Consider the following 144179-nt stretch of genomic DNA (forward strand, 5'->3'; position numbering starts at 1 on the left):
TAACTGAAATAATAGATAAAAAGAGACAAAAGATATAAAAGGGAATTCAATGGGATGAGAATGTTAGAACCTAACATGTCTTATTTACCTAAGATGTATTATTTGTGATTTTTCTCTATCAATCAGGTAAATTTATCATATCTACATCTATGAGAATACTTGCCCCTGATGTCTTTGCAAAGAGTTAATAGATAAAATGCATGAAGTTTTAATTCTAGATGCTTGCTTTGATGCATGGACATAATACAATCATTCTATGTCTAGCAATGATTTTATTAACATACCCATTTCTTTTATTTTTATTAGAAATTGCCATCTGTCGAGCACCTAACCTCCAAAGATGATGCAATGATGAATGATGCATGAAATTAAAAGTAAGAAAGGATAATATGAAAGAAAATACATGTTTGCATTAATAAATATGAAGTGTAAAATACATCTTTTAGTTTTTTAAGCTTATTAAGTCCTAACTAATGATTTAGCCTCTCATAACTATAAGGGGTCTTATACTAAAAAGGGGTATAGGAACTGATGGAGGAGAAGGGATGAAAAAAGGGAACAAAAAAATTATGAAAGAGAAGAAAGAATTTCTTAAGGGAGAGTTCTCAGGCAGGCTTTAGGTGTGTATTAGAGTGCTCTGAGACTTGGTGTATCTTTTCTTCTTAACTTGACTCATTTTTTATAGTTGTTGGAGTGGACTTGGACTTGACTCCCTTTTTATAGTTGCTGGAGTGGACTTGGGCCTGGTGTAAAAAATCTTCCTTATTTATATTTTTGATATTTTCTAGATCTTTTTTGCTTTTAATTCCTCTTTTTCATATCCGCAAGTCATAAATAAGAAAAATATTAATTTTAAATATTTAAGTAAAAAATAACTACTAAATAAATATTTTTAAAGACATTTTCAATATATTTTATTATAAAAAATAACTCATATTTAACAGTTATCAACAAGGTGACCTAATTACACATTTTTTCCCTTGGGGTAGTTGAAGGTCTTGCGGGTCTTATGAGACAAGCTTCGGTTGCATAGCTTTTCTCTGGCTTTTTGGTTGAGAGGAAAAAAGTGGAAATTTCCTTGTTACAATTCGTTGATGACACACTAGTCTTCTTTGCACAATCGACCATGGAAAATGTGAGATGAATAAAGTGTATACTTAGGTTCTTCGAATTGGCTTTTGGGTTAAATATCAACTTTCAAAAGGCAAGTTGGCAACCTTAATTAGGTATAAGTGGGCACTTTGAATCTTTGGCTGCAATTTTTCTCAATTGTAGGATCATGGACGTGCCCTTCATGTATCTAGGAATCCTGATTGAAGCAAATCCTAGAAAGCAAGCTACATGGGAGCCTATCTTGGCCAAGCTTCGATCCAAGTTATTGGTGTGGAAGCATAAATTCTTATCTCTCGGTGGTAAGGTTTGTTTAGTTAATTTGGTCCTATCTTTTCTATTTTTTTAGGATGCCCCAAAGGGTGGTTAAGAAGTTCATTAGCATTCAAAGAAACTTTTTATGGGGCAGATCGAGATGAGAGGAAGAAAGTTGCTTGAGTCAAATGGGATTTGGCTTGCCTTCCAAAAGATCAAGAGGGTTTGGGAATTAAACATATTAAGTTTTTTAACCAAGCTTTTCTTGGTAAATGGAGGTGGAGGGCATTTGTGGAAAAGGGTAGTATGTGGTCCTTGAGTGTTGCGCTCAAAATATGGTTGTGATAATGTGTTGAATATGAGAAGGAGCATCCTGAAGGTCTCTACATGGTGGAAGGACTTGGTAAAAGTTTGCGAGGAAAACAATGAGGAACCTTGGTTTGATAACAATGTTGCTTGGAGGCTAGGCTGTGGGAATGAGATACAATTTTGGAATCACGCTTGGATTAATGATAAGCCTTTGAAGGAAAGGTTCCCACATATGTATTTGAATAGTCAGCAAAATGTTTGTGTTGTTAGGAGGGTAGTGTTTGGTTATGGAAGCTTTGTTGGAGGAGCCCTTGGTTTGAATGGGAAAACTTAACACTTTGCGATTTTGTACATGTTTAAATTTTGTCACGTTGAAAAGGGATTATTTGGACTTTTTGTTGTGGAAAGGGGATCCAACATGTACTCATATTGTTAGCTTTGCATACAAGTGCTTGTTGGAGCTCAATTCTCATCCCCCAAAAGTGAATCCCGAATTTGTTAGTATTGTATAGGAAACAAAAATGTCTTCAAATGGGTCATTCTTGGTGTGGAGGTTGATTTATGACATGCTTCCAGCCAGGGTAAGCCTTAGGAGAAGGAACGTTTGAGGATTGGAAGATGGAGCTTCCTGCTAGTTCTCTAACAACGTGGAAAAGTCTACATAACACCTGCTTTTCCTTTTCCCATTCACTCAATTAGTTTGGTCTAGTTGTTATAATTTGTTTCCTTGCATTATTTTTATTTTATCGATTTAATTCGTAAAAGTAAAAATTCTTCCTTTTGTTAACTAAATCATACACAATTGAATACGTCATTTTATTTTATTTGACATTTATTAGTTAATTTATCAACTAGTCTTATTAAACACTTTCAATTAAATCATATAGCTTATAAGCTTTTAGCAACACCTAGCATATGACTATGTTCGATAAGTCATTTCAACTAGTTTCTAACTTTTTTTACTAGCCGAAAAACTTGTTTGCCTGTTCGGTAGACAAATTTTTTAAAGTAGCTTTTAGTGTTTTTTGATATACTACTTAGGCGGCAAAACTAGGTGAAAAACTAGCTAAAAGCTAAGAGATTAAAACTAGTAATTAGAAGCTGAAAAATTAACTAATTAAATTATAAGTGTTCAGTAAAACTACCAGAAGTAACTAAAAAGTGTAAAATGACAAAAAAGAAATAAAACCATGATTTATTTTAAAAAGATAATATGAAAATTTGATAAATATATTCAGAATAAAAGGGAAGACAATATAAAAAATTAGAAGTCTGCATTTTAAAAAATATTATTTCAAATAACATTTTAAAGAATGCTAGAAGTTACTAAAAAGTTTTATTTATCAAACAGTCACACACTTTTCAGCTAGTAAAAAAAACTAGAAACTAATTGAAATGTCTTGCCAAACATAGTCATGAAATAGAATTTTTTTAAAACCCTAACTTCTACCTTTTATATTTTATTTTATATTTATCCTTAAAATATTTATTCAATTTTTTTATTATCCTTTTTAAATATGTTATTTTACATTTTCTAGCCACCTCAATAATTAACTTTATTAAACACTTAAGATTTAATGAACTAGCTTAAAAGTTTTTAGCTACCTGCTAGTTTTTTCCAAACATAGTTTATAGCTTATAGTTTATTAGCCAGCTTATCAACTAATTTTTACCAAACATAACCTATATATAAAACTATAAGAAGTGATCATGGTAGACATTTTTAAAATAAAATTTAAATTATTTTATGATGAATATGTCATTTCTTCTTTACTTGTAGAACTCTTCAACAAATTAGGGTCTTGATAGGTAGATCAAGATTACTCCTTCAAGTTTTAAGTATAAGAAAAAAAAAACACATTTTTTGTCTCAATTATAAAAAAATTTCAATTAACTTCATCTTATTAAATACTACTATATCTAAAATATCTTTCATTTAATTGAAGTTTTAGTTTCAATTAACTAATCTTTTTTTAGATGGTGTATCATATTTTATTTTCTTTTTATATTTGAGACTAAAAGAGAGTATGTAAGGATGTTCCAGATTGGTAGTTTAAGGAAAAGAAGGAAGAGAAAAAGTAAAAGAATCTGACGTCTAATAGTTCTGTTAGGATTTTCGAGGGTGGCCTAGAGGGAAATACAAAACAAGAGACACATAATCTACACGAGTAGGAAGAAGAATAAAAGAAAAGTAGAAAATGGTTCAAATATTAAGACCACATTGATGGGGGACAAAGGATAGACCCCATAAGTAAGAAACAATTTGTGGATGCATGGATAAGCTATTAAATTTAGACACCCGTTTTGTTGGGTGTGATGGATTTGGTGATAATGACACATGGCTTTGTAATTGTAAAGGTGGGAAAACAAATATTACCGAGGAAGAAAGAGCAAAATTCCTAGAGATTTTAGTGTCAAACGGGGAATATTTAGGGTGGTGTAAAAGCTAGAAACGTGTTAGCTTCCATATATGTTTGAGAATAAGTTGAAACATGAATAGGCTTTGAAGGGTCAGATTAAGATTGTAGTTGTTCATAATATTGTCAAGCTAGTTTTATCCCTCAGAGGAAAATTAAAGTGCTTATGATATTGTAGTTTCTCAAGAAATCTCCCACTCAATGAGAAGCAAGACGGGAAACATGGGCTGGATGGTGATAAAGGTTGATCTAGAAAAGGCTTACGACAGACTGAAATGGGACTTTGTGTGAGATACCTTGAACGACATTGGTTGCCATCCTAATTTTGTTTCGTTGGTATGGAATTGTATTTCTTCACCTACTATATATGTAGCATGCTTTGAAACTGGGAAGCGTTGGAGGAGTTTCAGCCTAAGCGAGGGCTAAGACAAGGCGATCCTATCTCGCCTTACCTTTTTGTTTTATGCCTAGAGTTATCCATACGATTAATCTAGTTGTGGGGAAGAATCTATGGATGCCTATTCAGATCTCTAGAGGTGGCCTGACTTTTTCACAGCTAACCTTTGCAGACAACCTTTTTTTGTTTGCAGAGACATCTGTTGTCTGGGTGGATGTTATCAACTATGCTTTAAGGAACTTTTGTGAGAGTTCAGGAGCAAAAGTGAATGAGGAAAAAATAAGAATTTTCTTTTTGAAAAATGTAAATTGGCATATCAAGGAGGAGACTTCAGCAGGCTTTGACTTTCAATGCAATGAAAACATAGGAAAATACCCTGGCGTGCCCATTTTTCATAAAACTGTTAGTTCCCAAACCTTCAACTATGCGACTGAAAAAGTTGATAAAAGACTTGACAGCTAGAAATCTAATCTTTTGTCTATGGCTTGAAGTGTCACTCTGGCCCAATTGATGATCCAAGCGTTGCCAACCTATGTAATGTAGATAAATTCCCTGCGAGCTGTGGTGGTGTGTGAGTCCATCGACAAGAAGTGCATGTCTTTTATATGGGGCGATACTATTGAAGCCCATAAAATTCACATTGTTTCTTGGGAGAATTTGTGCATGGTGGGTTGGGACTAAGGTCAGCATGAAGTATAAACAAAGCTTACACGATGAAGATAGGTTGGAAGTTAATCTCAAAGCGGCACACAGTTTGGGCATCTCTTATGCGCGCAAAATATAAGTGTGGAAATGTGGATAAACCAAAACAGATTAAGTATTATGACATTTTACTCTCATCTTAGCTAAACCAAAACAGATTAAGTATTAAAAAAAAAAAACAGATTAAGCAACATTGACCACGTAAACAAGCCGCTAGATATTGACATAAAACATATTTAATTTAACGTATAAGATTGGATTAACTAAAATTTTCCAAATTATCGTCATTAATTAATCGGTTAATAGTGGTCATAAATGATGTTCACTTATTATAAACAACGCTTAGATAACACATAATTGAACCAAAATCAACGCTTACATAACACAAGTTTAAAATATAAGAGAAACTTAATTAAACTTATCTAAAAATTAGCTATACACTATACTATTGATAAGTAAGAATATAATAAAAATCACCATACTATTGATAAGTAAGAAAATAATAAAAATTTATTTTAATTTATCTGTAAGAATCTAAAATAGTGTTAAAAAATTTATAACAATCAACGCATCATATTCAACTAATTGAGTTAGATTTCATTAACAATAAAAATATAGATTAATTATTTGTACAATAAGTCTTACGTCTTATTTTGACTAGATTTGTTTATTAAAAAATTCACATAAATTTTATCCAATGATCGATAAAAGTAAGTTTAAAAAATTTGTTAGAAAATCTACTATTAAAATATAATAAAAAAATTACCTATAAAATGAACGACTTGAGTTTAGTTCCTATAAGTAAATTTTTTTTTCAAGCCTCTAAAATTGAAAATAATTGTTTTTGAGTAAACATGACAATGGGGCGGGGTGAAAACGAGTATTGCCTCCTCAATTTCCGATCCCGACTCTCCAACATATACTTGTATCTGTCCTCGATACTCGACAGGTTAAAATTTGTTATCACCCGTCGGGTATCGGGTACCCCGTCCTCGTCTCGTCCTCAGTTCAGATTTGTAAAAAAATTATATTGAAAATCTGATTTAAAAAAAATTGATTGTTATACATTTATTTTTAACTACTTGTATTTGCAGCGCATTTGTCTACAAAAATCATCAAGAATATAATCTTGAATTATGTAAAAATTATAAAAACATTAACAAGTAATTAATAAAATTTTAATAATTTCATCATCGAAACGAATACAGAAATGGATATGGGATGGGGAGTGACATCTCTGTTTTCGACCCCAATCAATTCAAGTATTTTCCATCAAAATCGAGACAGTCTAGGAGGATATTTATGGATACGAATTTCATTGTCATGCCTAATTTTAAGATGACAAGTGGCAGTTCCTCCTACGAAATGTACAAATCTTTTTTGTTAGACTTGCAAGATAGAGAAGAAAATGCGCTTGCCTATAGTTTCGGGAGTGTGATTGACCCATGTGGGTCCTTTTTAAAAACTTTTTATCAAAATGAATTTGTCCTAAAACGTATTACTGTCATGGGTTTGTTTTTGACCAAGGTTTACCAGCAAAATTGACTTATTATTTTGATTCCACGTAATTCTTTGCAAAACAAAAAGTAAAGGAAAAGAGTATGTGGCATTCACATAAACCAACCATTTCAATTTTCGTTTTTAACTATGCAAATTTCGTTACCAAAGCTGGATTTGTTAGACATAATAAATGATCAATATGAAACAGCAAAATGGGATTGCTGTTCAAGGTGGTACAAGCAAACAGCAGGCCGAAATTGCTGGATCATGAACACACGGAAGCAGCGCTGTGAACCGCAACACGTATTTGCTGGTTCTAGTTTTTTTTAAATGTTTATTTTTAATTTTTTATATACTTTATTGTTATTATAGAATTTACTTATTTATAATATGTGTATTGTTTAATATTTTATATTTTTTGTTATTATAGAACTTGAAGATGTGCAAATAAACTTTTTTTTTTTACATCAATTATAATTAGAACCAATACTGCATCAACTTTTACATCTATTGTAAAATATCTGATGTAAAAATCTGGCATAAAATATTATTTTTGTAGTAGTGGAAATCCCACACTATATAAATAGAAATCATCCTAAGTAAGCTAAGTGTTGACCAATGATGCATCCCACATTATTCCATGCCCTGCATTACGCCGACTTGCTATCCTTCCTACATTCCTATTCAATCTGCCAACTACAAACTTCAAAAATATGAATCCCCATGAATCAAAAATTAATTTTAGGGTGTGTACCTTCCATGATATGATCACCATATGAACTGCTTTAAGTTTCAAACGTGCTCTTAGCAGCTTTCGGGCACCTCCTTAAAGTTTTCGGCACGGTCCTAGTATTTTTCAACTACCTTCTTGAAGGTTAAATTTGGCGTCGCATAATGAACTTCTCTTACTTTCTTATGTTTATTCTCATGTCTTCCATTATGTTTATGTTTATTTTGACTGCACTAATTTGTTTATAAACCTCAAAGGGTGCGTTGTGAATGGCTAAGACCGTGTGTGGTTGCGACTGAAACTACGCACACAAGCAGTGAACCATTGTTCCTACACTATACTGAAAACTCTCAATTAGCTTGGTAACATATGTTTCACTGGAGGCTTGCCACGCGGAGGAATTCAGATATATATATCATGTGAGATTCCCTTAACTCAGTACCATGCACGATTCAACTTAGTTATCATGTAACCCCTTAGTTAACTCGGTAACCTAGCTAGGTCCATACCCAATTTAGTACCATGGTCTGGCTCAAATTTAAGCCTCTTCGCTTTATTAAGCTTGAGGTTAAAAGATTGTGTACCTTTTTAACTTGGTATCTGAGGTTCATATTTGACCTTGGTATGAGGTTCATACTTTAACTTTGAGAGTTGCTTAAGTAGTTTTAAGGTTGCGTTAATGTACTAAGTCAAAGCATGAAAACTTGCTTGGATACCACCCTCACATTTGCGTTCGTTGAAATAGCCATCGAGAATTAATCCCTTTTAAAGATGTAATTTTTCACTTTTGGGATTTCACATTACTTATCACGCATCTCCCCCTAAATTGGGAGGAACCAGTACACACACAATTGGATAAAAATCACCTCCATAGAGTGTGGAAGGGGTTGAGAACACACCGTGGGCAATATAACGAAGGCAACACAACCATAAAAAATACTTTTAACATCGTTTGTCTTAAAAATGATGTAAAAAAAAAAACACGATGACAAGTTATTTTTTTAAAAATCGATACTGAAATTAGTTTTTCAACATCTTTTTATTGTAAAAGGGTTGTTGAGCTAGATTATAAACCTTTTCATTTTCTTCCTGTCTTTTGAATTTCTTGTGGTTCGGTCCATTTTGGAGTGACATTGCTCGCTAGGCTTAGATTCTCGTGTGGCATCACGAGAAACAATTTGAATCTCCATATTCTTCCTGTCTTTTGAATTTCTTATGGTTAGCGTGTTGTAAATGAAGAATTTTGAGGTGTCATGGAATGTGACTATCTTTGGGGAGAACGATCACGGTTTTTTCCTATACATAAATTCCAATGATCTAGAGGAAATAGGATACGGCAATTTTTTTTAATCGATGTTAAAGGAGTTTTTCTTTTAGAAGTACCAGAAACCTAAAAAGAGATTGATGGGCTTCTGTCACACCCTAAATCAGTCCCGAAGGAAAAGAGTAAAAAAAATTAACAAAAAGAAAAAAAAACATAAACACAAAAAAAAGAAAAAGAAAAGAAACAAAAGAGAAAGAAAACGTGAAAAAAAACAAAAGAACAATATAAAGAAGAAGAAGAAGAAATATATTGTGTGATCTATTGGACTCTTAAAGAGAACCCATTAGGTCAAGAGACAACAATGTGCATACAAATTAAAAAAGGAAGGTCTTTGGAATTAAGGCACAAAGGAGCATAGATCTTGGGAAAAGAAAACGAATCAATCCGACGACGTCATTTGACAAGCTTTGTCATAGAAGAGAGAGTGATCATCAGTTAATCCATCATTTCCTCACTCTCTCATGCTTTCTTCTCACATTTCCTTTCTTCTTCCTCTACAATGTTTTCCTATTCTTTTGTTTCTTTTTTTACCAAATTTGAAAAATGTTTATATTCCAAAGAGAAAGGATAGACAAAATGTTTAGGACAAATACTAGATCTCTATGAAGAATTTGTGCGAAGATGGGACTCGAGCTTCTCGTTGCGGTTGTTAGTGAGTTGCATGATGCCATAGCTTGTGATGCCCGGAATGACGATGCATGCGGTGGCGAATGCAAGGAAAAAGGGTTTAGATTCCTGGGTCCTTCGCACGATCTGTTTTTATCCCATTACCATCTTTCTCTTTCCCTTGCCACCCTTCACCTTCGCTGTTATTTACACCCTGTATTTTAATACATGCATCCCATTTTATGTTTTGGGCCTAGCCCATTTTTGTACAAATTTGAAAAGAAATTTGAAATTACTATTTACACTGTCTTTTCTTACAAATGCACTTTTTATTTTGGGCCTAGCCCATTTTAGTAAAGTGTGAAATAAAATGAACACCACTATTTACATCCTTTTTCAACACATGCACTTTTTTCATTTTGGGCCCAACCCATTTTCTTTAAGTCCGAGATAAAATGAAACTAATGAATACACCCCTTCTCTATATATGCACCCCTGCCACTTAGGATGGTGGTTAGACCGGTATGTCAGCACTCCGTCAGTGTTGATTAAGTCAATGTCAACCTTTTGATTTTGAAAAAAAAATAAAAAATAGATAAATAAAAACAATTTTGCATATTAGTGAATGACTCTTTATTTTATTGTATTTTTTTATTGTCTTTATCGTTTATTCTTCAATGAGATTTTATTGTTATCATTGTCTAACTAATTAGTTTAATTAATAATGTATTGTAAATATCTCGTTATTCATCTTATTTCCCCCATGTTTTAATCCTGCATCCTTAATTATTAAGTGTACTTCGCACTACTAGTCTATCTCTTTCTATTCCCATTCTATGTATCTGATTTCATGACACTATGTCAATTATTTATTTATTTTTATAAATCCACATTAACATTCTTTAGTACACCTTTACATTATGTGCACTCCATGCTAGATCTCCGACTTGCTTGGTGGTGTTTCAATAATGTGAGTAAATTTTTGAACATCATGTTGAGTCTCCAACTTGCATGAGTTCACAAAGTTTACCACAAACCTAAATTTTTTTTTTGAAAAATATAAAATTCTCAAATAAATGATCACTCAATTCTCCTTTTTCATGTTCCTCGCATTTCATGTTGGATTTCCGACTTGCTTGGCAGTGTTTCAATAAAGTGTGAGTAAATTTTGTGAATGTCATGATGGGTCTCTGACTTGTTTGACTTCACAAAGTTTACCACAAAACCAAAATCTTTAAGTAATAATAATAATAATAATAATAATAATAATAATAATAATAATAATAATAATAATAATAATAATAAAATCAATCCAACACACAAGCTATTTTTCTACAAAGAACTACATAAGTTTGATTTTCTCATTATACTTGAAGATAATAAGAGCAAGGACAAACACCTTGTCAACCTAAAAAAGTAAAAAAAAAAAACATAAAATTTCTTCTTTTTTTCCAAAAAAATAAAAATAAAAATATTATTTTCTTTATTTTCTAAATAAACAAAAAAATACAACAAATATAATGCATGTCTTCAAGGGAAAATAAATAATTAAGAACTCATTTTATTTTTAGCACACTCAATTAAAGACTATCGTTTTCATGACCGACGTGTGAGGTGTTAACATCTTTCCGGTGTGTAAATGACTCTCAATTTTTTTTTCTCAAATCGTAGATCATTTATTATTTTATTTTTATTTTCTAGATGTTTTTCTTAAATAAATGGTTGTGATAATTCCCTGAATAAGTTTTCCATTTTTTTTTTGGAAACAATTTGTTTATCTAATTTTTTATTTCGGTGTCACGTCGCGACCGGACAACTTCAATGTTTTGATGCTTAGTTATCTTAAGTATCGATCTAGAGGTGACTTATGACCGGAACATATTCTTTTTCTTGTTTGTAATTTTTTGTCAGGAAATGAATTAAGCAACAGAAAAAGAAAAATATGTTACTTTCAGTACTGTTTCCTTAAAAAGTTGAAATAAAAAACCAAATTGTCGATGAAGTTATTTTAACTAAATATAAAAAAAAGAACTTCCTTTTGTTATAATTTTATATTTGTTAAAAAAATGTTTTGTGAAAAAAAAAAAGATTCGGGAAATATAATAATTATATATGACAGTGCGGCGGAGTTTGATTATTTGAAGATTCAAATTAAGGATAAGGATAAAATTAGAGTAATATAATTTAATTATACTAAATTATTAATTATATGGTTAAATTATTTTATTATATAGTCTTATTTAATATTTAATACTAAATTTTTTATAATATAATAATACTGTAAAAAATTCTTATATTAATATTTATAGAATTTTATATTATTCAATTTATTATATAATTATAATTTATTAATTAAATTAATCAAAATAATTTTATATAAAATTGTTGATGATATAGAAGTTTAGTGTAAGTGTAAGTTATAATTTGTTATCTCTTTATGCCAAATACCCAGGAAAAGTATGAATACTTTCGAATTTCAATGCGATAGCTGTTCTTCTACTCCTTATTATTATTTATTTATTTATCTTTTTGACTGCATGATAAAGAAAATTATTATTTATTTTTAACTTTTGAGACACCACGAGTCTTTGACTTTGAATTTGAACCATTCACGACGAAAGAATACCCACCAATGTGTTAGGGGTTTGGTTTATTTATTGATTTATTTTGAATATAAAGTTACTTAAATTCAACATGATAAATATTATATACAATTCAGTTGAATTCAATTTTTAAAGTAGGAATCAATAATCAAATTTAATACTAATAACTTATTGATTCGAATAATATTGAACTTTTTTTTAAGTAAAGTTTAAAATTTGAGTATTGTGAATAAAGAAAATATGATTAGGAGGGAGAACCCAATTTAAAATAATCAGGAAAATTTCAAAAAAATTAATCATCAGTAAAATCGGTAGATATTTCATACAAATAGCATAATTAAAAAAAAATCAAACTTAATTTATTACTTTTTATTTGTTTGAAAATTTAAAATAATTTAATTTGGTTTTGAAGAAATTTCTCCCCAACTTTACTGAATGTGTGAGGAGAAAATTATAAGATAAAATAATAACTATACTAAAACAATAATATGACAGTATCATAAAAATATTAAAAATATATAAGTTATGATAATTAAAATAACATAGAGAAATAAAATTTTAATAAGAATATATATAAAATTTAATAGTTATATTATGAATTTTAAATTATTATTCAACCATAAATCATCATTAATATTAATATGATGGGTTTTAATTTTAACGGCATATAAAAAAACATTTTTTTTGAACTATATAGTATCCACTTTGTGATTATTAGGCCTCATCAGAACTGTCTATTAATATTATCTGTCAAGACATGTTCTTGTATATATATAAAAACATAAGACCAGCTGATACTGTATAAGTATATTAATAGTCTAAGGGGGCTGCTAATAGTAGTACGACTGGACAAAAGTTGAGTAAATATTGACTGTTTGAGGCCACATGGTTGTCATTCATGAGTTTTTGTTAATTTAAAATTCCACCATACATTATGACAAAGTGTTATATAAAGGTCACTTCGCATGCTACATATTGCACCACTCAAATATCATAAACACTAATCACTAGTAATAGTGATTAATTTCCCAGTAAGTAATAACATCACATCACAGTATAGTCTTTGGTGCAACAATCAAGAACTCATCAGCATGGGAATGTTGTTGTTGTTGTTGTCTTACTCTCTCCTTTTCCTGGTTCTATTCCTTACACTGAAATCCCTTTTCCAAAGCAGAAAATTGAGAAACCTACCACCAGGTCCTCCTCCTCTTCCCATAATAGGTAACCTTAACCTCCTCGAACAACCTATTCACCGTTTCTTCCAACGCATGTCCAAAGAATATGGAAACATCGTTTCCCTTTGGTTCGGTTCACGTCTCGCCGTTGTCATTTCCTCACCAACTGCATACCAAGAATGCTTCACCAAACACGACGTTGCCTTGGCCAACCGGCTACCTTCTCTCTCGGGAAAATACATATTCTACAACAACACCACCGTAGGGTCCTGCTCCCACGGCCAGCACTGGCGGAACCTCCGCCGCATCACCGCCCTGGACGTCCTCTCCACGCAGCGAGTCCACTCTTTCTCCGGAATCCGAAGCGACGAGACGAAAAGGTTGGTACAGAGGTTGCTGGCCAAGAACTCCAACGAGGGTTTCGCGCGCGTGGAGATAAGCTCCATGTTCAATGACTTGACCTACAACAACATCATGAGGATGATATCAGGGAAGAGGTTTTACGGAGAGGAGAGTGAGTTGAAGAACGTTGAGAAAGCGAGGGAGTTCAGAGAGACAGTGACAGAGATGCTAGAACTCATGGGGGTGGCTAATAAGGGAGATCACTTGCCATTCCTAAGGTGGTTCGATTTTCAGAATGTGGAGAAGAGGTTGAAGAGTATTAGTAAAAGGTATGATACCATCTTGAATGAGATCATTGATGAGAACCGTAGCAAGAAGGACCGTGAGAATTCCATGATTGATCATCTCCTCAAACTGCAAGAGACTCAGCCTGAGTACTACACTGACCAAATTATCAAAGGCCTTGCTTTGGTAATTATTTTATTTCATTATCATGAAAATTATTTTGTTAATTTGCTAGTAATTTCTTGTGTTATATATCTGATCACCTAGTGAAAAATTAAGAGAGAAAGCATGGCAAGGTGTTTTATAACATGTCTATATAAGAGCTTGATTGTTTTTTAAAATAAAATTGTACTGAATCAAATACAGGTATAGCTAGAATAGAAGCAATATATTCTTGCGGTTTTAATTATTGTTCAGCAGATAGGGACCACATTCTTGGTGACAACATTCAGTTGTATTCTTGGAGTTCGTTGAAGTCAAAACTATTTTCTAATTGTTGCTTTTCATGACTGGTGTTGCAATCTGTTATATTATATTAATATGCATGTGGTTGTTTTATTTGACTTCATGCATGACTGTATTTGGGTTAGATTTTTCCTTATAGTCCCTTTAATATTTTCTTTTGCGGCTAATATTAATAAAAATGAAGTATGATAAAAATCCATGAGAAATTAATGATTTGAAAGTATAATAATTTCAATAATTTTGATTTTTCCAACCTTAATATTTTAAATTCATAATAATTGATTTAGTACTTTTATCACTTTCCTCCTCTTCCCAACTTATTTATTTTTCTTCCAAAAGAGAGTGGTTTTATTTCATTGTAATTTAATTTAAAATGACATGATATGCTCTACCAATGTATTTTTTAACACTTCATATGGGATTTTGGATTGCAGGCCATGCTTTTTGGCGGAACTGACTCGTCAACTGGAACTTTAGAGTGGTCATTATCTAATTTATTGAATTATCCAGAGGTGTTGAAGAAAGCAAAAGACGAATTGGACACACAAGTAGGGCAAGACCGCTTGTTAAATGAGTCAGACCTGCCAAAACTTCCTTATCTTAGAAAGATCATCCTTGAGACACTTAGGTTGTATCCCCCAGCTCCAATTCTAATACCTCATGTTTCTTCAGAAGATATTACTATTGAAGGATTCAATGTCCCACGAGACACAATTGTGATCATTAATGGTTGGGGCATGCAGAGAGATCCTCAGTTATGGAATGATGCTACATGCTTTAAACCTGAGAGGTTTGATGTGGAGGGAGAGGAGAAAAAGTTGGTAGCATTTGGGATGGGAAGAAGGGCTTGTCCAGGAGAACCCATGGCTATGCAAAGCGTCAGCTTTACTTTAGGATTGTTGATTCAATGTTTTGACTGGAAAAGAGTTAGTGAGGAAAAACTTGATATGACAGAGAATAATTGGATCACCTTATCAAGGTTGATTCCGTTGGAGGCCATGTGCAAAGCTCGCCCACTTGCCACTAAAATTTGAAGTTTGTAATATATAGTATTTTTATTTGGTAAACTTGGGTGATCGAGAATCTAATTACTTATAGTTACAGTGTGTAAGTGATTGTCTTATACGTGTTAAAATTAAAAAATATTTATTGTATGTCGGCAAGGCCAATTGTAGAATTGGGTGTGCATTAACATATATCAATATTGTATGCATCCATAATTTCTTGAATAAATTTCCTTACGTTTTATTCAATATGATGATTCATAGTACTTATGAAAAAGAGATTTTTCCTTTGCTTTCTCTCAGTATTGGTGTTGCTTGGATGAATTAAGAACCGATTATGATGTTAGCTATTAAAGAGTTGTCTAAGTTTGAACGAATAAGTCAAAGCCTCGCATATGGCAACAGATCATAGGATCGAAAAAAAATGAGTTTCTTGAGTTGCCTTTAAAGATGAGGATCTCCATTTCAAGAGCTTTTCCTGTATCAGTTTTAAAATTGCAATTTTTATGACTCGATTTCTTTTGTATCGAGTCAAGAGTTCCTTCATGAATTTGACATAGATAGACATTTGCTCCAATCTTATCTTTGCGGTTGTCATTTTTTTTTTCGCCTTAGATCACAAAGCCATCTTCAAAAGTGTTTTCCCTATTTCCAAACATTTAGCTAGAGGGACTAAATTAGCTCTTGCAGTCATTGTTTGATCAAGAGTTTATAGATATTTGAATTTACTGACAAAATTGTCATAAGGTTTGATTACTTTTCTTATTTTTCAAACACAACTAAACTGTTAATCTACACAACATTTAATTTCAAAAGAGAGCAATGGTTCTAGAACGGGGAATGCGAATTGGAATTCAATTAGTTGTGGTAAAAGCTATTTGGGTTGAGTTGCAGTGTTAGCCATAGTTGACATCAGTTTCGTTGGTCATAGTCCGAAACTATAACATTAGTTTAGCATTTGTTAAGTGGACGCTAAACATGGTGCCAATAGGTAGCATTTACCAAAAACATAGACACACTACTACTTAGCTTCTGGCTTTTAAGCATTGAATCAAAGGCAGATGTAAAGTGGATGCTAGTGTCTATTTAGTGTTTGTTTTTATGTGTTAGCACAAGCTTTTAGCCAATAACAGAAAATCATTTTAAAAACTTGTCTATAAATACTAAAAAATCTAGTATGAACAATGTGCATGTTGTACATATTTTCTTAGTAAATTAATATATTTTTTAGTTATACCTATAAAACTAAAACAAGGTTTAAAGAAACAATTAATATTCCAAAACAGCAAGTGTGTATTTTTGTTCTACAATTTTGAATGTGTAAACCCTAGACAATAATGTAACAAATAAAAACCCATTGTGAAAAATATAAAGATAAACTTTAAATCTGAATAATAACTCTCTTTAATTAATTATCCTTTTTTCTAAATTAGAATTAAATAGACTATGTTTCATTGAGAATTGGACGTTTAATTAAATTAAGAATTGATACTTTTGTTGTTTTTGCTCTCATGTTATCAGAGAAAAAGAATACAAAAAATATAATATATTTACTGGTAATCTTAGATTTTTAGTTTTTAAGAAAAAACATAAAAAGAGAAAACTAACAAATTAAGCCTATAAAAAAAATAACAAATTAAAATTTTTAATCCACTAACTAATATTTTTTGGGAAAGATCTTCCAACTTATATAAGTTGACTTAATAATTAAGAAATGATGAAGAGAGAAGGAACGAGAGAAAAATTACGAATTCAAATTTTTAGTAAAATTAATAAATTACCGTTATTGATAAAAAAAACATAAAAAATGTTAAAATAAATCAAATTCATTGCAAAAACATATATCCAACATGGTCCAGTTTAAAATATCACTATATATGACTATGAACATCATCTACCAAGACTGAACCCTCTAGAGAGTCAATGATAACTGATAAGACTAATTAAATAACATCTAGAATGATGCCCTATCTTCCCTTTGAATATTGGTATACGATTTCCCTTTTGACCAATGGGATACCTTGTCCAAAGACCAAGAGTTTCGGGTTCAGCTTTCTGAGTAAAAAAGCGGCAACATGTTCATGTACTATACTTGATGCATTGAACATTATGGCCTTCTGCACGTACCCCAACCACCGCAGCCATATTTGTAAACATTTAACAACAATCACTTTCATAGAGAGAGAGTACATTCTGGGCTTCTTTGGTAAATATTTTAATTAAATAAATATTTATTACATAGGTCTTTATGTACGTACTACTATAAGTTATTTTTCTAACTGAATAAGCATTTTCATATATACATATATACAAATACTAATGTTATAAAATAAGTTCAAATAAATTGTAAATGAAGATTTTAAAACATAACTTTAGTACTTGATTTTAAATTTTTGTAATGGAATTAATCAAAAGAAAATAATTTTTTTTCTATTTTTACTCATTCCTCAAAAAGTTTAAATAAAAAAATAAAGCATGTTATTTGTGTAATTATGGTTGAAATTATTTTAACTGAAAATAAATAATAAAAAACGACTTCCTTTTGTAGTTAATTTATATTTCATAAAGTGAATTTTTGGATACCAAAACACAAGAGAAATATGAAAATTAATAACATCTAAAATTTTATAACTGTATATTTGAATTTAAATTTATTTGATAGACAAATATGTTATATTTATTGTGGTCTGTGGATAGTTTTGACTGATAATAAGCGATGAATTTGAATGGGATTCCCTTCCCAACTCTCCGATCCGAAGATAGTTTTGACTGATAAGCGATGAACTTGAACGGGATTCCCATCTCTGAATCGTACGTAGAACTAGAAATAATAATGGTGGCCCTTTCAGGATTATAGTCAATTTTTTTTCACTAAATAAAGTATAATTTAATTGTTTACGTAACGTAGAACAGCTCGGTGGCGTTTGATTATTTGAACATCAAAACATCAAAATTGACTCGAGATCTAAGTTAAGAAAAGTAAGATTTTGTTGAGGTATATATAAAAGAAATATCAATATATATAAAAATAATATGCTATTCAGTTTGCTTAATTTCTTGAATTTTCAGCCCTTATTTAATTTGCTTTTCATTTTTATTTATCGACATCAAAATTTAATACGGTTTCATCGTAATAATTGAAAACAAACCACATTAAAAAAAAGAGAGTATAAAAGTGCATGATAATTGATAATAAAAAAGGGCTGCTATTCTGCTAGACAAAAGTTGAGTAAAATAATCTAAATCTATACGAATATTATAAAAAAGGGCTGCTAAACATTAGAATGAGAAGTGGACAAAATTCAAGTCAAATATTGTACTAAAAAAACACTGCGGGTTTGACGGCACGTTATGCCTCAAGTATTATATAAAGCTCGTTCGCATGCAACATATTGCAATCCTCATAACTGCACTATCACACACATAGTTCTCTTATCTGGTGCAAGTGCAACAATCAAGTACTCATCAGCATGGGAATGTTGTTGTTGTTGTTGTCTTATTCTCTCCTTTTCCTGGTTCTATTCCTTACACTGAAATCCCTTTTCCAAAGCAGAAAATTGAGAAACCTACCACCAGGTCCTCCTCCTCTTCCCATAATAGGTAACCTTAACCTCCTCGAACAACCTATTCACCGTTTCTTCCAACGCATGTCCAAAGAATATGGAAACATCGTTTCCCTTTGGTTCGGTTCACGTCTCGCCGTTGTCATTTCCTCACCAACTGCATACCAAGAATGCTTCACCAAACACGACGTTGCCTTGGCCAACCGGCTACCTTCTCTCTCGGGAAAATACATATTCTACAACAACACCACCGTAGGGTCCTGCTCCCACGGCCAGCACTGGCGGAACCTCCGCCGAATCACCGCCCTGGACGTCCTCTCCACGCAGCGAGTCCACTCTTTCTCCGGAATCCGAAGCGACGAGACGAAAAGGTTGGTACAGAGGTTGCTGGCCAAGAACTCCAAGGAGGGTTTTGCTCGCGTGGAGATAAGCTCCATGTTCAATGACTTGACCTACAACAACATCATGAGGATGATATCAGGGAAGAGGTTTTACGGAGAGGAGAGTGAGTTGAAGAACGTTGAGAAAGCGAGGGAGTTCAGAGAGACAGTGACAGAGATGCTAGAACTCATGGGGGTGGCTAATAAGGGAGATCACTTACCTTTCCTAAGATGGTTCGATTTTCAGAATGTGGAGAAGCGTTTGAAGAGTATTAGTAAAAGGTATGATACCATCTTGAATGAGATCATTGATGAGAACCGTAGCAAGAAGGACCGCGAGAATTCCATGATTGATCATCTTCTCAAACTGCAAGAGACTCAGCCTGAGTACTACACTGACCAAATCATCAAAGGCCTTGCTTTGGTAATGATTTTAAATCCATCTTATGCATCTTTCCTTTTCTCATCACATGATTCATTAGTTTTGTCACTTTCTTCTTTTTTTAAAACAAATTTTAAAATCATATGTTACAGCGGGATTAGATTTTGTTGTTTTTGTAAAATTGCATGCTATGCTCTCCACAATATGCATGCTTTTCTCACTTCATATGGTGGATTTTGGATTGCAGGCCATGCTTTTTGGCGGAACTGACTCATCAACGGGAACCTTAGAGTGGTCGCTATCTAATTTATTGAATCACCCAGAGGTGTTGAAGAAAGCAAAAGAAGAATTGGACACTCAAGTAGGACAAGACCGCTTGTTAAATGAGTCAGACCTTCCAAAACTTCCTTATCTTAGAAAGATCATTCTTGAGACACTTAGGTTGTATCCTCCAGCTCCAATTCTAATACCTCATGTGTCTTCAGAAGATATCACTATTGAAGGATTCAATGTCCCACGAGACACAATTGTGATCATTAATGGTTGGGGCATGCAGAGAGATCCTCATTTGTGGAATGATGCCACATGCTTTAAACCTGAGAGGTTTGATGTGGAAGGAGAGGAGAAAAAGTTGGTAGCATTTGGAATGGGAAGAAGGGCTTGCCCAGGAGAACCCATGGCTATGCAAAGTGTCAGCTTTACTTTGGGATTATTGATTCAATGTTTTGACTGGAAACGAGTAAGTGAGGAAAAGCTTGATATGACAGAGAATAATTGGATTACCTTGTCAAGGTTAATTCCATTGGAAGCCATGTGCAAGGCTCGTCCACTCGCCACTAAAATTGGAGTTTAATTATTAATAGTTTTTTTATTTGGTAAAGTTGGGTCAACATCTAATACTTATAATTTCAGTGTGCATGTGGTGGTTATACATGTTAAACATAATAGTATTTGTTTGTATGTTTACAAGGCCAGTTGTAGAATTGGTGTGCATTAGGATATATTAATATTGTATGCATCCCCAACTTCTCAAATAAATTTTTTACTTTTTAATCATTATGATTCACAACATATACTTATGATAAATGATATTTTTTCTTTGCTCTCTTAATTATCATTATTGTTTTGCTTGGATGAATAAAACAAAACCATCATGTATATTAAGAATACCAACATGATTTTTGTGATTATTCGAGCAAAGTGTGGATAATTATGAATCTATTATGATGCTATAAAAGTGTTGTCTAAGTTTGAACGAATAAATCCATGCTTCGCCCTTGACAAGAAATAGAAATGTTATAAAAGTGTTGGGTTTGTCTTCCAAAAAAGAAGAGCTCCTTGAGTTGTTAATGTGTAAAGGCAGTGTTGCATAAGGACAAATGTACTATATGCAATAGTAATAATGGATTAAAAATTTAGATATTAAACCCAACAAACCAATTGTTCTCAAATAATTTGAGTTTTAACCAATTTGAGAAAGAGTTATGTTCTATAGAGCATCCTATGATTGTGACTTGCATCTATCATTTCCCCCAATTCCAATTGCAATAAAATTTCTCAAACAATTTCAATTGTCCATGCCTCTTAAATTTGCAGTTAACAATTGGCCATAGTTAACAACATTGTTTCCCATAATTTAATTCTCAATTTATTGTAGGTGAATTAATCTAGGGAAAATGATAATTGCAGACAGGTTGATTAAACTAATTTAACTCACTAAAAATACATATAAAAAGTTTGATCATGCAATTTGTATGAATTTAATCGCTTCTCATTTTAGTTAATTACAAGCAATGGAGTGTTATCAAGCACAAACTAAATTTAGAGTGATTGAGTCTAAAAGGCATTAGGAGCAAATAAGAAATTCAATTTACTAGATAACATCAAGGGATTACATTAAAATCAAAAGAGGGGTATAGAATACAACTACGTCATAATCCCCATACTAGGGTAGCTAGTTGTTGATGGTGATGATAAGATTAGAAATCTAAAATAGGAACATATATAGAAATTACAATAGGGAAAGAAACTTTACTAGAAGTGATCCATTGATGCTTCCTAAGTCCCTCTTCAGCTAAATATCTCCCACACAATCTTTTTCTCACTCAGAACCGTGAAAAACTTAAACAGAACAAAAGCTACCAAGTTTCTATCTAATCCCGCTATTTATATGGACTTAATTAAGTGACAAATGACGCGGCAGACCACGAGCAAGGTCCTTGAGCAGACTGCATTGTGGCAATGACCACAGTTGTCCCGAAACCCCCACGATCATGGTAAAGTTTGTAAGCGTTGATCCTAAATTTGTAGTCAACTAGCCATGGTCATTTTGACCACGATCGAGGTGGCCAGAATCGTGATTCCTCCTTCAGTGCTCCAATTGCTCCAAATTTACATGTTATTCAACCCTTTTTCCACATAGAAGCTCCAGAACACCTATCTATCACAAACTAGTACAAAATTGTGAGTTTTGCCAAGAAAAGCATGTCAAAATACATGATTATGACATGAAAAATCACTTTTAAACAACATCAAAGTTGGGTTTATTAGTTGCCTTTAAAGATGATGATCTCCATTTCAAGAGCTTTTGTTCTCTATCTTTATGCTTTGATAAAAAAAAATTAAGACTTAATGGTGTTTTTAATGGGTGCTTTTGACCTATTACTTTTTCTCTTTAAATATTTTATATCTTGATCTTTATAATTGTTAAAGTCACAATTTTTTTTTGTCATTTTTCCTTGTGTATAACATCTCAAATCTTTGTTTTTCCTTAAATAATTAGAGGTTTCAAAATATTTGAGAAAGAGAAAAGGAAATTTACCAATGATGGAAAAGTTTAAGGTAATTTTCTTAAGAGTGCAAAAAACCTAGGCATCTCAAAACAAAATGCCCAAACCTAAAGAAGGATAAAGGACGACATATAAAGTGTTGTATAGCATTATTAGGAAACAGTTGCATACAAAGAATTAGGTAAAATAAAAATAAAAACATATATATTGTTGCCAGCATATATAAAATTGTAGTCTATTTTATGTTTAGGCAACAATTTTCTAACTATATGTTGGTGTGTTTGACGTAGACTAAAGTGTAAAATGCTGCAAATAAGGATATATTGACTACATGGAAAGACTTTAAATATAGCTCATCTAACAATAATGAAGAAGTATATGATGTTGAACATATGATATCTATATATCTTAATTATGATAAATATATAGAACCAAAATTAGATTTAGGTGATGAATAAATTGAGATAATTTCAAAACTCACTAATTAAACTTTAAAAAAAAAAAGCACAAGCTACTTTTTGTTGTGTTTGACATCCTGATGTGTAAAACGCTCACCTGCAGACTTCTTTTGAATGATTTTAATGTTTTACGCAATGAAATCTTGTGGTTTAAGAAGAAGAATAAAGATATTCCACAAGATCTAGAGCTAACTAATGTGTAAAATGCTCACAGACTTCTTTTTGTTGTCTTTGTGGTTTTCTCAGGTGAGATTTTTTACTACGTACGTACCCTTCCTAATCCTTTACCTCCATGGTTTATGTCATTTTCGTTGCCAATTTTATTAAGGTTATATATGATTTATATGGAGATCACCAATTTATGAAGTTTGTGAGTTAATTCTCTATTAAATTGTACCCATAGATGTAAGCTAACTAATGCCTTTGTTTCACTTAAAATCAATGTTTCTATAACTCAAGATATGGTTATATTAGTAAAAATTTATACACAATAGACAGCCAAACTAGGTTTTGAGGTGAATATATAAGTTATAAATAATCTTCTTATTATGTGTACAGTGGAACATAATTATTAGTTAAGTCCATAGAATAGTTTATTTAATGTTTATCTTAAATGTCCATAGTGAAATATTATTGTCTAAATGAATATATTCCCTCCGTCTTAAAATAACGGTTGGCTTTAGGATATTTTATAATAAAAAAAATTAATAAAAAAATAATAATTTTATAAAATTAATCTTATATTATAATTAATTAATTTATAGATTTTTTTATCCATCATTAATATTAGAAGGAAGATATATGTGAAAAAAAATAATTAATATTATATTAAAAAATTAAAATAATAATTATCTTGAAACAATTTTTTTAACTTATAATGGGATGAAAAAAATAATAACGTCCAACGTATAACTCAAAAAACAAGTTTAAAAGTAATTAACACCCCAGACATCATAAACTCCCACTGCGAACATAAACATAATTAAAAGAAATAGAGTGGATATATAAAGAAAATAAAAGATTAAACCATTTTCTTTGTTTAATTTCCAAACAAGAACATAAATTCTAAAAGAGCCTTTACCAATTAATCTGTTCTAGAATTTCATACTACTCCATTTGGACTGCAATTACAAGCAATCACTTAACAATTGTACCTCAATCTTCCCAATACCTCGATCTCATTTATGGAAACATACGCTAGTTCATGATCAGCACAACCCTGTCTAAAACAATATATTCTCATACGCGCGCGCATATATATATAGAGAGAGTGAGACAAACACAGATTACAGTGCAGTGCAAAGAGAAGAAAAAGAAAAGAAGAAAGGAACGTTGAGTAGTTCTAAACAAATGCATGAGTGGGCTTTCTGCGGCGACATGGCCGTGTCTAGATACATCATTAGTGTGTAAGACAATTTCTAAAGAAAAATTAATGAAATATTAATTATTAATTTTTATATTAATCTTCTAATTTTTTAGCTATAAAATCATTTATCAATGTTTTATGATCAAGTAATTCTAATATTTTAGTTTCAATAGATAAAATATTTAACTCATTCAATCTATTTTGTAACATTATTGATCTTAAATAGGATTTAAACAATTTTAATTTTAAAAAACTTATTTTGCTGTGGCCATGTTATCAAACTCTCGAGTTAACTCGCTAATTCTTACGAATTTACGAATCCATTTATCCTCTGCGAGTTGACTCTTAAATAAACTCTTTTTTTAGTAGACTCTCGGTAAACTTTATAAACTATAAGTAAACTCGGTAGACTTTCGAGTTTACCACGAGTCAATGAGTTAGCAAGTTAAAAAAAATATACCAAAATGTAAGTCATTTTTTATTATTTTCTATATGTTTAGCATTCAACATACCTTCATTTAGCGTGTTATTCTCAAATACAAAATTATCACCTTTAATAATATCAAACTCTTGTTCTCTAATAACATCAAACCCTCAATGAGAATGATCTACCACTACTATAACCTTTACAAGTTATTGTCTAGTGATGATGTATTATTACTAGATTTGATTATTTAAATATTTTGAATTTTATGATTTATTATTTTGCTTTATTATATTGTTGAAATGTTTAATTAATATGTTATTTATAGACATTTTGTTATTATTTTTATATGAAGTAAACTTTTACGAGTCTACCAGTTGAATCTACAAGTCGAGTCTATGAAACTTTTACGAGTCTGTGTAAACTCTCGAGTTTGATAACCTTGACTGTGACCGATATTATTAATAATATTCTATAAGTAATGCATACATTTTTAAAAGAATCTAATCCTTTTATATAATTTAATACTTCTATTGGAGTGTAACTTCTTCTTTTAATATTTCTCTCAATACTTTTAATTCTAAAAATAAATTAAGACCATCAATAGTTGAATGTTCACCGATCTTAACTTTTTTTAAAGATTAGTACAATATTTTTTCAATTCATCGTTGCTTAAAATTTTAAATTTTTTCAATTCTACTCTCTTATTGAGTTGGAGATAATGATTTAATAGAAAATTTGTATACATTATCTTGCAAAATTTTCCATTGTTTAGTGGATGAAGCAAATAAAGAATAAATACATTGCAAAACTCCAAAAAGAAAAAAGAAATAGCTCTAGGAGATAAATTAGCCAAATCACATAAAACTAATTAAATTTAAATATGACATCCACATGACATATAAAATGTTCTAGAATTTATATCTAATAATATTTTTTTGCACTCCTTAATTTTTACCTTTATGTTAGATCTATTATCATAACACTGACCCCTTGTATCATTAATATCAAGCACATATTTTTTTTTCAAAACATTAATAAGCTCATCAAAAAAACTTTTTCCTGATGTATCATAAAATTTTAAAAATTTTATAAAGTACTTTTCTATTTTTATTGGAAAATTTAATGTATCAACGCATTTCAAAATAAGAGTCATTTGTTCTTGATGACACTGGGTGTATAATAAAAAATAACAGAAAAATATTTTGCATCTTTAACTTTCTTTATTTTGATTTTTTTATTAGGAAGGCTAGGAATTCTATAAGTTTGTTTTGTATAGTATTACTTAAGTAATGAGCATGAATTTCACTATTTTTTATGCGCCTAACATGTTCTTTCATAATTGGATCAAATTCTACAAACATTTCAATCAAACTCAAAAAGTTACCATTATTTATTTTCATATATCTTCTCATTTGTCCTACTAAAAGTAAGATTATTTTTAGAATGATATTTAACTATAGCTATAATCCTAAGTAAAACTTTTAATTTTCTCAATGTTCCTTTTCTTTATTAATTTGTTCTTGTAAATTTTTTATCTATAGTCTTTTTTTTTTCTTTTCAATATTTTTTCTAGTTCAATCCATATGGCCATATTACTAATATGTTCATGACTTGTCTCATGACTTTTGAGTTTTGAACTAAGACTTTTTTAATCTCTAGTCTCTTCATTTACTAAATGACTAATGCCAGTTAAACAAAATAACTTACAACAAAAACAACACACTTTATCTAAATCTTTAGGATAAACTAGTCATTTTTTATCATATTTTTCTCCATTTGGATTTGGTGATATCCTTTGATAAAAAAGATGAATTAAAATGTCTATTATTTTTATCTTTGGGAAATTATAAATCGATATGTCTAATTGAACATTTTTTCTATTATTAAATCTCTAAATTTTTCATCAATAGTTTTCCAATTTCCTAGATCATACATATTTTCAAGAACTTCACTCGGGGTGTTACTATGTTCATTATTTTCTTCTAATAAAGTATTCATCTATAAATCTTTTTGTTCTTGATTGGAATTTAGACTATTAGTATTTTCAATGTTATCTATGGGTAATTGTTCTATAACTTTATCATCAATTGTACTTATTCCTATATCTTTTTTATGAACAATAACAAATTTATCAAGAGCATCATGTTGAGATTGACTTGAATTTTCAATTTTTTTTAATTTTTCAAAATCAGATTCATATTTCTTATTTTATATTATCACAATTCCAAGAAGAAAATAAAATGAAAAGACAACAATAGAATTTATAAATAGAAATTTTATAAAGTAAAAAAGAGAAAACGGTAAAACAATAAAACCTGAAAATTGAGAAAATCACACGTTAATATTTTCTACTACAACAATTTGATACCGGTTGTCTACTCCAACAATTCCCTTCAAGTCTTAGAAAAATAATAGAAAGATGAGAAAAAGAAGAAAAAAAATATTAAGAATGAAATAGTGAAGAGAATGATGTAAAAGTACTAATTCTTATAAAGTATATATAGAGATAAAAAAAATAATCATTAAGGTATAATATTGGAAATAGCTAATCATCAAAATGATTCTTCTTTTAATTAAAATCTTACTATTAATCACAAATTAATATTATTAAAACTTTACCTTTAAAAATCAATCTTTTCAATATATTATTAAAAAAGATAACTTGAAAAGTTTTGTGACCAATGATTAGATGAATATTGGAATTTGAAAAATTGATGATTGTATCTCATTGAATATTTTCAATTTACTGGTAATTTGCCCATCATTATAACTGTCATTGCCCCTCAAATATCTAAAATATTATTATAGCAAAAAAAATTATACTATTAGTAACTTTTCAATTTGTGGGTAAGGCACAAGCCTATTCAGCCTTACTGTCAACACGACACTGGTTGAAATGGAAAGTAGCCGCTTAAATTATACTGTATAAGGGTCAAGGTACCCCTTGACCTTAGTACAGTCATATACTTTTTTTTAGTTGACAAAAAAAACCATTAAATATAATTGAAAGATTAATAAAAAAAAAAGCTATTATTTATGATCTTTCCACAAAATAATGCTTATTCAAAAAAAAAATTACCACTAAATTTTTTCTGACGGTTCGAAAAAAAAATCATAGCCATAGGTATGGTTTGAAATATGAGCTCCATATTTCTTAAATCTTTATAGTATATAATTTTTCTTTTGATAGAAAGATGACTTGACCATGGTCCAGTTCATTTGAACGGCTTGTTCTGTTTTAGTTTTTGACCATGTTTTACTGCTAATTTACAATATCGCAAAGTATTGAATCCCACACCATTCACTTGGGATAATGCTGACTATGGTTAATTGTTTATTGACATTTTCTTATATGAAGTAAATACAGAAATGGTGAACATTGCACAAATAGTTAACACGAGTAAAGAGTATATAGACCAGGAATCTCAGAATGGTTTAGAGAAAAATATAAATTCCACCCTCCATATATTATACCCAAAATCATTGACCCCAAATAATTATGATCACTATTCATGTAAAAATTATGAGGAACATTAATTATCTCTAATCTCCTTTTGTTAGATCAAATTCCCTCCCATCCAGCTTTTGAACATCTGAAGTGCAGCTTTTGGTTGATCCATAGGAACCAAGTGCCCAGCTTCATATACCTGTTGTATAGAATCACATTAAAAAAAGTTACCAAAAGTGAAATTAACAGTGTCACACTATCACACACTCAAAAAATTTCAACACTTAACACATACCTTAAGGAAAGAAAGAGGTCCATAGCTATTCAGAGACCCTGCTTCTGCACCATCAACAACAAATTTCACTGTAGGAGATGTTCCAAATGCCTTTTGGCCTGACCACTCCATGGCATAAACCCACCTTGAATTCCCTGCCAAAATGAAAACCACATCAAGAACTCAATCTAACATACACAGCTTTTCAACAGAGACAAATTGCGAAATGCCAACAATACACTCTCTAACACTCTTATACATACACTTTCAATTATTGTCTCACGCATTATTTTATAATTTTCAACAAATTTTAATTAGGAGACGATAATGTGTTAAAAGAAATGTGTTACTGGCACACATAAAACAAATTTATTCCAAATGATTGATGAGTCATTCTCACCAAGCCAATTGCATATGAGATCTTCTTCCCCTGCATACACAAGCAACTTGATTCCATCCTCAAGAAGAGAAGGAATCCCCACTTCCAAGTTTTTCATCCAATCTTGCCCCATAGCATTATACACTGTTGTACTGCATGAAACATACGTCAAATCTTCCGCCACACCTAAAGCACTCTTCACATTCTGCAGGTTTAACAACGTCTCCACGTCCTTCAAGTCATAGCACAATTCTCCTACACATTTCTTTCTGATGTCATAGTACTGCAATTTGAATATATCAGCACAATGCACTAATCAAACAGAACTGAGTAGTGAAAAAATAATAAAAGAAAAAAAAAACCATTGTTCTTTCATGATTACTTACATTAATGTCACCAGCAATGGTCATGATACTATTGAATATGCTATCACAAATATTAAATGCAGTCTCACAACTTTGCCCACCTTGAGTTTCTGAATAATCAAATCACAAACAATACCACAAAGTGAAACAATATAATTTAGTAAAAAAGGGTGTGCATTATGCATGAATAATAAAGAGAAAAGAATTCGAGTTTTGTACCGCAAGTTTTAGCAGCTTGTTCACAATCAGGGATCGACTGGCTGATTTGGTCGTGTTCAGCCTTTGTAATTATTCCGTTGTCTAATGCAAAATCTGGGTATGCTTGGTACTGAATTGCAGGATTTGTTAACCCATTACCAATTGCAAAACCCTGTTGTTTAATATCAAATGAATCAATACAAGAAAAACCAAGACAATATAACTAATTAATTAACCAATATAAATTATATTAGAAATAGAGTAAGACCTTGAGGTTGATATGAATTCCTTCATTTTCTTTATTTCCTTGGTTAACCCGGGATGCAAGAGCTGGAACATAGTGTCCAGCATATGATTCTCCGGTAATGTAAAAGTCATTCTTAACAAATTCAGGATGCGCCTTGAAAAACTCCTGTCATTATAGTAAAATTAATTTAGGGCATCTTATTAATATTTACACAAAACAAGATTATCTTGGATTCAGATTTCAGAAAAGACAATTTAAATACAGTTCTAATCAGAATTAAAATTTCACTTGGATAATCTGTACTCAATTTATTAAGAAGAAATTTCACTTCTAATAATAAAAAAAATCATTAAAATACCTATAAATTTGCATATAAGGTAATTTTATACATTCAAATAGATAACTAGGATGAAAAAGGGACTTTATATCTATTATTACCTGCAAGAAATCATATAAATCATTGCTAATGCCTACTTCATCATTACGAATGTCACTAGCATCAGAAGAGTAACTAAAACCTGTCCCGGTAGGTTGGTCAACAAATAAAATATTTGATGCCTGAAAATGAGAGGAAAAAAAACTTGTTGATGCGAGTGAGAAAAAATTTGGTGCAACAACTATATTCCCTAATTTAACCAATGGTATGACTATATGTGCTTTATAGTTGAACCACCGGTGAAAAATTATCTCCATATAAGAGAAAGGAAACTTGGAAATTGTTCATTACCTGGTCCCAACCGAAATCATTCCATACAAGGGACAAGTTGTTGGCGATGTGAAAAGGGCCATTTTCATAAAACAAGGCCAATTCACCTCCACACCCTGGTCCTCCAGTCAACCATATGACAACTGGATCATCCTTGTTGCTCCGTGATTCAAAGAAAAAGTAGAACATCCTGCATGTCATAGGAAAAACAATTATATATATATATATATATATATATATATAAAAATTTATATCAGGATCACGTATTAGAGAGTAACTAATTAAATAGGACACAAAATTTAAAGTAACTAAATAATTAGAATGAAAATACAGCACTTGAAATAATTATAATTAAAATGATGAATGTGTGATAATAATTAAACTTGGAATCATCTAAATTCACACACACACATATATATTTATAATCCTACAAAACCTTATTAACCAATTTCAAACCAATAATGGATGTGTGGTCATAATTAGACTTAGAAATATCCAAATTCACGGATAATTACAATAATAAAGCCTTATCAAATGCAGTGATAGAATTATTTTTTTTGGGTCAATACTGTGATAGAATAATGATATTACGTGAATATGACGCGAAATTAGATTTTATCCACAAGCATATTGCTTGAAGGATAATTTAAAGATTCGCTAAGATCTTTAATCACTTTGAATCTATCACGATATGTCGAATAAATTAACAAGCCCAAAAAATAATGGTGTGTAAACCAATATATATAATAGTGGCAAATACATGGAAAAAGAAATAAAGCAGTGCAACAATTATTGACCTTAATCAATCATTACAAAGAAAAAATAGTTGTTTTTTTGTTGTTGTTGTTGCAAAGCACTTTGACTCGTCACATGGATTCACATCACATCTCATCGCACTTTGCCATTGCAAACATATCAAGAAATATAATTATTAATTATGTACATGATCGAAGGTACTATATAGTACTATTATTTACCTTGCAGCTTTGGAATTAGGAAGTGAATAGTAACCTGCATGATGACCAAGGTCTTCAATAGAAGGTCCAGAATCACCAAGAAACGAGAACTTCTTCTCCACGATATTCCCTGGGACAAAACCATTAGCAAGGTCATCACCTTTAACAATGTTTACTGGGTCCTTTGGAGATAGGTTAAGGCTTCTTATGAGCTTTTCTGCTCGTGATTTTGGTGGGTTATTGACACGGTCATGGGTGAGGCGAGAAGTTGCATAGGAAGAAGAAAGTGAAACAAAGAAGAGCAACACAAGGAACAAAGAAACTTTGGATAGGGTTAACGTTGATGATGGTGCCATGTTGTAATTTGAGTTTGTTGAAAAATGCGTATCAATGGCTGGCTGTGACTTATATAGCACTTGCAATGCGAAGGGGTTCCACCACTTTTCAGCGTTTAGTATCTCGGAATACTTTAATTATATATTTCATTTTGGAGTAATCATAGACCACTTGTCTATCGTAATTCATTGTTTTTTTTTTTAATTTTGTATGCACCATATAAAGTTTCCAGAAAATTAATTTTAAAAAATTAGAGGATTATATCATCAGCATATAATGTCATAATGATTTTCAGATTGAAAAATGAAAACGTTCAATATTTATTTTTAAAAAAAATGGAAACAGTGTGTGTAATTATTACCTAAGAATAATTGAAAAATATGCGGAATCAAAACAGGACCTTTAATTTACGGGAATAATTTTCCAAACTAAATGCTTGATTGATATCAAAGTGAACCTTCACACAATTTAAAGGAAATTTCCCCTATTCACCGCTCCCAATTTAAATCAAAATATTTCCGCTCATATAGAAATTTAATTACTCATATTATACCCGACTAGGGGAAGAGAGGCACAATTTTTTTAAATAATAAAATAAAACATAATGAAAATTTAAATACAGTTAATAAAAAAAATTAATTAACAATATAGAAGTAATGGAAAGTTACTGTAAGTTTGAAGGAAAATTTAAGAATTATTTTAAAAATAAAATTCTCCATTAAAATATCAACACTAAGTGAAAAATTTTCCTTAGATACAGTGAAAAAGATATAGGTCCCTAAATTCCTTGAAACGTATTATTTCTGCTCATAGAAAATTTAATCTAATATATATAATAGATATAACAACCATATAAATTGATATGATATTTTTTTTATTAAAGTAAAAGTATGAAAAAATATTCAATTACAAATATATTTTCAAATGTAGTGAATCAATACATATTTTATTTTTTATTTTATTTCTAATAGATTCTTAAATCAATTAATAGAAATATAATTTGGAATATTCATATTTATTCTATATTTTAATTTTATATAATAGATATAAGAACCTTATAAATTGATATGGTATATTTTTTGTTCATCAAAGTAAAAGTATAAAAAATACCAAATTATAGGTATATTTTAAAATATAGTAAAATATTATATATTATATATTATATATTATCTATCCATCTTTTTTATTGTCTTAAGTTAGAAATCATTGGTGTCCCAAATCAATCAGAAACTAAAACTAAATTTCTCTCGCGTGTGTGATTGTTGGTGACCTTAAGGAATTTTTCATAAGATAAAAAACGAACACAGATTCTTTTATAAAATGTATTGTTTTTCACTCATGTGAATGTAACATCAGGATCTTAGACTACAGGGGTCAAACCTTTTTATTCTTTTATATTATATTTATATAAAAAAATATTTTATATAATTGGAAGTTGCCACATGGCATCCTTTAACTCACTCTCAAAATAAATACAATTAAAGTAATTTTAATTAATTGCATAAATTAAATTAAATTAAATTAATCTATCTATGTATTATTTATCTATCATATATTTTATAAAACACAGATATTACCACATTTCCTAAAATGATAATGCATTTTCCATAAAGTATTAAATATTGAATTGATTTTTTTTTACAAGTCATATTATATTATGATATTCTTAATCAACAATTGTGATTTGGCTTAAAAAAATCATTTAATAATCACCTGTTTTTAACTAATTTTTGTTTCCAAAATATTTGTAGTCTAGTGTTTTAAATTTTCCTTTCAATCTTCCGTTAATTATTTTTTGTTTCTTATTTTAAATTCTTTTTAATTATAACGTGTAAACTAAATGTGGAGAAAATAAGAAATCCAATTTAATTTATGATTTTATACCCTTTATAATTAGACTTTTAATTAAGTTTAATTTCTTATTTTAGAGAAGTTTTAGCATCTTTATATTAGAGTGTGACTGATGAAAGTTATGTACTTGAAGGTTGTTATCAATCTATCTTCTCATACAAAAATGATTTATTCTTAATTTGTTGTCTTTGTAATATAATAATTTGAATCAATCTTATTTTTTGAATTTGTTTTCAGATTTCAGATAGTCTTCAACAATAGTACTTTGGCTCTATATATATCCAAAGGAAAGGGGTCGGGCTAACATGTGTGTTTTTTTAAAGGTATGAAAAAAAAATCCCTGTATATGTTATAGAAAATATATAAATGTATTTTCTTCAAAATTCTTATACTTTATAATTTGAAAATTTTCCTTCTCCCTTTTGTTGTCAATCCTTTGATATGTACAAATGTCTTTTATTGAGAATTAATATGGTATATTTTTTTTTATCAAAGTAAAAATATGAAAAATATATAATTACATATATATTTTAGAATATAATGAATTAATGCAGATTATTTTTGTACAAAGAGAGTATTAGTGATAATGATAATTTTGAAAAAAGTTATAAATTTTAAGATAATTTTATTATTATTAATTAAATTAATTATTTTTCTTAATTTTGATGAATTATATAATTAAGTATTATATATAAAAATGAAGAAAGTATATAATATCAATTATTCATCAATAGTAATAAAATTAGAAGAAGAAGAAAAGAAATTCAATCTAAGTATCTTATAGTGTTCTCTTTTTCTTTTTTTTTTTCTATTTTATATGATATTCAAAGGGGTGACTTCGGGTGTCAACATAGTTAATTGGAATGTTATTGTCTTTTCTTTAGTCTTCCCTCTAATTTAAAAAAAAAAAAAATAAAGCCAACACTGCTGACAGATTGCTCAACTTTGACATTTGATAGACCCTCTTATGAACGAATGTGAATCATTTCCTGAACCTTGGTTTAAATTGCTTCATTGGATGGACAAGGAAGAACAGCATGCATGTTGCTAGTACGATTATGTGGGGAATATGGAGAAGCCGAAATGAGAGAGACTTTGGGATCAAATCATAAATTCCCCTAAAGCCACAATAATCCGCGCTAAGAAGATTCAAGAAATTAATAATTACAGTTTACATATCTCACTAAACACTAAAATGGAAGCTTTCATATATTACTTTCTCATTTCCCTTGTCTTCATATTTACATGGAAGATTTTGCTCCAAATTAACCCAATCGAGAAGGCTCAAAACACCTTCCACCGGGTCCTCCAACACTCCCCATCATTGGCAACCTCCACCACCTGAAGGCGTGAAGAAAAAAATAGACGCTATAATCAGGTTAATTATTCAACTCATTCAATGGACTGAACATTGAATTTTATTTTATTTTGTTCAATAATTTGATCATTAACTCAAATTACCCGGATTATACTAAGGGGTTTAGTTCAGCCAATTAAAAAAAGATATCTGAATTGCTATAATTATTTTGGTATCTGTATTCAAATCTTACGGATAAAAAAAATATCACCTAGATTATATCTTCTTCTTTTTATTAATACACTAGAATTTATTAAACTCAATGGGTCTTGTTAAATTAAATGCTATTTGATTTGTAGGCTATGCTTCTAGCTGGAACAGACATATCAGCTGTGACCATAGATAGAGTGGGGAATGACTAAATTACTAAACAACCCAGAAGTACTGAATAAGGCAAAGGAAGAAATAGACACTCGAATTGGAATTCAGGATCGTTTGGTAGATGAGCAAGATCTGCCAAAACTTTCATACCTTCAAAATATCATTAATGAGACACTTTGTTTCTATCCTCCTGCTCCATTACTATTGCCACACGAATCTTCAAAGGTTTGTACTATTGAAGGGTACCATATTCCACGAGACACTATAGTGTTAACCAATGTATGGCTCATTCATAGAGATCTACACTTTGGAGTGACCCCACAAGTTTTATGCCCGAGAGATTTGAAAAAGAAAGGGAGGTGAACAAGTTAATTGCATTCGGGCTAGGGAGAAAAGCTTGCCCTGGATCAGGCTTGGCCCAACGTACGGTGGGCCTCACAATGGCATTGTTGATCCAATGCTTTGAATGAACACGAGAAAGCGAGGAAAAACTAGACATGGTGGAGGACAACGGAGGGATCATCTTACCAAACCTAATTCCATTTCAGGCCATGTGCAAAGCACTACCTATCATCAATGATTTTCACAACAACAAAAAAAAAACTATCGTCAATGACATTATGAAGTAAGTAATTATTATCTTTGTAGTAATTCTAGTGTTGGGATGATAAAATAAATGTGCACTTGCAATGTTTAAGGCATTGGGGGTATTCTAGAGTCAAATACTATCTCTATTTTTACATTAAAAAAAATATAATTCATCAAAACTAATTAAATTGATTAATTTTAATTAAAAAAATTAATTATAAATTTTATTCAATAAATACCCATAAATTTACATAATTTAAGTGGTGGTGGTATTTAATAATACTATTTATATTTTTGGATTTTTTATTTTGGTTTATATATAAGGAATTTTGATTTTGTTTCCTATAAAATAGAGGGTTTTAATTTTAGTTTTTTTTAAAAGATTTTTTTTTTATCTCTGTTGTCAAATATTATAACAACGATGTTAAATTATATTGTCAATAGAGCTAAAGTAAAAAGATTTGTGCAACTTTAGAGTGCATTTAACATATTAAATAAATATATTTTTAGTTTATTTGATTAATTTTTATGTACTAAATTCATTGAAACAAAGGTATTTGATAAAGAAATTTCAGTGTCTTATCTTACAAAATAGTAACTTATATTTTTTTCTTCCACTTTTTTCTTTATTATATTATTTTTTTGTTAACTTGTTTCATTTTTTTGGCAGTGTTTATTTCTTTTACTACCATGTACAAAGTATTTGCAATTAATATTTTCTTGGAATGTCTTCTCCCAACCTATTTTTTTCATCTACAAGATGTAAATCAAGACTTTAGTTAAGATATTCAATTCAATTCCACTAAAATCAATTACGTGTTGGTGGTGGTAGTGCTTATATTAATACACTTTTTATTTTACTCTTTTCTTTTAATATATTTCTTTAATATTTAATTTATAATAAAATACTTGATCTCTAAAAAATTAATAAGGATTTAAAAATAATTAATTTTTAGGTAAAAAATAATAAAATTATATAAATATATTTTATATCATTTACATCTATTAATTTTTATTGAATACTTCCATTTCAATAAACCACCCTACAAGTTTTCTTTTACAACTAAAAACTTATGAGTTGTAAACTAACTTATAAACTTTCAGACAATTTATATTAGACTCTTTACCAAACATAACTCTAACTTTTTAAAAAAATAAAAGATAACTTTAAAATTTATTTGTTCAAATAAATAAATATATAAATAAAGAGATCCGTTGATTGACTTCAATGTTTACGAATTTTTTTCGGCCCCACTTTCGGTATGGCAATATTCTTCGTATGCACTTTGTGTAATTAAAATTATAAGACTTTCGATATGTTTTGATTTTTAATTTGAGCCCAGGCATTCTCATTACTATTTTAAATATACATACATGCCATTTGTTAATCCATGATTATTATATTAAATTATAGTTCATTTTCTTAACAATACTTAACTTTTAGTATAGTTTTTATTAAAGAATCAACTTGTCATTTTTTATTCTTAAAAAAAAAATCAAATTCTTTTAAATTAGTTAAGTATATCTTATCAATATTTTATTTTAAATTTATATTTTTTTCAGATTTTTCTTAAATGAACTATGCATAGTTCTTTTAAATATTTAATCATTTTAAAATATTTTCAATTTATATTTTTATATTTTACATGAATTTTAAAGCACACGTCATGTCGTATAAAGTAAACTTATTGGTTATAAATAATTTTCAAGATTGTAAGTTTTAGGTGATGAATAATATCATTAGCCCTTGAAACACTTAACGTGCCTTGTAAGGTGAGCTTTTCAGCATCTTCGTCTTCCATTGACTATCTGTTAGAAGACTGGAAAATGGACCCATAAAAACCAAAGAAAGGTTCCTCTGTTTTCTATTTTTCTTTTCATTGACTAGACTTGGCCTAAGCAACACTATTGGTGTCATGTTCCTCCCAATTTTATAACTGACAAAAGTAAAAAATTTCTCATTTTGTACTTTCTAGTATACTTTCTTCAGTCCAAGAAAGGGTACCCATTAAACTTTATGAGTCCTAATAAAAGAAAAAACACTTTGTGAGTGTTTGGGTAAAAGAGGTTAATTTTTATACACCCAATACAATTTTTTTTTACATTATTACTAATAAAAAATATAATTTTAAGATGATTAAACTAATTTATCATAACGATATAAAATTACAAAAGTAAAAAAAAATAAATATCGGATAGAAATGGACTACACGAAAAGAAAAAAAAAACAGAAAAGGTATGCTGCTTTAATTTTTTGTTCACGTTTTTCAGTCAGAAAATATATTTCCTTTTCGTAGTATTTATGGCAATAAACTGATATGCCCTCCTTGTCTAGTTAAAAGATTCCCTCAAATTGAAAAGACAATAAAATTAGAAAAACTAATGGGAATTTTCATTGGCATCTTCATTGAATTAGGTGGTAACATCCATGATACTTCATTGTCATGGTAGACTAAGTTAATTAAAAAAAAAATAGTTATCATCCGGAGACTTTTACCTTAGATCAATCTAGAAATATAGATTAATAAATTTATCACTAAATTCATCGATAGGAACTAATGCTACTTTGCTTTTAATATTCCATGAATTGAACTTAACGAGAAAAACTAAGTAAATGTTACATAGAAAATCCCAAAAATAAGTTAGGCATTATAGTAGGGGGAAATGAACCTTTTCACAAGTATATATAGATACCCTCCTAATGAACCTTTCTAACACTTTCTCCTAATTATTCATAAAAAAAACATCAAACATCTTTTAACTTTTAAAAAATTAAAATACTGTGGTTATTCATTCCCCCTAAATCACTCTACGTTTAAAATAATCAACATGCCCCAACTTACATGTGCAAACTCGCCATCCAATAATAGTACACTTCAAACTTCATACATGATTGCCCAAAACTTAAGAAACCAATTCCACAAGAACTTGCGAACTATGGGTAAAATATTAGAAATATTTCCAACAACTTGTTAAGTTTTTTTCTTTATTCATACTACGGTAAAATTCTATAAAAAAAAACTAACAATTCCTCAATTTTCTAAAACAATATTAAAAAAAATAGGAAGACATAATAAAGAGTAACATGATTTCCTATTCTTTTATTTATTAGAAAACACATTACCAATTTTATAAAAGCCAATCTTTTTCAAGTTAAGTAAGACTATATTTTGATAACTTCTTATTTTCAGGAATTATCACACGTACTTCACATGTATCATTTTATGCTTTAACAATCATATTATATTATTGAAAAATATTAGAAACACTCAATGTGATATCAAACCCTTAAAGACACTAAAAAAGAAAAAAAAAGATATAATAAGTTTATGATGTGATAAGAAAAAAAATGTTAGTAAAATATTTGAAATAAAATATAATTTAAATAAATTATTTTATGTTATTATTGACAAATATTAGTTAATATGCTAAGTAATAAACTCATTTTTTATGAAGACATGATTTTCAATTCCCGATGCATACATGAAGCTTTGTTGGTAGATAATATAGCAGTGATGTTGATACCTACCATGGCCAGATGATAAGATGGTCATGATATCTAATCCAGTTAAACTTTTAATTTATCAAACAAATCATATTATAGTATTATTAATTAATTATGAAAAAAAAGAAAGTTATGAGAAAAATTCTCTTCATTGAGTGAAAAGATATATATAAATAAAATGACAGAAGAACATAAAAACAAAAACAAACGACTCTGTCTCTGTTTATTATGTGGAAGTTAGCTCCCCTGACTCCGTCCACCACCACCACCACCACCACCACCTCCCCTCTTCCTTTCACCTGTCGTTTGTTTACCCTCCCTTTACGTCACCGTTTTGATTGCGAAACGCAACCCTCCACACCATAAACCAACACACAACAACACCCTCTAATATATATATATATATATATAAAACTTTCCACCGTTAAGACCAAGACAGTTACAAAGTCTTCCTTCACACGCATCCTCCTTCCCCTGTTTTTTCTTCTTCTCTGTTCTCTGTTCTCTTCCTCACAACACAAGCCATGAAAGCTTTCGTGGCTGTGGCTCTGTTTGCGTTGTTGTTGGTGTTTGTTGATGCGAGGTTTGTGGTGGAGAAGAGCAGTATAACTGTTCTGTCACCTCATAAGCTGAGGGCGAAGCGCGATGGCGCCATCGGAAACTTCGGTCTTCCGGACTACGGAGGATTCATCGTTGGCTCTGTGCTGTATCCCACCAAAGGCTCCCACGGGTGTCAGGTCTTCGAGGGCGATAAGCCCTTCAAAATTCACTCTTATCGTCCCACTATTGTTCTCCTTGATCGTGGAGGTATCTACCTTTCTCTTTCTTCGCTTTTGTCTTCGTTGACTTTGATTCATTCATTGTGCTTCATGCTTCATGTTTTATTTAATGTTTCTTTTCTCTGTTTTTTTTATGGTATGTTTTGAGATTAGTTATGTTCGTTGATACGTTATTCTATTATAGAATAGGTTCATCCCAGGATTGATTCTCTTCTTTTCTTTTTCTTCTTCTTTTTTTTCTCTTATTGCTTTTTCTATTTCTCTTGAATTTCTTATATTTTTTAAAGTGAAATATGTAGGGTACTATGACAATCCGCAAAACAAGGAAGATAAACAAAATCTTGTTATTTCCTCTTTTTTGGCTGTTAGTCCTCGTTTCTCTATAACCTTTGTGTTTTCTTTTTCCGTTTGGGGAAATAGCTTAATTCAAGCGCTTATTGAATAAGAACTTATCATGCAAGTACTTGTGTATAATTGAAGAAGAAATAAGGTTAAACTGTTTTCATTCAAGTTGTAACATGTTTGCATAAGCTATCTTGGAGAACTTGTTGAAATAAGCTGAAATTAACTTATGGACATATCATAAGGTATTTTTATTCACTCTTCTAAACGGTTACACAAGTATTTATGTCATAGATATAAGTTCAAATAAACAATAAATAACCTCTTCTACACGAGTTCTTTAAATGAATCCTAAAGGCTACAAAAAGGACTAGTCATAGAAGCATTTTTAATAGTAGCTTCAACCATTCCTTTCTATTATAATTCTACAAATCCAAGTTTTGTGATGCTTACTGGGAAAGTTATTTGCACTTGTAGAGTGTTACTTTGCCTTGAAGGTTTGGCATGCCGAACAGGCTGGTGCTGCGGCAGTTTTGGTGACTGACAGCATTGAGGAGTCTCTGATAACCATGGATTCTCCTGAGGAGAGCTCTGATGCAGATGGCTACATAGAGAAGATCACGATTCCATCGGCTCTGATAGAGAAATCCTTTGGTGATTCGTTGAAAGATGCTTTGAATAACAAGGATGAAGTTTTGCTAAGAATTGACTGGAGAGAGTCAGTACCTCACCCTGACAACAGGGTTGAGTATGAGCTCTGGACCAACAGCAATGATGAATGTGGAGCTCGTTGCGATGAACAGATGAATTTCGTGAAGAATTTTAAGGGTCATGCTCAGATTCTTGAGAGGGGCGGTTATACTTTGTTCACTCCACACTACATAACTTGGTTTTGTCCACCACCCTTCATTCTTAGCAGTCAGTGCAAGTCTCAATGTATAAACCATGGGAGATATTGTGCTCCAGATCCGGAGAAGGATTTTGGAGAGGGATATGAAGGGAAGGATGTGGTGTATGAAAATTTGAGGCAGCTTTGTGTTCATAGAGTTGCCAATGAGAGCAACCGTTCTTGGGTTTGGTGGGATTATGTGACAGATTTCCATGTCAGATGTTCTATGAAGGAGAAAAGATATAGCAAAGATTGTGCTGAGGAAGTCATGAAATCATTAGGTAAATACTACTCTTTTGATGCTGCTGTGAGTGAATTCTGTTGTTTCCTCTTCTTCTGTTAATGTTTAATCTTAATACTACAGATCTGCCTGTGGATAAAATTAAGAAATGCATGGGTGATCCTGAAGCGGATGTGGAGAATGAAGTGCTAAAGAATGAGCAACAAGTCCAGGTCATATATTTAATATTTATTGCTATGTCTTTAGAAAAATAAAGAATAAATTGTAAATTGTTATCAAACCATAAAGGCTACCATATAAAATGAAGCACCTGATTACGTAATTCAATAGTTTATATACTTGTGTTTCATTTGTGATATTCAGATTGGTAGAGGATCCCGCGGTGATGTCACCATCTTGCCAACATTGGTTATAAACAACGTACAGTATAGAGGTTAGTTACTTAAATACTTACTATTCAAGTGTGTTGAACACATAATGCTTTTACTGATCTTCAACAATGTATATGGGAGGCCTGTGCATTCTATTATTGAATTCGGCAATCAAAATCCAGTTATCATATTCGCTGAGTTGCGAGTTGAAGAGCCAAGAAAAAAGTGCTCTGACTCTAACTATTATGCCTTTTAGTTCTTCATGCTTCACTGGCTAGACAACTGAAAAGATCTGTGAATTTACTTTCAAGTTTCAACTATGTGATGCTTCTGGCTTATAACTAGAGCATCAATCATCATTTTATTTTATCCGCAAATGTTATTTGTTAATTGTTAATTTTCTGTTAGCGGGGGAATCAAACCCTCAACCTTTCTCTTCCTCCCTTCTCCTTTTACCACTCAACAAACCTTATAACTCCGAGCATCAACCATCATGTCACCTTCCCGACATGTAATGGGAGAACATTTTTCTGTTGATGTATAAGGACTTGTCTCATTGTCTGAAAGCTAATTAAGACTCACGGAAGTTTATAGTTTGATTATCGGGCCTCACCCTAATTCTTATTAATGAATTTAAGAACTTGTGGCAGATTGGTTTTTGCGCTTCTCTGTGATCCTCTTCCATTCCTTTAATCTATTGTCTGTAAACTATTGACTTTATTCTTTTTATTTCAGCTGATTGGTTAACTGAATTTCTGAATCTGTTATTGGTGTAATGAGTGGATATATATGTTACATGTCAAATTCAACTATCCTTTATTAGAACATATCTGGTCTATCAGAATTCTGATGATTTTCTTTAACTTTTCTAAAGGAAAATTGGAGAGAACTGCTGTACTCAAGGCTGTATGTTCCGGATTTAAGGAGACTACTGAACCTTCAGTTTGTTTAAGTGGAGGTTAGTGTGCTTGATATTGTATTATATGAAGTTCGCTGGCGATTGTTTCTTCTACTTCTAAAAATCCACTGTGTAATATTCTTACTATATATCCTGGTTTGAGTTTATCAGATGTCGAGACTAATGAGTGTCTTGAAAGAAATGGAGGATGTTGGCAAGACAAACATGCTAACATAACTGCTTGCAAGGTATAAAATAAGGAATTCTATTACCATCCCCTGCCCCCATAGTTAGAATCACTGGACATGATGCATCACGGTCCATGTGTGTCTGCTCATGATTGGCTGCAAATTAAGCCTTTATACTTTTGTTCAGGATACTTTCAGGGGAAGAGTTTGTGAGTGCCCTGTTGTGAACGGTGTCCAGTATAAGGGTGATGGTTATACTACATGTGAAGGTATGTATTTTCCAATTTAAAAAGTACCCTCTTGTTATTTTAGAATATCAAAATATTATTCTCTATTCTCATAAAACAAGTTGGCTATGGAAGCCAGAGATTAAAACATTTCCTCTATGATTTGGAAGTCATCCTATATGAGTGTTAAACGATTGAGAAAATTCATTTCATATGTAATTGAAATCCAAATACAAGTTTACTTTTACTAATAAATGTGGATGAAGATCAGTAGAGCCTCTCCCCCTAACCTTTCTTATTCGTGGTCTAGATTGATTTACTTTAGAAAAAAATGTAAGTGAAATATGAATACAAGTTGAGCATTGTATGAGAATTACTATTACTATATATTTGTTAATTATTATATGGTTAATTTTAACTTTATAAACACTGCCTTGATAATGAAAATATCTGTTATCAAGTTATAAGCAAGAGATCTATTCGTTCTGAGGATACTACTAATTTCTTGTAAATAATGACAATTCAGTATTGGGATGCTATGGGATAACTTAGAATCTTAGACAGAAAAAAAATTGAAAGATAGAAAAGCCCTATTTCAGCATTGCTAGAATTGAGTTATTCAAGCTATTGCTGTTTCTCCTTGAAAAGCCTTGTATGTCAGGATTACCTATTGCTACTCTGGAATAAATTATTGAAACATTCAAATTATAGATGGGTTAATGTATATTTAGATTGAACAAGCTATTGTAAAAGTCTTTGCATGGTCCACAATAAGAGGCAATTGTTTTAATTCAGTACTCAAAAGTGATATGTTCCTTTTCATGATGTTGCTCATGCTTATATAATTTTCCTTATTTGACAGCTTTTGGACCTGCAAGGTGTTCTATAAACAATGGTGGTTGTTGGTCAGAAACTAAAAAAGGACTAACTTTCTCAGCTTGCTCAGTTCAGTACTGCATATCCTAGCCTTCATTTTTTTCTTCTGGTTATTGCAAAAGATTTATGCTATCACTTTACTTGACATCCCTCAAGGCTAACTCAATTCCCTTCTGTATAAAGGACTCCAAGGTAAATGGCTGTCAGTGCCCAGTTGGGTTTCGTGGGGATGGTACTAATAAATGCGAAGGTAACATTTTTTTTTGCTGTGGCAATTAAAAACATTCTATTGTTTTCTATGTATGATCAATTTTGTATAAGTATAAATCTATTTAAAAACTTACCTTTTGATCTTATTCAGACGTTGATGAATGTAAGGAACGAAGTGCTTGTCAGTGTGATGGCTGCAGCTGCAAGAATACTTGGGGTAGTTACGATTGTAAATGCAAGGGGAACCTCCTATATATAAAGGAACAAGATGCTTGTATCGGTAAGATATTAAAGTCTATCTTTTGCTACTATTAGTACTATTGTCAATTCATGATCCCACCACCATAACAAGTTGCTTACATCCTAGATTGATAATAAGAGATTTTAAACTAGTCTTCTTGTGTCACTGCACTTTTTCTAGACAATTTAGCTTGTTCATGATTAAAATTTTGCTTTTTTATCATGCAGAAAGAAGTGAATCAAAATTTGGACGGTTCCTTGCCTTTGTGGTCATAGCAGTTGTTGTTGGTGCTGGTCTAGCTGGTTACGTGTTCTACAAATATAGGCTCCGGGTAAGCCTAATTCATTCTCAGCTACAGATAATGTTATACATCGTTCATATTAAATTGGAGATTACCATATTAAATTACCTTTGTCTGTGTTTTTGTAGTCATACATGGACTCTGAGATCATGGCTATCATGTCACAATACATGCCATTGGACCAGCAAAATAATGTAGTTCATGCTGAAACTCAACCTTTACGACAACAAGGCACCGTGTAAGGTATTCAACTATTCATATCTCTTCACCTTTTAAATAAAGACAAAACATAAAATTTATTCTTTCAAGTGTTTTTGGTATTGTTTTTCAATCAGAATTGGAGTTTCACTTTGGTGATTAGCGTAATAAAAAGGTTTGCATTAAAGATTAGAAGGTTTGCATTAAAGATTAGAATAAGTTGTTAAGGTGAAGCTCCAGTTCTGATTACAGAATAGTACCAAAAACGTCTTAGGAACTACATCCACATTTTGTGCTTCAACTAATCTGCTGCATTTGAGACAACTTTTATGGTGAAAGAATCTTCTTATTTTTCCATTATCTGTATTCTTCCTGCAGACATACATAATGAGCTGAAAATAGTCAAGGGAACCCGTTACACTGCATAATCCGCTTCAGAGACGGATTATAAACAGAACTGGCTATATGGATTTGAATCCATTTGACAGCGAAGGAAGATCAGTATTTTACTGTAGGATAATCATGTGAACATTGCAATATATAACAGAATTTTTCTGCATAGAATAATTTCCATTTTCCACAGTTTGTAAATAGAGCTTTTGAGAATTGAGATGTACATGTACACCTTAGATAGAGAATAAGGATCCGTGTGATGTTGGAGTACAATTTAAGGCAACATTGATACCAAAAGTTGGCAATACAAATACATCACTCTGGTTCTTCTCTGTGGCCTACAATATAATCTGCGGTTCACCAATCAAATCTGGTCGAAGTTATCTTGAATCTATCATGTGGTTTCAACGTATTATCTTTTAGTCCGTAATGCAACCAATAGATCAAGGTTTTATAAAATACATATTTGATAGTCTTATAAAACACTTGTTAATCTTACACTCAAGATTTTACACCTATACATCTGTTAAAAATCTGGTCATTATTGGTTATTATTGAAATAGGAATTGACCATTTGATAAGCTGAGAGTAGTTTCTTAAGTATTTTGATTATCAATTGATACGAAACATTAACTAATACCAACTAATAATTAATTGATTCCTACTAACAACAGTAGGATGTTAGTCTAGAAATATTTTCCTTTATAAAATGAAATTATAGTCACGCTCAATCACGGAAAATAAAAATGCTATAGGGAATTTCATTTTATACAGGAAAGGACAATATTTCTTCTACTAAGATTCCACTATCGTTAAGAATGAATCAATTAATTATTAGTTAATACTAATTAGTTGACATTTTTTTAATTGACAAGTAGTCGCTAGTGAGATTCAAATTTTCTTCTTCTTCCTTCAACCACCAAACTAACCTTATAAGTCCTATTAATTTTATAGTTGACATAAAATCACAATTTGACCAAAAAAGCTAATTGAAAGATCAAACACCAAATAAAATTAAACACCATATGCAGGCTCATCATATAATAAGCACAATCTCTAGTCGCAAATCAACTATTCTGTAACTAATCATACATTCTCTGCAATGAGTCTGCATAATGACAAAGAAAGTGAATCCAATAACTAACAATCACAAAAAACAACAAATAAACCCCATTGACCTTGCTGTCTCTTATAGCGAAAATGCCTCACCAAAAGACTAATCCTCAGACATTTTCAAAGAAGTCTTAATGTTTTGGAGTGCTGAGACGACAATTCTAACCACAGTTTTCCTGTTTTGATCTTGAATTGATGTGTTATTGTTGCTACAAATCAATAATTGGTAAGCCATTGTTAACACTGAGCCTCTTGGTCTATTAGATGATTCAGCAACTGTACCACTGTGATCTTCAGATATCAGAAATCCCGAAGGAAGAATTGAAACCATTGAATCTCCCCCATTCATAATCATGCTCATGTTTTTTTCAGAAATTGGAGCATAAACCATATACGATCCCATAGGATCAATATAACTATCTTGAAACATCAACACATCGCCCTCTATTCGGTTATAAGTCTGCTCCTCATGAAGATATATAAGAACAAATTTCATTTAGTTTATTTGATGCAATAACAAAAAATAAATAAAAGAATTTAATTAGAATGTAAATGTACTCGATAATCTAAAGTTATTTTTGCATAATGTTATCAAGATTGTCATGTATAATATAAGAATATTAGCTTTTGTAATTACTATTTTAAAAATCATATATATAGTGATTTTTAATTAATTAGCAGATCAGAAAAATCACATCAATAGATATATTTTTTTACTAGATATGGCATAGATTTTTTTTACATAAATAATACGTGAAAAGTAAATTTTAAAATAAAATCTTAGAAATTTTATTAGATATTGCATAATTATATTTGTTTTACTATTCATTTTAAAGCAATTAATTTTTTATGTTTCATGTTCCATATCACTCAATTTCAAGCTACATTTTGCTATCCTTTTTAGACTATATAAAGTGCACTACTTATCCATATTTCCTTATAACAAGTTTAATTAAATCTGTCCAAAAGAAAGTTTAATTAAATCTAGTAGTTAATTTGGATAGACAACAATGGGAACAGTGAAGATGAGTTTATACATGTACGAGTTAGGGAACGTGTGAAACTAGCGTATGTATATTATGCAATTAATAACTCTGAAGCATGTACTATATATCCAATATACTTACATATTTGACAATAAACACTAAATAATTTAAGTTCAAATATGTTCAAGATATTTAAGTTTGTGAAAGATGCTTCCTCTAATTTTTTTTCTTCTTATAGCACAGGTAGATTGAAACCATTTTTTTCTTTCATTTCAAACTAAATGTATGCTTCATCTGTGATTCAATGACAAAACTAATAAAATGGAAGAAAAAAAGATGATAAAATACCTTCAAAATTGAAATACAATTTCTTCCACCCATTGTGAAATGACTAAACTCATTTACTGCAAATCCACCGCTCAGAACATCCCACTGCAAGAGAAATAACAAGTATATTTATTATTCTATATAAATGCAAGGTTAAAACTAATTATTTGCAAATATATTCTAATGATCAAAATAAGGACTATTTAACTTGTTAACCTTATGAGATTGATATAAGATGGATTGGATGATTAAAGAAAAAAGGAGAAGAAGAAAAGTTACAGATTCGATTTTCTCTACTAATAAAATTAATATTCTGATAAACTAACATTTGTTAATAAAAAAAAATTATCAACCTTAGGACGATTTTTTGCTTCCATGAAGAAGGAACAAACATTCTGTTGAGGGACAGGGAGCCTGATGCAAGTGATGGCAGTGGCAATTATGCCTTCTGGCATGCCTGGTGTTGTGTTCTTCCGGAGAGAGATCTTAATCTCGGTGTTGTTTTCCTCTAAAGATTGTGCAAGGCCACCATCACGTAACTTATACAAAACACCAAAAAATCCTTGAACCATTCGATTAGAAAACCTCATGGCCCTCATCCTTGCATTGAATCCCTTCACCTCTGAACAAAATGGATCACATTGACTTAATTATAGCTAAAGTATAACACAATATTGACCAAGGAGGCTAATTAATTAAAATGAATAGATTATATATTGTAACCTTCTGGAGATGCTTGAGGGGGCATGTTGTTTATTGAAGTCCAAACAAACCTCTCACACATTCTATTAAGTGCCCAAAGCCACCTTTCAGCTCCATATGCAACATTGTCACGAGTAAAACCTCCTCGTGAGCATGTAGCAATCCTTTCATTCACTTCCACGTGCTCAGCCCAAATAACCTACAACATAGCATATAATATCATCACAAAAAGCTTACTATATAGTTAATTAGCATTATTAAATATATTGAGAAATGTAAATTTTTTATCAATAAATTTATCTTTTTCATAGTTAACTTTTACACATATTTTATTCTCTTTCTGATTATATTATTTATCACATCATTTTTTTTCCTTTCTTTATATATCTAAACCAACTTAAAATCATCTCTTTCATTTTTATTAAGTATAAACATTTTTCGTGTAGAACAGGTTTAGTGTATTTGACCTTTATACTTTTGATTAAATTCAGTTTTAGTTCCTATATACTTTTAGATTGATCAATTTAATCTTTATATTTTAAAAATAGATGGATTTAATTTTTATTTGGTCTTGTCCGTAAATGTCCAGTGATTAAATCCACCTTTTTATTAAAGTATAAAGACTAAATTAATCTATTTAAAATTTCAAGGACTAAAAACTAATTTTGACTAAAAAATACATTATATATATCCTTAACATTTTGACCTCATTAGTGACTTCTTTTCATACTGGTTTTAACAGCAAGATTTAAAATGGACGGTATATATACATCCATGAAGATAACAGTGTGCTAATTTTCACTAAATTTCTTTTCATAAATACCATGGAAAATTCTTCATTCATTTGATAAATAACGCAGCCAGATGGAAGCCTCCGAACTGGAGAATCAAGAACACGCCCTTCAATTGAATCAATCGACACATGAGCTATGGCCCATGTACCATCTGTAACTTGCTGACAATAACGAAGGAAGAATAATTCTCGAGACGACACTAGCGGTGAAATAGCCTGCATTTTTTCACACACCTGAAGAGAAAAGTAATCTTAATTTGTTATCAAATGAATCTAAAATTTACAAAACTTAGATAACAAAAAAGTTTGCATGAAATTATATAAATACCACTTGCAATGCTCCATTTCGATTCTCCAATGAACCCACATCAAGCACTTTGACTGTTTCTGATTTTGAAACTATTGTTGGGAAATGATTAACCCATTCCTCCTGGAACAAAGAGTTTCATACACACATCAATTTATTAATATTATAATATATATTAAAAAGAATAGATTATTTATGAAAATATAAAAAACTAATTTAGAAGGGGAGTGTATATAACAAGCATTATATGTAAGTGCTAACCGAATCCAAAAGCATCTCAACCAATTTCCTCGCTCTAATTCTCACTACTCTACAATATTTTGAAGATTCTTCACGAGTAGTGTGAGGAGGACTATTCAAGCTATCAACCCTAGGAAACATGCTTGCATATCTTTCACGAACGAGAACATATCCCGGCACACCATATGAAGACTTGGCCCATAAAGGCTCATTAATCCTCATAAGCTTAAGGAGTTCTGCCATAGCAAGATTAGCAACCTTTGCTATTCGTTTTGCTTCCATCTCTGAATCACTTGAAGCAAAATCATGAACAGGATCACTAATATCACACTCTTGCTTTACCAAAGAGGTTTCTGCTAAGGTAGAAGCCAGGGACGACTCAGGTTGAGACATCTGTAGTCCATGCATGTACCATAAAAGAACGTTAGAAATGTACTTACATATGCTCAACATAATTCATAAATAAATACACACAAATATATATATATATATATATATATATAAAGTTGACTTAATAGTTAAGAAGCTTATAAGTATTCATGAAAAAAGAAAAAAGAAACCATGAATTCGATTCTTCTAAATAATATTTCTAACAAAAATTAATAAATTAACATTTGAGAGACAACTATTGTAACAAAAACAATAAAAAATATAATCCATTTTAGCAAAAAAAAAAAAATCGATCAAGCTAGTTAACTACAAGCTTAATGTTCACGTAATAAGAATGTATTTGAAAAAATACTTTAATTAAACAATTATTAATAATTTATATTATTAAATAGAAGTTTATTTAAAAATTCAAACGTAATTTTTTTATAAAAAGAAAGAAATTTCATAAAGAGTTTTTTTAAAAGGAAATTTTATAAAGAATTTATAAATCACTTTAATGAAATTGAAATAAATGTTTTTCGAATATCATAAGTTCATTATTCCTGCCTTTCTTCCAAACTCAATTGATGGATAAATTTTCTCTCTAATGAAGATGCGTTCATTCTTTAGATGTCAATCCAAATTTTAATGTTTTATGCTCACAAAAATTGATTCTTAAGATATCAATATACGTAAAAAAATTATCAGCATTACTTAACTATGCTTGTAAAGAAAATTGTCATATGTCACATATATACCCCCCACACAAAAATAAAAACAAAAATCACCTTTGTCCTCTTATTTTGAAACCAATGCTTTATTTGTGTTGACTCAAGTCCAAGTTCCTTGGCTATTTGATCTCCTTGGGTTTCCTCTGGATGTGGGCAACGCTCGAAAAATCTTTATTTCAATAAAATAAAATAAAAATTACCAAATTGCTGTTATTGTATTCATATATAAGTTAAATAACAAATTAAAATGAATGAGTTATTTCAATCTAGCAAAGGTACTCGTACGCTTAAGAATGGGTAAATCGACTTAAAAATTATCCAAAACGAGCAAACCCTAGTGATTCATGACCATATGTTAACTTCAAAAAGGTTGTAATCAATAGAAGAAAATCTTCATAACCATTAAACTAAATTGTAAGCAAAGCAAAATCACCATCTCATCGAAGAGATCAAGAAAAAAACAATGAAAGTTAAGAGAGTTACTCTTCCTCAATTCACATAATAAACTTGATTAATTAGAAATCCCCAGGATAAATTTTAAATAACCTACACTACAATTCCCCCAAAGAGTATCAATGATCTCACTATGATCTACTCCTTGGTAGCATTTTCATACCTTTTACCCATAAATCAAGATTGATGGGTTCCTAAAACCAAACAAATAAAAATTTAAAAATAAGAAGATAGATCTTTAAAAACAAAAGGAGAATACTGTTAACAAGCAAAGGGAACTATACGTACACTTCAAGTTGAACTTGTTGATCTAAAGTGAGTTCGTAAGATAGCATTTTCTCATCACCACTTAAACCTCTAGAAACTTCCATTGAAAGATTCAAATTTCTTAACCTCGGAGAAAAGTCACTTCTAAAAGAATGAGGGTTATTTTCGTTTTATTCCTCTTTGTCTCTGTATGATATGATATGCGATCAATTTATAAGCTATTTTATATAAGCCCCTCATCCCTGAGAAATATTAGATGTAGAAAATATTAACTATTTCCCTAATTAATAAAATTTGTATTTAATTTTAAATGATAAAACACTTTTAACCATATAAGCTTCAACAGTTACATCATTGATAAGACAGAGCTAAAGAAGAAATTATGGAAAATATTGATATATAATGTGTAATGAATTTGGAAAAATGTTAATTGGAAATAAATGCATTGTATACAAGAGAAATGGAAGTTTACAAAGCATTCCATATATCAAAATAAAGATATCAGAAAATAGATATTAAAAACTGTAAAGGGTGAGTGCACACATAAAACAGAAAAAGAAAAGACTCAAATGTTAATGGCTGATAAACTTCCTACAATAATTTTGGTTCAAAATAAGCTTAAATATATTTTGGTTCATAATGAATTGTCGAATTTAATTTGTTTCTGGTTTCCAATAATTTTTTAACTTTATGATCCCTAACAGTTATTATTTTTTTGCTTTTAATTCCTAAAGTCTTATTTAAATCACTTTATTTCACTTTTCAAAACATTATGTAAAGAAATTTACAGAAAAAAATATTACGGGCCAAAAAGTTAGAAAAATATTAGGATAAAATCCAAAAATTAATCAAGGATTAAAAATATTTTAATCCTTCAAAATATACAGTTAAAACTCTATAAATTAATAATGTCAAGACCGGAGAAATTTATTAATTTAGAGAGTTATTAATTTATCAATAAATTAATAATTATTAATTTAAAGAGTTTTTAAATAATTATATTGTACATACCAAACAAAAAGACAAATTAATCTATGCCTCTTAGAATTACGTTGCAGCGAACCTTGGGACTCAATGTAAATTAGTAACTACTATGTTCATATGCATTAAAAATCAATAATGACTTTTGAAATACAGTAAATGTAAACAAGAGGAACAAATGTGTTCAATGTATTATTAAGCAAGTTTGGCATATATAAATTACATGAATGTGTTAGAGTATTCAAACCATATCTCACAAGATGACTTCTCATCTAAAAGGTATTGCAAAATCAACTATGTCAGATCAAATACGTAAGGAGTTGTGTGAGTACAAGAGAGATAATCCGGCAAGCACACAAAAAGACTTGCAGAGATGGCTTGAGGGAAAATTTGAGTTGAAAGTTAGTCAAGAAACAATATCAAACACACTTAAGCGGTCAAATGACTATCTCTCTACTGAAATAGAAAAGGGAAGAGCAGAGATCAAAAGACACAAACCAGCAAAATATCTTGACATGGAGAAGGTTGTTTATGAGTGGTTTCTCCAACATTAAGAACGTGTGAATATCACAGGAGAATTAATTTTGCAGAAGGCAAGAGATACAATGAAACTCGTGTACCCTCATGATGATTCAGATTTTAACTTCTCTATAGGATGGCTTGGGAAATTCAAGCACCGACATGGCATAAAGTCATTTCGTCGTTTTGGCGAGAATGAGTCTGTTGATGTATAGAACATGGAGCAGAAATTGGTATCGATTCGGGAGAAAATTGATCAGTTCCCTATGAAAGATATTTTCAATATGGATGAAACTAGGTTCTTTTATAGGCTATAAACTGATCATTCATTGGCAACAAAACAACTTGAAGGAAGAAAACAAGATAAAGAAAGGCTTACGATAGTTATTTGTTGCGATGAAGATGACTCTGAAAAAATCCTTTTATGGATTATTGGGAAATATGCAAAGCCTCGTTGCTTCAAGAATGTCAACATGAATAGCTTGGATTATCAGTATCGAGCTAACAAAAAAGCATGGATGACTAGTGTGCTTTTTGATGAATATGTTCGTTCATTTGACCAAATGATGCATGGTAGAAGAGTTTTACTTGTGGTGGATAATTGTCCAGCACATCCAAGAAATATTGAAGGGCTAAGAAACGTTGAGTTGTTCTTCTTGCCACCCAACATGACATCAAAGATTCAACCTTGCGATGTTGGGATAATAAGAGCTTTCAAGATGCATTACCGTAGAAGGTTTTATCGCAAAATATTGGAAGGTTATGAGGTGGGACAATCTGATCCAGGGAAGATAAATGTCCTTGATGCTATCAATTTGGCAATCCCAACTTGGACGATAGATGTTCGAAAAGAAACAATAGCGAATTGCTTTCGACACTGTAAAATTCGTTCAGCTAGTGACGTTGCAAGAAATTTGGATGAATCCACTTTTGATGAAGAAACTCAAGACCTCAAGACTATGATCAATCAATGTGGCTATCGTAATAAGATGGATATCGACAATCTAATGAACTACCCAGGTGAAAATGAAGCATGTTCGGAGGTTCAGAGTTTAGAAGATATTGTGAGTACTATCATTGAGAACAATGCAGAGGATGATGGCGAAGATGATGATAAAATGTTTTTGGAGCCTGCTACGTGAAAGGAAACACTTATGGCGTCGAACACTCTTCACAACTTTATGATACAATACAAAAATACAACTCCTGAGCTATTGGATACAATAAGAAAAGTTAGAGATGAGCTCCAAATAGACTTGAACTTTAAAGGAAAACAGACAACTATTGAATCATATTTCAATAGAGTGTAATATATTTTTTTTCAGTTTCTATGAATTATTAATTTATGATTTTCTTGGGACCAAAAATTATAAAGGGATTTCACGAAAAATTACTATCTTATTATTTTATCGAGTTTTTCAATTTTTTACATTGGCCCAAGTCGGGACCGGATAAATTTATTATTTTAGAGAGTTTATTAATTTATCGAGTATTAATTTAAATATTTTCTACTGGACTATATAATCAAAGTTTTAATTTTTAAAATACTAAAAAATGAATTTATGTTGTATACATGGTATATATATCTATATATTTAGTATATCTGGGAAACTATATGAGACCGTCATTTTGACCATTTGTATCTTTAGCATATAAGAAAGTCATTTTATATTATATTAGCATGAGACAAATAAATATTGATTTAAATGATTAAAATTATCAACCTATTTGAGTAGAACTAGATTCAGATTTTTTAAGCAAGTCTCAAGTTTGACTTTGATTAATATCATAAAGACTAATTATTAGTAAAATTGATAAATATTTTACACCAATATAACATAGTAAGCCAAATAATCAAAGTTAAAATATTTAAGTTACATGCTTAAAAAAGTCAATATGACTTTTTTCTTCTTCAAAATGTCATGAGTTTTTAAAGTGATCAGTTTTGTTTTTCTCATTATCATATAAAAAAATTCTCATTAGAAATGACCCATGTACATAGTTGTCTTTAATAATAATTATTTTATAAAAAGAATTAATTAATAATGGCATTAATATATTACTAGTGAAAATTAATTCAATTATTAATTATTTATAATAAATTAATGAAATTAATGAGGGTATTAATGAAATTAGAATTTTATTATTAAATACTAGGTAATTAAGATTAAAATAGAAAATGTTATTGTATAATAAAAAAAACAAAGTGAAAATAATATAGTCTTGTATTTTTGTATATGGTCCTGTGGAGATTGGTCTTGCTCTCAGAACCAAATTAATCTATGAAAAGCTCTACTTCTTTTTTGGTTAGGAAACATGTGCTCAAACTCTCGAACAATAGGGAACGTTGCAAGCACTAATTTATTCACTAGCCACTTTTGAAGAAATCTATAAAAGAAAATCTTAACACCCTTCCACTATGTCTTGGAAGACATTAGGAAAAAAAAATGACTTTGGTGTGAAGAAAACATAAAAAGAAGACTCTACAATTTGGTTAAAACAATTTAACATTACTTGGTTAACACAAAGTCAATCATTACCAAGGATACTATGAAATTCAATATTAAATTAACAAGAAACAACTTATCTTGAATCACAAGAAGACAGTCTATACAAACATATATTATTCTCGGTAAGAGTAGATATAGTCGACAAAAAGGTAAAGGTTTAACAAATAGTTATATACGATACATACAATCAAAAAGAAATAAAAGAATGGGTTACTCCTAAGTCATACAACACAACTAGGGTTCTTGATTTTGGAAAAACATACCTTGAATTAGATTGTCACCCCTTTGAAGACCCTCCCTTTAGCATGAGGTGTTGGGTTGGGTGCTCCTCCCTTTTTCAAGTTTGGACAGTCCTCGGTGAAGTTTAGCAATTAATATGCTAAAAAATCATTCAGTTTCAAAATGGGTGTTTATGGGTTGGATTAGACCAGATTTAGTTAACCCCATTTTTAAATAGATACAAATTTTTTTAGGTTGGATTGCGTTAAATTTGTGCAAATTTTTTACATATCTAATCCGATCATAAATGGATTGGATTAATCGGATCTCAATATTTAAAATAATTTTTTAATTTATTAAAAATTAAACTTTTTTAGAATAATAATTTATTTTTGCTTAAAACTTTATAAGTATGTAATGACTAAATACACTAAAAAAAGATTAAATTACATTATTTGATTAATAGAATTAATTATTTTAATGATAATATAATATTTTATTTTATATAAAAATAAAGTATTAAAATAAAGTATTGTATTAGTATGAGAAAACATAAACAAAATTAAGATAAAAGATAAAAATAACAACTCAAAAAAGAAAAAAAAATCATGGATGATTTAATTTAATAAACTATGTGAACTAAAAATTAATGTGTTCTGAATTTAATAATTAATTTATATATAATAATAAATTTAATTATATGATTTGAGTTGAGTTAGGTTAAAAAAGAAATTACTCAACCCATATATGATCGGGTCTTAATTAGATTAGATTGAATTTGACCCAAACACTTAAAAATTCAACCCAATATAATTGTATTAAGTTGGATCACGGGTTGATTTGGATCCGTCAATACCCTTATCATTCTGACAAAGCATATTATCCTATATCCTTCATGCATTTAGTATATCCTTCAAGTTTGGGATTCACAATTGTCACATTCTTCTTACTATACAGTTTGTGCATTTTTGTGTTTGGATTTAGATTTGGATTTGGGGTATAACAATTTTTTACCATTTTTAGTTGCTAGAATTTATTTTAATACACCTAAACAATTTCTAAGGGTTTATAACTAGTAAATAATGAACTGTCACCAAAGAAGAATATAATTAATATCATGTTATCAATTAACAATGATATTTGATGGTTTGACTAAAAATATTGATGGACAAAAACATCAAGACTAAATTTGATAAAAAAAAATTTATTCAAATTCTAAAAGTGAAAAATTGAAAAGTTCAAGACTAAAAACACAATAACCCTAAATTAAATACTATTCAAAAAAAGAATTTGATTTTTCAATAATTTTTATTCAACTCAAATAAAATTATCTCTCATGATAAAAACATAGTTTTTATACTAAAATAAAAACAAAAACACATGGAGTGAATGAATTGCTACAAGTTATTCCAATTTAAGCAATTATTTAAAACTTAGTTGAATACTCAACGTAGATTTTTTTTTTGGTTTACCTTGAATAGTTCTACTATATCTTGAATTAAAGGAAAAAAAATCTCTCGAGTAAAATTGTGGGATAAGTAGCCTATTAAGTCCCTAGAGGGTTACAATTTAATTTATATATTTTTTAAATCACCAATTTAATTTACAAATGGGTAAATATTGCAATAAATTAGTTCAATACTTTATTATAAGTCTTGTATGTTTTGAGCTAATAATAAGTAATATATTTGTGGGATTATTTTGACATTAAGTGCATAGTTTGTTGTAATTTTTATACATTTATGAACTAAATTGCTCATTAAAAAAATGTAGGATTAAATTGTTAATAAATAATAATTCAACAACTAAATAAATTATTTATCCAATATTGATTTCTAGAAATCATTTTGTTTATAAAAAAAGATAAATAACCAAATTATTCTTAAAAGTGTGAAACATTGATAAATTAATGCCACAAATTAGTCCTCATATTAAATTTGTGAGATTAATTTTGTTATTAACATTTAATTTTCAATAATTAATTTGATATTAAGTTATAAAGTTTAAGAATTAATTTATCATTAATTATTCACATAATTAATTTATCATACTTTTTTCATAAACTAAATTTCAATCTTTTCATCTTTCAAACAACTAATTTATCAATATCTTATACTTTCACGAACGAATTTAACTACTTATTCTAAAAAAAATAAAAAATTGTTAAGGGTAAAACGTAATTAATTTAATGCCAACCCAAATAGAAGTGAGCTGTGCACGGAGTCGCGTGACCTATGCTGCTGGGAACCGAAGACTGGATAACATTTTCTCTATACCATACAGAATTCCTCTGCTTAATCTACTCAGTCACTAGCATTTGCTGCATTACCATTCACTACTAGTTTTCCCACATGCTTTAACTAGCGCTTTTTTTTCTTTCTATTTTCATTATCCAATGGCTTCTTCTATTCCTCTTTATCAACCAACCAACACCTTATTCTCCAACACCCAGGTTCCAATTTCTTCTCTTTTTGTGTTTCTTCAATCTGAATCTCTTCCCAACCTTGTTTTCTTTCTGAACAGTTCAAAGGTTCGCGCCGTGGCTTCTTGTGGCGACCCAGTTACTCGTTTGGCTCTCGTGCTGAAAACAGAGCACGACCCATCAAAGCTTCGGTTGGTGCACCACCATTTCCCCTGTTTAAGCCTCCCCAAGTTGAAGAAACATCTTCCGAGGTAAATTTCATTTATTTTTTGTTCTTTTTTTCCTGTTTTGCCTCTGGCTTGTTTGCTAGTTGGTTGTTGTTTTTGATGGTTTGGTAGTAATTGACACCTAGGAGCAGTTAGAGTGAGTTATGTTTCCATAATTTGATGTGGTTTCATGTTGACAACACTTAGGCCATGTTTGGATGAGTTTCTTCATAAGTACTTAGAGGGAAAGAAAAATTGAATTCTTTTTCCATAAGCTCAAATCAACTTACGTGGAGATATAAGGTTCACCTAGTGGTTGGGGAAGGGTGAAGGGAAAAGGTGTAACATCTCAGAAGGGAGGGGAGAGGTCGCGGGTTTGAATCCCCTCAACTGACATATCTAACAAAACTAACAAACTAACATTTGCAGTTTAAAAAAAATCAATTTATGTACTTAACTTTTATTGAAACTTTCTAATCTATCTTATCCGGGAGCTAAGGTGTATAAGTTGACTAGTACTTCTGTGCTTGTCTTTATGCATTTGACAAAATAGCTAGTAAATATACAGTAACAATGTATGTGCCAAATCCATCCATATAGTTCATGACTGTTATATACTAAGAAGTTGATATAGATACATGGGCATATTGAGATTAAGAAAAGTAGAAATAAGTGGGAACATGATAGGGTCTAAAGTGAGAAGTAGAAAAGAGAGCTTATAGTGAGAAGCAGAAAAAAATGAGGGAAAATAAGGTTTACACCAAAAGCAGGAGAACTCTAAAAGAGATGCTGGGAAGATATGTAACTCAGAGGAAAGAAGTTAGGAATGGAGAGACTACAGATAGCTACAACGATCGGAAGTCTTAATTAATTAATTGATAATAATAATTTTATTAACAACAACAACAAAGTAGGGGGCATGGGAGGGAAACAAAGGTGGTAGGGAGCTGACACATGTCTAGCTAGAGCATTGTTTAATATATAGTAAGCAAATAGATTTGATGTATTTTTATGTTCATAACATTAACAGTTAAGAGTTATAAGGTTGATTTGGTGGTTGAAGGGAGAAGGGGGAGGGAGAGGTCACGAGTTCGAATCCCTCTCACTAACATTTTAACAAAAACTAACAATTAACATTTGCTGAAACAATTGGAGGTGGGATTTCAAATGGAGGAGGAATTTGTTTGATCATGAAAGTGATCTAGCTGTGAATTTTATGGAGGAGATCACTTCCATAACTATTCAGAGGCATGTTAAGGATATCATGATATGGAAAGCTGATCCTAGTGGTGTTTATTCCACTAAGTCTGCCTATAAACTATTGATAACCCCCTCTACCCCAGCCTCTGATGTGAGAACCTCAACATTACCATGGAAGATGAAAATTCCCCCAAAAGCTGCAGCTTTCACTTGGAGGCTTCTTAAAGATAGACTCCCCACTAGAGCCAATCTCATAAGAAGAAGTGTGATTATCTAGAACTCTGATTGTCCTCTCTGTGGCCAAGAGCAAGAGGAGGTGGGGCATTTATTTTTCAATTGTAAGAGGATAGTAGGTTTATGGTGGGAGTCCATGAGTTGGATACAGGTTATGGGACCTCTCCCAGCTTCTCTAGTTGACCATTTTCTTCAATTTTGTGATGGGTTTGGAGCAGAGATAAATCATAGTTCATGGTGTGGATGGTGGGTTGCTCTGACCAGTACCATATGGCAGCATAGGAACCTCCTGATTTTTCAGGACAAACCTTTTGATTCCCTGAAAGTCATGGAAGATGCTTTGTTCTTAGCCTGGTCTTGGTTAAAAGCTAGAGGAAAAGGTTTCAACACTAGTTTTAACCACTGGTCTTCCAATATCTCGGAATCCTTTGGTTAATCTGTGTGGGATAACCTTTTCAGTTGGGTTAGCTTGGGTTTTTTTGGAGGGCAGCACCAGAGGTGCTTTGTATTTCCTTTATCCAGTACCCCTTGTACTGTTTTTGCTTATAATAATATATATAATTTTGCCTTCCCAAAAAAAAAAACATTTGCTGATAAAATAAAATAAAAAAGTGAATGTTATTTCTGTAATTTGACGTGTTTTTATGGTTATAACACATAATGTGGTAGAGTGAGTGTTGTTTCAAATTTGATCTGCTTTTATGCTCATAATTCTTGATATTAAGATTCAGTACGTTCTTTCTTGAACGACCCACATTTGGATGAATTCTTCAAGGGGTTTCTGTTTAAATGAGATGTTTGTTGTGATTTTTCTTTATTTTCTATTTTGTTAATTTATTTGTTCCTCTAGTTGGAGCCTGCAGATCCTGATTTCTACAAGATTGGTTATGTCCGAAGCATGCGAGCTTATGGAGTTCATTTTAAAGAAGGGCCAGATGGTTTTGGTGTGTATGCTTCCAAAGATGTAGAGCCTCTTCGCCGAGCAAGGGTGAGTAGCTTCATTTAATATTGCTAGTTGCTACAAGTGATGTTACTCTACTTACGTTCTACCAGAGATATATCCTTTCCAATTGCTAGTGGTGGCACAAGTGTAAATGATGGCACATGAAGTCAACTTTCATCATTTTTGCACAATTAGTTATTTGTATAATATGTTTTAGGCTTAATTTCACTTTTTACCCCCAACAAATTAAATTGACACATTTTACCCTCAATTTTTTTAAAAACTTGCAAATTTTACCTTCCGTTGTTGAGCTGATGTGACATGCAAAATAAGCATAAAAATTGGGGGTAAAATTCACCAAAAAGTAAAAAGTTAGGGATAAAATTCGTCTAAAAGTGAAAAAGTTGGGGGTAAAAGTTCAATTATTTTAGCATGGCATGTTAGTTCAATGTCAAAAGGTAAAATTTGCTAGTTTTTTAAAAAGTTGAGGGTAAAATGCACCAAATTAATTTGTTGGGGTAAAATTCGCCAAAATGTAAAAAGTTGGGGGTATAAAGTGCAATGAAGCCTATGTTTTATGATTATATTCTTAATTCTTAATAGCTGTCCATGGATGATTTGCCTAATGTTGTACTTGGGCAGGTTGTAATGGAAATTCCTCTTGAATTGATGTTAACCATAAGCAAGAAGCTCCCATGGATGTTTTTCCCTGATATAATTCCCTTGGATCATCCAATATTTGATATTATCAACTCAACAAATCCAGAGGTAATTACAATCTCTTCTAAGTTCATTTCATAATAAGATATAACCAATTTGCTTGGTTGTTTTCACTTTTCATGATAAATACATACATTACCAATGTATCACCCTTTGTTTTAACTATTGTACCTGCTACAAAAGTAAAAAATGTTCTGGTTATCTGCTTAATGTAATTGTGCAAATCTTTGTGGCAGACAGATTGGGACCTAAGGTTAGCATGCCTTCTCTTATACGCATTTGATTGCGAAGGCAACTTTTGGCAATTGTATGGCGACTTCTTACCGAGTGCAGATGAGTGCACTAGCTTACTTCTGGCTTCAGAGGTGTGCATAAAACAAACTGGTTTTGCATCATTGAACCATGGTTTGATTGTGGTATTCCCTTTTCGAAATTATTACTGATCAATTCTTGATATCAAAGGGAGATCATGTACGTAGTAGATGTTTCAATTCCCACTTAATCTGCTGTTTCAAGGTTTTTTCCTTGAAAGCATTTTGATGTGCAGTTTCTGTGTTGAAGTTGGATCATATTATAAGACTAGGAAAAGTAATTATTCTTAATAATATATGAGCTAGTTGTTTAGTTTCTTTCTGGTTTTCTGCTTAGATTTTAGAGACACTTTGCCTAGTTCTTATCTTAAGATATTTGTAACTTGTAACTCAAGCCATTTTAGGTTTTTATATTTTGTATTTCTTATGGAAACCTCAAAGATAACTCATTTTTGTTGAGCCACAAGATACATATCAACTCTCTTGAGTTGGTCTGGATTAATCCTTTGTAATTTTAAGATTTTGTTGTATACACTCACATGCATTTGAGAATGGCTATATTTTGAAACTTACAATACAGTTTTAGTAGTAGTTTTATATCATATATTGATCTGTATCACCAGGAGGAACTTTTGGAGCTGCAGGATTCCGATCTTGCTTCCACTATTAGAAAACAGCAACAACGAGCCTTAGAATTCTGGGAGAGTAACTGGGTAAGGAGAATTTTTTTTGTCAAATTTGTTAGTCTCCCATTGTGCATAAAACTTACGATGCATTAACAAATTGTGTTAATCTCATTTAGCACAGTGCTGCACCCCTTAAAATAAAGCGTCTTGCACATGATCCTCAAAGGTTCGCTTGGGCAGTAGGTATTGCACAGTCACGATGTATTAACATGCAAACGAGAATTGGTGCTCTAAATCAAGAAGCAAATATGCTGATTCCTTATGCTGGTGAGCTCAGTTCTTCTTAGTTTGTGTGACTAAATATGATACTTTTTATGTACTCTTATAATCAAACAAGTCCCTTATCTTCAAATTTCACTTTAGTTTTATTTTCTTAATGAGTTTATTTATTGTGATGTCACTTACCTGTTTCAGGAGAAAATTTAGAAATTTAGAGAAAAAAATTAAACTGGAGAAAAGAAACATACAAAACCAAGTGTTATTATTATTATTATAAATTTATAATAGGAGTATGTACTACTACAGGAGGATTTAAAAACCTTCCCTATTTTAGATGTTCATTAATATTTAAAGTTGATGAACCAGTGGCATAAATTTGTTCATGGGACGGATTTTTTTCTCTGCCTGGCAGAACAAAGCATCAAACTCTTTGAGAAGGGAACAAGTGTGTAAAATGTGTACTTACTTTCTCTTGGGGGAATTTCTTTCTTTCCTTTTAATAATCTGATGTCTGAACTGTAGATATCAATAGAAATGAAGTTTGTAGAGTGATTGGAATTAATATTATGGGTTGTGAGATAGCTATGAGCCTTTTCATTTTCTCATTGACTTTTTTTTGTATTAAATTTGATTTGATTTCCAGTTCTAAAAAAAAATCTTTATCCATTCATTGTCATTGCTTAACTTGTTTATCGTCTTGTTAGAATTATAACAGTTTTCACATTTTTTTCCAACAAATTAGAATACAAGTAAACTAACACTACTAGGCAGTCCTTGGAATTATCTGTTTTCCTTAAGATGACCTTTGTAATGAGAAGAAAAAAAAACAAAAAACGACATGGTTGAGGGAAAGAAGCAGGCAAAAATGTGTAAAAGTTGATTTATATATATTACAGGTGGTGGAAGTGCTTCTTACTTTTCCTACTTACGATGTTTTTTCAACTAAGGTCATTGACTAATTTGGTCTTACTTTTCAGATATGCTGAACCATTCATTTGAGCCAAATTGTTTTTTCCATTGGCGTTTTAAGGACAGGATGCTTGAGGTTCTTATAAATGCTGGACAGCGCATTAGAAAGGGAGATGAGGTAAACCATTTGATTTTTCTGTGAAAAATATGTTCAGTTAATTACCCTTGTATTATTCACTGTGAGACATGGACATCCTGATTATGCTGTAAAAAATTGTAACAGATGACAGTTAATTACATGAGTACGCAGAAGAACGACATGTTCATGCAAAGATATGGATTTTCATCACCTGTGGTAACTTTCTTGATGAATGGAATATTCTATATCTTTTTTGTTCTTTATCCTGAATATTTGTGGGCAGAGACCTATGGAAATACACATTAAATTAAAAGAGAGTGGGGGTGGTGAAGAAAACTCACGGTCTAACTCAATTGGTTGAACAAGGTGCATGAGTTGTTGAAAAACCCCTGACATTGTCTTCGATTCTCACAGATAAAAAGAATCTCACGTACTGAAAGCCCATTATAGGTGCCACTGTCAACCATGCTCAAGTGTTGGCTGTGGAACCACCATGTCAGTTTTCCTCTTTTCTTTTAAGCGACATCAGCAAAGTCTAGCTTTTCCTTCATTGTATTTCTAACTCCTCTCACCATGGTTATGTTGCTGCATTTTAAGCATTCATTCAATACTCTTAACTGCATCTTTTCACTCTAACTTTAACCTTGGACTCTCAATGTTAACGAAGAGTTAGTAGTTTTCCTTGCTCTAGGAAAATCGTATTAAATTATTTTAGTTTGATATAAGTTTATAACCATTTGATATGTACTTCCATTTGCAACAAGCTACTTTGTGTGCCTTTTCTAAATCCACCATAGATCCAACCCAATTCACATAAGAAACTCTGTATTATGCTGTAAGACTTGTCCATGGTCACTATAAAGTATGTCATATGCATTGAAGTATTTATATCATGATTTTGTTATTTGATTGTTCTTGTAATGAACAATACATGTAAACTACCTGTTTGGTTTTTAGATCTACTGAATTTTGAAATGTAGTTCTCAGAGTTGCTTAAAATTGCAGAATCCTTGGGACGAGATCAAATTCTCAGGCAATGCACGTATTCATTTGGATTCCTTCGTGTCAATCTTCCATATATCTGGCCTTCCTGAAGAGTATTACCATAATAGTATGGGCAATATGAATTTTCTTTCTGGAATCTGCTGTTACAGTTTTGTCTATTCAAATTGGCATTATTTAGGATATCGATATGAAATTTATGGCAGATTGTCTGTCAAATGCTGGGGATAGTTTTGTTGATGGAGCAGTCATAGCTGCAGCACGAACACTGCCAAGTTGGTCAGATGGGGATGTGCCTCCAATCCCTAGCGTGGAAAGAAAGGCTGCCAAGGAGTTGCAAGATGAATGTCAAAAGATGCTCGCAGCATTTGCTACAACCTCTAAGCAAGACCAGAAATTGCTAGGTAAATTTGGCATTCATATCCTTACACTAAAAGGTAGATTCACATAACTGATTGTCATAATAAATTTATTATGCAGTATGATTGCTTTCAGAGAATATGTATACATAAACCTGTTGACTTTTCTTTTATGTCAGTAATACACATGGGCTAGAAAAATGTTTTGGGGGATATTCTGGTTGACCTTGAGTCAGTCTATCAACATTGCCAAAACAAGTTACATTCTGAGTTCAGGCTACAACTCTACATGATTACAATTATATCTTCTGCATAAGCTTCATCGGTTCTATGGAGAGCTGGATCCATTGAGCCCCCATTGACACCTGCAAGTTCACTAAGTAGTACTTTTGTCTAGTATTTTAGTCAATTTACACAAATCCAATTGGGCAAAAGGCTCAACCACTTGTGTAGTGGAGCTCTTCGAACTATCACCTAAGGTTTATAAAATAGACATGTGATCAATCCTCAAGGGTTGACTCAATCTTGTGAAATTATAAGATCAAAATTTACTGAAAGCTCCAAAATTGTGTGACTTACTGACTCTAACTGAGATTTCATAATAAAAGCTAATTCTTAGCTTACACATCATGCTTGCAGGTTCCATGACAGATGCTACGAGGACACTTGAAGCTGCAATAAAGTATGCCATACTTACATCATCTAGCAGTTTCACTAGTTTTTAAAATTTTATTTTCAGCGACATCTTAAACCCTAAACCCTGTAATTATAGTTTCGCTTTGAATGCCACATATGCAGGTATAGATTGCACAGGAAATTGTTCATGGAGAAAGTTATCCAAGCATTGGAGATGTATCAAGAGCAAATACTGTTCTGATCCCAATCTACTAACAGGAGAATAGTCAGTAAGATTTTGTAGCACTGTAGTGTCGTGTATACCTGTAATCCTGTGTCACTTAAAACAATGCTCTTTATCCATTAATTGTAGGTTCTTCATTCTGTTGTGCCTTACCATTTCTTTGTGCCGTTCCTTGATCTAGTGTTAAGCAAATTAAAAAAAGAAAAAAAAAGTGTAAAATTATAGTTATATTTATGTAAAATTTCAAAAATACTTTTTTTTAATTTATTAATATATTACATTTTTTAATAGTAAATATTTTTTATTTATAAAAAATATACAGATTAAATAATTCGTATGAGTTATATCAAAATTAATTGTCACAAAATTTATTATTTAAATTTACATGCGCATTAAATATACATTAGAAATTTTAGTGTTGTGTATAACAATATTATTTATTTTAAAATATAATTGGTCTATTAGCTCGGTTGATTAAAGTGTTGTGCTAATGAATTATACAGATTACATTATTTGTGTAAGTCATCAATAATAAATGAAGGTATTGAGGTTCTCAAACATAGATTTATTCAGCTAAGGCCTAAATTCATTCAAGGTAAGCTCTAACACCAAATAAACAGAATTCAAACATGCGTGAAATTAGGAAATCTAAAATTGCATTTTAGACCAATACATGCCAGAGCAATCATAATTGCTCAAGAATGATTTCTATTGGTGGCCAGATCGTCTTCTCTAACTCAAGAAATTAGTAGCGGCTTTCAAAAAAATTATATACCTAACGCGTTGATGTACTGCATAAGCTGCGTCAAAAATGTGGAGTAATGGATGCAAGCAAGATGGTTATAGATTATTTCAAATATAACCAGTAGTAATATCATATGGAAAATTGAGCATTAGTAATAAAGAATGGGAGATTCTGCAGTCATTGCGTTATACGAAGAAAATATCAAGGAGTCAGAATATACAGGAATTTCTATTCAGATTGTTAGTTATCCAAATTATGTAACTATGCATTTAAAATAATACATGATCTCAACTGAACTTCTTGCACATGAAAGAGGGAAAAAGTTAAGATGAATAAATTAAAAAAAAAAGTAATATTTTACTATTCACTTTCTTTTACCAATAATCGAGCAGGTTCCATCTTTGAAATGATGGAACCTTCTAACATCTCTAAGGATGATTTCCCTGTCCATAATCTTTGATATGATTTTAGTGGCAACATGACAGTCATTGCAAACTCAAAGGAAAATGATGGTATTTTTCATGATATATATTAATTAAACAACGTACAAATACGTGAATATATATCTAAACTTGGGATTTACATGCCCAATCAAAAAAAGTTAAAGAACCAACTAAGGAAGAGTTGATAACAAAACACAACTCTCCCTTAAAATAAATTTTAATGTTATCACGTCGACTTGACGGTTCTAAGAAAACACTTCCCTCCAAGTCACCTATTGTTCTTCATTTGCTCCCATGAACAAAAGTTTGAGATCATCATAGACACCAATCACACGGTACAAAAATTGTAAGGGTGAGTTTAATATAAAAGATCAACAAACACAAATGACAATGATTAACAAGAAAACAATAACAATAACCACAATCATTCTCAATAATCCATCAGTTCAATGTACACTTAACAAACTAGTCATCAACTTTTCCATAATTCAAATCAATTATGCTTAGAATGATACATGTACATGACTCAACTCTAAAATGTAATGTGGTACCATTTATCAGGAAATAGCCTAAGCGTGTCCACATGACACTCTCACTTAGGAAAACTAGGCAGTAAGTGTCGATGTCACCTTGTCGTGCACAAGCAACTCCCTCTCCCCCCATGGTGATCAACCTGAGTCTCAAGGAAGTTCCAAACCAAGTGACATGTCTTCAAGTACAAGTATTTTTTCTCATGAAAAAATACAAGTATTTACTGACAAAGTTTATACTATTTTCATGTAATATGAAGTATGAAACATAAGAATCATCAATGCACTGACCATGAATAGTTAAAGATTCTAAGTCATCCCCCTTCTTTCTCTAGGGATGCTTAAAACTCTGTAAACATTCTATTTCCCCCCTCTAGAGATATCTAACATGGTCACTGCACCTGCCATGTACATACACAACATACATCATCACAATGGCATCATCAACATCAACATCATCTCATCACAATGGCATCATCAACATCAACATCATCTCATCTCAATGTCATTATTAACATCAACATCATCTCATCTCAATGTCATTATTAACATCAACATCATATCATCTCAATATCATTATTAACATCAACATTAATATCATCTCATCTCAACATCATCATTAACATTACAAGCAATCACATTCCACATACATACATATAAATTCATGTCTGGGATTCACATTCCCTAGGTCTTCAGCAACATAAACCTCATACAACAACAATCCATAATATCACAAGATTGATATTTTAAGGAAAATTCCAAATTAAAGAGGAGAACTATGGTATTCAAAACAAACTTTTATGCCCATTTAAACTTTAATGAATAAGTAAATAGAAGAACAAATATAAAATTTTGGGCAAAGTCTCCTCTGTAATTAAGATTTTTCCTAAAAATTACAATTATTACAACACAACATCATTAACAATTTCAATCATCAATAACAAATATATCACATCCTATTAGTTAAAAACACAGTTTTTCTTAAAACCAGCATGCACAGGGACGAACATACATCCTTATAATTGGGTTCTCTGATCCCAACTATGGTATCAAAAGTTGTAAACAAACAATAAACTCCTCTCACCTATCTATATCTCTTTTATTAGTTCCTTGTTGTGTTGTTCTAAGATCTCTTAGATTCATGTCCGTTCGTCCAAACGCAAAGCTCTATATACCAAATCAAAGATAATTTAGTATAGATTTCAAAGACAAAGTTAATATCAACTTTCGGGGTCTAACACTCATTCAATTTAAAAAAGGAGTTAAAGGGATGTTTTGAGATCCACATCAAAGAAACATCATTTTGAAATTCTAATCACACCACTATGACCAGGGTTCAACGAATGTTTCGAAAACGAAGTTTATTTTATAAAAAGGAAACTTTTATAACGTCTCATTTTCAAGGGTTTTTCAAAGTAATGTAAAAACATTCAATAATGGTACCCAAGTCACAAGAGATGCAATGATAGGCTCAAACTAACTAGGAGAAGGCTTAGAAATCACAGTTACCTCGAAGAAACCGCGAAGGGAGGATTGGAGGCTACATTCTCTATTGAATCCTTGAGTTGAGTTTTGAATATTCTGCTCCGATTAAAGTATTTCTTTTCGTGCAGTGGTCTTGCGGCAAGCAACGGTAGCTCGTGGCGGTCACCTGTGGTCGATGGCGGTAGGAGAGGAGGTTAAGGGTGTTGGATGAGGGTTTGGAGAAGAATATGGAAGCAAAATGGTTGTTTTATGCTCCTAGACGTATTTGTAGTTTGCAAGACTCGCCCAAGCAAAATTCTGCTCCAACAAATTTTACTGCTTCGATGAAAATATCATATCTCATACTTTACATATTATTTTGAAAATATCAACGGTCAAAAGGTGCAGACTTGGGTTACAAGCCTACAGTCCAAATTTGAAGGCAGTCCAACGGTTAACGAATCCAGGATCACAGTTTTATCAGAATAGCTTTAGGTCAAACTTGAAATCTCATAATTTCAACCTAAATCAATAAAACTCCACATAACTCAACATCCATATCAAACAAATAACACATGGCTAATTCACACAATATCTCAACTCATCCAATTTAATCAAAATCAAATAACACAAGAAAAACATCAAACATTTATTTTCGGTTATCAAAATTTCAGGGCGTTACACGTGACCCCTTCCCCCCCCCCCCCCCCCACATCCCCTCCGTTGTGACCCCCCATTCCCCCTTCCCCTTCGCCGCAACCCCCCTTCCCCTTTGTATGTATTATTTTTTGTTTGTTTTTTCTTCTTCATCATCCCCTTCTGTTGAGCCATGAAAATTATTCTTCCTCTTGCGTTTTGTTACAGTCACATTTGATAAATTTTGTTTTTTGAAAACTTTCTAGATCTGCACAGTTCTTTCCCAAGAACTGGATCTACACAATGAAAATCTTGAGGAGTGCTTTATTGTTGGAGATGGGAAACATCAGGTCTTTAGCTTAAGATCTATCTCCAAGATCTAGCATTAAAGATGCTCTAAAGGGTGCAGGGCTTGCAAGATAAACAAACCCACGGGTCTAGAATGAGCTAACACAGCAAACGAGTCTACAACCATATTACTTTCTCTAAACACATGCTTCAACTTGACAAAGCTAGTCTTAGCCACCATCATCTGAAAATGATGCGCCAGACTACTATAAGGGTGAGAAGGAGGACATCCTTTGTTAATGAGTTCCACAACTACTTTGGAATCACAATCAATCAAAATAAACATGTGCTCATACACCCAGGAAATTTTTAAGGTTGACAAAATATCCCATAACTCAGCTGTTAACACATAAAAAATTTCCACATTTCTAAGGAATTCTGATATTTTTTACGTAAAGAATGCAAGAAAAAAATATTAGTAAACTTTATAGAATATTTTATATATAATTAGTAGTAATACAATTTGGAGAATTGAGCATTAATAATAAATAACAAGGAGAGACATGGTAGTTAATATGTTATTATATGAAAACAAAAACAATACATCAGTTTGTTTAAACTTAAAAACCAATTATTTTTAAAAAAACGTATTTTTAAAAAGTAAATAGAATTTACTTCTTTAAAAAACAATTTAAACAATCACATTAAAAGAAAAAAATGTTTATTTTATTAAAAAAATATTTATTTTTTAAAAAAATAAGTTTAAACAGATGGTCCAATATCAAGAATTCAATTAATAAAACATGAATTTTTATTTAGATCGTTAGTGATCCAACTTATGTAGATATGCAGTTGCAATGATACCATATCTCAATTGAACTTCTCACCAATGAAAAAGAAGGAAAAAGGGAGTTAAGGGAAGAAAAATAAAAGGATTGAGAGAACGTGACTTCAATGTATCAATTAGAAAGAATTAAAATCAATACTACTCTATCTAGTCCATTCCTTCCCACTTTACCATCTATCATCAATTCAAACACAATCTTAAAAAAAGTTTAGGAATCATTTGTTTCAAGATATCAAGAAGAAAGATTCTTGGACATGTGAACTTAATCGGGAATATCATATTTTCATGTTTGACATAAGTTTTGTAAGAATATTCCTAGAAATGATGATGTTCAAAAGATGTTTATATTTGAATTACTTACTATTTGTATGGAGATAGGTGGATATCTTGCATTCTCATGAAAATTAGGGATAACAAAATAAGTCAACTTTCAATTTATCATTGACTTGACAAATATGAGTCCTCACCTTCCCTTGCATAAGAAAAGTGACTTAAAAATTTAAACATGTTTGTTATATTTGAATTGGCATGTTGACTAGCCAAAACCAAAAAATTAAAAACATAAAATAAATATATTTTTAATTGATTTTAATTAATTTTATCTTTTAAATTTTTAAAATAACAAATACTTATTAAAAATTAAATGTATTATATTAAATTGTGGATAGTAATTTATTTATACAAAAATAAAGGAAATAAATATTAATAATAAATGAATAAAATATAAAAATATAATAAATTTAATTTTTTTTAAAAAAGTGAGTTGATGGGTTACACATCCCAACCATCCCTCAACCCATTGTTTGACTAGTCAAAACAAGTTATGAGAGTAAAAATCTCAATCTATCTCAAACAAATGGACCAAAATGAGTTGATTCGATCAGTTTAACCCATTTTGTCATCTTAATAAAAATGAAAGTTATTTTTTTTTATTTCTATCATAACTACCTCTCCCTATTTCATTCTTCCACCTTCTTCTTTCATTTTTTTATAAAGATTTTAGATGAAATATTTTCTTTTAATTTACTAATGACAATCAAACATGTTCATTGAATAATATTTCCAAACATAATATTTCTAGGAATATAATCGGATAAAATATAATTTTGTGACTTGAAACAAACTTTTTCTTATACTATTTTATGGTAATTAAAAATTAAATGATATTAACCAACTTTTTTAATCAGCATAATTTGTAGTAATTAACCAATTGATTGGACATTTAACAAAAAAAATTCAATTGATTCAACATAAATACTTAATGTGTTGAAATTATGATATTATTAAAGTTTAATCTTTAATAAAAATAATTTTTAATAAGACTTTATTTATCTTTTATTCAAACTTTGGATTAATCAGAATTTATTTTCTTTTGTAAATAAGAGGGTTAAGACGAATAAAAAAATAATATGCATTAATTAATTTCGTTATATTCATATGCAGACAGAGTATTTATTAATTAACTAAACTAGTCAAATGTGATAACGTTTTCATTTGTGATATATATGCAGAGAGAGTATTTATTAATTAGTATCATTAAACAAATTAGTCAAATGTGATGTGTTTTCATTTGTGATATGTATCCCGACAGAGTATTTATTAATTAACAGCTCAGACAGAAGAAGATTGCCGAGAAATGGGGTCTGCAGTATTATCACAAACAATACCAGCAGTCAAAGTTTCAAGGCTCTTCATATACCCTATCAAGTCATGCCGTGGAATTTCTGTTTCCTATGCCCCCCTCACTCCTGCTGGTAATCTTTCTCTCTTTGTTTTGTTTTATCGGAAAATGTTAATTGTTAGTTTGGTATTTTTGTTAGGGAAGGGAATCAAATTTGCGACCTTTTCTCCTCTTTTAACCATCCAACCCACCTTATATCTCGGATTACTATTGTTATTGATTTTTATTATATTGTGTGACAGGACTTCGATGGGATCGAGAATGGGTGGTGGTGAATTCCCAAGGGAGGGCATGCACTCAAAGAGTTGATCCAAAGCTTGCTTTGGTTGAGGTTGAATTGCCAAATGATGCACTTGTTGAAGACTTTGAACCTACAAGCGATTCTTACATGGGTAAGATTACCTTTTCTTAATCCATAATAAGCTCCTCACAGCATATGATAATTTTCTCTCTATTTATTTACTATTCGATGGATTGGCAATTTGACATGTCACTTATGTTTATTTTTTAAAGAAAAATAAAATTGTGAATGATGAAGGATGGAAATTAAGACTAAGGGAGAGGATGAGATACCTTCAAGGTAGTGAGGCTGTGGCTGTCTACTGAACTTGTCTCTTTGCCCTATCAAAAACAGAAATTGGAAACTCCCTTGAAACAAGGATTAGCAGTTTTTGGCATTGTGTGCCAGTATTATGGAGTGGACCCTTGTAGAAAGGGATTGCTTTGGGGTTTGGAGCACAAGGTCAGACTGGAACCAAGGTTTTAAAATGGTTGTAGTTTCGTGGCAGTAATTGCGATCTCAGCACGTCTAAAAGCCTTGATCTTGTGGCCGAACTTTCTGTCTCGGATCGGTTTTTAAAACCATGGCTGGGACATTAGAGATGCCAGCCAACCCAATACATCCAATGATGGCATAAACTGCGTGCTATGAAAAACTTCAACTTCCTTGTTCATACTTTTTACCAAAAACTTCATTAAGAATCATCAAATTTAAATCTGTTACAAAGCAAAATGATTCACTCGGTTCTTAGGAAGAAGCCCAAAAATATTGTTTGTTCCATAGGAAAGTAGCCATCTTTTAATTCAGGCATAACTGCATAATTGGTCTATTGTTTATTAGCTTGATGTCCACAATAGAGCCAGATCAAGAGATAAAATGGTAAGGCACTAAGGCTGATGGACCTATAGCTAGTCATTTGTATCAATTCTGTTACATGTCGTGGTTGAAACAAACTTGACCTTATAGGTAACCCACTTGCAGTTGCTTGAATTAAAGGTGGAGTACCTCTTATAGGTTTGAGACTCAAATGTTGATTATGTTGGATCCCAAGTTTTTTTTGGCACCTAACTGAAACCTGATTTGGGAATGGAAAATATAAATCGAAGCATCTTGGGGATTCACTCAACCCCTAACATAATATAAAGGAGAACAGATTGGGCTTAACTCAACCCCTAGAAGCTCGCTTCTCAAGGGTGGAGTATGCTTCTAAATTGCGTTCGCAATCACAATTGTAGCCACAATATTGCTATTGCAGTGCTGGCCACAACTGCAACAGCCCGCAATTGCGGTGTGAATCTCAATCACACGAAATGCCGCTACGCATCCGTAATAGCCTCAATGGAACAACATTAGAGCCACAATGGAACCTTAGCACCTTTCTGCTCCAACTTTTTTTGTAAAAAAAAAACAATGATTCAGATTTCCATCTTCTATTCTAACACTTCTAAGTGTCAATATCTGAATGGATGTAGCCGTATGGAGTGTTGCAGGATACCAAATCTTAAAAAATGAATGATAAGTTATGCTATCTTATAAATGAAGATATATACCAATAATTAAAATACTTGTAAAGTTCTTTTTTACATTCGGTGCAAACATATAATAGAATTTGGGATATGTCTTTGTTTGATCACTTTTTCTCCCTCATTTGTTATTATGGAGTTTGGACAAGAATTGTTATATTTTCAGTTTCTGTGATTTGTTTTGAATATGGTATTTAAAGTTTAAACTTCATTTTAGGGGACTTTCTTTGTTAGATCTTCATGGAGATTGGCATGATTTGTTGCATGGTTCGTAATTTTTTTTTTTTTTGGCCTTTTCAGTTTAGTCTTTATCTTCTTGTCTTTTGTCACTTGATAATTTCTTTTCATTTACTTTGGAATCTTTCTCTTCTTTCTGTATGACTGTTGACTTCATAGCATCAATTTGTTGGATTGCTGTCTTGTGACCTTCCAAACTGTAGTACATGTTAACAGACATTTCTTTTGATTCAATTTTTTTTTAAAAGTGTGTAACTATAGGACAAATTGTGGCATTCTTGAATGGTTTGGAGGCAGCAATCAAACTATGCCATCAACCCTCCTATGCTTTGTTAATAAATTCACTGTTTTTTTTTGTTTTTTTTTTAAAGAAAACTTCATTCCTCATTTGACAGATGTTTTCCTTGTGTTCTGTATGTTGAAAAAAAATAAATTACAGTAGTTGAAATACTGATGGACTTTTGCTTTTGCTCATTCTTCATGATGAAGATTGTTTTTCTAATGTTTTATTAAATATATATGAAGTGTCACTACCTTCATATTACAGTGTTGAAAGCACCTGGGATGAAACCTCTCAATATTTGTTTGAGTAAACAACATGAAGTAACAGATGCTGTCACAGTCTGGGAATGGACTGGGTCTGCGTGGGATGAAGGAGCTGAAGCATCTCAGTGGTTCTCAGATTTTTTAGGAAAGCCCTGTCAACTAGTCCGCTTCAATTCTGGTAGGTCTTTGAAACTTTGGAACCTTAAAAGATTAAGATTTGAGAATAACAAAATTGTCAAGAAAGATATCTAACCTAAGATAGGTAATGAAATAGTAAAGAACTATAACTGTTTTAAGAATACACAAACATTGCTCTGATTAACTTGGGCCATTGCATATCAACTTGTGTTGATTCATTAAGATGCACACATATTAAATTGTCTGGAACTCTTGTAGTTGTCAAGAATGGCTCACAGAAAAAGAAAAAATAAACCATTATGATGAACCTCTTTAATGTTTCCAAATGAAGCTTCAGAAGTTAGACAAGTGGATCCTGATTATGTTCGAGGACAGCATCGGACCTATTTCTCTGACGGTTATCCATTCTTACTTTTATCTCAGGTCAGTCCAGTATGGAAATGAAGTATAATTTTACTTATAGTCTGATTCTCTAATCAGTATTTCTTATACTCAGGAATCATTGGATGCACTAAACGAGCTTCTAAAGGAACGCATACCTATTAATCGTTTCAGACCCAAGTAATGATTTTTTCAATTTCTTTTGTTCTACTCCTGGAATTGTATTGTCTCATAATATTTGTTAGAAAAAAAATGCATTTTTGATCTCCCTAGTTGTCTCCAATTTCGATTTTAGTCCCCCTTTAAATTTATTCATGAATTTAGTCCCCCAATTATGTCAAATCTTGTAAATGTGGTCCCCAAGCCCAGATTTAATAAAACGTCACGTTTCTTTGTGACAGTCAACGTTCAAATCTGGGCTTGGGGACCACATTTATAGGATTTGACATAACTGGGGGACTAAATTCGTGCATAAATTTAAAGGGGACTAAAATCGAAATTGGAGACAACTAGGGGGACCAAAAATACAATTTTGCGTATTTGTTACTAATTTAGACCTGAAGGTACTGAATTGATCTAAATGGATTATTATATCACATAATTGAGTTTTGGATGCTTCATGGTGTAGTATCCTTGTTGAAGGTTGTGATCCATATTCTGAGGACTTGTGGACAGAGATCAAGATAAGCAGGTTTTCATTTCTTGGTGTCAAACTGTGCTCCCGTTGTAAGGTGAAGAGTTTTACTTTATAATTTCCTGCCTGTCTTGTACTCCATTGGGACATGTACCTGGTGACTTGTGATAGCAGTTTTAGTTTCTTAACATGTACCAGTATAGTACACATAGATTAACTCACCTGGTGAGCAAAGCTTGGATAATGTTGTGAGCCTTTAATTAGATAAGAAACAAGGAATGGATATCACTTTTAATTAGGGTTCACTGGTGGCTGTCATCATCATCATTATAGCATCTAGACCAGACATAACTTTATGAGACTTCAAAATTGTTGGATATGAATTAAGACATATGTACAACTTTTGTAAGTTTAGGATGAGATACAAGGATACTGATGCTCTTGCAAAATGGGTTTATGTGGCTAGGGATATTATTGCCTGCCTAAGATTTTTTTTTATCGGTAAATATAAGTTGTTAGTTTGTTAGCTTTTATTAATAGGATATTCAAGCCCACGACTTATTGCCTGCCTTAGATAAGTCTACATATATCTACTATTTCTTAGTTTAGTTGTGTCCAACTTGCATGATTGGTTATGGTCAGGTACCTACAATCAATCAAGAGACTGGGATAGCTGGATCTGAGCCAACTGAGACTCTTATGAAAACTAGGTCTGGCAAAGTCATAAGACCAAATGCGAAAAATAAAAACAAGGTGAGACACTTGGTCACCAAGATTTCAATGAAAAATGCCTTAGTTTCAATGACACATGTAAATTGCTTCTGCAGGTCTACTTTGGTCAGAATTTGGTATGGAACTGGATGGATTCTTCTGTTAAAGGGAGTGGCAAAACCATTAAAGTTGGAGATCCTGTTTATATTCTTGGAAACGTCTCTTCTGCAGAAGAAGCTGCTGCTTGAACTGTGTGTGTAGAATATGCAGGATTCAATACCAGCAATCCAAATGGTTCAATCGCAAACTTTATTAAACATTCTCTTAAAATAATAATATATTAAAACTGTCTGTTTCTTTTTCCCTTCTAATTTTATTTGTTTACATGTTTGATTTCATCACTGTGGAAATTAAATTCTGCAACAATGAAAAACTCCTGAATTTAAAAATTTAAATACTGAAAAAAAAAATTGTTCCAGAAAACGTAAGCTTCCAATGGACATTTACACCTTGAGTTCCTGATAGATGATCCATAAAATTGGTTAGATCTAGTGATGGATGCTATGGTAGATCACCTCTATAGGTGGTTTATCGTGGACCAATATTTACAGCCGTTAGATTTGTAGGTGACATGAAGGGAATGGCGGTGATGGGTGGTGATGGAATTGCCGGAGGCAATGGAGAGGCCTACGGAGATAGGTCAAATCAGAAGGTGATGGAGGCAAGTCTACAATAAGCATTTTTGTATAAATTAATCTAATGATGGTAAATAATGTTCTATGGTAGATCACCTATGAAGATAGTCCACCGTTGCATTTGTTGAAAACATAAGATGAAAATTCAACACCTTTTACTAGTGTGGAACGCCAAGAGCACTCCATTTGATAGGGTACTACTCCCTACATGAATCTAAAGCAATTTTTTTGAGAACTCATAGAAGTGTTCTTCTAATTCAAATTTTAGGAATTTTTTTAATAAAAAAATGTTATTATTCAAATGTTAAAACTTGGATCAAAATTTACAATGAAGTTATATATAGAAGTAAAACCAATAAAATATTCTATTTTAAATATAATAATAGGAGTATTTCCATTTATAAAAAAATAGTACAAATATTTAATCATAATCTTTCTTTCATATATTATAAGTTTATTAACTTTTATAATAATTATTTTAATAGCCTAATAAATATATCAACTTTCACGAAAAATGTACGTATATTATTAAAAAAAATTATGTATGTGAGTATTATAAATTCTTTGATATTTTGTTTAATTTCTAGGATAAAAAAATATAGATTTCACAATTAATAATGGAAAAAAATAAATTTAATAATTTTATATTTCTTATGAATAGGACAAAACAAATGTATCTTTTATTTCATATATAAAGGATTAGAGTAGTAACACATTATTTCCTTTGTTCCAATTTATAACACTCAAATTAAAAGCAATACTTTTCTTTTCAATTCATAATATCCCTTGTGTTAATTATTTTTAGATTAAAATATTTTTAATTATTGAGATCGACATTAGAAGAGAGGGCTGACTATTAATAACAAGGGTAGTTTAAAAAATAATAAATTTAAGGTTATTATTATCAACTAAATTAAATATTTTTTTAATATTGATGAATTAGATAATTGTCATTTTTCTATTGCGAGTGCATTAACAACAAACATCATAAATTTTGAAGAAAAAAAATCAATGAACTCCTTTGTTGTAGTAAATATAATTTAAGGATATTTTAGTAAATTCAAAAATTCATTTTTCTCTCCTCCCTCGTCACGTTAAATTTTCAAATTCTCATTTGCTTTGGTGTTTACTTTTTTGTAAAGCATAAAAAATAACTATGGTGAGAGATATTGGAAATTTAATCCTAAGAGGAGAGAGAATTTGGAAATTTAACACTAATGAGAAAGGAGATGTTTTTTTTTTTAATTTAATATATATATATATATATATATATATATATAAAATGAATAATCAAATTACTAAGTTTAAAAGAGTTATTATTTTTTATCTTAATTGTTGATTTTTTAAAATTTAATGGTTAAGATTAGTTATCTATTACCATCATTATATTTTAAGAAAATAAATAATAAAGATAAAGATTAACTGTAAGAGTAAGTTGAGCGTCCTCCTCTTTTTATATATAACTTGATTAAAATTCCACATGATTAATTTTAGTAGTCTGAACTATAATTTCCAAAAAGTATCAATGATCTCAATGAGAATATATAATCTAGTACTCCTTAGTAAGTTTATAGTTTATACAACTTAAGTTTTTATCCTCATAGACTTTACCTATAAATCAAGATTGATGGGATCTAAAACAAAACAAATAATAATTCAAAAAAAAAATATCAATAAATACTAAAGGAAAGTTAACAAGCAAGGAAATTACATTCGCTTCAAGTTGAACTCCTTGGACCGAAGTGATGTTATTTGATTGCTTTTTCAGTTTGAATATTTTAGTGTGTTATTTACCATTAAAATCTCTCTAGTCTTTCATCGAATTGTAATTTTCTTAACTTTAAAAGAAAAAAGACACCAACAAAAAAAAATGAAGGATTATTTTTTATTCCCTTTATACTTATTTTTTGTTGGTGTCATTCTTGTTTTGAAGTTAAGAAAATTAAATCTTTCAATAAAAAAAGTTTTAGTGGTAAACAAAATACTCAAAAATTCAAATAGAGAACCAATCTAATAATATCACTTCAAACCAACAAGTTCAACTCTGTGTATGTAGTTTCTTGCTTGTTAACTCTCCTTTATATGTATTGATATTTCTTTTTGAATTTTAAATGTTTGGTTTTAGAACTCATCAATCTTGATTTATAAGTAAAGTCTATGAAAATGCTAGCTTAATTTGTATCATCTTACTAATGAGCACTGGATCATATTGATATTTTTTTTTTTTGCTACTCGTTGGAAATTGTAGTGCAGACTATTCAAATTAATCACGTGAACTATTAATCAAGTTCTATATAGTTCTGTTAATTAAGGAAGAATAACTCTCTAGCTTTTGTTTATTCAATATATATTAATGTCATTTTTTTCAACTAAATTTATGATATATTAATTGTTTTCACGTGGATTGTTATCCAATTAGAATTAACATTATCATAAATTTAAACTTTATTTAAAAAATAATCACAAAATTAATTGATTAAGTGTTGGCTAGATATATTGACACTCTTCATAATAATTGAAGGAATAATTTTTAATGAGTTACTTAACTTTAGTTAGAAATGAGTGATATTTCGTTATTAGATTTCACGATAAAATAAAGGGGAGTGTATTTAGAAAAAAATGAGAATGAATATAGTATTTGCGAATTTTTTTTTATTTTAAATTTGAGAACTATATTGGGTCTTTTTTTTTATTTTAAAGGTTGAACTTTAATTGTTTTAATATTAATATTCTTTTTTCGAGTTATTTCAATTTGATTTATCTAACCTTTTAGTGCATGTTTAGATTAAAATTAAATGAGCCTAAAGTTACATTTAATCTCAAAATAATTTTTTCCCTTTATTTGGTGCATTGAAAATTCAGTATTGTGCAGTCAAATTTGACAAATAATTTTTCAAAATTTAATTCAAAGGTAACCACTATTGAAAATAAAATCTAAATGTGACCACTCACTGCCATCCAGTACAGCGTAGCAGCCTTTCCCACTATTCCATTTTTAACAGCATTTTTTAAATTTAAAATAATGTTAAGTATATTATGTGATATTATGATTTTAGTGTTTAGTGTTTTAATAAGTTATAAGATTTAAGTTATTATTATTTTAGGATTTAATTTTTTAATAAATTATAAGTGTTAAGTTAATATTATTTTAAGGTTTTACAAATTTAAATAATTTATTAGATAATAATATCTTAGGGTTTAGTGTTTTAATAAGCTATAAGATTTAAGTTATTATTATATTAGGGTTTAGTTTTTAATAAATTATAAGTGTTAAGTTAATTTTATTTTAGGATTTTATAAATTTAAATAATTCATTACATAATAATATCGTAGGGTTTAGTCTTTTAATAAATTATAAGTATTACATTAATTTTATTTTACGGTTTTAAAAATTTAAATAAGTTATTAGATAATAATATATTTTAAATAAAAATTATAAAAATATATAAAATATTAAATAAAATTAATAACAAATAAAATTAAAATGATTTGTTTAATAATTAAATAAATAAATATTTTAGAATTTTAAAAAAAATTTAAAGAAAAATAAAATAAAATAAAATTGCATAAAAAAAATTAATTACAAACTAAAAAAATAAATTAATTATGAAAGTCCTGATACTTAAAAAAGAATTTTTATGACTTTAAAGTCGTAAAAAAAAAATAAAACTTTGAAGTCATAGAAAAATAAAAATTTTACTAAAAAAATTAAAATCATAACACGTATTATGATTTACTTCCTATTCAAAAATAATTTAAAAAGTACCATCATTTGAAAAAAAAAGATAAAAATATACTTCACTTGGTAAAAAAAGCCATAGTCGTATGAATTAAGGAGAACCAATCACAGTAAGTTTTTTTTTTTTTTTTGAAAGAACCAATCACAGCAATTACTAGATTACAATTTGGATACGTTTATGTGGCTCAAAGCCCTGGTCTATTTTAATTCAATCCACTTTTCTTGAGGGAAAAACACTATAAAAGTAGTAAATTGAAGATGGTGAATTACAAGGCTTAGGGAAAATGGGGGTTGGAGCATCAGCACAAACAACACCTTCAGCCAAAGTAATAGGCATCTTCATATACCCAATCAAGTCATGCCGTGGAATTTCTCCTTCTAACGCTCCCATCGCTCCTAATGGTAATGGATTTTGTTTGGATAATTTTTTTTTCTGTAAATAATTATTATAAAAAATAGAATAGAAGAAAAAATGAAATAAGATTTGTCACAAACTCAATTAGCTTGAGAAATATTAGCAACACACTTAATGATATACTCTTTTAAATACACTCTCTTTTATTAATAGTACTTTATTATAAATTACAAAATTTCTTAGGTTCTACATCTTATTGATTTTTTTCTCTTGATTTTATATTTTTAATATATTTTAATCAATAAAAGAGTGTGTAGGAGGAATGTGTTATATTAAACCTCCTCAAATTAGCTTACACATAAATCATTTTAGAAAAGCTAATATATGTACACTTTGCATAAACTAATTTTAGTTTGTGGAAAAGTTCATATCATTTTTTCTTGTTTTAATTTATTCTTTTAAAATATTTATAGAGAAATTTATTCAAACTAGTCTTTTTTTTTTTACATCAACAATTTAATTTGTTTGTTTATATTTATACTGCAATGTATACACAGCTTTACTAATACTTTTATATTTTGTGATAGGGTTTCGAAGGGAGGATGTGCACTCAAAGAAATGAACCAAAGCTTGCTTTGGTTGAGGTTGAACTGCCACCTGAGGCATCTATTTCTTAAAAAAGAAAAAATAATTAATTATTCATTTAATTTTTGTATGTAGTTAAAAAAAAATTCTTTTTAGTCACTGTCCTTAAAAACATCTTTTAGTCTCTACAAACTTAAAACTGACCGAAACTCAATAATTTTCGTAACTGCTAACACTTTAAAAAAAAAACAACGTTTGTCCGTTAAGCATCTGAATTTGAATTTTAAATTCAAAATAATCTAAAAGTACTACAAAGTAATTTTTTTTGCAAGGTCCATCATTGCATGCGCGAAAAAATCTACCGATTTGCACTACAACATGCTTACAAGACCCAAACTCATGCACGTGAACCTTCCACTTTCTGCTAGTCAATTAAAAGTTAAAACACAAGTTGGATATATATATATATATATATATATATATATATATATATAAACCAATAGATAGAACAAAAAATTATTCTAGTAAAATTATAGTTGATAAAACTAACTCAAAAACTAGTTAAAAAATTTAAAAGTTGAAAATTTGATCATTAAATTATAAATTTATTTACCAAACACATAAATAGATTTTTCAGTTAAATAGAAAAAATTAAAAATTAATTATTATCAAACATAACCTAAATATTATATCCTTGCCCCTTTTGGAATACCTTCAAAATACAACATTAGGAAAACTAAATAATTAGGAAAGTGGGAGGTATTACCAGAGTACTTTAATACTTACCAATATGGGATATCTTTTCATGATCATTTTTCATTGCCCTCATTTGAAATATTTATGGAGTTTGTACATGATTTGCAGTTTCAATTTGTGTGTGTGTTTTTTTCTTCAGAATATCGTGTTTAAATTTTGTCAATCTGGAATGTCTTCGCTTGATTAGTTTCTTTTTTGCTCTCATTGGATATCTCATGGAGTTTGCAAATGATGATTTGCAGTTTCAGTTTCTGCATTTCTTCTTCTTCTGAATATGTTTACTTCATTTCTCATTCAATAAATGTTTTTCTTGTGTCTTTAATAAATGATTGTTTTATTCCTTAGCTTGTTTAATTAATTAATGAATAAAAATTTTCACTTCATATTACAGTGGTGAAACCACCTGGTATGCAACCCCTCAAAGTTTGTTAGAGCAAACAAGGACAGCAAATATCAGAACATGCCTCAGTATGGGAATGAAGTGGGACTGCCTGGGATGAGGGACGAAGCATCAAAGTGGTTCTCAGATTATTTAGGAAAACCCTATCAACTGGTCCGCTTCAATACTGCTGGCAGTTATTTAAAATCATGATTCTTAATAATGACTAAAATTGGATAAATTTGATATAAATATTTCTTATAATATGTACACACATAGGTTGTGTTTAACAAAATTTACTTAAAATTAAAAAGTTAACTGAAAGTTAAAAAATTAGTTGGTAATTGAAAATTAAAAAATTAACTTATTAAATTAAAAAAATTTAACTTAAAAGTGTAAAATGAAAGATAATAAAAAAATTTGATAAATATATTAAAGATAAAAATAAAGAAAACCTAAAAAATTAGAGACTAATGTTCTAAGTATCCATTTAAAAAAACGTTAAAAATAACTTAAGAAGTTTTGTTTATCAATGTAAATAGTCATAATTCAATGTGTCTATTCTTGAGATTAAGAAATTAACCTCTTTCATGTTTCCAAATGCAGATTTTGAAGTTAGAAAGAAGGATCCTGATTTTGTCAAGGGACATCATCAGACCTTCTTCAATGATGGTTATCCATTCTTACTCACGTCTCAGATCATCACTCCAGCTGAAAATGAAATCCAATTTTATTCTTTTGGTGAATCTTCACTCAGTATTTGTATTTCTGACTTTCAGGAATCACTGGTTGAACTAAACAACCATACAAAGGAGCCAATACCCATGAATCGTTTCAGACCCAGGTATTGAATTTTCAACGTGTTTTGATCTACTGCAATTATCTTATTTCATAATATTTTTTATTTATCATTTTGTCTAGACCAGTATTGAGATTTGGGTGCTTCATTGTGCAGTATCCTGGTTGAAGGTTGTGAACCATTTTCTGAGGACTTATGGACTGAGATCAAGATAAGCAAATTTACATTTTTTGGTGTTAGACTGTGCTACCGTTGTAAGGTGAAGAGTTTTAATTTATAGTAATTTCCTTCCCTTGGAACATGTACCAGATTACTTGTCCTAATATTTTTTATCTATCACTCATCTATCAATCTTTTCTTTTATATACTCGCTACACAGGATTGTCTCCTCTAAAGTGAGCAAGTATGTAAAGCTGATAAAGAAAGAGTACATTTGAGTATCTAGTAAACTTAATTAACTTCAAATCGATTGTAGGTACACCCTTATTTTTTCACTTTAAATACTTGTTCACTTTAAAGAAATTAGATTCCAGTATGCACAAGCCAATCAACTTTTTCCTGTAATTTTTAGAGTATGTTTGGAAATCTGGTAGAAAAGACAAAAGTAATTTTGCAAAAGGATCAGAATTCTTGGTTTTGCTTTCATTTTGTTTTTATTCGTTGGATCTATATTGGAACATGCAGTGCAATGATTTCAACTGTCAATCAAACATGCACTTAGTCTTGTTTATCCAATTGGCTAGCTTGATTAATTCTACTTGTATGATCAGATACCTACAATCAATCAAGAGATCGACTGCAGTAGGTGGAGCTGAACCAAATGCAACTCTATTGAAAACTAGGTCTGGCCAAGTCTTAAGACCAAATGACCAAATGAATCGAACAAAGGCAGGGTGAGACATTGAGTCATCCAGCTCCCAATGAGCATTACATTACTTTAGTTTAATGATGTGAAATGACATGTGAACTGCTTCTGCAGATCTACTTTGGTCAGAATATGGTCTGGAACTGGATGGCGTTTTCTGCAAAAGGGTGTGGTAAAATCTTGAAGTGGGAGATTCTGTTTATGTTATCAGGAAGGTCTCTTCTGTTGCTAAAGCAACGGCTTGAACTATGTAGGATGGAGGTGCAACCAACCCGTCTAATGATCCTTTACATGGGATTGAAATTCCTATGACAAGGTTCAAGACTAAAAGAATGAAATAAGTTTTGCAAGGACTAATTCTAAAGATCAAAGAGAAAGAAGACCAATGTAAATTAAGGTTATACCTAAGTGGGTCACTCTCCTACAAGTTGATGAAGATGCTTTGAGGCCAACTTAAAAATCTCTTTGGAAAGCCTAATTTACAAGACAAGAAGCATCCTGAGTTGATCAATCTTGGTGAAATATTAATATTCGACTGATTAGATAATAATTAAGCCCAGCATGTTCATACATTTTAGTTAACTTTTAGAATAAGATTTATTTTAACTTTTTAATTGTATTTTAAGCCTATTTTCGGACTTGTAATGGAATGTCACTACCTTTTATTGTTATTGTTATTTTAACGTCTTTTAACTATTAAATTAGTTAATGGGTCTTGGATCAAAATCAGAGTTATTAATAGAAGTATAAATAGACTCCTTCTTAGAGGAATTTAAAGATTAATAAATCTGAAAGTTTGTTCTAGAGCTTTTTCATTATTCTTGGATTAAAAACTGACACTATTGATTCTACCGTCGCAGTTAGGATTACAATAGATCAAGTTCCTTCCCTTTTATATTTGTTTTCAAAACGATTTTAATGTTCTCTTATCAATATATCAATGCTACAATCACATAAATTTGATCAAACTTTGTGTCAAAGTTTGCTTTGTGTAGTTTGTAGCATGTAATGCAAATAATTACAAGTTGGGGCCTGTGATTATAGGGACTAAAATAAGGCTTGTGCAAAAAGTAATTAAAGGCGTGTTAATTTTCTATTTGAATATTGATAAATGACGCACAAGGTAGTTGTATGGAAACTGCATGAACAAGATAGTTGAAATGTGATGGTTATTTGGTTACATTTTAGTTCATGAGTCTACACGTGTATTCTATCAGAGAGCAATGTGAATATTAAGAAAAATACAGCTAAGATTGTCACCAGAATTTTTGGCATTGTGAGTAGTTTGTATCGTTTAGCTCATGCTCATCTATCAATCAAGTTTCGAAAACGTTCAATTTTGCTTTGTTTTTTTTATTTTACCATGTTTAGTAGTATAGTTGTCACTTGTCAGATTAAGTTTTAAAAAATTTAAACTAAAATCAGTTTTCACTTTTATAATTTATGATTTCAAATTAAATTTTGGTAGTTTTCAGATTTTAATACTATAGACAAATTCTTTCTCACTTTTTAATTCAAGCTTGTTAAATTGGGCTTGTAGCAATGAAAGGGGCGACAACAACCAGAAACAAGTTACAGCAACAATAACGTGACACTAATGGTGATGACTATAATTAAAAAAGTTTTATATTTGAATAATTAAAAGATATTTTTAAAAATTTATGTTATTTAAATTATAATAAAATTCATTAATTAATTATTTTCATATATAAATAAATATTTCAATTTTATAATTTCCTACTATTTTTAAATATTAAATTATAAAAAAGTACAATATTTCTATAATTAAATAAAATAATTAGTGAAAATAAGATTTAATTAAGAAATAATGTAATGGTTTTAATTTTGTTTAAATTATTAAAGTTTATCACTTTGATAAATTTGCTAAAATATTTAAGTCGTTTTTTTTTTTAAAAAAAAACTTTAACTTTAACAAAGTTGTTTTTCCTGTCAAAGTGATATTGTCTAATGTGACGTGTCTTCGTATGGTTTCACTTAACATCATGTGATTTTTAGATTTTTTTTTTTTTATGGAAATGAGTTTTAGAAGTCATGTATGAAGTGAGATGTAACAAAAATTTTATGACGTGTCTTCGTATAGTTTTCACATTCGAATTTTAACGAGTTTTCAAACACGCTATTAGATATTTAAATTGGTTGAAAGTCATGTATGAAGTGAGATGTAATAAAATTTTAATATGTCTTAGTTTCTAAATTGATTAAATTAAAATGATATATCATAAAGATTCTATTTTATTTCATTTCAAAGCTCATTTTCTATTCTCTTTCGATTTACAAAATATTTAATGGAATAAAAATAAGTTTTTATATATTATATTTTATTAAAATAATTCCACACTATTTTGGTTTTATTCACTTTCCTAATAATCTTACTTTACCTACAGGCTAAAATATTATTTTTCTAATAAATATTAAAATGTTTTTAGTATGTTTTTTCATTTTCATACTATATTCTTTAACCTAGACATAAGTTTAATGTAAATCTGAATCTATAATAATAATTTTTTATATATAATATATGATGTAATATTTTTTATATCAGAAGTTTTGATGTTCAAACCTTGCTTCATCAGACAAAAAAAATCACACATTTTAATTTTATGAATACGTATTGAAAATTTTACGAGAATAAATTTCAAGAAAAAACATATTTTAATTTTATTATATTCAATCGTAATGAGTTTGGACTTTGCATTATGTTACATGAAGAATGCAGTAAAAGTAACTCATTCATTGAGTGTGGTCACTTACAGAGCAGAGGAAGAATGGCAGATGGATCATCAACACCAGCAACACCTTCTGCCAAAGTTTCAGCCATCTTCATATACCCTATTAAATCATGCCGTGCAATTTCTGTTTCTCGTGCTCCTCTCACTCCTACTGGTACTGTGATATCTTTTCTTTTTTGTTTGTTTGTTTTTAGTGGTCAGGAGTGTATACACAGTTTTACTAATTATTTTGTATCATGTAACAGGATTTCGATGGGATAGACAATGGATGGTGGTGAATTCCCAAGGGAGGATGTACACTCAAAGAGTTGAACCAAGGCTTGCTTTGGTTGAGGTTGAATTGCCATCTGAGGCATTTCTTGAAAACTGGGAACCTACACAAGACTCCTACATGGGTATATTGCATTTTCTTAATCCATAACAACAACCTCACACAATATGTTAATTACTTTTTTTTAGTTCATTATATGGATTGGCACCAATATCTTTTTCAAGAAAAAAAAAATTGTGTTAGGTAGAAAAGATATGTGTTAATTAGGCATTCTTCATGATCATGGACTCATGGTTGTTGTTTTTTTTCCTTGTTTAGTAAATGAATATTAAGTGCTACTTGATATTACAGTGGTGAATGCACCTGGGATGCAACCTCTCAAAATATGTTTGAGCCAACAAGGGAAGGAGGTAGCAAATGCTGTCTCAGTATGGGAATGGACTGGATCTGCCTTGGATGAGGGAGCTGAAGCATCACAGTGGTTCTCAGATTATTTAGGAAAACCATGTCAACTGGTCCGCTTCAATTCAGGTAGGAATTCGAAATTATGAAACCTTAGAGAATAAGATCATGAGAACAACAAAATTGCTTATGAGGATGCGTAACTTTAGGGATGTAATGAATTGTTGAAGGACTGAAACTGTTTTGGGAACACATGAACATTGATTTGATTAACTTGCAACACTGAATATCGACATGCATTGAATCATCAGTCATTACTCATAGTTGTCATGCATGATCCATGGAAACAAAATCCATTATGTTCTTAGAGTATGGCTTTTGCCAAGCTTGTTGCAACCACTGTGACTCATATTCAGTAAAGGAACTCTGTTGGTATGTTTTTACTTTCAGAATCTTCACTGACAGAGCAAAACTTAACTACTGAATTTGTAGTCCCTAATTCCCATGAGAGTTATAGTAAGACTAATAGTTCTGACTCCTTACTCCTAATTCCTGAACTCTTCCAATCTTGAGCTTTTTATGGTGTAAAATTGTTTAATGCTGTGCTTTGTGTTTAATATATTTAGAACTTTAGATGATTCTTAGAGTCAATAAGAGATTGATTTATGTTATATGGAGGAGTGAAGTATCTATTATAAAATATGTAACATGAACAAAACTACAAAGTTACCCTGTGCATGCAATGGACAACGGTCCCATGACCCCCCATAGCCACATCAGTCCTTTGAGTTGCAGAAATAATTATGATAACCCTACAGTGTTGTATTTCTAAACTGTAACTAATAATTCTTAATAGGCCTTGGAAAGTTGAAGTAGCAAGAAGCAGACTTAGACCTACATTATGCCTGAATTAGCTTGTGCAGCAAAGTTGGTTTAAAACCCAGATTATTTCCAGTAATACATACAGAGTTCAATGTGTTCACTCTTGAGATTAACAATCCCCTTTAATGTTTCCAAATGCAGCTTCTGAAGTTCGACCAGTGGATCCTGATTACGTCAAGGGACAACATCAGACCACATTTACTGATGGTTATCCATTCTTACTCGCGTCTCAGGTCACTCTAGATGGGAAATGAAGTCTATTTTTTTACTTATTTGCTGAATCTTTACTCCGTATTTGTCATTTACAACTTTCAGGAATCATTGGATGAACTAAACGAGCATCTAAAGGAGCCCGTTTCTATTAACCGATTTAGACCCAAGTATTGATTTTTCAATATATTTTGGTTTACTCCTGTAATTGTATTGTTTCATACTTTCATTAAATTTGATATTTATTTAGACCAGGAAGGTGCTGAATTGATCTAAAGAGATTATCAACTCACATAGTTGAGATTTGGTTGCTTCATTGTGCAGTATCCTCGTTGAAGGTTGTGAACCATATTCTGAGGACTTATGGACTGACATCAAGATAAGCAAGTTTTTATTTTCTGGTGTCAAACTGTGCTACCGTTGTAAGGTGAAGAGTTTTACTATATAATTTCCTACCCATCATTATTCTTCATAAGAATATGTACCAGATGACTTTGTCTAACACTGTCTATCTATCAATCTTTCTTTTATCTACTCACTACTCTGTAATTGCCTTTATACCTTAGATATCTATCTATCGCATGGATAATATATACATTTCAGCATGCATGGTTTTGGATTTTGATTCTTCTGAGTTGAGCAAGCATGTAAATTAAAAAATAAAAAGGGTACAAGCACTGATGATTTGAATTAAAGTGCCTTGTTAACTAAAAATCAACGACAGATACACCCTTATTTTTTTCCCTTTTACTTACATGTTCACTTTAGAGAAGCTAAATTTTAGTTTACACATGCCAGTCTACATTTTCATGTAATTTCTTAGTCGTCTTGTTTATCCAACTGGCTTGAATGATTCTATTTGTATGATCAGATACCTACAATCAATCAAGAGACTGCAATTGCTGCACCCGAACCAAATGAAACTCTCATGAAAACTAGGTCTGGAGAACTCATAAGACCAAATGATAAAAATAAAAAAAGGGTGAGACATTGAGTCTCCAAGCTTTGAATGAACACTATTTTGGTTTAATGATGTAAATGACATGTGAACTGCTTCTGCAGATCTACTTTGGTCAGAATATGACCTGGAACTGGATGGGATTTTCTGCTGAAGGGAGTGGTAAAATCATCAAAGTGGGAGATTCTGTTTATGTGCTTCAGAAGGTCTCTTCAACTGCTGAAGCAGCTGCTTGAACTGTGTATGTGGAATCTATGTCGATGCTATATCAGAAATAAAAGGCTACTATGCCATAAACTTTCTCAAACATAGTACCCAGGCCTATGAAGTTTGCTTTGTGCAAGTTATGGCTTGTGATAATAAGGCTTTTGCAATTAAGAAAAAGGTTTTATTTTTCTATTTCAATCATGGTAAATGGTACAAAAGATGGCTGCATGCACAAACTAGTTGAAATGTGACTGGTTACTTTTTAGTTTCATGTATCAAAGAGCAATGCCATTAAGAAAAAACAGCTAAGATTGTCACCAGAAATTTTCACAGAATGGGTTGGCATTGGTGTTGATTAATTGATGAATGAGTGGATTCTGTCGTTTAACTCATCTAACAATCAAGTTTTCAAAAGGCTATATCTGGTATGAAAGGCTGCATAATAAATAAGTGTTATTTCCAATGCATTATAGGATTAAGCAAGTTCTTTCCTTGCAGTGAATGTGAAATGTTGTTTGGAGCCAATGTTAATACATACAAGTACTAAGGACTTGTCTGTTTTAAAGTTGGGTAAAATTTATTTTAAGCTCTGAAATATAATTAAGAAGTGTGTTTAAATTAATCTCAGCAACATATGATACATGTCAGATATGGAATTTTCCTTATCCTAATTTCATTTTTTCTGCTTGGAAGTATAGTACTATCACTTACCTCTGTAGTTGTTTAAACCTTTTGCAAAATATCAATATTTTGCAACTTACAATGGTGAACGTAGTCCTAAAAGGGCTAAGTGTTCAACTATCCAACCAAGGCAGGGTTTCTTAGTCTATACTATGACTATGATGGTGTTGACTTGAGCAAACTGACAAGGAAGTTACATGCTGCATGGGACAGATTGAAGACTGTATGATAAGAATTTTCAAATTAGATGGCCACAAATGGACATCACTAACATTGACATCATCTACAGTACTCTCATTAACCTGGGGTCGTGCATCTGGCACACCAATTAGTCTGCGTTAATGCACTGTTTAATCTGAAGATAAGCAGCGGTTAGTTCTTAATTTGGACAAAAATTGTGACAAATCATGGAATCTTCCCCTTAGTAGGCATAATGTGAAAACTTCAATTGTTTTTCTAAAGACATGCGTGCCTTGACTGCTAATTTGATAACGTGATGAAAATGACGACTTAGCTTTAGTATGCTGAAGCTTTCACACTTAATACGACTATATGTGGATAAAAAAATTTCATAGACATTTATAAAAGAAAAATAGAAGGTAGAATGATTTAAATTTCTTTAGTAAGTTAAAATCAACTTGTGCACATTAGATGACAGTTTTAAAATAATAATAACAAAAAATAAATAATTTTTCAATTATATAAAAATTATTGATTGAATGACATGATAATATCTTTTACAAGCTCTTATATATCATGTAATGATGCCCTTCTACTGAATGCACACTAGAGGACAGTGGAAGAGTAGTGAAATTTCCACACCGACTGACAAAATAATTTAAGACACTTGGAAGGACTCAATTCCATACTTCAAAGATATCTGTTTATGCTTGTTTTCCTCTTGAGTCTTCCACTCTCAAAGAGCTTCAGAAAAGAAGCAATATTTTGAATGGCTTCCACAAGAGACAAAGATGAGGCTGAACATCAGAGAGGCTATTGGAGATGGAGCAAACAAGATTTCTTGCCTGAGGAGTCCTTCCAAAGCTGGAACAACTACGTTTCCGCCCTTTCTCAAACACGGCTAAGGTTCAAGGACCGTCTCTTAGCAAGATCAGATGATGCCACTGAGACAGAGGAACTCAAGAAACAAAGTGAGCATGACATGAAACGTTGCCTCAACTGGTGGGACCTCATATGGTTCGGTTTTGGCGCAGTGATAGGAGCAGGAATCTTTGTGCTCACTGGACAAGAGGCTCATGACCATGCTGGACCAGCCATTGTCTTATCCTATGTTGCCTCAGGCTTCTCAGCAATGCTTTCTGTTTTCTGCTACACAGAGTTTGCTGTGGAAGTTCCTTCTGCAGGAGGCTCATTTGCTTATATGAGAGTTGAATTAGGAGACTTTGTTGCTTTCATAACTGCCGGCAACATTCTTCTTGAAAGTGTTATTGGAAGTGCAGCAGTGGCAAGATCATGGACTTCATACTTTACAAGCCTTTTGAACCGTCCCAAGGATTCGCTGCGCATTAAAACAAGTCTCAAAGAGGGTTACAACTTGCTGGACCCTATAGCTTCTGTGGTTCTGGTGATTGCTTCAGTAATCACAATCATCAGCACAAGAAAAACTTCAGTTCTCAATTGGCTAGCATCCGCCATCAACACTGCTGTTATTATATTTGTGATTGTTGCAGGGTTTCTTCATGCTGACACATCAAATTTGACACCCTTTTTACCTTATGGGGCTAAAGGGGTGTTTCAAGCTGCAGCAATTATTTATTTTGCATATGGAGGGTTTGATCATATTGCAACCATGGCTGAAGAAACCAAGAATCCTTCAAGGGACATACCAATAGGATTGGTGGGGTCAATGTCCATGATCACAGTGATTTACTGCTTGATGGCACTCTCACTGAGCATGATGCAGAAGTACACAGAGATAGACACTGGTGCTGCTTTCTCAGTTGCATTTCAGAATGTGGGAATGAGGTGGGCAAAATATGTGGTAGCTTTTGGTGCACTAAAAGGGATGACCACAGTGCTTCTTGTGGGTAGATTGGCACAGGCACGTTATATTACTCACATTGCACGTTGTCACATGATCCCACCATGGTTTGCTCTTGTGCACTCTAAGACAGGAACCCCTATAAATGCTACACTCTTGATTACCATTGCAAGTGCCACCATAGCTTTTTTCACAGGCTTGAAAGTGTTGTCAAGCCTGATATCAGTGAGCACACTCTTTGTGTTCATGATGATATCAGTTGCCCTTCTGGTGAGGAGGTACTATGTGAGAGGGGTCACACCAAGAGAGAACTTGTTGAAGCTAGTTATCTTCTTGGTTCTCATTATTGCTTCCTCAATTGGAATTTCAGCTTATTGGGGGCTGAGGCCTAATGGTTGGTTTGGATACAGTGTGACTGTTCCTATTTGGTTCATGGCAACACTAGGGATGTCACTGTTTTTGACTCAGCAAAGGGTGCCAAGAGTTTGGGGTGTTCCACTTGTGCCATGGTTGCCATCTTTGTCAATTGCAACAAATGTATTCCTCATGGGGTCTTTGGAATATGAAGCCTTCATAAGATTTGGAGTGTGCACTGTGGTAATGCTGATCTACTACCTTCTTTTTGGGCTTCATGCAACTTATGATATGGCTCACCAACAAGAGAAGCTGCCATCCAAAGTAGAACACACACAGACAGTTAAGAATGAAGTGTCTTAGATAAGTGTACTCTCATTTGTTTGTATTTTGAATCAGATTTCCGTTCTTCAAACAAGTTCCACAAAGTTACATGAAAAATTCTACACCATACTAATCCTTGAATAGATGAATCCCACAACGAGAGTCATATCTATTTATCTATAATATTTATAGTATATAAATTTTGAGCTACGAAATAATACATTGAAGGGTATGTTTGGAAACCCGTTCAAATCTCCTTGAACAGAAAAATCACACGTTTCAATGCAAAAATCCAAAAGTCATGTGAGGATTACTTTTGTTTGAACGTGAGTTACGTTTAACTTAACTAGCATCCAAACACACCGAGTATGTTTGGTTTGTCGTTCCTTTTTCTTCAGCACGCGTTCCTAGTCATCAAACGGCTCAATGGAGAAGTAATGGGTGTGTTGCATTAGCTAAACTATGTTTGGGGCTCCCCACTGCATTCCCAAACATGCACATTGTCATGTCAATATGGTATTTATTCTTACATCATACTGTTTTGCTCATTTGTCATTAACTCCCCTATTCTCCTCTACAATTACTTACATAAAAATGGTGATTTCATTTCAAACGAAAATCAGAGGTATTTGTAACCTCCTATTTATACATTTAAAAAGAAAGTGAAAAAGATTTCATTATAATTAATGGTGGAATTAATGGTCGAAATCGATTGTGCAATTAAAACAATACATCAAAAGATTTAGAGGATCTTCTTGTTATATTTTTTGGAATTAAGATGTCAGCAAAGTGTTAAAGCAAATATAGTTTGATTTAATTGATAATTAGTAAAATAGGTAAGTAATTAATTAAGATTTGAGACCAATTAGACCATTCTAAATGAGTTTTTCTAGTTTTAGTTTCTCAAACATTTTAATTTCACATGGAAATAATATTAATCTTGGTTAAGTTCAATATTATTTTTGTTTCTCCTAAGGATGTGTAATTATAGAAGAAATGATGGAATACTAATGATTATATACAAGAAAAAGTTGGTGTAGTAACAAATGAGGAAAAAATGACAAATTTATTAAAGTGGTTTGGTCATATACAAAGATCACAAGAGATGTTGGTTAAATGAATAGATTGCATGATTATTAGTTCGGTAAACATAAGGAAAGGAAACAAAAAGGGCATTAGAGGAAATTCTTAAGGAAAATCTCAAGCTAAATAATGTTCTAGAAAATTAAATTTTTAACCGTGACGAATGTTTGTCATATGATCCATATAATCAATCTCACCTAGTGGGATAATGTTTTATTGTTGTTGTAAGTTTAATATTAATATAAACCTTAGTGCTAAGCCACTATTTGAGCATGACAATCTTCAACATGTTTTAATTTTTTTTCAAATGGATAAATGATATTGAAAGCAGAAACCAAGAACAGCTATTGCATGCAACATATCAGAGGTTTTGTGATAGAATTGAACTACTATACAATCAATTTTACTCTGCTATAGGAATATTAGATTTGAGGAAATTTTGTCAACTTAAAAAGTTCAATTAATTTACTTAGGAGGTGCAAAGTTCAGATTGCATATGACTCTGTAGTCTGTAGTCTACAATAGAATCAACTGGTTGCCAACGTGTAAAAAGGGGTTTACAAGTCAGTGTTCTCAATGGACCAATTTGGGAGTTAGTGGCTCCTGAATTTTCATTGACCAAGCATATTTACGTCGTTTCGTTTGTTGTCCTATTTTCTGCCCTTCACATGTAAGTATGTAAGATGTGGTGTAGCAAATCTAAAGACTTGTAACTTCTTATTTCAATTTGAAATTTGTCAAAAAGTAACCTTAACGGAAATTTCAGTACTAATACAAGAAATTGACACACAAGTACATGATGCCTTAAAAAACAAGATTCCTAAATCAATTTCATCTTGTCGGAACTTTTTCCTAAAGAGTATGTTATAAGCTGATATTGACTCAAGTTTTATAGGACCCATTACGCATTAGCTAAAATATTTTTTTTTTAAATTCTTAATTAATCATAAATATAATTCATCTAAATATATTATTATTGTTGTTGTTCTATCATGTGTAATTTAAAGTCAATGAGTTCATTGAACTAGGATGTAGGATCTAATTTTCAAACTATAAAACGTAATTGAGAATTCCAAAAAATGCCATCATATGCAAGTTAGTTTATACAATCTTATATTGTCCTTTCTATTAGTGGGCAAACTGTTAATGTTTTGTACGTTAATTGTATTCATCCATATTCGACTAAAATTGTTTGATTGATGTAACTAGAGACAAATCCGCGCGCTGGACGAATTTATAAATAATTAAAAAGATATTTAAATTAATTAATTGTTTGATAAATTAAAATTTAAAAATATAATGCTCAATGATATTTTATATCATTTTTTGTTAAAGGAGATAAAAAATTACGTATAAATTAAGATATTTTTTATTTATCAATATATTTATAAAAAAATATTTTAAAATTGGAGACTGACCACTTAACTAAAGTTGACTAACATGAAGATAAAAATAAGTGTTATGTATAAATTTTATAAGATAAATATAAGAATAAAATGAAATTGACATAATAAAATAGTCAAAAAAATATATTTAATGAAAGAAAAATAGTCAACCATAATGGTAAAAAACATAAAAATGATGTGAATAAAACACTAAAAATTATTCATTTAGAAAGACTTTTTGTATTTATTTCTTTTTGCTGGTAACCTGTAGTTGAATTTTATTTTCTTTGATGTGCTCTTTTTAAAGTAAGATTGACTATTCATTAGAGGACGTCAAAACAGTTTGTTTATTTGTTTTTCTCCTTAATGGATTTTCTGAGATTGAATAAACTTCATTTGATGATGAAGATGCATTTTTTGACTTATTGGATGCTTGTAGCTTTGAGCTTTTATCCATGAAATTTTTTTTACACACTTTTCTTTAATGGACTTTCTTCTTCTTTGATGATGAAGATGCATCTTTTGATTTCTTGGATAGTTATAGCTTTGGACTTTGATATAGGTTTTGTTATGTTGTGAGTAACATTGAAGAAGAAGGGAAAGAGATGTGACAAATACAAAAGGAGAATGTTCTTCTTTCTCCAAATCATCATTGCTAACGTGACAACGTAATAGTGAGGAGTTCAGCTTTAATATATTATCCTTTAATATGCATCATTTGTTGAGATCATTCTTAAATTATGATTGGTGTATAAGTTCCCCTCTTGTAAAATATCATTGAATTTTGATATCATATTCTCTCATATCGCTACATGTAATGGAGTTTCCTGTTGCAATGTATTTAAAAATACAAATCGGATTAAAATTAAAATTATTAAATAAATTTAATCAATATAAAATTTATTTAAAGTAATTTAATGTAAAAACAATTTGCATTTTGTGATATGTAATATTGAAGATAATAAATAAAATGATATTTGTAATAGTTAAAGTTGATGTCAAATATATTTTTTACAAACTAATGTGAAAAATAAATAAATTTAAACTTTGTTTAACCAACATATTTTTTTATAGATTAGCTTGAAAACTAATTTTAGATCATGACTTTGTTGATGTGAAATATTTATTTATATTTATATAGCAGAAAATATATTAAAATTTAGAAATTATTAATATGAAAAAAATTGAATGATATATAAAATGTAAAAGAAAATGATTATAGAATGTAATATAGAACATTAAAGAATGAAGGTCGTGAACATAAGAAGCATTTGGAGATCAGGAAGATTGAATTGAAATGTTTTGATATAGATTTTGTTATGTTGTGAGTAATATTGAAGAAGGAAAAGAAAAATGATAAATACAAAAAGAAAATGATCTTCTTCAAATCATCAATTTTAGTGACATGACAGTGTAATAGTGAGTAATTCAGTTTTTATATATTATAAATAAATTCTTAACGTGAATAAAATGTTTATTTGATTATAAGGTATATATTTATCTGAAATAATGGACTTATATTCTTGTTATGTGAATGATCTACAATATTGTCAATTGTTTATTGACTTGACCTTGGATATGTATTGATTATTGACTCGACCACAACAGAATGAGCTTCTTTTCTGATCCCACACAATTTAGTTTACCAGACTCAATACAAAGCTATCTAAGTATCACCATCTTCATCCTGCAGCTCCTCATCAAAATGAAGTGTTTTTCTCTCTTGTTATTTGCATTTTGGTCTATATATATCCACCTGTTTTCTCTCTTTTCATTGAACTCACTATGGTTTATCTCAAACATAACTGTTTTTGCATCAGGAAATGAGATTGATCATTTGGCACTGATAAATTTCAAGAAATTCATATCTACTGATCCATATGGAATCTTGTTCTCTTGGAATACTTCTACTCATTTTTGTAATTGGCATGGAATCACATGCAATCTCATGCTCCAAAGAGTTACAGAGTTAAACTTGCAAGGATACAAGTTGAAGGGATCCATATCTCCGCACGTAGGCAATCTCTCTTACATGACAAACTTCAACCTTGAAGGCAACAACTTCTACGAGAAAATCCCAAAAGAATTGGGACGGTTGTCACGATTACAGAAACTCTCTATCGAAAACAACTCATTGGGAGGGGAAATTCCTACAAACTTGACAGGTTGTACTCATCTCAAACTCTTGAACTTAGGTGGGAACAATTTGACTGGCAAAATACCGATCGAAATTGGCTCACTTCAGAAGCTTACATATTTGAGCCTTTATATGAATCAATTAACTGGAGGAATCCCATCATTCATAGGGAATCTTTCATCCTTAATTGTTTTCTCAGTGGATACTAACAACTTAGAGGGAGATATTCCGCAGGAAATATGCCATCTCAAAAACTTGACAGAGGTAGAATTGGGTATCAACAAACTGAGTGGGACATTGCCTTCATGTCTTTATAATATGTCATCTCTCACTACAATCTCAGCTTCAGTAAATCAACTTAGAGGCTCTCTTCCACCCAACATGTTCCACACCCTTCCCAATCTCCAAGAACTTTATATTGGTGGCAATCATATCTCAGGGCCAATCCCACCTTCCATCACAAATGCATCTGCCCTCTTAGTACTTGACATCAATTCAAACAATTTCATAGGACAAGTTCCAAGTCTGAGGAAGCTACAAGATCTTCAACGTCTATCTTTGCCTGTGAACAATCTAGGTAACAATTCAACTAATGGTTTGGAGTTCATAAAATCATTGGCAAATTGTAGTAAGTTGCAAATGTTAGCTATATCCTACAATGATTTTGGAGGTCATTTGCCAAATTCCTTGGGCAATTTATCCACCCAGCTTAGTCAACTATATCTCGGAGGTAATTGGATATCAGGAGAAATCCCTGCATCAATAGGAAATCTAATTGGCTTAACTCTCTTGGGGATAGAAGATAACCTCATTGATGGGATTATCCCAATAACTTTTGGGAAGCTTCAGAAGATGCAAAAGTTAGACTTAGGCACAAACAAGCTGTCAGGAGAGATAGGAACCTTTTTAAGAAACCTTAGTCAATTGTTTTATTTGGGTTTGGGAGATAATATGTTAGAAGGAAATATTCCTCCAAGCATAGGAAATTGCCAAAAGTTACAATATCTAGGTCTTTGGCAAAACAACCTTAAAGGAACCATACCCTTAGAAATTTTTAATCTTTCCTCTCTAACAAATGTGTTGGATTTGTCACAGAACTCATTGAGTGGGATTATACCGGAAGAAGTGGGCATCCTTAAACATGTAGATTTGCTAAATTTGTCTGAAAATCATTTGTCTGGTCGCATTCCTGAAACTATCGGAGAATGCATAATGTTAGAGTACCTATATTTGCAAGGGAATTCCTTATATGGAATCATACCATCCTCTTTGGCTTCACTGATTGGTCTAATAGAATTAGACCTCTCAAAAAATCGCTTGTCTGGAACAATTCCTGATGTTCTGCAAAATATTTCTGTTTTGGAATTGTTGAATGTATCTTTTAACATGTTGGATGGTGAGGTACCAACTGAAGGTGTCTTTCAAAATGCAAGTGGGTTAGGGGTGATCGGAAATAGTAAACTTTGTGGAGGCATTTCAGAACTGCATCTACCACCATGCCGTATCAAAGGTAAAAAACTTGCAAAACACCACAAGTTCAGGATGATAGCAATTTTAGTTAGTGTGGTTGCTTTTCTTGTCATACTTTCAATTATTCTAACTATCTACTGGATGAGAAAGAGGAGTAACAAACCATCTATGGATTCTCCAACAATTGACCAGCTGGCTAAAGTTTCATACCAAATCCTACACAATGGAACTAATGGATTCTCGACTACACAATTGATAGGGTCTGGAAATTTTAGCTCTGTCTACAAAGGAACACTTGAGTTAGAAGACAAAGTTGTTGCCATTAAGGTCCTAAACCTTCAAAAGAAAGGAGCTCACAAGAGTTTCATTGTTGAATGCAATGCACTTAAAAATATTAAGCATCGAAATCTAGTTCAGATTTTAACATGTTGTTCCAGCACAGATTATAAAGGTCAAGAATTTAAAGCTCTAATTTTTGAGTACATGAAAAATGGAAGCTTAGACCAATGGTTGCATCCAAGGACTCTAAGTGCAGAGCATCCAAGAACATTAAACCTTGATCAAAGATTAAATATCATGATTGATGTTGCTTTTGCAATACATTATCTTCATTATGAATGTGAGCAATCGATCATTCATTGTGATTTAAAGCCAAGCAATGTCCTTCTTGATGATGACATGATTGCTCATGTAAGTGATTTTGGCATAGCAAGACTTCTTTCAACCATTAATGGTACCACTTCTAAGGAAACAAGTACAATTGGAATAAGGGGGACTGTTGGCTATGCTCCTCCAGGTATGCTTTAAATTCTTGAATCAGTGTTTCTTTGAATTCCTCTATCTTTCCATGAAAACTTGATATTTATTTAGCAACTACAAAGTACTGACAACTTTTGCTATTATTTTAGAGTATGGAGTGAGTTCTGAGGTGTCTATGAATGGTGACATGTACAGTTTAGGGATTCTTATTTTGGAGATGCTCACCGGAAGAAGACCCACAGATGAAATCTTTGAAGATGGTAAAAATTTGCATAACTTTGTGGAAAATTCATTTCCTGATAATCTTTTACAAATTTTGGACCCATCACTTGTACCTAAACATGAAGAAGCAACAATAGAAGAAGAAAACATTCAGAATCTTACTCCAACTGTTGAGAAGTGCTTAGTTTCACTCTTTAAAATTGGACTTGCTTGTTCAGTGCAATCACCAAGAGAAAGAATGAATATGGTTTATGTCACTAGAGAGCTAAGCAAAATCAGAAAATTCTTTCTCGCTGGTAAGATAAATGGAGAATGACTAAATTATCTGCATATTACTGGAGAATAACTGTAGATGTGTCAGATTGCTTCTGCCAAATTTTAACAGCAGTTTTATTTGTCCTTTGTTTTTTATTTTATTTTTTTAAATTATTTCATACGTATTAGTTTTCCTTTTCAAACTTAATATAATAAAATTGAGATTTCTAGATGCTTAATTGCATATGTTGTTGGCTTCGTCTCTTACCTGATTAATTGCCTATTTACTATTTAGTTACAATTTCATTATCTGCCATTTTGCCATGTATTTAAAATTTCAAAACTACAATGGTAACCGAATTCTTCTCGAATTTCAGGTCTGAGATCAAATGCCACAGCTATTTCAGTCAGAAACTGATGTGTATGTTGCATGGTGTACTCTAGTAGAGTTAAATCCCGGGTGTGAAACTGTTTAATAATTTTGCCTCAGTTATGCACTCGTATGATTGCATCCGTCCATTCTTCAAGTAACATATATATCGTATACTAAATGGATGTAATACTCTATTTAAGTAGTGAACTTGTTTTTTTTTTTTCACGGAAAAGTAATGAACTTGTAGTTCCTTTATTTTTATTTCCCATAAGTTCCCAAATTTTAATGCAGAGCATCAAAATGTTTTCAAACTAAATCCATATTCACTGTACCAAATTTTTATTTTATTTTATATTGTTGGGATACATAAACTTCTCTTTAATATTTAGGGGCTAAATAGCAGAGTCTTCTTTCTAAATTTGGTTTATGTCTTTATGTGACATGAAATTCATAAAGGTGAAAATATAAAAAAAAAACTTTCAAAATGAAGTATACAATTTAATGTTTAAAAACACACAAAGTACACGAGCCATAATAAAAAGTGGATTGAAACAGTATAAGTTGATGCAGAGACTGGATATTGCTTCATATAGAGAATTTCAACCGATCTCTCAAGTTATGGATTTTCACATTTCTGAGTCCAAGTCTTTGTAAAATCATGTTGCAGATTCAATGTTTTTTTTTTTGGTGAATTATTCAATGTTTAAATATTAAGACAACAAAGGAGAAAAAAATACATTTCAATCTATTCAAGAGCTACTACTTGTAATTTGTGAAAGAAGTAAATGAATTTAGCAACAACTTTTCTAGGAGACATACTAAGATCAAACAATTTAATCTAGTGTTTCTCTGTCAGTTTGAGACAGCAAGTGTGGCCCAAAAATATAGTATATGATACATTGCAGAGCTCAAATTCCACTTTCAACTTTTTCTTCACATTTTTAAATGTGTCTGTCATTGGAATACTTCCTAATAAAAAAATTGGTAGTAAATGCTGATATAGAAGTAGACAACCATACAGAAGATGTAAACTGCACAAGAACTTATTTTTTTACAGTAACATATCTCTTATTAAATATAAATATAAATTTAACCCACTGTTTTAAAAGACCCGTGGATTGCACAAGTAAAAATACTAGTCACTCAATAAAAACAGAATAAATGAATTAGTATAGCAGAATGATGTTTTTATGGTACATTGGAGAAAGTCAAAAGCAGAACAAAAAAAATTAAATGTGTACAGATAAGTCACATTGGAGTGCATTCATAAGCTCCAAAGGAGGCAGAGTAAAATTGTACTGCTGCAGCACTTGTCCCCTGCTAAAATGTGCAAGTTGATCTGCGACAGTATCAAACAGCTCAGCTAATCTGTGTATTAACATTCCTAACACAGAAAGGAACGCTGGAAATAAAAAATAGTATGCTGAAACATTCTACAAACAAACATTATCGTCCAAGCATTGTCAGAGAAGATCATATTATTTCACCACTTCCAGTCCCACCATAAAAATTGCCAGCTACTGATGTATATTTTTGGGGGAAAAATTCGTGAAAAGCCAATCCTACAAGATAGAACAGGTGAGTAACCTGTGTGTGAGGCAACATTCATCCGCATCCATAACTCCTTTCTGTGGGGAGAATCATGCAAACATCCTCCCTGTGAGATGAGCATCAAGTACACGCTGAATGCATTCCCAAGTGCCACGCATGTTTTTTACAGTTGGTTGGGAGAGCCTCATCAAAAGCCTGCAAAGGAAAAAACAAACAAACAAACAAACAAACTTTTTCAGGAACATTAAGCCTCCAAATTTTCTTCCAGAGAGGATGGGAAACTGTTGGATGTTTAAGAAACAAGGTATATGCTGAAGAAGCTGTATACACTCTGCTCATTACCTAGCCAGACCACAATGCCATTTTCTGTAACCCATAATGCTAAATTCTCTGGAAGTGGAGCGCGCAGCTTTGCCAAATTCCTTTGTACATTCTCCCTAACTTCAGATATAGTCAAGTGGGCATCTTCAATATGCACAAAATTCACATCTAGACAAATAGGCCAAGAACCTAACCAATTGGAGAACCAGAAGGATCAAGGACTGCCCCACACCTAAACAAGGACCAAAACCATCCCGAAGCTTGTCAACAGATTTCACAATGCTACACCAGACATAAGAAGCACCTCTCACACTGGTAGTCCTAAGAAGCAGAATGATGTTTTAATTAATTTATACTTGCACTTTTTTTTCAGACCGCATAGATGATATCCTATGCAAGGTGCTACAATCAGCAATAAACAATTCTACAGAAATAACTGAAAATAGATTTAGGTTTTTAATGAAAAGGGTTACTAAATCAATATTCAGCATTTCAGCTTCAAGCCTGGTTAACATCGCTAAGAAATGTCGTTCCTGCATGATAAACAAATTGCTAGCAATTGATACCAGATATGTCACAGCCCTCAACTACTGTTAGCACTTTAACAAATAACTGTATATACTGACTCGGAAAGAATGCTTTAATAACAAATACTAATTCTCTCAATAATTTTGCATACACCATGTACCAAATTCACTAATCACTATACCAAGTACTGCATACAGAGTTCTCTTTAGAGGAAGTCTTGTAATAATAATGTAAAAAGTGACAAACCATGTAGCTATATGAACAGTGTACCCATATCCCGTACTTTATAACTATGTTCAATAGTATTTAAATAACGTGTATTTAAACCTGCGGGAAACATAAATATGTCCTAGATACAAATACAGTACCGTACACACTACACAGGAATATGACAAATTTTAAAAAATTATAAGTAATGTCACGGTTAAAATATAATATATAGAATGAATCTAAAGTTAACATAAAACAAAACAAAAAATCACAGAAAATTTATGTTTTAAAAATGAACAGGTTATTATAAAATAATAAAATATGCATGCCACATCCAGTATTAATCTGATATTGCGATATTTAATTAATATTGATATAAAAAATTTAAAAAACAAAAGTATAAACTTATTAAAATGTAATTGAAGTAAATATGCATGCCACATCCAGTATTAATACATGTCTAACATTATTACAATACAAAATGACTACTATCTAAAGTTTAAATAGTGCATTGTTGACAATGTAAAAAGATTTTACAATGTCTTTCACTCACAAACAACTATGTATAATAAATTTGTTGACTTTTACAATAAGTCCATATGTACCTTAAAAGTCACATCTACCATAATTTCGAATTAGTTAACATTGTAAAAACTTTTATTTAAAACTAGTTAATGTAAAGCTAGGTTCAAGACTGAAAAATTAACAGCAATTGAAGAACAAGAATCTAACAATAAGAGCATATTTCTGACAGAGTACATTGTACTAAGCAAAAAAACAAAAAGCTATAATCTGGTACCAAAGTTCTTAGAAATCAAGAATGAAATATCAAAACAAATGTTAATTATTTCTGATTATACAACTAGAATAGAGTAAGTTTAAGAAACTCAACATGCAGATGAAATGACTGGATAAACAACAATTGCTGACACTTTGTGACTATTGGTTTCATTCGTCATAGCCCCACAATTTTTCCCACTCAATCTGTATCTACAACTGTTATAGTTAAGACAAAGTTAACTATGTATAGACCCAGCATCCCATATCAATTTAAAAAAGGAAAAGAGCAAGGAAAACATGTAGCTTACATGGAAGGATGAATAATTCTAGGTCTGATGGATAACTATTATCAGAAAATGAGCCTTTCATTCTCTTCCTTTTCATTTAGGATAAAGCCATGTATGGACTCTGCAGTCTGTGCATGCCCAAATAAGAAAATTGCACTTCTGCTCATTGGCATCTAGCAGCAAATCAGTTCACTAGTTGATCATATCATTGACTATCATTTTCCTTCCACAAATGCAATCTGCAATATAATTGCAAATTGTATAAAAAGTATTTACTGGCCAAATTTACTGATAGCATTTTAAGATGCTATAACATGTTTACACAACCTATAATTTTGACTGAGCCCTGTACAAATACACTGGTTTAAATATGGTGAATTTACAAATAGATCAAAGTCTATGGAATAGATGAACATTTTATTTTATCCTTTTAGGATTATGATCACCACTGTAACTTGTAAGTTGCAAAACATTAACTGAAGTTGTTAAGTGGTACCATACTCACTTGTCACCTGTTTGGCTCACTTGTCACCTGAACAACACATCTTACAAGACATCAGCAACTTAGCCTGCTCCAACATTCACTGATGGCCTTTCGAACATTCTTTGGTTTGCAGACCTGTTGAACAACCATGGCCCAAGTAGAAGCTTTTGGCAGCAAAAATTTATGCATCATCACTTCTATAATTTTGGAAGCACCTATTGTTCTCTGTCGCTTAACTAACCGGACTACAAGCTCATCTAGAAACTCCCTCCCATCTTGAGGTGGGTTCATATTTTCTCTTAAAGTTTTCAAGAAAATGTCGCACGTAATAAAATCAGGATCACAACCTTGATCTAGCATAATATTTAGAATATCAATGGCACGAAAGATGCTCTTCTGTATGCAAAAAGCATTTAAAAGTATGTTATATGTGATCACATCCGGTTGTACCACTGGCCCTTGACAAAGCATCTGATTGAAAAGTTTCAGTCCCTGTTCTACTAAGTTTGCATTACAGAAGCCATGAATCATTGAACTGTAAGCCACAACATCTAATTTAATTCCTCTACTCAGCATTTGCTTCCACACCATTAAGGCCTCCATAAACTTCCCATCCTTGCACAAGCCATTAATGAGTATACTGTAACAAACCTCATTATGAATACAATTATTGTTTGCCATCTCTTTCCAAACAAGAATAGCTTTATGGCTATCACCTGCTTCAAAATAACCCCTCATTAGGGAGCTGTAAGTGAAAGAATTGGGCAAGTAACCTTTATTCTTCATTTCAGATAAGAACCCCCTTGCTTCATCCAGCTTCCCTTCTCGGCAAAGACCATCTATAAGAGCACTATAAACTATGGTATTTGGTCCACATCCTTTTCCAACCATTTCCTTCCACAACTCCATTGCCTGATTGAATTTTCCCTCCTTGCACAGGCCGCTAATAAGGGATGAGTATACATACTCATTCCCCCGATGACCTCTTGCCTCTAAGGAAACCAACACACGAGTTCCATCAGATGCTCTACCTTGCATAACAAACCCATTAATAAGTGTTCCAAAAGTAACATCATTAGGCACACACTTATTTGACACCATCTGATTCAACAGACTCACCGCCTTCTCCAACTTCCCCTTGAGGCACAACCCATGAACAAGGGCATTGTACGTAACTTCATTCGGGACACAACCCTTCAGAAACATATTATCAACCAGCTTGGCAGCGCGCCCCAAGTCACCCTTCTTGCACAACGCACTGATCAACACATTAAACGCAACCAGGTTCGGGAAGGTCCCCTCAACCTGCATTTCGTCCAACAACGAAACCGCCTCATCAATTCTCTCTTCCTTGCACAACCCATGCATCAATGTCGAATAGGTATAATTATCCGGAGCACAATTCCTGAGTGGAATCTCTCTAAAAACCTCAATTGCTTTATCAACCAAACCAAGCCTACACATGGCCTTAATGACCAAATTAAAAGTGAGTGCATTAGGGTGAATGTTCAAACTCTTGGATGCAACAACATGATTGTAAAACTCCAATGCACGATTGAAAAGACCCTCTTGAACAATCACATTGAGAACAGAATTGAATGATTTCACGGTTTGTTTGCACTGAAACTCACCCCACATTCTGTGAAACAAGTCCACAGCTTTCTCAGGCAAATGGGCCTTCCCATAAGCTTTGAACATAACAATGAAATTCTTCTCTAAAAATACCCTCCTTTCGCGCTTCATTTGATGAAGCACCTCTTCCAGGGACCGAAAATCGAGGGAAGAGGCGTGGCTTTCAATGAGGGAATAGAAAGACAAATCGCCCAATTTGTAAGAACCCATTTGGGTACCTGATTTGAAGATTTCAGATGAAGGGTGGGGTTTATGGGAAGAGGAAGAATAAGAGGGGAGTGTAATTAGGGTTTGGGAGAAATAGCGATGGAGAGTTGTTCGAAGAAGGTTTGTGGGAAATGATGAGTGCTTTGGCATGACATGGATCATTCGGGAAAAAAAAAAAGTGGGGTTTTGAGGTAATGGGCAGTGTCACTGACTCAGTGAGTTGAGTTTATAGTTTTGAGAATGTTAATGTTGTCTTGTCGGAGATGGAGGCGATTGTCTTCTCAAGTTGTTGCATTTTCATGGAGACGATGACTGTGAGTGACGGGGTCTAACACTAACGTTTGTTGTTTACATGTTTTTTGTGGTAAATTTTTCTTTTTTATTCTTTGTAAATTGGTTTCGGAAGTTTTCCACACCTTCAACCCTAATTACTAATTAGATGTATTTTTAATTATTTTTTTATTTTATAAATTAGAATAAAGAAGGGAGTTTTTACTCTCTTTATTTTTTTAAAAAAAATATGTATATTTAATTTTCTTATCATATTTCAATTTTAAATTATTTTTATGCGACAATTTAAATAATTATAAATTTAAAATATTATTATGTAAATGCATTTAGATAAATTATGAGGTGTTTTTTTAACTCTTAGTTCATTAGGAAAATAAAAAAAAATTTGACTGATGTATAATTTGATCGAGAGATAAATAAAGTTTATTAAAAATTATTTTTATCAATCTTAATTTTAATATATTAATTATTTATGCTCAATCATTTGATTATTTTTTTAAGTAGGGTTCAAATTATAAAAAAAATTAAAATTATATCCACATGTTTAAGGAATAGAGATAGAAAAAAGAAATTGAGTATATAGTGAAAGTATAAAATAATTTTATACTTTTATCCGATATGCTACCACTTGCTAACCAATACTGGTGAATAAATAAAGACTTCTTTGCAACAGTTTCGATTCTGTTGTTTTTTTATTAAAAAAAAATCGAAAGATGGGGTTAAAAAACTACTGGGATTTCTAATTTTATTGCAAGATTGTCACGGACAACAACAAAATAATAATAATAATAAATAAATAAAACATAATGAATTTTGAAAAGCATATTGTATCTGTATCCTATTTATTCTTCCTAAGTTGTAAATACTTGCTGTTTAAATATTATTCAATATAGTTTCGAGATACGTGATATTGAGAGAATTATGTAACTATGCTATTGAAGCATTCTTTCTTAATAAAGTCATTTGTTAAAGCGCTAACACTAGTTGCAGGCTGTGACGTATTTGGTATCAAATGTTAGCAATCTGTTTATGATGCAGAAACAACATTTCTTAGCGATTTTAGACAAATGGTATAGTAATCCTTTTCATTAAAAACCTTAATCTATTTTCAGTTATTTCTGCAGAATTGTTTATTGCTGATTATAGCACCCTGCAAAATATATATTTTATGCACCCTTGAAAAAACAACTGTGCAACTATAAATGAATTAAAACATCAGTCTGCTTATATTAATTCACTTCTTCTATTTTAATCAAATAATATGACCCTCATTTTGGGATTCAAGGCTTACTATGGTGTAGAATTTCATTTAACTAGTGGAATTGTGGAAGGGAAATCTAAATTCAAAATACAAACAGATAGAGTACACATATCTAAGGCCCTTCATTTTTTATGTTCTGTGTATTCAACTTTGGATGGCAGCTTCTCTTGTGGGTGAGCCATATCATAAGTTGCATGGAGGCCAAAGAAAAAGTAATAGATCAGCATTACCACAGTGCACACCCCAAATCTTATGAAGGCATCATACTCCAAAGACCCCATGAGGAATACATTTGTTGCAATTGACAAAGATGGCACCCATGGAACAAGTGGAACACCCCAAACTCTTGGCACCCTTTGCTGAGTCAAAAAAAGTTGCATCCCTAGTGTTGCCAAGAACCAGATAGGAACAGTCACAGTGTATCCAATCCAACCATTAGGCCTAAGTCCCCAATAAGCTGAAATTCCAATTGAGGAAGCAATAATGAGCACCAAAAAGATAACTAGCTTTATCAAATTCTCTCTTGGTGTGACCCCTCTCACATAGTACCTCCTCACCAAAAGGGCAGCAGAGATCATCATGAACACGAAGAGCGCGCTCACCGATATCAAGCTTGACAACACATCCAAGCCTGTGAAAAAGGCTATGGTGGCACTTGCAATGGTAATCAAGAGTGTAGCATTTATAGGAGTTCCTGTCTTAGGGTGCACAAGAGCAAACCACGGAGGGATCATGTGGCAACGCGCAATGTGAGTAATGTACCGTGCCTGCGACAATCTCGCCACAAGAAGCACTGTGGTCATCCCTTTAAGTGCACCAAAAGCTACCACATATTTAGCCCACTTCATTCCTACATTCTGAAATGCAACTGAGAAAGCAGCACCAGTGTCAATTTCTGTGTATTTCTGCATCATGCTCAGTGAGAGTGCCATCAAGCAATAAATCACTGTGATCATGGACATTGACCCAACCAATCCTATTGGTATGTCCCTTGATGGATTCTTGGTTTCTTCAGCCATGGTTGCAATACTATCAAACCCTCCATATGCAAAGTAAAGAATTGCAGCAGCCTTAAACACCCCTTTAGCCCCATAAGGTAAAAACGGAGTCAAATTTGATGTGTCAGCATGAAGAAACCCTGCAACAATCACAAATATAATAACAGCAGTGTTGATGGCAGATGCTATCCAATTGAGAACTGAAGTTTTTCTTGTGCTGATGATTGTGATTGCTGAAGCAATCACCAGAACCACAGAAGCTATAGGGTCCAGCAAGTTGTAACCCTCTTTGAGATTTGTTTTAATGCACAGCGAATTCTTTGGACGGTTCAAAAGGCTTGTGAAGTATGAAGTCCATGATCTTGCCACTGCTGCACTTCCAATAACACTCTCAAGAAGAATGTTGCCGGCAGTTATGAAAGCAACAAAGTCTCCTAATTCAACTCTCAAGTAAGCAAATGAGCCTCCTGCAGAAGGAACTTCCACAGCAAACTCTGTGTAGCAGAAAACAGAAAGCATTGCTGAGAAGCCTGAGGCAACATAGGATAAGACAATGGCTGGTCCAGCACTGTCATGAGCCTGTTGACCAGTGAGCACAAAGATTCCTGCTCCGATCACCGCGCCAAAACCGAACCATATGAGGTCCCACCAGTTGAGGCAACGTTTCATGTCATGCTCACTTTGTTTCTTGAGTTCCTCTGTCTCAGTGGCATCATCTGATCTTGCTAAGAGACGGTCCTTGAACCTTAGCCGTGTTTGAGAAAGGGCGGAAACGTAGTTGTTCCAGCTTTGGAAGGACTCCTCAGGCAAGAAATCTTGTTTGCTCCATCTCCAATAGCCTCTTTGAGGTTCAGCCTCATCTTTGTCTCTTGTGGAAGCCATTCAGAATTTTGCTTCTTTTCTGAAGCTACCAATTAGATTTTGAGTGGAAGCCTGAGGAGGAAAACAAGTATAAGCAGATATCTTTGAAGTATGGAATTGAGTCCTTCCAAGTGTCATAAAATCATAAATTCTTTTGTCAGTTGGTGTGGAATTTCCACTCTTCATCAACTGTCCTTTAGTGTGCATTCAATAGAAGGGCCTCATTACATATAAGAGGGTGTTACTCTGCCCTTAGAAGATATTATCATGCTGAATTTTACTTATTACTTTCAGACAAAAATTTATTTACATATATTAAATCCGATCCACCAAAAAAAATATATTAAATCCAACTTATATAAAACAAGCTACTCATTGGAGAAGGCAAAGAAAGTAATTTCAGTAGTTGATGAAATATAAGCAAGTTGTTTTTGGAAAAAGCTTACATTTATATATATATATATATATATATATATATATATATTATATATATATATATATATATATATATACTTAAAAGGACATTTCAGAACCACAGAAGTTCATAATCTTGAGCTTTGTTTGTATCGTAAAATTATATTTGGTGTATCAGATAATTGGATTTTGGAACGAGTGTTTGATATGGGAACAGCATGTACTAAGTGTGAAAGAGTCAGCATACTAAAGCCAAGTTGGGATTCTCGCCACGTTGTTATCAAATTAGCAGTCAAGGCACGATGTCTTTGGAAAAACAATTGAAGCTGTCACATTATGCCAACTAAGGTGAAGATCCAAGATTTATCACAAAAATATCCTAATTAAGGACTAACTGTTGTTTATCTTCAAATTAACAGTGCATTAATGTAGACTAATCAGTGTGCCAGATATAATGTAGATACTGTCAAAGTAAGTGTGGTCCATTTGTGGCCATCTGATTTGAAAATTCTATTGATTCTTATCATTGAATCTTCAATCCCTGCCCATGTAGCTTACTAGTTATAAGCTTGCTCAAGTCAACACCATCAAAAGATAACCCTATCCCTAGAGGGTTTGCATTATCATGTGTGCATTCTTGGATATATTGTGTCATCTATTTGTTCACATTTGATATATGAAAATAATGTGATTTTGTCGAGAAATCATGTTTAGTTGTTTTTAAGCAGTTTCGGCTATAAAAGCACTTCTGACTAAAAGTAAAATATTGTAGTTTATGGTTGGATTGAAATTTTCACTTCATATTTTCTAAATAAGAGTTTTTAAGCACAAACTACTTCATTTTAAATTTAATTTTAATCAAAATTAGAAGCAAAATTACTCAAAATCAAGTTTGCAAACCAAACACATTATGAATTGTGTTGTATGTTGGTTCATTAACAACCATTAGTTAGTTCTTTTGCTCTTTACCAACTTGTATTTTTTTGTTTTCTGTTATTCTGTTATAACATGTAACAGTTAATTAGTTTTAAGTTGGTTGGATTAGTTAGGCTTGAAATAGTGTTTCTATTTCTTCTTCTTGTATAGCCTAATTTTGTAGAGAGTTTTGTACTTAGAAAATTCTACAGAGATTGAATAAAGTGGCTGTTGTGAGCACAGTGTTCATCCTTTTTCCTGCATTTTGCTTATTCTTGTTCATACAAGAAACTCATTCTTTTGTGAATTAAAATATGATCTTGGCACAACAAATTGGTGCGGTGAGCGTGGAGCGATTTTGAGTTCGATGGGCTCGGCCAAATATAAGGTTGAAAAATTCACAGGGCAAAATGATTTTGGGTTATGGCGATTGAAGATGAGAGCTCTTCTTGTTCAGCAGGGCCTGGTGGAAGCACTTGATGGAGAAGCCAAACTTGAAAAGATGATGGCTGATGGGGATATGAAAGCACTACTGCAGAAGGCACACAGTGCAATTATTCTCAATCTTGGAGACAAGGTGTTGAGGCAAGTCTCTAAGGAAACAACTGCTGCTGGGGTTTGGTCAAAGCTTGAAGGTTTGTACATGACCAAATCTTTAGTTAATCGTCTTTACCTAAAACAGTCTTTGTGTTCGTTTAAAATGCATGAAGATAGATCAGTAGGAGAACAATTGGATTTGTTTAATAAACTGATTCTAGATCTTGAAAATATTGATGTCACTATTGATGATGAGGATCAAGCTTTGTTATTGTTGTGCTCTTTGCCTAAGAGTTACTCTCATTTCAAAGAGACTTTATTGTTTGGAAGAGATTATGTTTCTCTTGATGAAGTGCAGGCTGCTCTGAATTCAAAGGAATTGAATGAAAGAAAGGAAAAGAAGTCCTCAACAAGTGGTGAAGGGCTGACAACAAGAGGCAAGACCTTCAAGAAAGATAGTAAATTTGATAAGAAGAAGCAAAAGCCAGAAAATCAGAAGAATGGTGAAGGAAACATCTTCAAAATCAGATGTTATCATTGTAAAAAGGAGGGTCATACAAGGAAAGTTTGTCCTGAAAGGCAGAAAAATGGTGGCAGTAACAATAGGAAGAAGGACTCAGGAAATGCTGCAATTGTTCAAGATGATGGCTATGAATCTGCAGAGGCATTGATGGTGTCTAAAAAGAATCCAGAAACTAAATGGATAATGGATTCAGGGTGTTCATGGCATATGACACCAAACAGATCATGGTTTAAACAATTTTCTGATCAAGCAGATGGGTTAGTACTCCTTGGAGATAACAAGCCTTGCAAAATTGAAAGAATTGGGTCTATAAGGTTCAAGTTTCATGATGGGGCTGAAAGAATTCTCACAGAGGTCAGATATGTACCTGAGTTGAAGAGAAATTTAATCTCTCTTGGTGAATTTGATAAAAGAGGGTATGTGTTCAAGGGTGAAAAAGGAATACTGAATGTAGTTAAAGACTCCATGGTTGTCATGAGGGGAATTATAGAGAATGGCCTCTATTCTGTAGATGGTGAAGTTGTAATTGGTTCTGCAGCCGCTGCAACCGGAAGAGCTTTATCAAAAACTAAGTTATGGCACATGAGGTTAGGCCATGTAAGTGAGAAGGGGTTGATTGAATTGGCAAAACAGGAGCTGTTATGTGGGGACAGAATGGAAAGATTAAAGTTCTGTGAACATTGTGTCTATGGCAAAGCATGAAGAGCCAAATTCAATGCTGGACAACAGAGAACAAAAGGTACCCTTGATTATGTTCATGCTGATCTTTGGGGTCCAACCAAGACTCCCTCTCATTCTAGAGCAAGGTATTTCTTGAGCATTGTGGATGACTACTCAAGGAAGTTGTGGATCTACATTCAGAAAACAAAAGATGAGGCTTTTGATAACTTCAAAAGCTAGAAAACACTTGTGGAAAACCAAACAGGCAGAAATATCAAGAGGCTCCGTACTGATAATGGTCTTGAGTTCTATTCTGAACCTTTCAATAATTTCTGTAAAGAGAATGGCATTGCAAGGCACAGGGCAGTTGCGAGCACCCCTCAACAAAATGGTTTAGCTGAAAGATTCAACAGGACCATTTTGGAGAGAGTGAGATGTATGTTGCTGAGTGCAGGATTATCCAAGATTTTTTGGGTTGAAGCAACAATGACTGTTGTATATCTCATCAACAAGTGTCCTTCAACAGCTCTGAATTTCAAAACCCCTGAGGAGATTTGGTCTGGCCATCCACCAAATCTAGAACAACTAAAGGTATTTGGCTGTGTTGCCTATGCTCACATCAAGCAAGACAAATTGGAACCTAGAGCTGTCAAGTGCATTTTTCTAGGATATCCTGAAGGAGTGAAAGGGTATAAGCTGTGGTGTTTGGAGGCTGGTTTTAAGAGGTGTTTAGTGAGTCATGATGTTGTCTTCAATGAAGCTGAGATGGCCTACAAGACCAAGCCCAGCATGGTTCAATCCAACACTGATCAGAGTAAGGAAATTGATTCTGAAAAATTAAATTTTGAGGTGGAGACTGAGGATAAACATGCTGAAACACAAGCTGTTAATTGGTCTCTTGATGAAGAAAAATCTGAAGAAGAGGAACAAGAAGAAACTGACTATGTGCTGGCTCGAGATAGAATCAGAAGGGAAATCAAACAACCTAAGAGGTATGGATATACTAATCTAATAGCATTTGCTCTAGTAGCTGCTAGTGAAGTTTTGGAGGAAGATCCCAAAACTGTTAAAGCTGTCTTAGCTAGTAAGGAGAAAGAAAAATGGCTAAGTGCCATGAATGAAGAGATTAAGTCTCTCCATGACAACCATACATGGGAATTGATTAAAAAACCACCTGGTTCTAGAGTGGTCAGCTGCAAATGGATCTTCAAGAAGAAAGAAGGCATCCAAGGAGTTGAACCAGACAGATTTAAAGCTAGACTAGTTGCTCGAGGATTCACTCAAAAGGAGGGAATTGATTTCAATGAAGTTTTCTCTCCTGTAGTAAAACACAGGTCAATCAGAATTCTTATGGCTATGGTGGCAGAATTTGATCTTGTGTTAGAGCAAATGGATGTGAAGACAACATTTTTGTATGAGAAGCTTGATGAGGTGATATTGATGAAACAACCCGAGGGGTTTGAAGTCAAAGGTAAAGAGGATTATGTTTGCAAATTAAACAAATCCTTATATGGTCTAAAGCAGTCCCCCAGACAATGGAATAGGAGATTTGATGAATTTATGGCTGACATACAATTTCATAGAAGTCACTATGATAACTGTGTTTACTTCAAATTTCCTTCTAAAGCTGAGTTTGTGATATTGCTATTATATGTTGATGATATTTTGATAGCAAGTAACAACAAGAGTGAGGTTGAAAAATTGAAATCTGAGTTGAGCAGGGAATTTGAAATGAAGGATTTGGGAGCAGCCAAGAGAATATTGGGAATAGAAATCAAACGGGACAGAAAAAGGAAATTGTTGTTTTTGTCCCAGGAGTTATATCTCAGAAAAGTTCTTGAAAGGTTTGGAATGTCAAATTCTAAACCTGTAACTACTCCTATGTCACAACAGTTTAAGCTTAGTACAAGTCAAGCACCTAAGACACATGATGATATAATTTATATGGAAGGTATTCCATATGCTAATGTTGTAGGGTCACTAATGTATGCCATGGTATGTACTCGCCCTGACATAGCTCATGCAGTGAGCTTAGTAAGTAGGTTCATGGAAAATCCAGGCAAAGCACATTGGCAAGCCCTGAAATGGATACTCAGATATATTAGAGGATCACTTGGAAGAGTTCTGGTTTATGGTGGAGCTAGGAATAGCAGAAGAATAGTTGTTATTGAAGGTTTTGTAGATTCTGATTATGTTGGTTGTTTAGATTCAAGGAAATCCCTCACAGGATTTGTGTTCACTGCTTTTGGCACTGCAATTAGTTGGAAAGCTAGCCTTCAAAAGGTAGTGGCTTTATCAATCACTGAAGCTAAGTATATTGCTCTTACAGAAGCTGTGAAAGAATCTATGTGGCTTGAAGGCATTGCAAAGGAGCTGAAGATACAAAATGAAGTGATCACAGTACACTGTGACAGCCAAAGTGCCATTGATTTATCCAGAAATTCTGTGCATCATAAGAGAACAAAGCACATTGATATTAAGCTGCATTTTGTCAGAGAAGTTATTGGTCAAGGATCAGTTATAGTCAAGAAGATTTCAACTGATTACAATCCTTCTGATATGATCACAAAGGCTCTTCCAAGTAACAAGTTTTTCCATTGTTTGAACTTAATTTAGCTGAAGGGTGATTAAATCCCGTTTCTGCAACAGTCACTGGTTTTGTTAATGTTTTGTTATTGAACCAAGGTGGAGAATTGTTGTATGTTGGTTCATTAACAACCATTAGTTAGTTCTCTTGCTCTTTACCAACTTGTATTTTTTTCTTTTCTGTTATTCTGTTATAACATGTAACAGTTAATTAGTTTTAAGTTGGTTGGGTTAGTTAGGCTTGAAATAGTACTTCTATTTCTTCTTCTTGTATAGCCTAATTTTGTAGAGAGTTTTGTACTTAGAAAATTCTGCAGAGATTGAATAAAGTGGCTGTTGTGAGCACAGTGCAGTTTTTCTGTTCATCCTTTTTCCTGCATTTTGGTTATTCTTGTTCATACAAGAAACTCATTCTTTTGTGAATTAAAATCTGATCTTGGCACAACAAATTGCTTACTCGAGGTTGGGCTATCAGTGTGGAAGAATATTATGTGGTGGGTTATGGTATTCAGCACTTTCCTTAGATGAATAGTACTGGTAAAATTGAAACATTGATTCATAGTTTCTCACAAGAGATATTCAGCAAAACAAAATACTAACGTTTCTATGAATTATTGAATTGGCAGGGTCACAATCAACATGATTGAACGATGCCATGACCATGAATGGCATCAAGTCATCTTATGGATAAATGCGTGTGGTGAGTTATTATAAATATCTTAATATTTGAGATTGATTTTTATGGATAAAAAAAATATAACACAACTTGTTTATCAATTATCATTGTCTGTGGTGAGTTGAGTGAGGACATACAAACTCAAGTGGGTGTTGAAGTTTCTTTTCGTACTTTGAAGCGTGCGCAAACCTTAGCCTCAAGAAAGAAAGGGAAAAAAATGGTGCATACACCCTATCTCTAAGCTAAGTTAGGATTTAGGAGTCGTCACTCTAAATATAACTTTGCCTTCAAGCATTGTCGTTTTACAGGAGGCGTCACTGTAGAATAAAACACCACATGTTAGGAACCAAGAATTGAAATGGGAAAAAAAAAAGATTTTATTGACTAGTAAGAAAAGAATAGAAAACGGGAGAGAAAACTCTCCTCCAAGGGTTTCTCCTTCACAAAGGATTTCTCCTTTCACAAAGAGTTAATGTTCAATCTACAAATGATAAAATCTTCCCTCTCTCCTATCCTTCTTCCTCTATTTATATCTAATAAACCCCTCTAACTAACTAACTAACTAACTCATTAGTAGTCTAACTATATTAACTAACTCTTCCTTCTCCTTATATCCTAACAATACACCCCTCCTAAAAATTAACCTTGTCCTCAAGGTTGGAATCTGAAAACTGAAATTTCACACTGAAATTTTCTAAAGTTTTGTCTGATTACTGGAAGACAACTGCACCTCTTGTAGCTTAACTAGGAACGACCTACTATCCCTGCATGCAAATTGAGGTTTGGTGGCTTCGGTGGTGGGAGGGATAATGGTGGACTCCATATAACTTTAATCAGCTTGACTGGCTCATTACATTCCTTTTGCCTTAGCTCCATGGCTAAGTTATCAGCCATAGATGCAACAAAATTTAATGCTAAAGGCTCACCCAACAAGTTGACATTCCAAGATTCCAGCACCATTGTTGTTCCAACCACCTTCATAAATGATTTTTGTTTCACCATAACAATTCCAGCACCATTGTTGTTTCAACCACCTTCATAAATGATTTTTGTTTCACCATAACAATCTTTTTATGGAAATCTAAATCTTGAAAACAATGTGGCTTGGTTGAATCACCAGCCTCAACTTCCTTCTTGATCAAATCTATAATTGGGTTATCAAGAAAATCGTTTTCACAACCCACATTCGTCACTCTGTTTTCCTTGTGCTTCTCCCTAGTTATCGATGGATCAACTTCTTCCTCCATAACCTTTTCAATCTTTTTTTCTCTTGCTAACTTTGCTTCATCATTTTTGGTTTTTTTTCCACCACAAAGGGTGTGGTTCTTGATTACTAAACCTTCTTTACTTCTGTTTTCTGATTTCAAGAACTACAATGGGTCACTGTCACACTCAAACCTGCTACCCTTCAAATCAGTTCCCCCTTCTATGTTTCTATCAAAGCTAGGTAGTTCCACCTTTCTTGCCCAAGAACTAGCCTTTACTTCACTAAATTCTGACCAACTTCCCTCCATGCTATTTTTGTCTTGTTGAGAGGCATGGGAATCAACTTCTTTAGTCAATATCTTGTGCAACATGTGTTTTCACTTTGAAATGTTGGTCCTTCCTTTCAAAAACTCTATGGAAGTCTCCCATTTTTTGGTGTGGGTTTTTGTCTCAGTTGGCTTTTCTTGCTTCAAGATACTTAATCTTTCAAAGATGTGGTTATCATGGCGATCTCTGAATCTTTTGATCAAAGTTGTGGAAAATGACTCCCAATCTGAATCTGGGTTGTTTTGGCTCCAAATGTAGAACCAATGTGTTGCAGCAGCCTCCATGCTCATAAATGCATATTCCAGCTTATGGAACGAAGGAATTTCTTGTACCTCAAAGAATTTTTCAGCCCTAGCAATCCAACCAATTAGGTATGTCCCCATGAACGTTGGCAGCTCCACCTTCTTAGCCCAAATTTGAGCTTCCTCCATCTCTATCACTGGCTTCCCCTCGAAGATCTGGCAGGTCAGACCAATTTTTAGGAACCAAGAATTGAAATGAGAAAGAAAATAAAAGATTTTATTGACTAGTAAGAAAAGAACAGAAAATAGGAGAGAAAACTCTCCTCCAAGGGTTTCCCCTTCACAAAGGATTTCTCCTTTCACAAAGAGCTAATGCTCAATCTACAAATGATAAGATCCCTCCATCTTCTATCCTTCTTCCTCTATTTATATCTACTAAACCTCTCTAACTAACTAACTAACTCATTAGTAGTCTAACTATATTAACTAACTCTTCCTTCTCCTTATATCCTAACATCACCTCATGTGTGGTGTTAGTAAAAGAGGTGTCATTCAAGTAATTTCCTACATGAGATGCCATCCAAAGCATTTCCTCTTTTGCATTGTCATTTTCAAGGCACAGTGTAGGAGGCACCACTCAAAGCTTCTCCTCCTATGCATTCTCCTTTCCAAGGCATTCAATGACTTGTTTCCAAGCTGATAGGATATCTTGTGCAGAAGGTGCAAATTGATTGCACATTCACAAGGCAAGCACATGAAGTAGGCGCCAGGATGGAGATGCATTTTTGTGCTAGTGAGCCTACATTTGGAGGTGGTGTGGTGTGGTTGTTGCTTTCATCTTACAAGGTAATTCCTCTTATTTTTGTATATATTTATAATTTGTTAACTTTATTTTATTACTAGTGAAATTTAATGAGTTCTTTAATTTTTCTTATGGATGATGAAATTAGTTCATTATTAGAATAAAAATGTTGGTGTTATTTTGTGTTTTATTTAATTTTTAGTTCATATTTCCAATAGAAATATATTAGGAAATAAGTTGTCATTTTTTACTTTAGTAGGAAAATATATTAGGAAACAAGATCGCATTTTACGATCCAGGCAAGCCTAACGTCAACAAGGTCAAGTCCAACATGAACAACAACATGAGCCAATAGTGGTTCTGGTGGAAATCAAAGTATTATTGGATCAAGCTAGTTTTCTTATGTTACACAAATTCCATTTTTCCTATCTGATAATAAGTTGATATTTGCACTTATTGAACGTTGGAGGCCCAGGACCCACATGTTTCACATGTCAGTTGGAGAGTGCATAATCGCACTCCAAGATGTTACAATTTTGTTGGGTTTACTCATTGACGGTGAACCTGTGACTGGCGTTGAATGTAATGATTGGGCTCAATTATGTCAAGATTGTGGGGAGTTACTCCAAATGGTACTAATTTGAGAGGGAGTGAAATGAAATTAAAATGGCTTAAGCATCATTTTAACAACATCTCTAACCATGTATATGATCAGTTGCATACTCATGCATTTATTTTACGTTTGTCTTGAGGGTGGTTTGTTGTTGATCATTCTAATGTATATGCACCATTTAGGTATCTTTCGATGCTTGCAGACCTTCAACAATGTGGAAGGTATAGTTAAGGATAAGTCGTGCTTGGTTTTTTGTATCATGAATTGCATAAGACAACTAATTATGAAGCCAAAGAAAATTCGGAAGCGTGTTTGTTGGTACAATTGTGAGCATGGAAAAGGTGCACAAAGGGAACATCTTGAACCACCGACTAAGAAAACTTTTCCCATGCCCACAATTGTACCAACAAACATGTTCCTCCAATTTCTTTGGCTTCATAATTAGTTGTCTTGCATAGTTCACGATATAGAAAACCAAGCACAGACGATCCCTAACTATACCTTTCACATTGTTGAAGGTCTACATGCATCAGAAGATACATGAGTGGTGCATATACGTCAGTGTGCATGCAAAAGGATGTTAAAATGTTGTTTAAGTCATTTCAATTTCACCATACTCCCTCTCAAATCGGTACCAAGTGGAGTAAATCACAATAAATCTTGACATTATTGAGTAAATCATTACAATCACACCAGTCACAAGTTCACTATCAACTTATTATCATACACGAAAGATGAAATTTATGGTTCATCTCATTGTTCATGTTGACCTTGACCTTGTTGACATTGGGCTCACCTAGATCGTAAAATATGATCTAGTGTAATGTTCCAAACATGTTCTAACACATGCATAAGCTACTACCGTAACAATGAACCAGTGAGTCATCACGTAGATCGAGATGCACAACTGGAACTTTCCCCGTAATAAAAAATTATGGAGAATCCTAAAATTTAATCAACAAAAATTGATGATTAATATTTTATTATCTATTTAACTATACAAAATAAAATTAACACTATAAACAACAATCAACCTAAATAATTGCTATACAACTTAACGATCAGTATCTTAGTAAAAAAAATGTATAAAAAAATGGAAACAATAATTTTCTATTATATCTTTTTCTACAACTATAGTTTTTTATGAAAAGTAAAAAAATGCTACAAATATTTTCTATTATATTATAAAATACAAAGTAAGAAAATAGCAACATAAATTTTCTATTAATTTTTTTTCATATTTTTTCTACAAAGTCAAAAAATGTCAATAGATCTTTTTCACTATATTTTCTACATGTATCATACTATATTTTATTCTACATAGTGAAAAAAATGGAAACAAATATTTCCTACTATATTTTCGTACTAAAGCCAAAAAATGGCAACATATTTCTTAATATATTTCTACTGAACTATGAACTAAAAAATTAAATAAAACACAAAATAACACCAACATTTTTATTCTAATAAGGAGTTAATTTCACGATCCATAACAAAAATTAAAGAACTCATTAAATTTCAACAGCAATAAAATAAATTAAACAAATTATTAATATATACAAAAAATAAGAGGACTTACCTTATAAGATGAGAGCAACAATCTCAAAGATGAATGTAACAATCTCATCACCGGTTACATGTCAGAAACTTTTTTAGTATGTTGAGTATTAGTCCTACCACCCAACATTTTTCAAAATTCACTCACTTTCATCCGCAATTTTTGTAATTTTTCTTTTAAAAAATATCTTTGTACACGTGAATGGATTTAATTTCTAGTATGTATGCTTTGGAATTTATGTTCCAAACTGAAAAATGTAATTGATAAAATAATTTGAATTCATCTCTCCAAAATGTATAACAACTTTCCTGAAATTAATTTCTAGAAATGACAAATAACTAGATAGAAATTTAACTAAACTCCACTCACCAGAACATTGCGAAGGAGAGAGTTGCAACCAGGCCCGTTCAAGTTCATGGTTCGATTTAGCACATAAAATTGAATCTAACTGGAAAACAGTCTGCCTGAATTAAATTGTTTCTTTGGTTCGTACATTGTATTCTAAAATTCGAGCTGATTTGGTTTAGAAGTACTTTGAACTGAACTGTTCCTACGCTCTAAACCCTGGGAATGGAAAAAGGTCACTAGAAGAAAACCTCATTACCTTTGAGGAGAAAACCTAACTGAAACAAACTGAAAAATTGAACTGAACTGGTCCATTTCTTTGGTTCGATGCACTATTAAAAATGGTTTAGTTTTTTAGTCTTGTTTCAGTTTGATTCATGCTTCAATTTAATTCACTAAAACTTTTTAAACATTCCTAGTTGCAACAACTCCAAGAGGAAAGGAAGACAACAAGAGGGTGTTGGAAAAAGCTTTGGAGTAGCAACACTGCAACAACAACGTCGTAATACGGGAACCATTTTTATCTTATGTGTCCAGGGGAAATTTTCTCACACGAAAAAGAAGAATCTATGGTTTTATAAAGAAAAGACAACGTCCCTTTCTCATTTCTGGATCAAACTGATCTAATATTTCTTAACGTTGGAAAACAAAAAATTTGATCCGTTACATAAAGCAACGTTCACATGATATTAACTAAAACCAATTTCATAATAGTTTTGAAAGGCACATCGAAACTGTTTTTAAATTTGTAAAATAGAGTCATAACAATAATGAAGAAATTAATATTATTATAATTTTTTATCAACAAAAGTCAAAAAAAAAATTTTAAAAAAAATTCAAGTACTTTAAAGAAAAATTGATGCAAAGCCTTGAAGAAAAAAAATTTCGAAAAAAAAAAAAAGTTGAGAAAGGAACAGCTCACTTAGCGCACAAGCAAGGCTCAGCGCACACCCTCACTTAACCCGCAAGCTCATACTTAGCGCGAAGAAGCCCAAAAGTGCGCTTAGCACGAAATTCAACGCTAAGCGCGTGACCGTCTCGCTAAATCCAAATGTGTCGCGCTCAGCGTGTGATCACCCGCTAAGCCCAAAAAGGACGCGTTTAGTGCGAAGTCAGCTGTAAGCTACCTTACAAAAGGAGTAGGAAGCAGACACAAAAATCACACCGAGACTCAAAGCTCTTTATTGAATACACCCAAAGTATGAGCATCTTTCATAGTAGAAACTCTCTCTCTTTAGTCATTCTTCCATTTTCCTTTATCCATCACTTTTCTTCTCTCATCCACATTAGCCCCTAAAGCCATGAAAGGCTAAATCCCATCTGTTGGGAGCCTAACCGTCAACACCCTTGTAACTTCCTTTAATATCTATTAATGTAATTTCGGTTTCTATTGTTTTTTTTTTCTACTTTTCATTTTTATTGTTCTTCCCTTATAGTTTTAAACTTTTTATTTCTTCTTTCTATTTTAATTCTTTATCTGTCGTTTAAAATTGAATATTCACCAACTAAAATACAAACAAAATTCATATAAATTTAACACTAGAACTTTCATTTTAACTTTAATACTTATGATAAATTCGTACACATGCTAACAAGTTAACAAAAACATCTGAAACTTGGTCAGAATATTTGGACTCAAATAACTTCACTAATAGCTCCACTCAAATTTCTTAAATAACAAAAACAATTTCTACAAAATAATTTAAATCAATAGGACAAGAGTGAGGTTGCAATCATGGATGATTGCACGTGAGCCAATTCCCTCCCAAGCCATTTTATAAAGTCTAAGTAACAAAATTATTTATAAAACCATTAGTTAAAGTATAAATATAAACTTTTGAAATATCTCCCATGTTATTTATACAACAGAGGAAAGTTTAAAACAAATCAAAAGATTGTCATTTTTTCAATAATGAGAAATGAGTTGATGACAGTGAAGTTTAAACTCATTAAGTATTCAAATCTATCCCAGTGATTTAAAACATTTTTTGTTCTTTAATTGAAAGCATTAATACAATAACAGTACAATTTTTATCTTTTCTTGAAAGTTTAATGTTGTAATGGGAAAAAAAATTACTCTAGTTACTAGTAGTATTTTACTTCTATAGCGTATTAATGATAAGGCATCCCTGAAAAAAGAAAAAAGGGCCACGCCAGTAGTCAGACTTGAAAAACGTTGTCATTTTGTTTGGCAGTACATCAGAAACCGTACATGATATCACTAACTTTCATGTCTTAAAAACCTTTTTATTATCTATCGCTATTAATAATAAAAACTATCTTAGCATATATATTTTTAGATAATTTTACTCTTCATTAAATTTTTTTTAACAACTGTTCCACTATTTTTTAGTTAATTACTTTTTTTATTTTTTATTTTAACTTCTAAACCTTTCTTCTTTTTTATTTTATTTTTATTTAAAATATATAGAGAAGCCCTTATTTTATTTTTAGTTAAAATATATAGAGAAGGACGGGAGTACCTCTCTTCCTCTCTCCCTCTGGTTCCCTAAAAAATAACTAGTAGAGGAAAAAAAAAGGGTTAAGATTATCTTCATTCACTGAAATTCTATGATAGGAGAGATATAGACACAATGAGCTTGTGGGTCCCATGTAAATCCAGTAAATGGAAAGGAGTTTTTTCCAAAAAAACAAAATAGAAAATTCTAATAATAAAAATACTAATTTTAAAAAAAATATTAAAATAAGGGAAAATGAAAGGAACTGAGTCAAATTTTGAGCTAGGTGCTACCAAGTAACCCAGCACCTACAACCCCATTATGAAAACATCCAAATTTGATATGCTAGTAACCGGGCAAAACCACAGAACCCTAATGTAAAAAAGAGAGATACTTTCGAATATATTTGTATTGCCAAATTAAGTTTGAGCTACATCTAACTCTTAGCCATCAGATTCTCAAGTATGGCTCTAGAGAGAAATATTCAGCCACATATGTAATGGTAGAATGTCACAAGCCTCAGTAATATCATTTGAGGGGTGAAGATGATACATAAATACTACTTGAGCAAAGATAGAGCCATTCTCTAATCTCTAGCAATTTGACTTATCTGAAGAGAGCCATTCTTTTGCTGCCAATAAATCAGGAAGAACAACTGCACCAGATTTCCTCCATTCCACAGCATCTGGGGTCTTAAACCTATCCAACAATAGTGCATGCATCCCTATGCTCTTAGCTGGCTCATAGTCTTTGCGCATGCTGTCCCCGATGTGCAAAGCTTCTTCAGGTGCAATATTTCCGGCCCTCTCAAGTGCAATCTCATAAATTTTCGGGTTTGGTTTCTCGACGCCTTCAAGGCCGGAAAACACACCAAAGTCCCACTCAGATCCCTGCATCGTCAAACATCATACATAACAATCAGATATTCTTGTCTCGGGTAAGTGTAGAGTCATGAGTCATGACTCAATATAATCACGTCATAAGTGTAGTAAAAAAGAACAAAAACACTTGTAGTGATTAGTAAAGTTCTAGAACTGAATAGACAGCAGTTCAATATAATTGAGTTTAAATCTTCAATGATCACGTTGCATTTCATAATGGAAGTGTGCGGACCTCTATTAACATTTCCAATAGGTGCACCGAGATGTTTAAGAATGTGATACTATGTCAATCCATGGTTAAGTACTTAGGTATTCTTTGAAACAATGTAAGTAAACTTTTAGAAAAAACAAAGGAAATTTACCTCGTTTAAACCCAAAGCTGGAAGAATCACATCTTGATATCGATACTCGGCATTGCTCACAATACCAACTTTGAGACCCTCTCCACGAAGCCATCTAAGAAACGGTTGGGAGTCTGGAAATACAGTATATGGAGCAGATGAACCAAAGGACGCATATATACGTCTGAAGATTTTCTCAAATGTCTCTTCATCGTATTCATATCCAGCCTGCCAGAAGAACAAAATTTCTCAATGATTTTAACAGGTGAGATTGCAAATATCATGAACTTGTAATTCAATGCTCAATTTTGGTAGCTTATAATGCAGCTGAACACATCAATAAAGGTGGGAGTTAAACCTGTTAGTTCAGTGCATTCATTGTTGCTGAAGACAAATTTAGAACCAAAATAAATATGCTACCTTTCATTGTGTGCCCATGTAAATACAAAAACTTGGCTATCATGACATGTAAATGTAATACATTATACAACCACAGTAATGACTTTACATATAGCTTACCCTGACAAAAGAATCTCGCACACAGGTTTTCCACCACACAATGTTTGGCATTTTGGCTGCATGTCCAAAACATGGATAATTCTTTGCCATTTCCTTATATGCAAGCTTAAAACCCTCGTGCATACGTTTGTAGTCTGGGCAAGGTTTGCCTGCAGCTTTGGCTGCCATGCAATAATAGTCACCGAGCTCCCCTTTGTAAGCCATTAGGGTACCAGTAACATCTATGGTGACACAGCGTAGTTTAGCCAATAATGACATGGTTGATTAAAGGGATTGTTCAGAAGAATTTCTGATACAGCAATACCAATACAAATTTCAGGGAACCAACTAATAGGGTAAAGTATTGAACTCCTTCAAAATTGATAAACCTGCATATGTGATTCAAAATTAGCTAGTTAAATTCAAAAGAAAATTCACTTATGAAGGAGCTTACATGATGATATGGCTTTGTAAAAGGGAGAGAGAAAGAGCAAGAGGAAAAATTGGTGCTGTAAATGATATTATAGCACAAATAGAAAATTTTAAATAACTATTAAACATGTGAAGTTGTTGGTCATGGGTTCGAATCCGGAAACAGCCTCTTTGCATATGCAAGGGTAAGGCTGCGTACAACATCCCTCCCCCATACCTTCGCATAGCGAAGAGCCTCTGGGTAATGGGGTACGAAGTTTTTTATTAAACATGTGATCTACTAGATAAAACCTGGGTCTGATATTAAATATGATCATAGCCATGACATTGCAACCAGAAAACATAAAGTAATGTATTCAGTAGGCTACAAGTGATTATAATAGTGCACATAGCGATATGCACTTGCTCAGAAAGGAAAAAACAATTTAAATTACACTGAGCATTTTGAATAAATATGAAAGTTTCAAAGTTACACCATACTGTCCTTGAAAGATGCTGTGTTTATGAAGCCAGATGAAATTATGTCCATATCTAAGCTACAAAGACATACATATGACAAAAATGTAAGGAAATCACTAAACCAGATGTAAGGAAATCAGAATGAACTTATAGATTCAGGGATATTAAAAAGATCTTGAATTGAAATCTTTTTGTAGGTGGAAAAGATTTAGGACAACTAATAATTTGCTAATGTGGTAAAACCATAACTGAATTTACACTTAGATAGTTAAATATCATATTGCCTCGATGTTCGACAGTCAAGCAACAACCACAAGTACCAAACTAACCAAGATCTCCGGATTAGACATTCCTAGCAGTGACCTACATTTGGTCATAATTTTATGCCAACTGATAGTAATACACTGATACGTTAAACTTCTGAAAAATCGCAATCAAACACAGCTTTTAGGAAGTTAACTGGTTCATTTTTATGATCATTTCAGGAAATTATTCGGCAAATCTTATTATGAACTTTATTATGGTTGGTCATCTAAGAACAGTCACATTTTGACACACAACTCCCATGATGAAGATAATCATTACTCAGCTTCACAAAACCACATTGTCTGCTAAAACTCTCTTATTACAATTTATAATCATCCATCCCAAGTCAAAAAATAAATCATTATTTAACCTAAGCACATCAAGAACGTCTCATACAAACCATGACTAGTTCCTCCCTAGCAGACCGACTAATTACCAAAGATCCATAACCAGGTAAAGTCGAAAACGTAACAATGCATATACAAGATTGCCATAGCAAATTAACAATTACCAATTACTAGAGATATAAGGTTGATCCGGTGGTTGAGAAAGGGTGAAGACAGAAGGGAGAGGGGAGAGGTGACGGGTTAAAATCCCCCAATTAGTATTTCTAATAAAACTAACAAACTAAAAACAATTGCCAATTACTAAACAAAAAAGTACAAAAAGGAAAAGCAGGAGCAACTATTTCCAAGATGTAGTATATTTTATAATATCATGACTACAGTCCTGAATCTGAAATCAACATAGCCAGCCTCTGACTCACTGACTGATTAAAAAACGCACATACACACCACAAAGATGTCCACTTTTGAATCTAAAGCCATGGATACAATAAAAACACACATTCTTAATTCCAGTTCCAGGCCTGCTTTTCAAAAGTAAAAGTAAAATCATAACTGACATTGAGTCAAATTGAACTTGGGCTAAACAATGTGGCTAAACCAGCTCAGAAACCAGAACAAGAAATGAGTATTCACAAGTCACAACTATTAGATTTTTCATTTGTGAAAATGCCCAATAAGACATGGGATTCAAAACACAACGCTTCAGAGCAACAATATAGGCAAGATCGATTCAACAAACATCCATCATTAAAATAAGATTCCCAGAAAGCACACGCACACATGCACAAGCACAACTAAAGTGTGGTTAGGTCAACACCCACAAAACATATCACAAAAAAGATTGTATTTTTACAATTATCATACACAAAAGAGTAGATTCAAATTCTGAGGATCACACAAGGAAACGAATCCAGCTCTTACCAGAAGCTCAGAGAACTGAAAAGTTTGAAACTTTTTTTGTGTCCAAATCACCAATGCTGCAGCAGAAGCAGCTTCAGCTACACTATCATCATGAGAAGCACAGAGTATATTTTTTTCACCTAGTTTTATTTATGGGGGATAAATGGAAGAGAGAGAAGCTTTGGCCGGTTATGATGCTTCCTTCTTCTCCAACCCAAGAATGGTTTTGTGTGTATAAATGGAAATCATCGAACCCCAAGATTTATTATTTAATAAAATTTATTTTCTTTCCCCTCTTTTGGTACTTTTACTTGACTACTTTGTGCAAAACGTAAGAGAAAATATTTGTATATTTTCTATAACTGTTAAATGAATTTAATAGTTGCTGGTAAAGAATTTATATATTATCATCAATAAGTCAAGAATCATTCATGATTCATGACACAACTTATAAAGTATTTATAATTAAATTAATAAACTCACTATATATAAATTTATATGTATTAAAATTTACAATTACTTGCCAATGCATTTATATGGTGAATATATTATTATGCATTCATATTAAATCAGTGTAATTTTAGAAGAAAAAATTATAAAACATTTATTAAATAAATAAATAAATATAAAATTCTTACACGACAACATGAAACTTTTAATGTAAGAATCCATTCGCGGTGGTGGGTGTGTTTTCATGTTATTTTGTCTGCAGGAGGCCACGTATTTAGTTTCTACTCCTCGCACTTGAAGCAATTTGCGTCAATGACCCTCTTCTTATTAGATACCGATATTGATAAAGAAATTTATTTAATGAGATTTTATGTTTTGAGCAAAATTTTAATTTTTTTTCTTAATGAAGACATTGATGTTATTATTTTTGTGGTAAAAAATGTAATTATTTTGATTAATTTGGTTTAAACTTTCCATTTTACCATTTATTTTCTAAAAAGAAATAACTTATTCATTCCCGTATTATTTTCATATATTTTTCCTTATATTAAAATTAATTTATAAAATTTTAATTTTATTCTTTGTATAAAATGAAGTTTTAATTTAATTTATCTATGTAAAACCACTTTCAACGCCATTCTTATCATTCCCTCAAAAATAAAATCGTTCTTATTATTTGTACATATAATACTATAAAATATATAAAGTTATTGGCAATAACTTATTGCAAAGAAAATGGAAAAAATAATTAAAATATAATAATTTGTTCAGAATACTTATTAGTGATATAATTCCTATATTAATTTATATTATGACTCAAATATACAGTTAACAACAAAAAAGGATAAGGAAGAATAAAAAATGATTATAATATTAAAATAAAACAAATTTTAATAATATTGAAATAAAATATAAATATTAAATATAAGGACAAAAATATATTTCGATATACTGATTTTTCATTTACTACAGTTTGTTAATGGTTGGGCTTATAACATTATAAAATTATTGTGAAGTATAAGGAAAAATTACAAATAATTAAAATATTTCAGTTGAAAAGAACAAAGGATAATGACAAATTAAAGTTATTACAAATATTAAAAGAAAATATTTTTATAATGAAAAATATATCAGGATAAAAATACTTTTTAATATATTTAACTTTTGTTTATTACTATTACTGTTAAAGTTACACATTCATAAAGAGTTTTGGTTTTCTAAAAGAATTGTTCGATTTTTTTTTTCAATTTAGTTTATTTTGGAACGGTTTAATTTGGTTCATTTTTTTTACACATCCTTAGGTTAAAGCAATTCACAACATTCATTAGCACAAGGCCAAGTGAGTTGGTATCATGCTTTGCAAAGAGAGTAATCAAGTTGCAAATGTTTTGACCTAGGATGGTTTAGGCCTTGAAGTTCCAAAATGTAAGTTTCATGTAGTTCCTGATCTTATTTGAAAGGTCAAACGTTGCTTGTATTAAGTTTCCTAGAAATTTCTAAGCCTTGCATGCAATAAAAAAAATATAAAAACTATATTGTTAATGTAAAAAAAAAAAAAAATAGGCATTCAAACACAAACTTTTATGTATAACATAAATTTACTAACTTTATAATTATTATTATCTTGAAAATTATACAAAATATAATTTCTAATCTAATTATTTTGGTGAAATTTCTAATCTAATTAATAGACAATATAAAAACTTTTACACCAATAATTTATACCTATTATTATACTCAGAAATAAAGCAGATTCCTTTTGCTTTCCTTTTTTTTTCTCCTTATTTATTTACTATTTACCGTGTGGGGTTTCTTTAACGGCTGTTAGGCAAGTTAGGTAGCAATAAAGTAATGAAAATAGTGAGAAAACGGTTATTATTTGGGTAAATAGCAGAAAGAAGGATAAAATAAGGAAAAAAATGAAAAGCTGATGAGGGTAAGATGAAAGAAAACCGTGGTCGCGTTGTCCTGCGGTATTCACTGAAAAGCAATGTGAGGATGAATGAATGAAAATGAAATACCGTTTGCTAAGAGCCCAAACCATGGCCTGCAACTTCAACTTCAACTGCCCACACGTGTTACCATCAGCAGGGAGTGGGACCCTATGCATGGAAATCACGTTTTCATTGCTCCAATTCATTCTCAATTTTTATATTATTTTTTATGGATTTCATAAATAAAATGTAAGATTTTTTTTTTGTTTTTTTTAATGATAATATTCCATTTAGATTCTTGAGAATATTTTTTCTTTCCCATGTCATACCCTAAAAAACATCACATAATTTTTCCTTTGTCTTCTTCTTTCTCTTCTCACGCCCTATGTTTTTCTCCTATTTCTCTCAGACCTTCTTCTCTTCTCTTTTTTCTCTCGTCGTCACCGAAGGTCGTCATGTTTGAAGCCGTTGCGCTTCCCTCCTCGTTTTTTATATGTTGTTCTTTGATTTGATGGATTTTATCTAGTTTTTTTTTTTTTTTTTTGAATCTGTTGTGTTGATATGGCTTGTGGTTTTTCTGTTCTTCCTTCTCACTCTCTTCTATTTTTTAGTTGATTTCCTCATAGATTAATTAGGAAGAGAAACATTAAAAAATATTTTTTGAGAAAAAAAGTTCTTAAAATACAATATTTAACATGGAGAACTCAATAAAAGGGATAGATATAGTGAACAAGACTTCTTAAGCTGAAGGAATTCTTATTAAAGATGTTCCCCGGTTCTTGGATTTGCTTTTCAAACACCTCTTGTTCTCTTTTTATCTATCTTTTAGCTTGGGTTTGATAAATGAGATGAGAGAAAAAAATAGGCCTGGGTGTTACATCTTCTACCCTCTATCTTAATTTAAATATTATATTTTTTTAAACCAAACACGTGTAGAAACTAAAAAATGTAATAATTTTTTTATTCTAATAAAATAGTTATACCATTTTCTTTTTTTTCATTTTACAATAAAAATAAATACATGTGTGAATTATTTATAAAGATTAAAAGATAATTGAAAGTATAATTGATAAAAGGATAATTAATGTGATTTTTAACTTAACCGATGACAAATACATAAATAGAAATAATTTTTTCAGAAATTCAACAATTAAAAAGGAATGGAGAGAGTATTAAACCAATACACTATTAGCAGTTGCACAATTATTTATTTAAGAAATAAATAAGTAATTAATCAAACCTTATAAAAATAGTTATATTAATTAATCTTAATTAATAATATCATAAATTAAAATTTTATTTTAAAAATATTCATAAACTTACATAATTTAAGTAATGGTTATATTAATTGATACTATTCATATTTAAAAAAAAAATCAATTATTTATATTGTTAATAAATCAATGAATGAATTCACTTGTATAACTAATGAATGAGACAGATTTTACAATAAATTAAAAATATAGATGCACTCATAAAAACACACGTAACAATGTTGTGTTTAATTTTTGTCATGATTGAGGCAAACTAATTAATGATAATCTCGTCGTTAGAAGAGTTAGTTGATATATGGCTCTACTTAAAGCAAGTTTGTCATGATTCAATCAATGGATTGCATGGTTGACACAAGGAAGTCAGGGATAAGCCCAAAGGTAGTTTGGTTCACCTAAGATCTCGTCATTAGATCTCACTAGCATAACATATAACTTAATATGCCAAAAAAAAAACATGTATACTACATCTTCGTTGTCACGAAGTTCTAGGGATTCATGTTCAAGACTATCCTTCCCTATGTATACAAGATGTCGATAAATAATATCAGCCACCTGTTTGGTATCTCCAACTCTAACCTTTTCATGAATTTTTTTTCCTTTAGGCACCAAATGTGATGTCTTGATTTATCCTAACAATTTTGGGGCATCATATATATTCAAAAGTGACCCCTTTAAAAGTTCTTATAATCTGACCATTGTAATACATTAAAATGAGCATAGAATGAGAGATGTGGATTAAAAATGATTAAATGAAGTGAACGTACGGTGGGTGTGGTGCTTAAAAACACTTGCATTTACTAAATAGGCAAACAAAATGAAAATCATTTTTTGTACTTGTACGTAGCTTGAGAACTGCTTCACCCAATGTTGGCTTGAGAAATTGAATTGGTTGTATTTATACACTGACGTAGCTAGAGGCACCACAAGCAAAGGTTAGTGCATGTTCAAAGATCATGCAAATGCTCCAAGTAGCAGACACGTACATGCATCCAGCTCTTATCGGAAAATATTATGCAGCCCAACAAATGATGGTCATCTCCCTATTAGTAAATGGAAGGAGCTAGTCTTTAGGTGCCACTACTCCATAAATGTTGACACCTTAATGTTACTTTTGCAATGGGGTATTTTGTCTCTGAGTGAGACAAGTCTTGAACTGTCTATCAATTCCCTAACGGGCAACACTTAGACTTATTAGGATAAGTTTCTTTAAAAATACTTTTTAAGAGAGAAAAATTAAAAAAAAATGAAATAAATTTTTTCATAAGTTAAAATGAATTTTCATTAGTTAATTAATCATATTATATTAATTAAATTGTAGATATCTCCCATCTTTTAAAAAAAATTATATGAGAGTCATTTTACAAATTAATTAATGAAAAGCTCATCTTAATTTATGTAAAAACTCATATCATTTTTTTTTCTTTTTTTCTTAGAATTATTTCTAAAAAAAACTTACCCAGAAATATATATATATATATATATATATATATATATATATATATATATATATATATATATATATATATATATATATATATATATATATATATATATATATATATATCTCAATGCAATGTGGTTTGTAAAGAGGTCCATCCTCTACAGTATGATCTGCAAGAACCTTAGGAGTCTCAGTAGGAACCTTAACATCATCCTTAAAAATAACAACCTATGCATCATCCTGAATAGGTTGAATAACATCAACAGCAACAAAATCAGCAAGCTTTACTGTCACTCTCTCTTTGCCTGACTTTGTACACAAAAGCAATGATGGGGGTACCCGCCCTGCAACATCAACATACACGCGTTCACCATCAATAATCTATGTGGATCATCCATACCTGAAATAAAAACAAATTATAATATTAAAATATCACAAAAAAATGTAATATATGGTAAAAGAAATATAAAAAGACAGTAACATTATAAAAAATTACAATATTAAGAAAACTTTGTAATACCACAAAAATAAAAGCAAATAAAAAGACAAAAAAAAACAGCATTATATAACAAATTATTATATTACCAAAAATTATAATATGACACAATATATATGAACCAAATTGTAAGGTATACAAAATAATCACAGAAATATTATTACAAAATAATTAATAATATCAAAATAAAATTGGAATTTGTAAATTTTCAAAACAGGTATACATTTTTGTTTTGGAGTTTTCCAAAAATGAAAACGAAAATGTATTAATAGTGAACAAAAAGGACAAAGGAGGTCAAAGGAGCTTACCATTGATCATGTTACCAAAATAGAAATGCATTTTGGTTGCATCATTTAATATAGTGAAGAAAAAGGACAAAGGAACTTACCTCTGATTTGGCTAGCAGAGAATACCACGATGGTGGGTTGCTCAGTGCAGTGGTTGGCTCGATGATGGCGAGCATAGCGATGGGTGGCCGGAGAGAAGAAAGAGTAGGGGATGGGAGAGGAGTTAGAAAGAGAAAGGGGGGGAGGTGAGGGTGAGATAAGTGAAGACAAAATAATGAGGGTGGTGGGAGAGGAAGGGGAGGGGGATAAAAGAGTAGTTTCAAACTTTTTTTAAAATGAGGGTGCATTTTGTAAAAAACAATGTGCTAATAACAATCACCCTCTATACACCAAGTCACTTGGCCCAATCTTGATACACTTCAACACCTTTACTTTGGAAGCTATCAATGTAACATAGGAAGCATGTGGCTTACATTTTCTAGTGAGTTGTATATAAAGAAAATTTAATTTCGCGTTTTTTTTTTCTAAATTCGAACCTTGGGATTTGAGAGTGATTTTAATGTTAGATGGTTGGTTGTCTTATTACTTGTACTACAATGGGAACATAAAAAATAAAACTCGTATTTAATTTATTAATAGCTATAGATTAGATGATCTCTTTCCCATTGGTATTGATTTAATTGGTCCCCCCTGTTTTTTGTTTTTTCTTTTTGGATTGTAATAAACTTAAGATGTGGCGCAGATGATTGATAGGGTTGTTGTTCAGTCAAAAAAATAAAGATTGACCAGTTGGAGTTGCCAATATAATTGGGATCTTCATCTCCATGGTGATGCGTCCCTTTCAATAAAAAAAATATATTAATAGAGAAACAAGTGTCGGTATATTTTTTAAAACAGTATTTTTTTTTCCAGCATTTCAATTACGTTTTGAAAGGTTCTTCTACTAAATTATTCGTGAATCTTGATGAATTATGATACGAATCCTAAGAACAATTCAAGAAGTATTATTTTTTTTGTTATGTTGCGATCACAGTTATAATTTTTTTCCGACATTATAAGCAGAACTTTTCTTAATGTACCCACGCTTCTCTTTACAGTTACACCCGATGATAGCTAGAGCCTAGTGAATAGTCATGATGTCAAGTCATACAGCATCTCCAAATCAAAAAGCTCTTGTGCTGCAGAAACTAAGGTATATGAGATGAACTTTTACTATCATTGAGTGTAAAAAGATTGTTATTAACAATTAACATACTGTTAATATATATATATATATATATATATATATATATATATATATATATATATATATATATATATATATATATATATATATATATTGTTATTGAATTTCTTAAATTTAATAAGGTTAAAAAAGGATGACAAGACGAGGGTACCAAGCTTGCTATTAATCATTTCATGCAATCATCTCTTTATTTAAGACCACAAGAAAAACCTTCAAACTCTAAAATATTTTAAGTAATACTTCAAAAAGATAATAAGTATCCGTTCGAACCTACGACTTACCAAGATAAAGAGATTCTATCTTAATCCACTCATTTCATAAAATCATATATTTTTTAAGACATGAAAATTCAAACTCAAGCATTTTAAGAACTAACATATGTCTATCTTCAAAGAGATGAGTGCAAGTTCGAACCTACGAGTCCACAACTTATGCGATAGAGATTTTGTCTTACTCCACTCAACCAACTCGTTGGTCTTTCATGCAACCATGCATCTCTACTTTAATCCACCTCTCAGATCGGACAAAAATTGGCTTCAGTTCTTAGGCACTAGTGCAGTCCATGAATGCAGTCTTCTGACTCAGCCTCACTTACCTATTCCAACTTGCAAGTTAACAGTATCTCCATGGCAACAATCAATAATGTTAAAAGTGGAATGGATTTGAATTAACATGATGACAAAATAGTTTATGAGTGATTCAAACAACCATGGTGAATTCTTATTTAATAAAATTGTCTTTCTCTCTTGAACATATCCTGTATCATGCTCCTAAACAACATTTTTTTTTACTTTAAACATATTATTGATTGGAAAAATGTTTGATGAACCCATTGTGTTATGAGACAACTAGGGAAAGAGAAAAAAAAATATAGGTATAATAAAATTTATGATATGATAAGAAAAATAAAAAAATAAAAGATGTTGATAGGTTTTTAAAATAAAAGAATATATGTGTATCATTATTCAATTGATTATTGTCATGGAAATACTGTTAACTTTCAACATTTTGTTCAATAATACTTTTAACATTATTCATGGACTGCATTCATGGATATGCTCCTAAACAACATGAGAGGATATCCAAAGTTTATACGATTTACTTTTAGGCTTTGGCAAATGCGAATCCGAATATGATTCCATTCATGTTCCCTTCTTTATTTTGACAGTTACATTTAAAACTTTGACCACCAATGCCAAGTCATATTCCTTTCTTTATGTTCAATCGTCTAACATCTGATTGGACATACTACAATGGTGAAAATTATTCGGCAAGAATTTGTATTTAAGTAGGATTCCCACATAGGGTCAAAGTGGGAAGAACTATCACTTCTAATTATTGTTTTAGTTTACGCGCTCCATGCATTGCAGTTGCAGCAACTCTACGTCCCAATACTCTATAAAATACTCAAACTGTTACTTTAAGTATGGAATCAAATACGTACTCCTTTCTTGCTGTCTCTTTCCATGTCCTTCTAATTAAAGAATCATTCACTAAAATGAATTGTTAAGAATATATTATCCTTCAAAAGAGATTTTTAGTTAGAAAGACAGCAAAATATAATTGCAACAAATTTGAATCCATAAAGCAGCAAGTATTAGGTAATCTTTTTTCCAACATCCAATATTGAGAGCTAAGCATTTGAGTGAGAATAATACATGCATGCATCGATATTTTATACTATAGTTCAATCTAAGTTGTCATGTAAGACAAATTTATTAAATTTTATAATAATTACCTTATAAGTCATCATACTAATAATGACTTTTAACATTCTAAAATGACTTGATGACATTTAAACTAACATTATATACCTATTAAATTCAAAAATAAAATCAGTCATAAGTTTTAATTTGACAGTGGCAAAGAACATGATAAACAACTTGGAGCCGTTTCCTGATAACAGGATAACTAAAACCAAAAATTCAATTACACAACTATAAGACACAAGCAACTAAAAGAAAAAGAGTTAACTCATGAATTAACTCAATAAATTAACCTATAATTACAAGCTATAATATCTATTTATTGCTTTACACAGTTACCATATCACTTATGATAGGTTTTCCAGAAATGACAAGGTTGCTAAACTGGCCGCCCAGACATCATTGTCTAGCACATGCTCTTGTGGAGAATGACTTATTCCTCCGCGACAACGCACAAACAGCATTCCCACCTGTTCAAATCCTCATTCATTGTCAGATTCTGCAGAGTAAATTACATCTCAAAAACTACAAACAGAATACAAAGATATGTCACCTTTGTTAAGTGAGATATTGCCATTGCATCATGCCCTGCTCCACTCATTAACGTTGGCACTTCATCTTGAATGTCACCCTCCATCTTCTTGAGTGCAGAATAAGCTGCAGACTTGAGCTGTGAACTCAGATCAGAATCACAAATCACAGCACCTGCATCATGCTGAAGTGAACACAACAAAGTCATAGATTGTAAGTACAATACACAAAACTTAAAAAACCAAAAGGTCAAACATACCATGTTGAATAATACAGGAAACTGCAAACCAAAAGAAGGCCAATCATACCTTGTGTTCAATAATACAGGAAACCGAACGCTTGTCACATATTTGGTAAATTTGTTTAGATAAATCATAGATAACAGCCTCGCGTCCAAGGTCATCAATTGCTCGTATATCCACGGTATATGTAACCTACAACAAGTCAAGACACTGTCAACATGGGCATAAACTAGCAAAAATAAGAAATGATGAAGCATGGCCACTTTGACATTCCAGGGTCAGTAGCATTTTAGAAATTCATCGCTTGCCTGGCCTGGAATGACATTACTGGCACTTGGCCATGTTGATATCTCTCCAACAGTACAAACAAGTGAGGTTGACAGTGATTTCACTGTTGAATCACTGCAATGACCATCATAAGAAAGGTATTCTTCAGGGTGTTTACAGAGGCTTTCCAAGACTACAATTTGTTCTGCTGCAGCAGCCATAGGATCCTGGCGCATCGACATTGGAACAGTTCCAGCATGACCTTGTGACCCTCTGACTGTAACCTGCATGGTTTTTTATGTATGAATTACAAACCAACATATACACAAGCAAGCACACATACACGTATAGCAAGAAATACAAGTAAACTGATCAAGAGCAGTGCGTAGATAGTTCTGTTGTTAAAAGTATCTTTTACAAACACTGATGTTGAAAATTTTATTTAGATACACCAGTCACCAAATCACAAAAGGTAGTTTGTGACGGATTTGGCTCCTCTGAAGTGAGTAAGGATTAAAGTAATAATCTTAGTCGTTGACAAGAACATCAACAGTTGACATTCCAACACATTCATGATTTGTTATGCATGTGCATATAATATCGACCATTGTTTTTCTCATTGACAACTGAGACAACTTACTTTACCCTCTAAAGTGGGTTATTTTAAAGGAGACAGATCCTTTGGTGACAAGTTCACATCATATGTTTCACATGCATGAAAAGACTAAAGTCTTTTTGTTTGCAAGACCATTTGAATAGTAAGTTGTATCTTGTTCACATCATAGGGAACAACCATAACTGAAACAAGCAACAATGAGTATTAGAACAAACCATAGCAAATCTTATTTGTATACCTTCAATCGTGTCTGCCCAGCTATGCCTTTAACCACACCAAGTGGGAAACCAACTTGTTCTAGCACAGGACCCTGCTCAATGTGAACCTACAGCAAGTAATAAACACACAAGCAAATTTTAATGAGCTTAATGGTCAAATTGTTGAGCAAAACAGGATTATAGATGAAGAATGCAAACGTTTATTATACCTCAACATAGCCCCAAACAGACTTTGGGTCATACTTGAGCTTTAAAAGACTTTCTTCTGTAATGTCTATTGAGTTCTCCTTAAGAAAATCTTTAATCATCACCTCCCTGAAAGAGGTCTATGAATAAATATATTGACCATAAATAATTTTACCATAAAATGTAACCAGAAAGTTGCTAGGTGAAACCTCTTATCAGATATCTCCAATGTTGTGCCAGGCAAAATACCAGCTATAGCACCACTGCCCAAGAAAGTAGTTTGAAATCTAACACCCTCTTCATCACTAAATGCAATCACCTGCAGCATTAGAAAGATAAAATGTCATCAACAAAACAGTAGCATAGTTTCAACATTTCCATGTACATCTTTTAGACAATCTTTTTTCTCAGTGAGCACAAACCAGTACTCTTTTATTGCGAAATTATATCAGTTACTTGACTAACCTCAACGGGGCGCTTTAGCTTTTGTAGCTTTCCATTGACATGCATAGCCTTCAAGGCAGATATTGCAGAGACAATTCCTAGTGATCCATCAAACATCCCAGCATCAACAACAGTGTCCTAGTATCCATCATTAAAATGGATCATCACTATTGTCAAGGAAAGCTTCAATTTTGTTTTTACATAAATTGCAGGAATAAATGCCTCACCATGTGAGATCCAATCAATAAAGCTTCAGCATTTGCATTAGCACCATCAACGCGACCATGTACATTTCCCATTTGGTCCACCCAACTGCAAATAACAACAAAAGCATCAGTCATGTCCTCAGAAAAATTATTCAGAGTTGAACAAGTTAGAAGGCTAACGTTCTCAAACCAGCATCCTCCATCCATTTACGAATAAGATTGATTGCCCTCATGGATGCAGGACTCAAGAATGTCCTCTCCAAATAACCGCTAGCATCACTCACCTGTATTATATCCAAAAAGCAACATTAACTTCCAAGAACAATAAACAATTCATGGTCCACCAGCCAATGAATGAGAATAATCAGCACAGTGAATTTTGACTATGAAGTTATGTGCATTTTCCTGTAAGGATCTGGATCATTGAGGTCAAGAACAGAGATTCATACGCACTATTTTGACTATGAATAGAAATATTATTATAAATGAAAAATTATCAGACAAAGTAAAGCTGAGTTTAGATTAAGTACCTTCCCAAGCTCATAAAGCCTTGCCACTGCCTCGTCTCTTAGAATCTGTGGAAACAAATCATCTCTTTTTTCTAAATCTCCTGTCTCAATACCTAATCATTTCATTTCAAAATAGGTACTTAGCCCATTCACGCAATCAATCACATCCATCAACAAGAACTAACAAAGCTAACTTGTGCTTCCCGTTTTCTTTTCCCCTTTTTTTAAATACTTTAATCAAGCCATACACACAATTTCTCATTACAAATTAAGAAGAAGAAAAAAACATTTGTCACCATCAAAAAACAAGATACTTAATTACTTACATCATCCTCATTCTCTTTTGCTAACTAATTTAATTTCAAAATCTGGCCCCCATAAAGCAGTAGCATACCCATTCCAAAAAACTCAGATGTCCCAGTCAGAGTATTAAATTATTATTATTATTATTATTATTATTATTATTAATCATCTTGTCAAACAAGCATCTCCAGTGAACTAACAAGTGTCATGAATTGACCCATTAGAACCACTTTATATATATATATATATATATATATATAAGAACCACACAAAAAACACAATTTTTTTCTGATCTCTCTCTTCTAAGTCCTCACGCAAAACACAATCTCCATTTGAAACATGTGTCAACTCATCAACAGGCCCAACACAAGCCCAGAAAGGCACACCCAGAGAGAGGGGTCAAAGGAAAAGAATCACAATCCAAGGACCCACATGAATATTTTATAAAAAAAAGAAGTTTTTTTTTTTGCGCTTGGTGGTGACTCAGAGAGATTCAAGGTGACGCCATAAACGGGAGAATCTCAACCGTCACCACGCTTAGATGGCGTTTTGTTTCTGTTAAGTGTGCCTTCTCTGGGCTCTGTTGAGGTGCTGTTGCATCGAAATCTGAGAGAGAGAGAGAGAGAGAGGAAAAAAAGAGATCTTGTGCTAACATCATGAAAACGGAATCTGAATCCTTAAAAGGGTGTCTTTGCACTCCACCCAGAAACTCAAAAACCTTTGCTTTTTCTGAGATAACAATAAAAGACAACAAAAAAAGAAGAAAAACAATAAAAACAAAAATAAGAAGAAGAGAAAAGAATTACCAGAGAACATGGAAACACAGGAAGGAGCCGAGAGGAGACAGAAGAGGAGGAAACAAGAGTGAAGGAAGAAAGTGTTGGAGGCAGTGGCAGAAGACATGGTTGTGGTTGTGGTGGAAAAAGCAAAAGAAGCAGAAGAAGCTGAAGCTAAAACAAACTGAAAGAGTTTAGTTTTAGCTTAGCTTAGCTAGCCACCAATGCTTCCCAATCTCAAGGGACCGAATGAAGGCACAGCAGGGAATAATATGAAAAAATTTGTGGTGGCGGCTCACCAACGAGGCCCGTGACATGCACGAGCGATGTTGCATTGTGGTGGGACCCACCCCACACCCTTCCCTCCCTCCCTTATATAAGTGTTTTAGTATTGCTTTTGCTTTTCCATTTCCATGTTTTCGCAGCTGCAATTCTCCTCACGTAACTCCCTTTTTCGACCCCTATTCACCTTTAAGCTAATTACCACATTATATTAAAAATATCAATTACTACATTCTACACAAGTACTACACCTCTCATACATTTTTCTACTTTAATTCAAATTTGTTCAAAATTATAATGATACATTTTAACACGTTTTCTACTTAAAATTTATTAAAATATATTTTTCATTCATATATCAGTCATTTTTGTTTCTAGTCTTGTTCCACAATAGGGTTTCCCGATTAGGGTTACTGGTCTTTTACTCTTCTACCCTTGCTCTTGGATGAGGTATGAATTATATAATGTTTTTTAATTATATGTGGTAAGATCTTAATGTACCTTATATCCATGATTTTTGGAAATAATATATAATCAGGTAAAATATGATTGGACACTGTAAGAAAAATGATTAGATATGATTAAAATATAGTTATGATATGATTGATATATAACCTAAAATATTATTAGATTTTCTAAGATTATAAATATAAAATAGTGAGTTGATTAACCGGTGTAATTGAATTCTATATGTTTGGATTGGGTTAATCGTCACACGACCAATCGAATTAGGTCATCTGATTCGTTCCTCCTGGCTCGGCCAATTGGATACGGAAGGATACATAACCTCAAGTATGTTAGTACGAAGAGTCAAAAGCATGAAGTCATTGACTATTGGACTCGGCCTAGTAAAGACTAGAGGATACTAGTCTCTAAACAATAATTTCATCCATCTTAGTCTTTATATATATTTTTCCTCTCTTCTATTTTTTTTATTTTTCATCTCTTATATTAAGTATCATTATTAAGTGATGACGTGGCAGCTACGTGTCAAATTCCAAGGTAAATTTTGTTTTTAGTCACTTGTCTTTTTACAAAAATTACTTTTAGTCCTACAATCTTTTACAATATTTATTTTTAGTCCCTCGATATTTTTTTTACTAGTCTTAGTCTTTCAATAGTTTTTCATCATTATTAGTCCCTCAACAAATTTTGACAAATTTTAGTCCTCATCAATTATCATTATTAAGCAATGATAGTGGCTCAAGACATTTTTTTATGATTCTATGGTGCTACAATTTTATTTTTTTTTGACAATGTAAAATTACTAGAAAAAATAGTTATTGTTATGTGACTAATCTCTAAGGAAGTAGAGTACCAACTAGTGGGGTCAAGGATTGGGTCC

The 144179-nt window shown here is 31.7% G+C and overlaps 14 protein-coding genes and 2 pseudogenes across 21 annotated transcripts; 10 read left to right on the forward strand and 6 right to left on the reverse strand.

Annotated features, from left to right (window-relative positions):
- Positions 1-12941: 12941 nt before the first annotated feature.
- LOC114425469 (isoflavone 2'-hydroxylase-like) lies at positions 12942-15473 on the forward strand. Its single transcript, XM_028392400.1, has 2 exons — positions 12942-13941; positions 14655-15473. Exons 1-2 carry the CDS (start codon positions 13045-13047, stop codon positions 15252-15254), a joined length of 1497 nt encoding a protein of 498 aa, XP_028248201.1. The 5' UTR covers positions 12942-13044; the 3' UTR covers positions 15255-15473.
- Positions 12978-20606, forward strand: LOC114425468 (isoflavone 2'-hydroxylase-like). 2 transcript variants are annotated; one of them, XM_028392399.1, is made up of 3 exons: positions 12978-13019; positions 18670-19591; positions 19797-20402. In XM_028392399.1, exons 2-3 carry the CDS (start codon positions 18695-18697, stop codon positions 20400-20402), a joined length of 1503 nt encoding a protein of 500 aa, XP_028248200.1. In that variant the 5' UTR covers positions 12978-13019; positions 18670-18694. The 2 variants fall into 2 exon arrangements, with proteins under 2 accessions (XP_028248200.1, XP_028248198.1); XM_028392397.1 differs by lacking the exon at positions 12978-13019 and having other exon boundaries at positions 18631-19591; positions 19797-20606.
- A 7336-nt stretch (positions 20607-27942) lies between these two features.
- On the reverse strand, positions 27943-31566 carry LOC114425834 (serine carboxypeptidase-like). Its single transcript, XM_028392795.1, has 9 exons — positions 31184-31566; positions 30228-30396; positions 29939-30058; positions 29522-29665; positions 29275-29425; positions 29077-29165; positions 28712-28973; positions 28333-28466; positions 27943-28236 (listed from the first exon to the last, which is right to left on the reverse strand). Exons 1-9 carry the CDS (start codon positions 31516-31518, stop codon positions 28147-28149), a joined length of 1494 nt encoding a protein of 497 aa, XP_028248596.1. The 5' UTR covers positions 31519-31566; the 3' UTR covers positions 27943-28146.
- Positions 31567-34987: 3421 nt separating this feature from the next.
- Positions 34988-35656, forward strand: LOC114367757 (annotated as a pseudogene).
- A 3659-nt stretch (positions 35657-39315) lies between these two features.
- LOC114367720 (vacuolar-sorting receptor 6-like) lies at positions 39316-45664 on the forward strand. Its single transcript, XM_028324913.1, has 13 exons — positions 39316-39927; positions 40719-41411; positions 41495-41583; positions 41735-41804; positions 42617-42700; positions 42812-42888; positions 43016-43097; positions 43918-44000; positions 44115-44181; positions 44293-44421; positions 44610-44713; positions 44812-44926; positions 45260-45664. The coding sequence occupies exons 1-12, from the start codon at positions 39645-39647 to the stop codon at positions 44923-44925; spliced, it is 1875 nt and encodes a 624-aa protein (XP_028180714.1). The 5' UTR covers positions 39316-39644; the 3' UTR covers position 44926; positions 45260-45664.
- An 826-nt stretch (positions 45665-46490) lies between these two features.
- On the reverse strand, positions 46491-50135 carry LOC114367758 (homeobox-leucine zipper protein ROC2-like). The gene is made up of 7 exons (XM_028324950.1): positions 49764-50135; positions 49524-49625; positions 49226-49429; positions 48424-48601; positions 48093-48322; positions 47722-47805; positions 46491-46847 (listed from the first exon to the last, which is right to left on the reverse strand). Exons 1-7 carry the CDS (start codon positions 50133-50135, stop codon positions 46491-46493), a joined length of 1527 nt encoding a protein of 508 aa, XP_028180751.1.
- A 2662-nt stretch (positions 50136-52797) lies between these two features.
- On the forward strand, positions 52798-54429 carry LOC114367356 (annotated as a pseudogene).
- Positions 54430-58002: 3573 nt separating this feature from the next.
- LOC114425730 (protein PLASTID TRANSCRIPTIONALLY ACTIVE 14-like) lies at positions 58003-66155 on the forward strand. The gene is made up of 13 exons (XM_028392682.1): positions 58003-58243; positions 58315-58464; positions 60704-60841; positions 61439-61564; positions 61753-61881; positions 62451-62540; positions 62630-62780; positions 63710-63819; positions 63925-63996; positions 64786-64891; positions 64989-65186; positions 65781-65823; positions 65940-66155. Exons 1-13 carry the CDS (start codon positions 58187-58189, stop codon positions 66016-66018), a joined length of 1449 nt encoding a protein of 482 aa, XP_028248483.1. The 5' UTR covers positions 58003-58186; the 3' UTR covers positions 66019-66155.
- A 6294-nt stretch (positions 66156-72449) lies between these two features.
- LOC114368861 (mitochondrial amidoxime-reducing component 1-like) lies at positions 72450-78032 on the forward strand. 2 transcript variants are annotated; one of them, XM_028326134.1, is made up of 9 exons: positions 72450-72707; positions 72877-73026; positions 75222-75398; positions 75690-75781; positions 75855-75919; positions 76368-76470; positions 77016-77126; positions 77201-77378; positions 77711-78032. In XM_028326134.1, the coding sequence occupies exons 1-8, from the start codon at positions 72590-72592 to the stop codon at positions 77330-77332; spliced, it is 948 nt and encodes a 315-aa protein (XP_028181935.1). In that variant the 5' UTR covers positions 72450-72589; the 3' UTR covers positions 77333-77378; positions 77711-78032. The 2 variants fall into 2 exon arrangements, with proteins under 2 accessions (XP_028181935.1, XP_028181934.1); XM_028326133.1 differs by lacking the exon at positions 77711-78032 and having other exon boundaries at positions 77201-77455.
- A 9942-nt stretch (positions 78033-87974) lies between these two features.
- On the forward strand, positions 87975-91325 carry LOC114367974 (mitochondrial amidoxime-reducing component 1-like). Its single transcript, XM_028325274.1, has 8 exons — positions 87975-88161; positions 88253-88402; positions 88630-88809; positions 89704-89795; positions 89878-89942; positions 90097-90199; positions 90644-90754; positions 90835-91325. The coding sequence occupies exons 1-8, from the start codon at positions 87975-87977 to the stop codon at positions 90964-90966; spliced, it is 1020 nt and encodes a 339-aa protein (XP_028181075.1). The 3' UTR covers positions 90967-91325.
- Positions 91326-92403: 1078 nt separating this feature from the next.
- On the forward strand, positions 92404-94461 carry LOC114367973 (cationic amino acid transporter 5-like). Its single transcript, XM_028325272.1, has one exon. It carries the CDS (start codon positions 92568-92570, stop codon positions 94335-94337), a length of 1770 nt encoding a protein of 589 aa, XP_028181073.1. The 5' UTR covers positions 92404-92567; the 3' UTR covers positions 94338-94461.
- A 3931-nt stretch (positions 94462-98392) lies between these two features.
- Positions 98393-102293, forward strand: LOC114367183 (probable LRR receptor-like serine/threonine-protein kinase At3g47570). 2 transcript variants are annotated; one of them, XM_028324312.1, is made up of 3 exons: positions 98393-101169; positions 101282-101650; positions 101987-102293. In XM_028324312.1, exons 1-3 carry the CDS (start codon positions 98472-98474, stop codon positions 102025-102027), a joined length of 3108 nt encoding a protein of 1035 aa, XP_028180113.1. In that variant the 5' UTR covers positions 98393-98471; the 3' UTR covers positions 102028-102293. The 2 variants fall into 2 exon arrangements, with proteins under 2 accessions (XP_028180113.1, XP_028180114.1); XM_028324313.1 differs by having other exon boundaries at positions 101282-101392.
- An 836-nt stretch (positions 102294-103129) lies between these two features.
- Positions 103130-108339, reverse strand: LOC114368863 (pentatricopeptide repeat-containing protein At4g20090). Of its 4 annotated transcripts, XM_028326137.1 has the most exons (5): positions 106165-108339; positions 105681-105898; positions 103876-104175; positions 103570-103728; positions 103130-103321 (listed from the first exon to the last, which is right to left on the reverse strand). In XM_028326137.1, the coding sequence occupies exon 1, from the start codon at positions 108142-108144 to the stop codon at positions 106216-106218; it is 1929 nt and encodes a 642-aa protein (XP_028181938.1). In that variant the 5' UTR covers positions 108145-108339; the 3' UTR covers positions 103130-103321; positions 103570-103728; positions 103876-104175; positions 105681-105898; positions 106165-106215. The 4 variants fall into 4 exon arrangements, with proteins under 4 accessions (XP_028181938.1, XP_028181939.1, XP_028181936.1 ...); XM_028326138.1 differs by having other exon boundaries at positions 103130-103728; positions 103876-104086; XM_028326135.1 differs by having other exon boundaries at positions 103130-103728.
- A 1133-nt stretch (positions 108340-109472) lies between these two features.
- LOC114425646 (cationic amino acid transporter 5-like) lies at positions 109473-111540 on the reverse strand. The gene has a single exon (XM_028392589.1). The coding sequence runs from the start codon at positions 111412-111414 to the stop codon at positions 109657-109659; it is 1758 nt and encodes a 585-aa protein (XP_028248390.1). The 5' UTR covers positions 111415-111540; the 3' UTR covers positions 109473-109656.
- A 14094-nt stretch (positions 111541-125634) lies between these two features.
- LOC114368836 (haloacid dehalogenase-like hydrolase domain-containing protein 3) lies at positions 125635-129631 on the reverse strand. Its single transcript, XM_028326098.1, has 4 exons — positions 129442-129631; positions 126998-127365; positions 126500-126706; positions 125635-126146 (listed from the first exon to the last, which is right to left on the reverse strand). The coding sequence occupies exons 2-4, from the start codon at positions 127253-127255 to the stop codon at positions 125850-125852; spliced, it is 762 nt and encodes a 253-aa protein (XP_028181899.1). The 5' UTR covers positions 127256-127365; positions 129442-129631; the 3' UTR covers positions 125635-125849.
- Positions 129632-138342: 8711 nt separating this feature from the next.
- LOC114367846 (allantoate deiminase 2) lies at positions 138343-142813 on the reverse strand. 2 transcript variants are annotated; one of them, XM_028325057.1, is made up of 12 exons: positions 142583-142813; positions 141495-141586; positions 141145-141248; positions 140986-141070; positions 140780-140896; positions 140524-140633; positions 140338-140443; positions 140149-140235; positions 139336-139578; positions 139094-139219; positions 138808-138969; positions 138343-138724 (listed from the first exon to the last, which is right to left on the reverse strand). In XM_028325057.1, the coding sequence occupies exons 1-12, from the start codon at positions 142677-142679 to the stop codon at positions 138602-138604; spliced, it is 1452 nt and encodes a 483-aa protein (XP_028180858.1). In that variant the 5' UTR covers positions 142680-142813; the 3' UTR covers positions 138343-138601. The 2 variants fall into 2 exon arrangements, with proteins under 2 accessions (XP_028180858.1, XP_028180859.1); XM_028325058.1 differs by having other exon boundaries at positions 141495-141539; positions 142583-142725.
- Between the last annotated feature and the right edge of the window lie 1366 nt (positions 142814-144179).

This window comes from Glycine soja, chromosome 9 (assembly GCF_004193775.1).
Source record: "Glycine soja cultivar W05 chromosome 9, ASM419377v2, whole genome shotgun sequence".
Classification (NCBI taxonomy): Eukaryota; Viridiplantae; Streptophyta; class Magnoliopsida; order Fabales; family Fabaceae; genus Glycine; species Glycine soja.

Excerpts from the sequence above, each read along its gene's own strand:
- LOC114367720 (XM_028324913.1), top strand. The coding sequence starts at position 39,645 with ATGAAAGCTTTCGTGGCTGTGGCTCTGTTTGCGTTGTTGTTGGTGTTT. Across the intron at positions 44,182-44,292 it reads TGGTACTAATAAATGCGAAG|ACGTTGATGAATGTAAGGAA; the intron begins GTAACATTTTTT and ends GATCTTATTCAG. Across the intron at positions 44,422-44,609 it reads GGAACAAGATGCTTGTATCG|AAAGAAGTGAATCAAAATTT; the intron begins GTAAGATATTAA and ends TTTATCATGCAG.
- LOC114425646 (XM_028392589.1), bottom strand. The coding sequence starts at position 111,414 with ATGGCTTCCACAAGAGACAAAGATGAGGCTGAACCTCAAAGAGGCTAT.
- LOC114425468 (XM_028392399.1), top strand. The coding sequence starts at position 18,695 with ATGGGAATGTTGTTGTTGTTGTTGTCTTATTCTCTCCTTTTCCTGGTT. Across the intron at positions 19,592-19,796 it reads TCATCAAAGGCCTTGCTTTG|GCCATGCTTTTTGGCGGAAC; the intron begins GTAATGATTTTA and ends TTTGGATTGCAG.
- LOC114368836 (XM_028326098.1), bottom strand. The coding sequence starts at position 127,255 with ATGTCATTATTGGCTAAACTACGCTGTGTCACCATAGATGTTACTGGT. Across the intron at positions 126,707-126,997 it reads TGCGAGATTCTTTTGTCAGG|GCTGGATATGAATACGATGA; the intron begins GTAAGCTATATG and ends TTCTTCTGGCAG. Across the intron at positions 126,147-126,499 it reads CAGCTTTGGGTTTAAACGAG|GGATCTGAGTGGGACTTTGG; the intron begins GTAAATTTCCTT and ends TTGACGATGCAG.
- LOC114367973 (XM_028325272.1), top strand. The coding sequence starts at position 92,568 with ATGGCTTCCACAAGAGACAAAGATGAGGCTGAACATCAGAGAGGCTAT.
- LOC114425730 (XM_028392682.1), top strand. The coding sequence starts at position 58,187 with ATGGCTTCTTCTATTCCTCTTTATCAACCAACCAACACCTTATTCTCC. Across the intron at positions 61,565-61,752 it reads TCAACTCAACAAATCCAGAG|ACAGATTGGGACCTAAGGTT; the intron begins GTAATTACAATC and ends TCTTTGTGGCAG. Across the intron at positions 61,882-62,450 it reads GCTTACTTCTGGCTTCAGAG|GAGGAACTTTTGGAGCTGCA; the intron begins GTGTGCATAAAA and ends CTGTATCACCAG.
- LOC114425834 (XM_028392795.1), bottom strand. The coding sequence starts at position 31,518 with ATGGCACCATCATCAACGTTAACCCTATCCAAAGTTTCTTTGTTCCTT. Across the intron at positions 29,666-29,938 it reads ATTTATATGATTTCTTGCAG|GAGTTTTTCAAGGCGCATCC; the intron begins GTAATAATAGAT and ends CTATAATGACAG. Across the intron at positions 29,166-29,274 it reads ACAAGCTGCTAAAACTTGCG|AAACTCAAGGTGGGCAAAGT; the intron begins GTACAAAACTCG and ends TTGATTATTCAG.
- LOC114425469 (XM_028392400.1), top strand. The coding sequence starts at position 13,045 with ATGGGAATGTTGTTGTTGTTGTTGTCTTACTCTCTCCTTTTCCTGGTT. Across the intron at positions 13,942-14,654 it reads TTATCAAAGGCCTTGCTTTG|GCCATGCTTTTTGGCGGAAC; the intron begins GTAATTATTTTA and ends TTTGGATTGCAG.
- LOC114367758 (XM_028324950.1), bottom strand. The coding sequence starts at position 50,135 with ATGTCTCAACCTGAGTCGTCCCTGGCTTCTACCTTAGCAGAAACCTCT. Across the intron at positions 48,323-48,423 it reads CCCTCAAGCATCTCCAGAAG|AGGTGAAGGGATTCAATGCA; the intron begins GTTACAATATAT and ends CATTTTGTTCAG. Across the intron at positions 47,806-48,092 it reads TCCCTGTCCCTCAACAGAAT|TGGGATGTTCTGAGCGGTGG; the intron begins GTTTGTTCCTTC and ends TTTCTCTTGCAG.
- LOC114368863 (XM_028326138.1), bottom strand. The coding sequence starts at position 108,144 with ATGATCCATGTCATGCCAAAGCACTCATCATTTCCCACAAACCTTCTT.
- LOC114367183 (XM_028324312.1), top strand. The coding sequence starts at position 98,472 with ATGAAGTGTTTTTCTCTCTTGTTATTTGCATTTTGGTCTATATATATC. Across the intron at positions 101,170-101,281 it reads TGTTGGCTATGCTCCTCCAG|AGTATGGAGTGAGTTCTGAG; the intron begins GTATGCTTTAAA and ends CTATTATTTTAG. Across the intron at positions 101,651-101,986 it reads CAGAAAATTCTTTCTCGCTG|GTCTGAGATCAAATGCCACA; the intron begins GTAAGATAAATG and ends CTCGAATTTCAG.
- LOC114368861 (XM_028326134.1), top strand. The coding sequence starts at position 72,590 with ATGGGGTCTGCAGTATTATCACAAACAATACCAGCAGTCAAAGTTTCA. Across the intron at positions 75,399-75,689 it reads ACTAGTCCGCTTCAATTCTG|CTTCAGAAGTTAGACAAGTG; the intron begins GTAGGTCTTTGA and ends TTCCAAATGAAG. Across the intron at positions 75,782-75,854 it reads CATTCTTACTTTTATCTCAG|GAATCATTGGATGCACTAAA; the intron begins GTCAGTCCAGTA and ends TCTTATACTCAG.
- LOC114367974 (XM_028325274.1), top strand. The coding sequence starts at position 87,975 with ATGTTACATGAAGAATGCAGTAAAAGTAACTCATTCATTGAGTGTGGT. Across the intron at positions 88,162-88,252 it reads TGCTCCTCTCACTCCTACTG|GATTTCGATGGGATAGACAA; the intron begins GTACTGTGATAT and ends ATCATGTAACAG. Across the intron at positions 90,200-90,643 it reads AACTGTGCTACCGTTGTAAG|ATACCTACAATCAATCAAGA; the intron begins GTGAAGAGTTTT and ends TTGTATGATCAG.
- LOC114367846 (XM_028325057.1), bottom strand. The coding sequence starts at position 142,679 with ATGTCTTCTGCCACTGCCTCCAACACTTTCTTCCTTCACTCTTGTTTC. Across the intron at positions 141,071-141,144 it reads GAGGATGCTGGTTTGAGAAC|TTGGGTGGACCAAATGGGAA; the intron begins GTTAGCCTTCTA and ends TGTTATTTGCAG. Across the intron at positions 140,444-140,523 it reads TTGGAGATATCTGATAAGAG|GGAGGTGATGATTAAAGATT; the intron begins GTTTCACCTAGC and ends GACCTCTTTCAG.